The sequence below is a fragment of the Dipodomys spectabilis genome, unplaced genomic scaffold, assembly GCF_019054845.1.
Source record: "Dipodomys spectabilis isolate Male_0828 unplaced genomic scaffold, ASM1905484v1 ptg000517l, whole genome shotgun sequence".
Taxonomy (NCBI): Eukaryota; Metazoa; Chordata; class Mammalia; order Rodentia; family Heteromyidae; genus Dipodomys; species Dipodomys spectabilis.
In genome coordinates, this window is record NW_024871194.1 from 816,180 (window position 1) to 938,243 (window position 122,064).

General features: G+C 53.0%; 2 protein-coding genes across 3 annotated transcripts; one reads left to right on the plus strand and one right to left on the minus strand.

Moving 5' to 3' along the window:
* Positions 1 to 15,701: 15,701 nt before the first annotated feature.
* On the minus strand, positions 15,702 to 19,835 carry Dusp1 (dual specificity phosphatase 1). Its single transcript, XM_042670081.1, has 4 exons — positions 19,410 to 19,835; positions 18,094 to 18,239; positions 17,399 to 17,618; positions 15,702 to 16,791 (listed from the first exon to the last, which is right to left on the minus strand). The coding sequence occupies exons 1-4, from the start codon at positions 19,774 to 19,776 to the stop codon at positions 16,421 to 16,423; spliced, it is 1,104 nt and encodes a 367-aa protein (XP_042526015.1). The 5' UTR covers positions 19,777 to 19,835; the 3' UTR covers positions 15,702 to 16,420.
* A 28,077-nt stretch (positions 19,836 to 47,912) lies between these two features.
* On the plus strand, positions 47,913 to 108,529 carry Ergic1 (endoplasmic reticulum-golgi intermediate compartment 1). Of its 2 annotated transcripts, none has more exons than XM_042670075.1 (10): positions 47,913 to 48,023; positions 69,760 to 69,821; positions 71,807 to 71,879; positions 82,412 to 82,506; positions 85,726 to 85,850; positions 92,335 to 92,439; positions 93,756 to 93,816; positions 96,802 to 96,902; positions 99,020 to 99,142; positions 108,129 to 108,529. In XM_042670075.1, the coding sequence occupies exons 1-10, from the start codon at positions 48,004 to 48,006 to the stop codon at positions 108,234 to 108,236; spliced, it is 873 nt and encodes a 290-aa protein (XP_042526009.1). In that variant the 5' UTR covers positions 47,913 to 48,003; the 3' UTR covers positions 108,237 to 108,529. The 2 variants fall into 2 exon arrangements, with proteins under 2 accessions (XP_042526009.1, XP_042526010.1); XM_042670076.1 differs by lacking the exon at positions 108,129 to 108,529 and adding an exon at positions 99,270 to 99,402 and having other exon boundaries at positions 47,929 to 48,023.
* The last annotated feature ends 13,535 nt before the right edge of the window (positions 108,530 to 122,064 follow it).

Sequence of the window (122,064 nt, forward strand, 5' to 3'; positions counted from 1 at the left end):
CACTCACACACACTCACACTCACACACACTCGCGCACACACACACACACACACACGCACACACGCACACTCACACACAAACACTCACGCACACACTCACACACACTCACACACACGCACACTCACACACGCACACTCACACACTCACACACACACTCACACACACTCACACACTCACACACACTCACACTCACTCACACGCACACACTCACACACACTCACGCACACACTCACACACACGCACGCACACTCACACACTCACTCACACACACTCACACTCTCACACACTCACACACACTCACACACACTCGCACACACTCACACACACGCACACACGCACACTCGCTCACACACACTCACACACTCACGTGCACACACTCACACACTCATACACACACTCACTCACACACACTCACATGCGCACACACACTCGCACACGCACGCACACTCACACACACTCACACACTCACGTGCACGCACGCACACTCATGCACACACTCACACACACTCATGCACACACTCACACTCACGCGCACTCACACACTCACGCACACACTCACACACACGCACACACACTCACACGCGCGCACACACACTCACACCGCGCGCACACACACTCACGCACACACACACTCACACGCGCGGAGAGTTTCCGCGTCCAGGCCGCCACCGCGTCAGCACCGCGCATGGCGCAAGGCCGCGGTCGGCTCGGGTTGCAGAATGGAATTTCTGCGCGGCTCCGCCCCGGGCGCGGGCCTCGGACGTCTCCCATTGGCCAGATCCCCGCCGGGCCCCTGTCCCGATAGGCTGACTTGGGTGCCCATCAGCCTTCGGCCCGCCCCCGCCCCGCCCCCGTGTCCTCACAGCCCAGCCTCTGCCAGCTCGCCGGTGCCCGGCCTGCCACCTGGGGCCCTAGCAACGCCCCTAGCAACGCCCTAGCAACGCCCTAGCAACGCCCTAGCAACGCCCGGCCCGGTGTTGTGCCGTGTTTGCGCGGGGAGCCTGCCCGCTGCCAGCGTTGCCAGGCTCGGGGTGACGAGCCCCAGCTGCGTTTTCGGGTTTCAGCCGCCAGGGTGGTGAAGAACTCACAATTCCCAGCTGTTTGAGGACAGAAATCCTCTCCTCCTTCCCCCCCCTTCTCCTCTTCCCCATCCCCCTCCCCTATCCCTCCCCTCCCCTCCCCTCCCCCTCCCCCTCCCCTCCCCCCCCTCAGCTGGGCTAGGCTGCTCCCCAAATCACCACCTATATACACACATGAACCCCAAAGACACCCGGAGAGCACCTACTATGTGCCAGCCTGCATTCTGAGGAACAAAGAGTTCTTGCTTTGAGAGGAGAAAGAAGAGAAAAGAAATGAAGAGAAAAGAAAAGAAAAGAGAGAGAGGAATAAGGAAGGAAGGAGGGAAGGAAGGAAGGAAGGAAGGAAGGAAGGAAGGGAGGGAGGGAGGGAGGGAGGGAGGGAGGGAGGGGAGGGAGGGAGGAAGGGAAGAAAGAAAAGAGGAGACAGAGAAAGAAAGAAAGAGCAGGAGGAAGAAGGAAGGAAGGAAAGGGAAAGAAAAAAAAGAAAAAGAGGGAAGGAAAGAAGGAAGAAAAGAAAGAAAAAGTTGCTGTCATCCTAGCTATTCAGAGGACTGAGATCTGAGGATCGTGGTTCAAAGCCATCCTGGACAGAAAAGTCTTTGAGAGTCTTACCTCTAATGAACAAGCAAAAAGCTGGAAATCGACATGTGGCTCAAGTGGTAGAGCACCAGCCTTGAGCAAGAAAAAGTAATGGAGGGCTGGGAAGGTGGCTCAGTGGTAGAGCGCTTGCCTTGCATGCTTGAGGCCCTGGGTTCGATTCCTCAGCACCACATAAGCAAAAAGAAAAAAGCCGGAAGTGGCGCTGTGGCTCAAGTGGTAGAGCGCTAGCCTTGAGCTGAAGAGCTGAGGGACAGCGCCCAGGCCCAGAGTTCAGGCCCCACGACCAGACCCCCCCCCCCCAAAAAAAAAAAAAAAGAAAGAAAAGTAATAGAAAATGTGAGGCCCTGTGTTCAAGACACACACACACACACATTGAAGGAGGTATCCACTGTCCTCCTGTGTATGGCCTCCATGTCCATGGGTCCATCTAGCCATAGATGGCTGCAAAGGTGGCTCAGTGGTAGAGCACTTGCCTAGCATGCATGAAGTTCTGGGTTCGATTCCTCAGTACCCCCAGACACAGAAAAAGCCAGAAGTGGCGCTGTGGCTCAAGTGGTAGAGTGCTAGCCTTGAGCAAAAGCAGCTCAGGGACAGTGCTCAGACCCTGAGTTCAAGCCCCAGGACTGGCAAAAAAAAAAAAAAAAAAAAGATACATTTCTTGTTGTTGTTGTTGTGGGTTTGTGGTTGATCATGGATCCTGAGCTCAGAGCCTGGGCTCTGTCTCTGAGCATATCAACTCAAAACTGGCCTACTACCACTTGAACCACAGCGCCACTTCTGGTTTTCCTGGTGGCTCATTGGAGATAAGAGTCTCACGAACTTTCCTGTCTGGTCTGGCTCTGAACATGATCCTCAGATCTCAGCCCCCTGAGTAGCTAGGATGACAGGCGTGAGCCGCCGGCGCCCAGCATACATTAGTATTTTTTAACGATCATATTTGAGAGCCAGGCACTGGTGGCTCACACCTGTCATTCTAGCTATTCAGGAAACCGAGGCCTGAGGATCACAGTTCAAAGCCAGCCCGTGCAGGAAAGTCTGTGAGACTCTGATCTCCAATGAACTACCCAAAAGCCCAAAATGGAGCTGTGGCTCAAGGGGTAGAGCGCCAACCTTGAATTGAAAAAGCTCAGGCATAGTGCCTGAGTTCAAGCCCCAGGGCATGCACGCATGCGCACCCCCCACCCCCCCCCACACACACACACACAGACTAGATGAAGAGTAGACATATGTAGATGCAAGGCAAAAGGTGGCCTTCCGGAGATTTCCAGCTGTGGCCAGCTGCAGACAGGAGCAGGATCGGCCGGGCCCTGCCCGCACCCAGGAGTTCCCAGGGTGACACATTTATCCCTTCCGTGGGAGAGCGACAGCCTGCCACGTGCAAAACTGACCTAGTTCAAGGCCTGGAACTGATCACTTGGCCTTGGCAGGATTCGAACACAAGACTCCAGAAAGGCCGTGTGTACCCGCTACACACACACACACACACACATCGGCATGTGCTGTGTGTTCTAAGCCTCACTTCCAGCCCTGTGTGTTTCCCACACACACATACACACACTCACTGGCCAGCCCACCTGCGCTCTCTGTCTGACTAATACACCCAGTCTGAACCACTCTGTTGCCTCCACCGGGAAGTCTTCCGTGATTGCCAGCGAAGGTGAGTCAAACCTGGCCCCTCCCAGATGGCTGCCTTTGTGTCTCAGTGGCTGATGGCCACAGCAAGATAGAACACTCTCTTTCAGCTCTGAGGCTACTTTATTTATTTTTATTTTTATTTTGGTGCCAGTCCTTCCTAGGACTTGAACTCAGGGCTTGGTGCTATCCCTGAGATTCGTTTTCTTTCCTCCTTTTTTTTTTTTCTTCCTTCTTTCCCTCCTTCCTTCCTTTCTTTATTTCTTCTTTGTTTTTTCTTTCTTTTTTTTTTTGTCGGTCATGGGGCTTGAACTCTGGGCTTGGGCCTCAGCTCTTCAGCTCAAGGTGAGCACTCTACCACTTGAGCCGCAGCGCCACTTCCGGTTTTCTAGTGGTTGATTGGAGATAAGAGTCTCACTGACTTTCCTTGCCCGGGCTGGCTTTGAACCTCGATCCTCAGATCTCAGCCTCCTCAGTAGCTAGGATTACAGGCATGAGCCACCGGCACCTGGCTATCTTTGTTTTTTCTTTTAGCCAGGCCTGGGGCTTGAACTCAGGGCCTGAGCTCTGTCCCTAAGCCTCTCTGTGCTCAAGGCTAGCATTCTACCACTTGAGCCACAGCGCCACTTCTGGCTTTTTCTGTGTATGTGGTACTGAGGAATCGAACCCAGGGCTTCATACATGCTAGGCCAGCGCTCTACCACTGAGCCACCTTCCCAGCCCCAGGTGAGATTCTTTTTCTTAAGGCTAGCACTCTACCACTCGAACCATAGCTGTACTTCAGATTTTTTCTTAATTGGAGATAAGAGTGTCATGGACTTTCCTGCCTGGGCTGGGTTTGAACCACGATCCTCAGATCTCAGCCTCCTAAACAGCTAAAATTACAGCCACCAGAGCTCTTCTCTCTCTCTATCTCTCTCCCTCCCTCCTTCCCTCTCTCCCTCTCTCTCTCCCTCTCTTTTCCTCACTTTCTCTCTCTTGGTTTTTTTTCCTCTCAAGACTGGTGCTCTACCACTCATCCACACCTCCATGTTTGGCTTTTTGGTGGTTAATCACAGATAGGAGAATCTAGACTTTCTCTTTCCCTGGCTGGCTTCGAACCTCCATCCTCAGATGGCATCCTCCTGAGAAGCTAGGATGACAGGCATGAGGCACCTGACACTATCTTAATAAACTGATCACTTAATAAGCAGATGGAAGCTAAGTGCTGGTGGCTCACGCCCTGTCATCCTAGCTGCTCAGGAGGCTGGGAGCTGAGGATCACAGTTTAAAGCCAGCCCGAGGAAGGAAAGGCCGTGAGACTCTTAATCTCCAAATAAGTATCAGAAGCAGGCTGGGAAGGTGGCTCAGTGGTAGAGCGCTTGCCTTGAGCTGAAGAGCTGAGGGACAGCGCCCAGGCCCAGAGTTCAAACCCCAGGACCAGCCCCCCCAAAAAAAGAAAAATGGTGTTGGAAGGGAGGTCCTGGGTGGAAGGGTCCTGGTGAGCCCCCTGGGGTCTGGCCTGAGCCAGATCGGGGGGGGGCATCCGGTCAGCTTGGAGCTGACCCCTCTTCTACCCCCACCCCCCACCCCCAGTCCTCAGCCAGCCAGAGCAGCCCAGCTCCTGGTCATTTAAGGAGCTGGTCAGAGCAAGGCCACTTTACTTGGTGGCAGGCCGTCTGAGCCCCACGTGGCACAAGCCATTCAAGGGGCGTGGAAGCTATTTTTAGTGGCCTAGGCTAACTCCCAAATCCTGCCCGACGCTTTCAGCCCCAAAGATTGCGCCCTGAGGAGACTGGAAAGTTTTCACCTCAAGCATGCGCTCTGTCTTTGGCCTAAGGGGAGATGGGGACAAGTGGCCCAAAGGTTTCTGGGAGAATCCTGCTGCCGATGACGGCAAGCCCTGCTGAGCGCTGCTGGGCCCCGAGACATCACTTTCTCCAACGCCTGCCTGTCAGCCTAGCCACTCAGGAGGCTGAGATCGGAGGATCGCGGTTCAAAGCCAGCCCAGGCAGGAAAGTCCGTGAGACTCTTATCTCCAATGAACCACCAGAAAACCAGAAGTGGAGCTGTGGCTCAAGTTGGTAGAGCACTAGCCTTGAGCAAAAGAGCTCAGGGACAGAGCCCAGGCCCTGAGTTCAAGCCCTAGGATAGGCATCAAAAAAAGAATCAATGTCACTGTGGGACCCTCTGCCCTGTGTCCCTGGGGCTGTTTTAGGTGATTACCTAAACACCCACTTTCCAGAAGCCCTTCAAGGATGCCCACTTTGTTCTTCTGAGTTCTGGGAGCTAAATATGACTAACTACTATTAGTAATAGTATTACTAATAGACATGTGTGCGCCTGTACATATATGGATATATGCACACATACGTTAATGCATACATACATCATATATATATGCATAGTGCATATATGTATATATACATAGATGTATATAGGCACATTGTGTTAACATGTTCATGTATGCTGATATTAGACACATGTGGTATGTGTACATAAATATGTGTTATGTGAGTGTAGTGTTAATATATGTTAATATATATGGGTGTGTATACACATATATACATATACACTATATACTGTATATATGCATATATATACAGTATATATAAAGGATAGAGGGATGTTCTATAAAGGATAGAGGGATAGATAGATGGGGCTGGATGAATAGAGAAAGAAAGCAAGCTAGGAGACATAGATAGGATAGATAGATGCACAGATGAGATAGATAAATGATAGATATAAATGTTAGATAGATACATAGATGCACAAGTAAATAGATAGAAGAGATAAATAAAAGATAGATAGGATAGAGAGACATAGGTAGATAAATGATAAGTAGGTTGGTAGGCAGGCTGGTAGATTGATACACAGATAGATGCCTGGATAGATAGATAGTAGATAGACTCGTAGACAGACAGACAGATAGATAGATAGGTGGGTGGGTGGATAGATAGATGGACAGATGGATGGATGGATGGAAGGATGGATGGATGGGTGGGTGGATGGATAGATGGATGGATGGATGGATGGATGGATGGATGGATGGTGGGTGGTGGATGGGTGGATATATGGATGAATAGATGATGGGTGGATGGATGATAATGGATGGATGGGTGATGAACTGATGAATGGATCGATGGGTAGATGGTTAAACGGGTGGTTAGAGTGGATAGATGGATGGATAGATGGATGGATGGATGGATGGATGGATGGATGGATAGATGGATGGGTGGATGGATGGATGGGTGGGTGGATGGATGGATGGATGGATGGAAAGGATGAATGGATGGGTGGATGGATGGATGGATGTGTGTGTGTGTGCACGTGTCTGTCTGTCTGGTTACTGGGCCTTGAACTCAGGGCTTTGCCCCTTCCCCTTCCCCTCAAGGCTGGCGCTCTACCACTTGAGCCACGGCTTTACTTCTGACGATTCACTAAGAGGCTCAGGGTCCCCCCCACACACCCCTGGGGCTGGCTTCGAACCGCGATCCTCACACCTCAGCCTCCTGCGAGGCCGGCCGGGGTCCTGGGCCGGGCGGCGGGGCGGGGCCCGGGGTGGAAGTCGGGGCTCCGGGCCGGCCCAGGCGGGCGGAGGCCGGAACGAGAGGAATGCGCCGGGCCCGCGGCCCCCGTCAGCCCGGCCGGGCAGGAAGGGCCGGCGGGCGCCAGGCCCGGGGCGCACCTCCTCCGCGGGGCCGGGCCGGGACTGCGCGGCGCCCGCCTTCACCCCCAGCCCCCGCGCGCGCGCGCCCCAGCGGGGCCCGGGGTGGGGAGCGGGGTGGGAGAGGCCCGAAGCCTGGCTGCGCACCCCGGGTCCCAGAGGGGGGCCGCATGGGCAGAAAGCACCCAGGAGGATGAGAGGAGGCTGGAGAGGGTGAGGATCGGGGTTCGAAGCCAAGCCGGGCAGGAAAGTCTGCGGGACTCTTCAAGGAAAGCATCCCAAAGCCAGAGTGGTGCTGTGGTTCAAGGGGTAGAGCACCAGCCGGGAGCAGTAAAGATCAGGGATGGAAGGAAGGAAGGAAGGGAGGGAGGGAGGGAGGAAGGGAGGGAGGGAGGGAGGGAGGGAGGGAGGGAGGGAGGGAGCAGAGAGATGTGAGGGGTAGCTCAAGTGATTGTTCACAGGCCTTGAACAAAAAAGAAATAGGAAGCCCTAGGAGGAGGAGCGGCCTACGCGCATGCCCACCCATGAGCAGAGAGAGGGGGTGGGGGAGGAAGAAGGAGGAGGAGGAGGAAGAAGAATCTAGAACATAAAGGAGACTTGGAGACATTTCAGCCAATGAGCATTAGGAGCTGTTCTGGGACTTAAGACAGAAACACAGTCAAGCCATTGTGAAATAACCAAGAAATTCCAATAGATCCCTGATCTCCTTTGGAATCCTGGCCCCAGATGGGATCTAATAGCTTGGAGACCCTGATATCAAAGAGGGGGAGCTCCAGCCCTCCTGGGAGCCCCCTGGAAGCCAGGAGGGAGCCCCTGATTGTGTCCTGGCTGTTTCTGTCTTAAGGGATTTGTTATTGTTGCTGTGCGGGTCCTGGGGCTTGAACTCAGGGCCTGCGCTCTATCCCTGAGCTTTTCTGTTCAAGGCTAGCGCTCTAGCCCTGGAGCCACAGCTCCACTTCTGGCTTTTGGTGGTTCGTTGGAGATAAAAGTCTCACCGACTATGCTGCCTAGGCTGGCTTCGAACTGAGATCCTCAGACCTCAGCCTCCTGAGTAGCTGGGATGACAGGCCTGAGCCAGGGGTGCCGGGCTAGGCTCCCCTTCTTTACTGCACGTAGCCTTGTAGGATCTGATCTGTCTGCCCAGAACCTGATGGTTAAAATTAGCCGCCCCTGTCAGCGCTACTGTATTCCCGGCTGCCTAGGGAACCGCTGTAAACAAGGTCTTCTTTCTGGCACACAGATTGGACCTAAGCTAGGATGGCTCAGCTTTAGTCCCAGCCCAGAAAAGAACATTCCTGCCTGGCGTGGGCCTGCCAGGCCAGCGTTTGTGCTGGCCCCCAGAAACAATCTCAGGGTTTGGAGATGCATTACCTTGTGCCTAAGAGACTCCTGTTTAGAGAGAGAGACAAACGTCAAGCGTCAGTAGCTCACGCCTGTAATCCCAGCTGCTCAGGAGGCTGAGATCTGAGGATCTCGGTTCAAAGCCACCTGGGCAGGAAAGTCTCTGGGAGACTCATCTCCAATGAACTACCGGAAGAAAGCCGGAAGTGGTGCTGTGGCTCATAGTGGTAGAGCGCTCACCCTGAGCACAAAGAAGCTCAAGACCAGCTTCCAGACCCTGAGTTCAAGCCCCACAACCAACCAAAACGCAAACACAAACAAAAACACACACTGGCACTCTACCGCTTGAGTCATACCTCCACTTCTGGCTTTATTTATTTTGCTGGTTCATTATATCTCCCAGGCTTTTCTCTGCTGAGGTTGGCCTCAAATTGTGATCCTCAGATCTCAGCCTCCTGAGTCACCAGCAGCTGGCCTTCTGTCTTTTAGTGAGCAAGACCACCCAGAGCCATGAGTGCCAGGAAGAGGATCTTCTGGGGACTTCGATGGGAGTCCGGAGCACCCCTGACTGTATTCCCAGACAAAGGTCATTCCCCCAGAGACTCAGCAAGTGCCTTGAGAAGCAGTGTCACCAGCCTGCGCTACCTCCAGGTTTTCCCATGAATCACTGCGGCCTGGGCTTCTTCAGGGAATTTTCACCCCCATCTCCCCCCAGACCCCACTCAGACAACTGAGAGGAAGCACAAGGGGAAGTGGTATGAGGTTGGGGTTCAGAGTAGAAGCCCCTAAGGAACACTTCCCACACGGGCCCCTTTCCAGAACCAGAGCCGCCCCCCCTTGACACCTCCCCCCGATTCTGTTGAGTTCACCACCACCCCCCCCACCCCCCCCCCCCACCCCCCCCCACCCCCCCCCCCCCCCCCCCCCCCCCCCCCCCCCCCCCCGCAAGCCAGTTCCAGTCTTGCATTGCCAGAAACCCGCCTGTCCGCTTCCTGTTCTCAAAATACTTTGGCCAGGCTTGATTCCTTCTGCATAGCCAATGGGAAGAGGGCCAAAGGGAAATGGTCTCATGTGGAAGGGAAAGACACTTGGTTGAACTGAAAACAATTGCTTCCTCCCTAAGCCCAGGCCAAGGACCCACCCAGAGAGGAAGGGAACTGTGCGTAGCCAGAAAGTTCCTACATCCAGCATGGCACGCATGGAGTGTCCTTGCCCGACTCTTACCAAGAATCAAGATAGACAAGGCGCGGATGGGCGCTGCAACACAAGCCTGTCATCCCAGCCACTCGGGAGGCTGAGTTCTGAAGATCGCTGTTGGAAGCCAGCCCAGGCAGGGACAGTCTGTGGGGTTTGAACCCTGGGCCTGGGCGCTGTCCCTCAGCTCTTCAGCTCAAGGCGAGCGCTCCTACCACTTGAGCCACAGCGCCACTTCTGGTTTTCTAGTGGTTCATTGGAGATCAGAGTCTCCAGGACTTTCCTGCCCAGGCTGGCTTTGAACTGCGATCCTCAGGTCTCAGCCTCCTGAGTAGCTAGGATGACAGGCGTGAGCCACCAGCCCCAGCTTTTTTTTTTTTTTTTTTTGCATTTTAAATTATATTTTTTTTATTTAAACAATGTTTTCTTGTACAGGAGGATTACAGTTCCCTACGTCAGGTAATGAGTACATTCCCTTTTGAACAATGTCACCCCCTTCTCCCCTCCCATCTTCCCTCCCACCAAGTTGTCTAGTTCATTTCCAACATAGTGTCTAGCGAGTATCACTGCTGACTTGGCTAACCTTGAACTGATACATAAAAACACGAAAATTATATAGAGAGATACATGTGTTAATGAGCTCTCTTGTGGACTCTTCATGTTTTTCTAGATCATGTAATGGTTAAATCAGATTAAAGAGACAGCGCTCTTTACATTTACTATTTCAACTGAGTGTTTGAACACAAGAGGCCTCATATCCTAGTTCTGCTTGCTTGCTCATTGGTGGTGCCCTACCACTTGAACCACATCTCCAGCCTGGTTTTTGGCTGGTGATTTTGAAGATGGACTCTTCTGCCCCAACTGGCTTCAAATTATGTTCTTCTTACTCTACTGAATAGCTGAGATTACAAGTGTGTGCTACTGGTGTCCAGATTCCTTTGCATTTCTTTAGGGTGAAAACAAATCTTTTTTCTCTTGCCTTTTTTGTTGTTGTTGTTTTTCCTTTTTTTTGGGGGGGGGGGTCGGTTATGGGGCTTGAACTCTGGGTCTGGGCGCTGTCCCTCAGCTCTTCAGCTCAAGGCTAGTGCTCTACCACTTGAGCCACAGCATCATTTCTGGCTTTTTTTGTTTATGAGGTGCTGAGGAATCGAACTCAGGGCCTCATGCATGCGAGGCAAGCGCTCTACCACTGAGCCACCAGCCCCTCCCTGTCTTGCCTTTTTGAAGGGAATGACACATTATGGTCTGTCTGTAGTCATTCATCATATCATAGCAGACCACTGAAAACTCATTTTTGTCAAACTGCCACCTAGACCCCCTCATTGACCAATCTCTCCAAACCCCTTGAGATTTTAGTGTGTGTGTGTGTGTGTGTGTGTGTGTGTGTGTGTATCAATCCTGGGACTCAAAGTCAGGGCCTGGACTTTTTCCTGGGCTTTTTCATTCAAGGATGGCGCTCTACAACTTGAGCCACAGCTCCACTTTCAGCCTTTTGCTATTTCTTGGCACTAAGAGCCTCACAGACCTTCCTGCTTTGAACTGCAATCCTCAGATCTCAGCCTCCTGAGGAGCTAGGATTGTAGGCCCAAAGTGGTAGAATGCTAACCTTGAGCAAAAGAGAACTCAGAGACAGCACCCACGCCCTGAGCTCAAGCCCCACAACCAACAAAATAATAATAATAATAATAGGCTAAGATCTGAGGGTCAGAATTCAAAGCCAGCCCAGGCTGGAAAGTCCATGAGACACATCTCCAAAAAACTACTCAGAAAAAGCCCGAACTGCCACTATGGCTTAAATGGTAGACTGCTAGCCTTGAGAAAAAGAATCTCAATAACAGCACCTAGGCCCTGAGTTCAAGTCCCAGGACTGGCAATAAAAGTGTCCATTTCCTCCCCGTTGTGTTCTTCATCCACTTCAATTGAAGCCTGGGGATTCCAGAATCTTCCTGACCTGGGGAGTGGGGGGGATGGAGAGGCCTGAGCCTTTCTTGGGCAGGAAAGAAGGCCAGATGAAGATCTGAGACTTACAAAGGAGAAGTAAGGGGGGGGGGGGGGGGGGTCAGTGGGGCGGAGCTGCGTGGCCTAGCGCAAGGTCATTGGTCCACACAGCATGCCCAGGGTAGGGAGGGCGGGGAGGAGGCATGATGACATCACAGGATACCTCCCTTCTGCTTCCCTTTCCTGGGACTATGCCAGGCAGGAGGGCAACCATTGTTCAGGGACAGAATGGGACCAGCTGCGTCACTGTACAGCAAGCCTCTCCCGAGCCTGGACTCCAGCCAGGGTGCCTCTCGGAGCTGGGAAGGTGGCTCCGTGGTAGAGCGCTGGCCTAGCATGCATGAAGCCCTGGGTTCGATTCCTCAGCACCACAGACACAGAAAAAAGCCAGAAGTGGCGCTGTGGCTCAAGTGGTAGAGCGCTAGCCTTGGAGCAAAGAAGCTCAGAGACAGCGCCCAGGCTGAGTTCAAGCACCAGGACTGGCACTCAAAGGAAGTCTGACCACTAGCCAAGGGCTGGCACTGTGGCTCACACCTGTAATCCCAGCTACCCAGGGGCTCTGAAGATCACAGTTCCAAGCTGGCTGGGCTGGGAAAGTCCATGGGACTCATCTCCAAGGAAACCACCAGAAAACCAGAAGTGGCGCTGTAGCTCAAAAGGGCTAGAGTGCTTGCCTTGAGCAAAAAGAGCTCAGGGACAATGCCCTGAGTTCAAATCCCACAATCAACCCAAAGAAAAAGCCTGAAATGGAGCTGTGACTCAAGTGGTAGAGCGCCACTTGAACAAAATAGCTAAGCAAAGAGCTCAAGGCCTAGGGTTCGAGACCCAGTAAACACACACACACGCACACACACACACACACACACACACACAGAGAGAGAAAAGGTATTTTTTAGGGGTGCCGCTTACCAGAGCAAACAACTTTCCCAGAGTTCCCCCTGCCGCCCTCCCCTCCCCCCCACACAGGTGGAGAGCTCTCCCAGAATACAACTTGCTGAAGACAACAATCTGGGGTGACCTGAATCCACCCAGACATGAAATATGAGGTACCCAAGCTGAGCCCGGCCAGAGCCTCGCAGGACATTCCTTTTACCAAAAAAAAAAAACCATCACCCAGGTGAGACACTGCCACCCCCCTCCCCCTCCCACCCCCTCCCCTCCCCCTCCCCCTCCCCCCTCCCTGCCCATCTCCCAGACTTGACTTGTCAGCAGCAGGAAGTGACAGGCCAGCTCTCAGGGAACCGCCTCTGCGTTACCAAGGCGACGGGATTTTTTTATATAATCTTAAAGGTGTAGGCAGCCATGACATCACCCTTGGCTGGTTGGCTGGTTTGGGCAGAGTCGTGGGAATGTGGACGCCCTGGCACACACACACACACACACACACACACACACACACACACACACACACACACACACACACACACACACAGCAAAGCAAAGGCAGCTGCGATTTGCAAAAATTTCTTCCCAGGACAGGGCGTTGAAGATGGGAAATTGGAAATATTTGGACAATTATGGTCGCTTTTTCACACACACAAACACACACACACACACACACAAATGGTGGTGAAGTCTAGTGGACTCCAAAGCTCTCCTTCTTACCCAAGTCCTTCCATTTGTCTTTGGGCCTAGTCTACTTGAGGCTTTTTTTGCTGGTTCATTGGAGATCAGAGTCTCATGGACTTTCCTGTCTGGGCTGGCTTCGAACCACGATCCTCAGATCGCAGCGTCCTGAGTAGCTAGGACGACAGGTGTGAGCCACTAGCACCTGGCACAACTATCTTTAATAAGCTTTAGGTTTTGGGGTTTTTTTTTTCCATCATGAAGGACTGGTGTTTGTCCCAAGGTGGTGGTGGGGGGGGGGGAAACAGTTGTCAGGCCCTGAGTTCGAAGCCCCATGAATGACCAAAAAAAGAAAAAGGTTAAACCAAAGGTGACATTCTCCAGATTGAAATTTGAGGGCTCACCTCTGGTTTTGGGGTGAATGGATGAAGCTGGGAGGCCAGAGTGACGGAGCTATTTTCCCCGGGCAGCTTTTCTTAGGCAGCAGTTGTATTTTTCCATTGAGTAGATCACACTGGGGATTTATTGTGGCTCAGTTAAGACCTGCCAAAATGAAAAAACCCAAACACCGAGCGGGGGGGGGGGGGGGGGGGGGGCAAAGCGAACCCCAGCATCTGCCACAGACTCTGCTGGGGATTGATCAAGAGGAAGAGATTTACAATAGTACATTTCTATGGTTTGATTTTTTTCTGTTTTTAAATCCAGGATGATCCTTGCCATTCATTGATTAGAAATGCTGCCAAGAAAATGAACTTGCCAGTCCGGAGGAAACTTAGGTGTTTAAAACACCCACTAAAAAGCAGGGAGCCAGTGGCTCACGCCTGTCATCCCAGCTACTCAGGAGGCTGAGATCTGGGAATCCAGAGGAGCGCAGTTCGAAGCCAGCCTGGGCAGAAAAATCCCCATGAGACTCTTAACTCCAATAAAGCTCTCAAAAACTGCCAGTAGCACTGTGGTTCACGTGGTAGAGCACTAGCCTTGAGCACAAAGAGGCTCAGGGACAGCTCCCAGACTTTCAGTTCAAGCCCCACAACCAAAAGCAATAACAAAACAACAACAACAATCTTTCAAGGACCTACAGAAGCAGGTGGGCAGTAAGAAAGTCAAGGAGCTAGTGGTTCACGCCTGTCATCCTAGCTACTCAGGAGGCTGAGATTTGAGGATCATGGTTGGAGGCCAGGGCAGAAAGAAAAAGTCCATGACATTCTTCATCTCCAATTAACCACAGAAAAACCTGGAAGTATTGCAATGGCTTATAGTGGTAGGGTGCTAGTCGAGCAAAAAGGAGTCCTGGGACAGTACCCAGGTCCAGGGTTCAAGCTCCAGGACTGGCCAAAAAAAAGAGAGAGAGAAAGTCAAGGACAAGATTCTGTGTTCAATCTCTTGAACTTCAAGGTTAGGTGAGGGCCACAGCCCAGGAGAATCCTAAATACATTGAATACCATGTTCCTTTTCCTCTTCTTGCCCAACTTTCTCTAGAAACAAGCCCTGATTGAGCAGCCACCAAAAGGCAAGAACCTGAACACTTTGCTGTGTTTTTGTGGGTTTTGTCAGTTGCGGAGCTTGAACTCAGAGACCAAGGAGCAGACCCTAAGCTTTTTTAACTCAAGATGAGTGCTCTACATTTGAGCCACAGCTCCACTTCCGGTTTTTAGGTGGTTCATGGGAGATGAGAGTCTCCAGGACTTTCTAGCCCCAGGCTGGCTTCAAACTGTGATCCTCAGATCTCAGCCTCCAGAGTAGCTAGGAAGATAGGCATCAGTCACCGGCACACCCAAGAGCTTCATTGGCTTAATTCAACATCATCACTGGATTAAGGGCTGGTAGCCAATTGTATCTTCTCAAGTTTTGCAAGAGAGTAAAAGCTAAGGACATGGCCCTGCGGCAAGTCTGACTTAATTGCCTTTCTTCTATGAAATTACAAAAACGCTGTGGGCACTGGTGGCTCAAACTTGTCCTTCTAGCTACTCCAGAGGCTGAGACCTGAGGATCCCAGTTCAAAGCCAACCTGAACAGCAACTACAAGACTCGTATCTCCTGCTCCTTAACCAGCCAAAAAGGCCAAAGGGGAGATGTGGCTAAAATGATTAAAAGCATCAGCCTTAAGGGAAAAAAACAAGAGAACACAAGTCCACGAGAGTTCAAACCCCAAGACCAATACAAAAAATATTTCTTATATATTGCATATTTAATGCTATGTGATCTATACGATGCATTATATATTAAATATACTATATATTATTGTATGCCTCTGGGCCTCAGCACTGTGTTTTTTGTTGTTTTTGCCAGTCCTGGGGCTTGAACTCAGGGCCTGGGTGCTATCCCTGAGCTTTTTCGCTCAAGGATGATACTCTACCACTTTGAGCCACAGCTCCACTCCTGACTTTTTGCTGGTTAATTGGATTTAAAAGTATCATGGACTTTTCTGCCCAGGGTGCCTTCAAACCCCGATCCTCCCATCTCAGCTTCTTGAGTAGCTGGGATTACAGGCATGAGCTACTAGGCACGGTCATACTTACTTCACCCATTTTGGCCCACAAAGGGTAGAGGTGCAGATCCAACATACATCTGAACCCAAGGTTTCCCAATTTTTCCTTGGCCCAGGACAGATCAGGTGAGATTACCAAAGAAACAAAGCCTTGAGATTTCAATAGAAACGCCATAATTTATTCTGTTGTATAAAAAAAAAGTCATTCTTATTATATACCAAAAAATGTCTTCTCAGAAGAAGAAATATATTATTTCAGGTCATAAATAATCAGCAAACATTCAACTGTTGGCAACTTAAAAGACACACACACACACACTGGTGTTTCCCATCAGTTCTGAAAACCAACCGGCATAGGGTCTATTTACATGACAAGACACTGAACACACACAGAAAACAAAAACAAAAAAATTGAGGTATTTGTTCCAGCTAGGAGTAGACACGGAAATGAGTGAAAGCAGGTCACCTTCACAAAAATAAATAAGATACAGTCTCATACGTGTACGTGGTCAGGAATGATAATACTGGGAGTTATGTCAAGCATGAAGAAATTTCTAGAAGGGGGGGAAAAAAAAACCAACAGGGCCAAGCCAAAAACAAAACAAAAATGAGTTCATACAATCTTTTGTGCCGCATTCTGTCATTGGGGTCTGAGAAACACCCCCCAAGTTATAGATTGGTCCCCAATGTGCTCAGTTTAACCAACTTCTTGTAGCCAAAGCCATCATTCATGACTGCTTATTTGGAACCAAGTGAATGAAATGACAAGACCAGCAGGCCCGGGGACCCCCTTCCAGGGGAGGGGGGGTTATTGCTTCGTTCCTTGCACGGAGCCTAGAGTAAGTTCCGGTACTACAGGTCACCCCTCGTGGCTCTTCAGCAGCTGGGTGAGGTGGTGATAGGGCTCTGCAGGTAGCTCAGAGCACTGTTTGCGGGGTGCACAGGGATGGAGACCGGGAAGTTGAACACGGTGGTGGTGGATGCGCTTCGGTCCAGCACTGCCATGGCGGGACTTCCGGCCTCGGCCGAGCAGTGAGGGGCCAGGACCTGGGACTCGAACTGCAGCAGCTGCCCCATGAAGCTGAAGTTGGGGGAGATGACGCTCCGCCTCTGCTTCACGAACTCAAAGGCCTCGTCCAGCTTCACGCGATTAGTCCTCATGAGGTAAGCAAGGCAGATGGTCGCTGAGCGGGAAATGCCCGCCTGGCAGTGGACGAACACCCTCCCTCCAGCGTTCTTGATGGAGTCTAGAAAACAAGAAGATGCATGGTTAGCCTTCAGTGCTGGGCGCTGGTGATCCTGCCTGTAATCCCAGCCACTCAGGAGGCTGAGATCTGCGTGATCCAGTGGGAAAATCTGTGAGATGCTTCTCTCAGAAAGGTGGAAGAGGGGACTGAGAGCTTGCCTACCATCCATGAAGCCCCGGGTTCGATTCCTCAGTACCACACATACAGAAAAAGCCGGAAGTGGCGCTGTGGCTCAAGTGGTAGAGCGCTAGCCTTGAGCAAAAAGAAGCTTGAGGACAGTGCCCAGGGCCCTGAGTTCAAGCCCAGGACTGGCCAAAAAAGAAAGAAAAAACAAAAAGGGGGGGGGGGATTTAAACCCCAAATTGGTAGTATTGCTTTAACAGATAAACCATGGCTGGACAAGACAATTCATGGGAGCCTCAGTTTGTTCATCTGTAAAGTGGGATGCCAGCAAATCCCTACTTAAAACTATTGCTCGTGGCTAATGCCTAGAGGAAGGCTCAGATGAAGATCACGTGTGTCCTGCCCTGGGGGGAGGCGGGGCTTCCATGGCTGGTTCTCAAGGGGACATAGAGGCAGACAAGTGCCAGGCATGACTTCCAATTACCTATGAAGTTGATCGCCTCATTGAACCAGATGCTGATATCCGCCTTGTGGCTGTCTTCCACGGGAATGCTCTTGTACTGGTAGTGACCCTCAAAATGGTTAGGACAGTTGGCTGAGACGTTGATCAAGGCGGTGATGCCCAGGGCATCCAGCATGTCCTTTCGGGAAGCGTGGTACGCACTTCCCAAATACAGGAAGGGCAGGATCTCCACGGGGCCACCCTGGAATACAGAAAACCAAACGCACACTCAGAGCTTGCTCGAAAGCCAACACCAGGGCCCACACCCACAGAAACTCCCAGGGCTTGGGAAGTGAGTTGCAGGCTGGGGATGAACTTAGAGAGGCAGAGATAGGAGGATCCTGGTTCAAAGCCAGCCCGGAGCAGGAAAGTCTGTGAGACTCTTTAATTTCCCACTAAACCACCAAAGAAAAAGCCACAAGTGGAACTGTGGGCTCATGTGGTTAAGAGTGCGCGGGGAGGGGGTTGGTAACTGAATCCATTGATTTGGGCAGAACCAAGAAGCTCACCTGGGTGAAGGTGGCCGCCTGTCTCCTTTGACCTCTGCCCCTCTGCTACATATAAATAAACCTGCAGTCATTTGCTATATTCTTGCTGGCACAGCTCTTCCCGGCCTGTGCCAGCCCTTCCCTTCACCCCCTCCACTCGCCACCCCTCTGGCTCGGGTCCCCACGAACCTGATCATAGAGCGGGGTGCTGCAGGAGCTGCACCCGGACTGGGTGCTGTCGGGGACGCTGGTGCTCAGGGGAAGGCTGAGCCCCAGGGGGGTCGTCTGTTTGCTGCACAGCTCGGGACAGGAAGTCGAAAACGCCTCATATCCTCCTGGAATACAAAGACGCGCAGAGATGTAGACAGAGATTTTTTTTTCCCCCTTCCAGGAGTACTAAGAGCACCAAGAGACAAGCACCTCACCCTTCCATCGGAGAGACCCAGGCTAAGTCTTTTGTTCTTTAAACCCAACAAAGCCGGGGGGACAAAAAAGTCCCTAAGAGAGAGGAGACAGCCCGAACCCACGCGCGCCCCCCGAGGCGAAGGCGTGGAACCCCCAGATCGTCCTCCCTTCTCCCCCCCAACCCGGTATGGGACGGAGGGGGACCCCGATCTCCCTCTCCACCCGGCCACAGGGACGGAGGGGGACCCCGATCTTCCTCTCCACCCGGACACAGGGACGGAGGGGACCCCGATCTCCCTCTCCACCTGGCTACAAGGACGGAGGGGACCCCGATCTCCCTCTCCACCCGGCCACAGGGACGGAGGGGGACCCCGATCTTCCTCTCCACCCGGCCGCAGGGACGGAGGGGACCCCGATCTCCCTCTCCACCTGGTTACAAGGACGGAGGGGACCCCGATCTCCCTCTCCACCCGGCCACAGGGACGGAGGGGACCCCGATCTCCCTCTCCACCTGGCTACAAGGACGGAGGGGACCCCGATCTCCCTCTCCACCCGGCCGCAGGGACGGAGGGGACCCCGATCTCCCTCTCCACCTGGCTACAAGGACGGAGGGGACCCCGATCTCCCTCTCCACCCGGCTACAGGGACGGAGGGGACCCCGATCTCCCTCTCCACCCGGCCGCAGGGGCGGAGGGGACCCCGATCTTCCTCTCCACCCGGCCGCAGGGACGGAGGGGACCCCGATCTCCCTCTCCACCCGGCCGCAGGGACGGAGGGGACCCCGATCTCCCTCTCCACCCGGCCACGGGGACGGAGGGGACTCCGATCTCCCTCTCCACCCGGCTACAAGGACGGAAGGGACCCCGATCTCCCTCTCCACCCGGCCGCAGGGACGGAGGGGGACCCCGATCTCCCTCTCCACCCGGCCGCGGGGACGGAGGGGACCCCGATCTCCCTCTCCACCCGGCTACAAGGACGGAAGGGACCCCGATCTCCCTCTCCACCCGGCCGCAGGGACGGAGGGGGACCCCGATCTCCCTCTCCACCCGGCCGCGGGGACGGAGGGGACCCCGCTCTTCCTCCCCCGCCCCGGCCCTCACCTTGCAGGACCAGCACCGGGGTCCCGCGCGCCTCGCGGCGCAGCGCGCCGGCCGCCAGGGCCAGGGTGCCGTCGCGCTTGGCGGCGTCCGGGGCGGCGCCGCGCTCGTCCAGCAGCACCACGGCGTGGAAGGCGCCGGCCAGGAGGCGGCCCCGCAGCTCGGCGTTGGGCACGATGTGCTCCAGGCCCATGGCGCCCTTGGCGCGGCGCCGCACGATGGTGCTGAAGCGCACGTTCACCGAGCCCGCGATGTGGCCGGCGTTGAAGGCGAAGAAGGAGCGGCAGTCGAGCAGCAGGCACTGCGCCGCGCGCTCCCGCAGCAGCGCCCGCAGCGCCGCGGCGTCCAGGACGCCCACCTCCAGGACCATGCCGGCGCCGCGCTCCGCCCGCGTCCGTCCGTGCGTCCGAGGGCGATCGTGGGGTCCCCGCGGGTGATGGCCGCCGCCCCGCCGCGCGCCCGCCCGCCCGGATCGCGGCTCGCGCTCGCCGTCCTCCGCAGCGCGCTCGGCCCCCGGGAGCGCCGTTTATACGTTGCCGCCCGGGGGCGGGGCCTGCGCGCGCACGCGCACGCGCCGGGAGCAGGAGGGGGAGGTGGGAGGGGGACGCGGGGGGGGGGGGGGGGGGCTGTGTTTGTTTGAATGGCGGTCACGTGACGGGACGGTGACGTCACCCGCCCTGCCCGGCCTGGCGCCTCCGAAGCCAAAGGCGAAGACGTCATCGGCCTCAGAGCTCCGGGTGCTCGCGCCGAGCTCGGGCCTGCGGTGTCCCGGCCCCTCCTCCCGCCGCTCCCCGCGCTCCCCGCGCTCCCCTCCCCGCGACCGCTCCCCGGGACCGCTCCCCGCGACCCCCGGACCCCTCCCCGCGATCGCTCCCCAGGACCGCTCCCCGCGATCGCTCCCCGGGACCCCTCCCCGGGATCGCTCCCCGCGACCCCCCCGGACCCCTCCCCGCGATCGCTCCCCAGGACCGCTCCCCGCGCCCCCCGGACCCCTCCCCGCGATCGCTCCCCGGGACCGCTCCCCGCGACCGCTCCCCGCGACCGCTCCCCGGGACCGCTCCCCGGGACCCCTCCCCGCGATCGCTCCCCAGGACCCCTCCCCGCGATCGCTCCCCCGGACCCCCCGGACCCCTCCCTGCGATCGCTCCCCGGGACCCCTCCCCGCGCCCCCCGGACCCCTCCCCGCGATCGCTCCCCCGGACCCCTCCCCGGGATCGCTCCCCGCGACCCCCCGGACCCCTCCCCGCGATCGCTCCCCCCGACCCCTCCCCAGGACCCCTCCCCGCGACCCCCCCGGACCCCTCCCTGCGCTCCCCTCCCCGCGATCGCCCCCCGCACTCCTCCCCGCACCCCCCGACCCTTCCCCGGGACCCCTCCCCGCTCCACCCGGACCCCTCCCCGCGTCCCCCTCCCCGCGATCGCTCCCCCGGGCCCCTCCCCGCGCCCCCCGGACCCCTCCTCGGGACCCCTCCCCGCGATCGCTCTCCGGGACCCCTCCCCGCGCCCCCCGGACCCCTCCCCGCGTCCCCCTCCCCCGCGTCCCCCTCCCCGCGATCGCCCCCCGGACCCCTCCCCGCGATCGCCCCCCGGACCCCTCCCCGCGCTCGGGGCGGAGGACGGCGCGGTGCCCAGGCCGAGCGCACCACGATCTGCCCCCACCCACCCCGGGACCCCATCCCGAGCGCCCCCCGCGGCCGAGGCTGGGCGGACCGGGCCCCGCGGCCCTCTGGGCGCTTCTCTCTCCTTTCCTGCAGTCGGGGAAACCGAGGCCCGGGGAGCAGTCGCTCGATCCCGCGGGCGGGTCCAGGAAAAGAATTCCCACCCCAACCCCATCCAGTCCTATCGGGAGGGGAGGGGGCGCAAGATCGGGTGTGGGTTTGGGGGTTCAGCTTCTGGGGGGGGACCGGGCCGCCTGCAAGAGGTTACTTTATTCCACTGAGCAACTTCTATGCCCTTGGGCTGGGGGGGGGCTCCAGCCTCGACGGGGCGGACACCCCATCCCCCCCACCCCCTGCCAGTCCCCGGTCCCCTCTCCCGGGCTTGGAAAGACCCAGGCTGGCACCCCAAGAAGCCCTAGGCGACGACACCCCCTCCTCCCCTCCATGCTAGATACACAAACATAAACATTGCGCCACCCGGGGAGCTGGGGTGCTGTCTCTGGAACATTCTGCGGTTTCTGTTCTGCCCCTGCGCTGGAGGGGGGTGTGGTGGGGGGGGGGATGGGAAGGAGGGCTGTTCACCCTGGGTCTGCACCTCGGGCCACTTCTGCATTTGCATCTCTTAGCCCAAACTTTCCAATGTCAATTCTTCTAGAAGGTCAAGGTACTGAGTGCTTTTGTTTTGGTCTTTTTTTTTTTTTTGGCCAGTCCTGGGGCTTGAACTCAAGGCCTTAGGCGCTGTTCCTGAGCGTCTTTGGCTGAAGGCTTGAGCCACAGCACCACTTCTGGCTTCTTCTGTGTATGTGGTACTGAGGAATCGAACCCAGGGCTTCATGCATGCTCTGCCAGCACTCTACCACTGAGCCACCTTCCCAGCCCCTCTCTTTTCTTTTTTGTTTTTTAAATGCCCCTCCCTAGGTCTTGAACTCGGCCTGGATGCTGCCCCTGAGTTCTTTTGCTCAAAGTTGGCACCCTACCGCTTGAGCCACAGCTCCACTCTTGGCTTTTAGGGTGGTTAAGTGGGAGATCAGAGGCTCACAGACTTTCCTACCCGAGCTGGCTTTGAACCAGGATCCTCAGATCTCAGCCTCCTGAGTAGCTAGGATTACAGGTGTGAGTGTCGGTCCACCCCTCTTCACCTAAGCCTTGTTTTGCTTTTGAGGGAGTTTTCTCTCTTCCTTTGAACCTTGATCTGGACAGACTGCAAAGAAATCCACAGATAGCAGCCACACCCTTCTATGTGTCAAAGAGAGCCAGTGAAAAAGAAATGTTTCATTTGTTTATTTTACTTATTACTGATTCAGCTAAGGACCTTGACATTTTTTTTGCATTGAATCATAGATGTTTGAACTCTGGGCCTGGGCGCTGTCCCTGAGCTCATCAGCTCAAGGCGAGCGCTCTACCACTTGAGCCACAGCACCACTTCTGGTTTTCTGGAGGTTCATTGGAGATCAGAGTATCATGGACTTTCCTGCCCGGGCTGGCTTTGAACTGTGATCCTCAGATCTCAGCCTCCTGAGTAGTTAGGATGACAGGCATGAGGCACAGAGCCCAGTTTTCAGTCCACTCAGATGAATGACTCTCATTTCCCACCAAGTTTGCAGCCCACAGCCCTGGGCCTCCCTGGAGCGGGTTGACCTCTCTGGTAGGTTCCAGGAAAATTCAGAGTTCCTTGGATGTTCCTGTCCTCTCCCACCCCATTTGGCTAGCATTGCTTTGCCTTTCTGAGTTTTACCACTCCCCACCCCTTCCCTCTCTTCTCATCAGACGTACTGTTGCAGGAGAATTTGGTTCCTTCAACTTTCCCTCCCCTGAGTGGATATGGGGAATTTGAAGGTCCCTCAAATCCTGACTTTTCTGCAGGAGCTTGTAGCGCACACGTGTAATCCTAGCTGCTCAGAAGGCTGAGATGTGAGGATCACGGTTTGAAGCCAACCTGGGCGGACAAATGGGAGAGATTCTTTATCTCTAATTAAACCAGCAAAAAGCTGGAAGGGGGGGGGGTGGCTCAAGTGACAGCCTCCAGGCCCTGAGTTCAAACCCCTGGTCATCACCATATTTAAATAAGTAAATATAAAAAGGACACAAGTACCAGGTGTGCAACAGTGACTTCCTGACTTCAATAACTCTGGGATGTGGTTGTCAATTCTGCTTTATAGGCTAGGGAGTAGGCTCAGGGCAGAGACAGGTCTGGGTCATCTAATTGGTAATTATCCAAAACCAGGGTCTGCCTACACATCCTACACAGCCCGGCCTGCTGAGTGTCCATCCACTCTTATTGTTGTTGTTGGTTGTGGGATTTGAACTCGGGGCCTGGGCTCTGTTCCTGAGCTTTTCACTCAAGGCTAGCACTCTACCACTTGAGCCACAGCGCCACTTGTTTCCTGGTGGTTCATTGGAGATAAGAGTCTCACAGACTCTCCTGTCTGGGCTGGCTTTGAACCGTGATCCTCAGATCTCAGCCTCCTGAATAGCTAGGATGACAGGCAGGAGCCACCAGCGCCCACAAAGGGCGGCTTTGCTTTTCCCACCAAGTACACAGTCCTTTGCAAATAATGCTTCATTGTCAGGCCTGGGAAGACCTGCAGAGCTGGCTGGTCTCCTCCAGACTGCTCCTCTGAGAGACACAGAGAGGCTCAGAGACGTTAGGCAACTTGGTCAAAGTCACACTGTGTTCAGAACACCCGAAGTCCAGTCAGCATGAGATGAGCTAGGTTTTGAAATCCTTAATACTGTTTATCTTTGGAGAAAGAGGAATTCCTTTCATTTTCATCCTTATGAGTCTGTAGGGCTTGACGACTTCTTCCTCTCCTCCTCCTCCTCCTCCTCCTCCTCCTCCTCCTCCTCCTCCTCCTCCTCCTCCTCCTCCTCCTCCTCCTCCTCCCCCCCCCTCCCCCTCCTTCTCCTCCTCCTTCTTCTTCTTGCTGGACATGGGGCTTGAACTCAAGGCCTGGGCACTGTCTCTAATTTTTTTCACTCAAAGCTATGGCTCTACCACTTTGTGCCACAGCGCCACTTCCGGTTTTCTGGTGGTTCATTGGAGGTAAGAGTCTCACGGACTTCCCTGCCCAGGGCTGGTTACTAACCATGATCCTCAGATCTCAGCCTCCTGAGTAGCTAGGATGACAGGCGTGAGCCCCCAGCGCCTGACTACGAAATTTAAATATTAGTGTTCTTCAGTGATGTTTTACTGGCACAGGCCACGCTGGCTAATTTGCATTTCACCCTGGGCTATGTAAATGAGATGGGAGGGGATTGGCTGGGGCAGAAACTCCCTGGCTAAGAAAGCTTAAAAGATTTACCCAACCCCTGAGATCACAAAGGGCACTTCAGGGCAGTGCCCAGCCCAGGATCAGTGTTCAGCGAACTTTGCTATTATTATGATACGAATATTTCTACATCTGCTTCCCCTGAGATGCATTTGGAAGCCGTATTTGCTTTCCTGGTGTTATTTATTTCATGGGGTGGCAAGACACTTTTTCCATATTTTAACATTTCTCGCAGTGTGACTCAGAAACAGCAGCGTGTCATAGCTAAATGATGCAGTAATTGATCACAAATTTCTTTTTCCTTCTTCTTCTTTTGTGTGTGTGTGTGTGTGTGCCAATCCTGGGCTTGAACTCAGGGCCTGGGCACCATCCCTGAGCTTCTTTGGCTCAAGGCTAGCACTCTACCACTTGAGCCACAGCACCACTTTTTCTGTGGTACTGAGGAATGGAACCCAGGGCTTCATGCATGCCAGGCAAGCACTCTACCACTGAGCCACCTTCCCAGCCTGCATATTTCCTTCTTAAAGAACAGAGGCCTTAAATCCAGGAGATGAAATCCAAAAAGGACCAGAATAGAAAAGATTCCCAGCTGCTAGCTAACACAGGAGGCTGAAATCTGAGGATCTAGCAGAAAGTCCCTGAGACTCTGATCTCTAATCAAACACCCCAAAGCTGGAAATGGAGCTGTGGTTCAAGTGGTAGAGCACCAGCTTTGGGTGAACAAAGATCAGAGAGGTAGATCACAGGATTGTGAGCTCTAGCCCCGCACTGGCAAAAAAGAAAAGAAAAGATAAGATGGTAAAGTTGGGCACTGGTGGCTCACAACTGTAATTGTAATCCCAGCTACTCAGGAGGCTGAGATCTGAAGATCGTGGTTCAAATCAGTCATCAGCAAATATCTGCAATAAATCACCAAAAAGCTGGAAATGGAACAGTAGCCTTGAATGGAAAAGCTCAGAGACAGCTCCTAAGCCCTGAGTTCAAGCCCCAGGACCCACAAACACACACACACACACACACACACACACACACACACACACACACACACACACACTGCCATGGTCCACCACTCAGCCAACAGATAGCCCCAGCTCAGGCGCTTAGAGGCAGGGTGGAAATTGAGGGGCTGAGAAAAGGGGCTCCCCTCAGCCAGGATGGACTCCTGGAAGAGAGGAGACAGACAGACAGAGAGAACAGAATATTTGAAGGACCACAGGATGATTCTCCACGAGGCTCCATTTGTTCCTAGGGGACTCAGTTTCCCCCTCTGTGAAATGGGTGCGGTTGTAAGAAAGAGCTCAGTGGAAGGATTCGTTTTTCTGGGAAATAATTACCCCCAAAGGATTCACTGTAAGGCCTGAGCAATGATAACTTCTGTCTTCTTCCACCAACACAAAAGCAGGGAAGGGCTCAAAAAAATCACACAGTCCTTCCTTCCTTCCTCCATCCCTCCCTCCCTGCCTCCCTCCCTCCTTCCCTTCCTTTTTCTTTCTTTTTGTTGGTCATGGGGCTTGAACTCAGGACCTAGGCCCTGTCTCTAAGCCTTTTTTTGGCTCAAGGGTTTACGCCCTACCACTTAAGCCACAGCTCCATTCCTGGCTTTCGGATGGTTTATTGGAGATAAGAGTCTCATGGACTTTCTTGCCCTGGCTGACCTCAAACTATGATCCTCAGACTCAGCCTCCCGAGTAGCTAGGATGACAGGCGTGAGCCACTGGTGCCAGGCAGGCCTCTTCTTCAACCAAGGACAGGGCCAGGGTCTGACAGGTAGGTTCACCAAACCTATTCACAATTTTCTTACCCTTCAGAGAACAGTGACAGTATTTTCTGGGCTTTTTTTTTTTTTTTTAAAGCAGAGCATGGGTTGAGATATAATTTCCTTTTCCTAATTAGAGAACAATTAATGTTGGCGGGAGCAAATGAGGTCATACTTTGTCTCTCATGAGCCCTTCCCAAGGGAAAGGAAGAGAGAAATGATTCACTATGCAAAGATTCTAACACTCTGTATCCCAGTGTTGCCTGTGTGGATAAGTTATTGGGGGACGGGGGGGGGGGGGATGCTATTCATTATAATTACCAGGTGGGCACTGGTGGCTGTCACCCTAGCTACTCAGGAGGCTGAGATCTGAGGATCGCGGTTCAAAGCCAGCCCGGGCAGGAAAGTCTGTGAGACTCTTATCTCCAATGAACCACCTGAAGGCCAGAAGTGGAGCTGTGGCTCTAAGAGGTAGAGCACTATACTTAAACAAAAAAGCTTAAGCCGGGCGCTGGTGGCTCACGCCTGTAATCCTAGCTACTCAGGAGGCTGAGATCTGAGGATCGCGGTTCAAAGCCAGCCCGGGCAGGAGAGACCGTGAGACTCCTATCTCCAATAAACCACCAGAAAACCGGAAGTGGCGCTGTAGCTCAAGTGGTAGAGCGCTAGCCTTGAGCTGAAGAGCTGAGGGACAGCGCCCAGGCCCAGAGTTCAAGCCCCACAACTGACAAAAAAAAAAAAAGCATATGTATATAATATATAATACAATATATAATCATATATATGACATCTATAATAATAATAATCTATAATATACAATGATATAAATGCCATACATGATTATATAATTATATATGAATGCAATGTGTCTGTAATATAATTATATATAATATATAACCATCTCTATCATATATAATATAGATGATAGATGTCATGAATATGATCATATATAATTATATATCTATGCCATGTGTATATGTATATCTATGCCATATGTATATGTGTATCACATACATCTATATTACATAAAATATATGTTAGATGTGCTATGTATCATGTATGGTTGTATATAATTATACATGTGATATATATATATATATATAGCAGTGCCTACTGAGCATTCACTGGAAGCCTGGCTCTCTGCCAACCACTCAGTATTTATTTCCTCCTGACATCATTGTACCTGTCCTGTGTTTCAGAGCCCATGACTGGCAACGGGAGAAGAGAGGAGGGAAAGAGGCCGGGAGAAGTTGAGTAACAGCGGTGGAGGCCGGCGGCGGGAGCGTTGTCTATCCGTTTTCTAAGTGCTGTCCTTATCTGCGCAGAACACCCAGCAGGCGTGACACAGGGTGACGTGGTGTGTACAGATGAGCAAAGAACAAAAAAGTAGGGGGGGGAGGAAGCGCACCCCAGAACCAGAGCTTTCGGCCTGGCTCCCCTGACTCACCCCTGCCCCATCTGACAGATGATTCACCCTCTGGCCTCCACCCGTGGAGAGTAAAGTCATACCTGCAGCGCAACGTACATGGCTTTGTTCAGGTAACCAAATGCCAGGCAGGCAGCGGGCCTGGGCGCCCCGCTTCCAGCCAGAGACAGGAAGGACACAGATGCCAGCCCGTGTCCTCAAACTGTGGCTGGCAGCTGACTTTGGTCCTGAAGGATCTTGGTTTGGTTTTGTTGTCAGTCCTGGGGCTTGAACTCAGGGCCTGGGCGCTGTCCCTGAGCCTCTCTGTGCTCAAGGCTAGCGCTCTCCCACTTGAGCCACAGCGCCACTTCTGGCTTTTTCTGTGTATGTGGTACTAAGGAACCGAGCCCAGGGCTTCATGCATGCTAGGCCAGCACTCTACCACTGAGCCACCTTCTGACACCTTGTTTGAGCATGCGAGGGATCCCGAAAGAATGATCACAAAAGATGATCACAGAAAGTTTGTCATCGGGCTACTCAGGAGGCTGAGATCTGAGGATCACAGTTGGGAGCCCGCCATGGGCAGGAAAGTCTGGGAGACTTTTACCTCCAATTAATGACTAATGAATCACCAAACAGCCAGAAGTGGAGCTGTGGATCAAATGGTAGAATGCTAGCCTTGTGCAAAAGAAATTCAGGAAAAGCTCCCAGGCCCTGAGTTCAAGCACCAGGACTGACCATACACAGACAGACAGACAGACACACACACACACACACACACACACATACACACACAGTGATCTAAGAGCAGAGTGCTGGTGACTCACACCTGTGTCACCCTAGCTACTCAGAAGGCTGAGATCTGAGGACTGTGGTTCAAAGCCAGCCAGGGCAGATAATCTATGAGACTTTTATTTCCAATGAACCAGCAAAAAGTTGGAAGTGGAAGCATGACTCAAGTGGTAGAGCCCCCCACCTTGAATGTAAAAGCCAAGCAAGAGCTTGAAGCCCCCGAGTACTGAGCCCAGTATTGGCAGGGGTGGGGGTGGGGGAAGGGACAGGAAATTTGCTAAGAAAGTATGTCTTAAGTGTTGTCCCCACACACACAGAACAAGGTAACTAGCTGACGTGGTAGATAGGCTCAGTAGCTCCATTGTGTAACCATTTGCCAATGTTTATGTACAGCACATTGCACATGCTACTTTCTTTACCAATATTATCTCAGTAAAGCTGAAATATGGAAGTGAGAAAGACATATGCGAAGAGGATATTTTCTCCAACTTTCTGTATACCTAAAATTTTTCATAAGAAAAGGTAAGGTCTAGTCCGGTGCCAGTGGCTCACGCCTGTCATCCTAGCTACTCAGGAGGCTGAGATCTGAGGATCGTGGTTCAAAGCCAGCCTGGGGAGGAAAACGTGTGAGACTCTGATCTCCCATGAACCACCAGAAAACCGGAAGTGGCGCTGTGGCTCCAGTGGTAGAGCACTTGCCTTGAGCTGAAGAGCTGAGGGACAGCGCCCAGGCCCTGAGTTCAAGCCCCACAACCAATAACAACAACAAAAAAGCTCAGGGATAGTGCCCAGGCCCTGAGTTCAAGCCTCAGTACCAAAACACATACACACATACACACGCCCCAATGTCACGTGGCCTTGGTGCTGTGAAGCGGTTGTGGATGCTAATGGTGAGCCAGACCTCCAAATCACTAACTATCTACACTAGGGAAATAGCCATTATTTTTTTAAAATGTTTTATTATAAAAGGAACATACAAGCCGGACGCCAGTGGCTCACGCCTGTCATCCTAGCTACTCAGGAAGCTGAGATCTGAGGATCGAGGTTCAAAGCCAGCCTGGGCAAGAAAGTCCAGGAGACTCATCTCTAATAAACTACCAGAAAGAGGCACTGTGGCTCAAGTGGTAGAGCGCCAGCCTTAGTAGAAAAAGTTAGTGGGACAGTGCCGGGGCTCTGAGTTCAAGCACCAATACCATCACACACACACACACACACACACACACACACACAAATTGTGTGTGTGTGCCAGTCCTAGAACTTGAACTCAGGGCCTGGGCACTGTCCCTGAGCGTTTTTGCTCAAGGCTAGTGCTCTACCACTTGAGCCACAACTTCACTTCTGTTTTTGATTTTGGTTTGGGTGGTTCATTGGAGATAAGAGAGTCTCATAGACTTTCCTGCCTGGGGTGGGCTTTGAACCGCTATCCTCAGCTCTCAGCCTCCTGAGTAGCTGGGATGACAGGTGTGAGCCACAGGCACCCAGCTCCTTTTTCCACTCTTGAGTAAAGAATTGGGACGGCCAGCTTCAGGCCCTGCCTTCAGCCAGGCCAGAATAAGGCCATCGTGAGTGTCACAGGGCCAGCCAGGGCCCATGATCACCCCCATTCACTCACTTCCCCTTTTCTCCAGCCCCCTCCCCCACCCCAGGAGCAGAGAACAGGAAGCTGCCGTTTGCCTGGGCAGGGGACAGACAAAGTGAACACTGGGAGCCCCAAAGAAAGGGCCAGGGTGACTCATCCAGGCAAAGAGGCCAGCTAAGAGTAGAGGCTGCCTTGGGAAGACCTGGGCTTTTGGTTTCTTCAGAGGCCAAAATGAATCATCAGTGTCATTAAGTTACGCCGGCCAGTCCCAAACTTCCCGAGGTACAACAACTTATAGATACATCCAGGGCCATGAGGTGGGTATTAGCAGGCAGGAAGAGGGCAGAGATGCGTCAACTCAGCACTCAAAGGGGGCCAGACAGGGCCTAGGGCTCCTCTCCCATCCAGGTGGAGGTTTGAGCCACTGGGGCAGATCAGATGGGAGACACAGCTTCCATGCGCCCAGAGCAATCGGCCATCAGGACATCGGTGGCTCATAGTTATAATCCTAGCTGCTAAGGAGGCAGAGACTTGAGGATCAAGGTTGGAGGCCAGCTGGAACAGAAAAGAAACTTCTGCAAGGGTCTTATCTTCAATTAACCACCTCCCCAAAAAAAAGCCAGAAGTGGAGCTATAATTCAAATAGCCCTGCTCAGGGCTGGGAAGGTGGCTCAGTGGTAGAGTGCTTGCCTAGCATGCATGAAGCCCTGGGTTCGAGTCCTCAGTACCACAGACACAGAAAAAGCCAGAAGTGGTGCTGTGGCTCAAGTGGTAGAGCGCTCGCCTTGAGCAAAAGATGCTCAGGGACAGTGCCCAGGCCCTGAGTTCAAGCCCCAGGACTGGCAAAAGTTAAAAAAACATAAAATAAAACCATATATCAAATTGCACAAGTGATAAAAGTTTAACGAGGCCTCACAAGGCCTTGAAGTCAAACCCCAGTGCCAGCCCATGCGTGTGCACACACACACACACACACACACACACACGTGGCCTGTGAAGTGGGGGCCGGGGTGCTGTCTCCATTTTATGCATTTATTTTGCTCAAGGCTAGTGCTCTACCACTTGAGCCACACCTCCACTTCTGATGCTTGTTTTTGCTTTGTTTTGTTTGGAGGGGGTAAGTCATGGGAGATCAGAGGCTCACAGACTTTCCTGCCTGGTGTTGGCCTTGAATGGCGATCCTTGGATCTCAGCCTCCTGAGTAGCTAGGAAGACAGGCTTGAGCCACCGGTGCCCAGCTTTCCCCGCCATGGGGCAGCCTGCAGAAAGAACCTGCCTGCTACAAAAAGGCTGCAGAGGCGCCTGCCCCCGGCTCTGGGCCTCAGCCTTCCACAGGCCCAGAAGGACGCTTGGACTTCACAGGCCAACGTGGCCTCCAGCCAGGCTGGGAGGGCCCTGGCCTTGCGCCCCGCCTCCTCCTCACTGGCCCCGCCCCTTCTCCCCACATGAATGATGCCCACTGGTCCTGGCAACTGTCAATCAGAATCTGGCAGGCCTTTCCATTCCCTGAAGCAGGCCTCCCCCCCCAACCCCCCCCCCAACCCCCCTCCCTCTCTCCTTCTTGCCCTCAATCCTGGCTGGTGACTCATATTTCCATTTTCAAGGACACACCAGGCCCTGGATCTTTCCATGACCACCACCAAGGGGCATAAATCATCAGAATTAAGGACACTAAAGTCAGGTCAGATGCAGCTAAGTTCACATCTGTGTTGCTGTTTTGGCTGTGTGACTATTCAAACCATTTGCATGCCCTCTCTGAGCTCCATTTGTGCATGGATGCCATGAGCAATCATCTAGTTTACCCACTAGGGAAAAAAAAAATCCCTTCTCTTTGGTTTGCACCTCTAAAAAAAAAAAATGAAGTTATCTATACTTAAACCTCATAATCCAAGAAAACAAGAGGTGTTCTTTTCTCTTTTTTACTTCTTTGTGCCAGTCCTGGGACTTGAACTCTGGGCCCAGTACTCTTTTTTAGAGTTTTTGTTTTGTTTCGTTGCTCAAGGCTGGCTCTCTACCACCTGAGCCATATCTCCACTTCTGCCGGTCAGGCTGGTTCACCAGGGATAAGAATCTCTTGGATCTGTCAGTTTCCATTGGCTTCCAACCAAGATCCTCAGATCTCAGCCTCCTAAATAGCTAGGATTACAGGCAAGAGCCACACTGCCCAACTTCTTCCTGGGTTTAGGGGCCAAAATTGGCCTTCTTGGCTCAGGATCCAGATCTAGTGTTTGCACATTTCTCCTGGGAGTTTGTTCAGCCAGAACGTTCCAGGTCTATGCCTGCCCTTGTGTTATGCAATGCACATTGGTTAAGATTCTTACACTCGGTTGGGCACTGCAGCTCATGCCTGAAATCCCAGCTCTCTTCAGGAGGCTGAGATAAGAGGAGAGAATTGGAAAGCCAGCCTGGGCTGACAAATAGGAGAGATGCCTTCTCTTCAATTAGTCAGTAGAAAAAGCTGATGATGGGGCTGGGAAGGTGGCTCAGTGGTAGAGCGCTTGCCTTGCATGCCTGAGGCCCTGGGTTCGATTCCCCAGCACCACATAAGCAAAAAGAAAAAAGCCGGAAGTGGCGCTGTGGCTCAAGTGGTAGAGCTCTCGCCTTGAGCTGAAGAGCTGAGGGACAGCGCCCAGACCCAGAGTTCAGGCCCCACAACTGGACCCCCCCCCCAAAAAAAGCTGATGATCGAGCTGTGGCTCAAGTGGTATAGCACCCAGGTCCTGAGTTCAAGCCCCAAGTACTGGCACCAAAAGTAAATAAATAAACAACAACAACAACAATAATGTTATTATTATTGTAATCACCACAAAAGCCTGGCATATTGGCAGGGACCCCCACAAACTCTGACCCCACAGGCCAGGTCAGTACCTTAAGGCTCCTCACTTCCTTTGTGTGACACTGAACAAAAACATTTAACCCCTTCAGGGCTGTATGTTGGAAATAATCATTTATTTCCTGCCGGGCGCCGGTGGGTCTCACCTGTAATCCTAATACTCAGGAGGCTGAGCTCAGAGGATCCAGGTTCAAAGCCAGCCCAGGGAGGAAAGTCCCTGAGACTTTTATGTCTAACTAACTACCAAAAAAGCTGGAAATTCAGCTGTGGTAGAACTTTGGACAAAAAAGCTAAGGTATGAGCCGGGCGCTGGTGGCTCACGCCTGTCATCCTAGCTACTCAGGAGGCTGAGATCTGAGGATCGCAGTTCAAAGCCAGCCCGGGCAGGAAAGACCGTGAGACTCCTATCTCCAATAAAACCACCAGAAAACCGGAAGTGGCGCTGTAGCTCAAGTGGTAGAGCGCTCGCCTTGAGCTGAAGAGCTGAGGGACAGCGCCCAGGCCCAGAGTTCAAGCCCCACGACCGACAAAAAAAAAAAAGAGAAATTCTTCAAGTGGTTGACCATTATGATAGTGATAACATAAATACCAAAAGTACTAGCCAGGCGTTGTGGCTCACATCTGTCATCTTAGGCTGAGATCTGAAATTTGTGGTTTGAAGCTAGCCTGGGCAGAAAAGTCCATAAAACTCTTATCTCCAATGAACCACTCAAGAAACGGAAGTGGTGGTGCTGTGGCTCAAGTGGTTGAGCGCTGGCCTTGAGCACCAAGAGGCTCAGGGACAGTGCCCAGGCCCTGAGTTCAAGCCCCATAACTGACACTTCCTCCAGCCCCCCCCCCCCAAAAAAAAATACTAGATGGTTGGCACAGAAAATAAGGCACAAAGGTAGACCTGAAAAGGGTGAATTCTGGTGCTCATCTTGGGCGGAGAGCTGGAACTCAGGTTTGGATGCTGCTTTTTCTCTCAGAGCTGGTGCTCTACCACTCAAGCCACGCCTCCACGCTGCTGGCTTTTCATTGGTTCATTGGAGATCCGGACTCTCGAAGTCTTTTCCTGCCTGGATGGGCGTTAAACCTGGATTCCACAGATCTCAGCCTCCTGAGTAGCTAGGATGACAGGCAGGAGCCACCGGCTTCAGGTTGCATTTCTATAAAAGGAAATGGCAAAGAGTGAATCAGTCCAAAAGTAGAAGAAGAAGAAGAAAAAAGAAGGAATGATTCAGAAAGGCATTAAAATACAACAAATTAAAAAAAATCTCAACCAAATGACTGAGTTCCTTAAAAATAGGTTGTTATATTGGCAAGGAAGTGAGGAGTGTTAGTCAGGCAAGGGGCCGGACATACTGGAAAAGGACACTTGCTTCAGCATTATTGACATTATTGTGGGTTCCTAGAGCTTTCCTGGGCTGTTGTGCAATGTTGTGGGGTTAAGGTTACCCCAAACCCCAAGGGCCAGGGAGTGAAACAGAAGTATTTAGGACAAGATCACTATTTTAACGAAAGAAAGAGAAAGGAAGAGAGAACGAAAGAAAGAGAGAAAGAAAGAAAAAGAAAGGAAGGAAAAAAGAAGGGAGGGAAGGAGGGAAGGAGGGAAGGAAGGAGAGAAAGAAAGAGAGAGAGAAAAGAAAAATACTCTTTAACAAAGCGGATCAGCCTCAAGGAAAAATGACTGGAGGCTGGCTCAGGATAGCAAACATTTGTCTCAAGAATTCTGACACAGAGCATCTGGGAGGCAGGCAGGGCCTCTGGGCTGGGAACGGAGCTGTTCCCTCTCCCCTGCCACATCCCCCTGAAACTTGATAGATCAAACTCAAATTCTAGCCTGCAATGAGAATGGCCGCTCTTGGCTCAAGTGGCAGAGTGCCAGCCCGGAGGGAAAGAAAAGTGGAGGGACGGCATCTAGGCCTTCAGTTTGAGCTCCAGTGCTGGCACACACACACACACACACACACACACACACACACAATGACAAATGCCACCATTTGTTTGCTGTGTGATATTGGATGAGTCCCTGGCCTCTCTGTGCCTTCATTTGTCATCTGTAATTTAGGGACCTAATACACACTTCATAGGATGTGTGGTGAGGAATGAAAACATACTCTGACATATCAAGGTGTCCACACCAATGTTGGCTCCAGAATGTTCTCTCATTCACTTCCTTCTTCTGCTCCCATCCTTGGCTTGAACCTCCGGGCTTGAACTCAGGGCTTGAGCACTGTCCCTGAGCTCAAGGCTAGCGCTCTACCACTTGATCCAGAGCATCACTTCTGGCTTTTTCTGTGTCTGTGGTACTGAGGAATCGAACCCAGGGCTTCATGCGTGCTAGGCGAGCCCTCTACCACCAAGCCACATTCCCAGTCTTTTTTTTTTCCTGGTTCATTGGAGATGAGAGTCTCAGGGACTTTCCTGACAGTCTCTAATGGCTTCTCACTGAGAATGATCATGCATTCTACAGACAAATCCTTGAATACCACCTGTTTGCTACACTCTCAGGAGATCATTGATTCCTTTGTGTCATTCTACCTGAATACACACACCTGTGACAAGCAGTAATCTATCTTTCTTTCTTTCTTCCTTTCTTCCTTTCTTTTTGATCAGTCATGGGGCTGAACTCAGGGCCTGGGCACTGTCTCTGAGCTCTTCAGCTCAAGGCGAGCGCTCTACCACTTGAGCCACAGCACCACTTCTGGTTTTCTGGTGGTTTATTGGAGATCAGAGTCTCCTGGACTTTTCTGCCCAGGCTGGCTTTAAACTGCGATCCTCAGATCTCAGCCTCCGGAGTAACTAGGATGACAGGCGTGAGCTACCGGTGCCCCAGCACCAGCAGAGATCTTAATAATAAAGACACACGGATGAGGACTGTACAAAAGATGAAGATGAACCCCATGCCCGTAGTTCATGCCTGTAATTCCAGCCACTCAGGAGGCTGAGCGCGGAGAATCACCATTGCAAGTCTGCCCAGGTTGGAAAGTCTGCGAGGCTCTAACCTCCAATCACCTGACCCCCCCACCAAATGAAAAGCCAGAAGTAGAGCACCAGACTTGAGAGAAAAAGCCAAGTGAGATGTGTAAGGCCCTGAGTTCAATTCCCAGTAAACACACACACACACACACACACACACACACACACACACGAAAGTATTTTCGTTTAGCACACAAAATAAGTGCTCAGTTAAAATTATTCGATTTTTTTTTTTTTTTTTTTTTGTGCAGCTACTGGGGGGAACTTGGCCTGGGCGCTGTCCCTGAGCTTCCTTTGCTCAAGGCTAGTACTCTACCACTTGATCCACAGCCCCACTTCTGGCTTTTTCTGTGTCTGTGGTGCTGAGGAATCGAACCCAGGGCTTCATGCATGCTAGGCCAGCACTCTACCACTGAGCCACATTCCCAGCCTTTTTTTTTATCTTCCTGGAAATAAGAGTCTCTGGGAACTTTCCTGACAGGACTGGCCTCCAACTACGATCCTCAGAGCTCAGCCTCCAGATAGCTAGGATTATTGGCTTGTGCCCCTTGGGGCCTGGCCTATTCAAGACCATCTTTATTTAGCACAACCATCTAGGATTTTCCCTCCCCTCCCAGGCTGTGAGGCCAAATTCCTAGATTAAGCTACAGAGGGTCTCCCAAGAAGGAGGGCAGCCTCAAGGTCAGAGGAAGGACAAAAGAGTGAGTGGGTGGAGCTAGTAGCCAGGGCTCACTTCCTCTTTCATAGCTCTTTGTGCTGTTTCCCTGGGGCAGCGCAGTTCTGTTCCCTTCCCACAACAGAACCTTCCAGATCCCACCAGCCAGTTCACCACAGCTCAGCTACCGGGAAAGTGCCGGGGTGCTGAGCTGCCCCTGGGGATTCCGCCCGTCCCGGGAGCGTTTGGAGAAGTAAGAAGTCACCCATCCTAGGCCCCTCCTGAGTGCTCACTGCCTGTCAGGGCTGCGTGGGGCGCAGGCTGGTACAGGAAAGGATTGCAGCATTGAACATGGGACCCAGCAGCTCGGGGGCAGGGTCTGAGGCCCTCTTCCTGGATCTGTGATCAGCACATAGTTAGATCATCAGCTACTTTGTGCCTCAGCCAACGTGAAATGGGTGCGACTTGTGTGTCAGGCACTTTCCAGATAGAGATTTCTGCTTCTGGCCAAGTTCTAGATCAAGAATCAACAACCCACAACCGGCCACACGTCTGATGGGACCCATTTGATGGGTCATACATACACAGTCCGGCTTTAAGAAACCCACTGGTAGACTGGGCACTGTAGTTTACGCCTGTAATCCCAGCCACTTAGAGGCTGAGATCTGAGGATAGGGGTTTAGAGACCAGCAGGGACAGGGAAGTCTAAGAGACTCTTTAATTAACTAGCAAAAAGCCAGAAGTAGAGCACATGCACACACACACACACACACATACACACAAGCTCAGAGACAGAGCCCAAGCTTCCCCCCGCTACCCCACGCCCCAAAAAAAGAACCCATCAGAAGCCTAGTGCTAACGGCTCATGCCTGCAATTGAACTAATCAGGAGGCTGAGAGCTAAAGATAGAGGTTCAAAGCTAGCCCAGGCCAGGAAAGTCTGTTAAGAAGCATCTCCAGTTAACCACCAAAAAGAGCAGAAAGTAGAGCTGTGGTTCAAGCGGTAGAGCGCCAGCCTTGAGCAAAGAAGTTCTGGAACAGCACTCAGGCCCTGAGTTCAAGCCTTAGGATCAGCACACACACACACACACACACACACACACACACAAAAGCCCTGAGTTCAAGCCCCAGGATCAGCACACACACACACACACACAAAAGCCCTGAGTTCAAACCCCAGGATCAGCACACACACACACACACACACACACACACACACACACGCACACAAAAGCCCTGAGTTCAAACCCCAGGATCAGCACACACACACACACACACACACACACACACAAGCCCTGAGTTCAAGTCCCAGGATCAGCACACACACACACACACACACACACACAAGCCCTGAGTTCAAACCCCAGGATCAGCACACACACACACAAGCCCTGAGTTCAAGTCCCAGGATCAGCACACACACACACACACACACACACACACACACACACACACACAAGCCCTGAGTTCAAGTCCCAGGATTAGCACACACACACACACACACACACACACAAGCCCTGAGTTCAAGCCCCAGGATCAACACACACACACACACACATACACACACAAGCCCTGAGTTCAAGCCCCAGGATCAACACACACACACACACACATACACACACAAACCTTGAGTTCAAGTCCCAGGATCACACACACATACACACACACACAAGCCCTGAGTTCAAGCCCCAGGATCACACACACACACACACACACACACACACACACACACACACACACACACAGCACCTATCAGCAGGATCGGACCTGCTTCCCCCTAAGCCCTCAGCTCCCGGCAGTGAGTCAAAGTGAAGCTCAGCTGGTGACACCTCGCCCAGCCCTGGGCCTGCCGTGATGCCCGCTGATGGGTCAGGAAGGAGGGGCTGACATCTTCGGGTAACCATGGGGATGCACCGGGCAGAGCCCGCCAAACCCCATGCCCCCAGCGTTCACTGTCAGGTCCCGCCCACCAGGCAGGACCACGCCCACCGCAACAGGTCACGCCCACCTGAGCCGACCAAACACGCGCTCACTGTCAGGCCCCGCCCACCCGAGCCAGCCAACCGGTCCAAAGCTGGCCAAACCCTTCGGGCCCCGCCCACCACAGCAGACTCCGCCCACCAGGGCCTAACAAAGCCCTCTCCCCATATAAACTACTCAGAAAAAGCCTGAAGTAGAACTATGGCTCAAGTGGTAGAGCACTAGGCTTGAGCACAAAGAACTCAGGGACAGCCCCCAGGCCACAAGTTCAAGCCCCAGGACTGGCCAAAAAACAACAACAAAAAAGAGTTCCTTTGGGGTTGGAATGTGGCTCACTTTGTACAGCACTAGCCAATAAGTGTGGCTGCAGATACCAAGTTTGAGTCCCAGCCATCAGACCTGGAAAAGAAAAAAAGAACAAGTTCTTTGTGGACTGGGAAGGTGGCTCAGTGGTAGAGCGCTTGCCTTGCATGCATGAGGCCCTGGGCTCGATTCCTCAGCACCACATAAGCAAAACGAAAAAAGCCGGAGGTGGCGCTGTGGCTCAAGTGGTAGAGTGCTAGCCTTGAGCTGAAGAGCTGAGGGACAGCGCCCAGGCCCAGAGTTCAGGCCCCATGACCGGACCCAAAAAAAAAAAAAAAGAAAGAAGTTCTTTGTGTATGTTTTAAAATTCTTTTGTGGTGGTCCTGGAACTTGAACATAGGACCTCATATTCTCACTTGGCTTTTTTTCCGCCCAAAGCTGGTACTTTACCACTTGAACCACACCTCCACTTCTATTATTTTTGGCTGGTTAATTAGAGATGACAGGCATGAGCCACTGGCACCTGACTAGGTTAAAGATGAATGGCTATTTAGCAAGCCAATCCTGTCATAGGTTTTAGGGATAAATGGAGATTGGAAAACAGCAGGCAAGCTAGGTGCTGGTGGCTCACAATTGTTATCCTAGCTACTCAGGAGGCAGAGATCTGAGGATCATGGTTTGAAGCCAACCCGGGCAGAAAAGTCCCTCTAAGACTCTTATGTCCAATTAACCAGTCAAAAAACTAGAAGTGGAGCAGTGGCTCAAAGTGGTAGAGCACTAGTCTTGAGCAAAAGAGCTCAGGGACAGTGCCCAGGTCCTGAGTTTAAGCAACATCACACACACACACACACACACACACACACACAGAGCAAAGAATTGAAAGAATCCATTTTGTGCATGAAGAGTGGGTAGATAATAAGTAGGTAGGAAAGTAGAGAAAAGAGAAGAAAGAAAGAAAGAGAACCACCAGACACTAGAAGCTTGTATCACCAGTAATTATTACTCAAGGCTGGCCCTCTACCACTTGAATCACACCTCCACTTCCAACTTTTTGCTGGTTAATTGGAGATAAGAGTTTCAGGGACTTTCCTACCCGGGCTGGCTTCAAACAGTGATCCTCAGATCTCAGCCTCCTGAGTAGCTAGGATGACAGGCACAAACCACCAGGGCCTGGCATATTGGAAATTATGTAACCACTTAATCACAATAAAAAATTTAAAAAACAAACAAGTGAGCTGGGCATTGGTGGCTCACGCCTGTAAACCTAGCTACTCAGGAGGCTGAGATCTGAGGATCTCAATTCAAAGCCTGCCCAGGCAGGAAAGTCTGTGGGAATCTTTTTTTTTTTTTTTTTGTCATGGGGCTTGAACATTGGGCCTGGGTGCTTTCCTTACGCTCTTCAGCTCAAGACAAGCACTCTGCCACTTGAGCCACAGGGCCACTTTTGGTTTTCTAGTGGTTTATTGGAGATCAGAGTCTCGATTTTCTGCCCAGGCTGGCTTTGAACCGTGATCCTCAGGTCTCAGCCTCTTAAGAAGCTAGGATTACAGGAGTGAGCCACCGGCACCCAGTTTGTGGGAATCTTATCTCCAATAAACCACCAGAAAATGGGAAGTGGTGCTGGGGCTCAAAGTGGAAGGGCCTTGATCTGAAGAGCTGAGGGACAGCACCTAGGCCCGGAGTTCAAGTCCCACAACCGACAAAAAAGAAAAAAAGTGAATACATTTTAACTAATACTATTGCAAAGAACGGTTTGTAGGAGTATGTACTTTGCATGTATGCTCAAGGCTGTGTTCCCCAGCCTGAAAAATAATTCTTCTTCTTCTTCTTATTATTATTATTATGTTAACATTATTATTTCTGGTCCTGGGGCTTGAACTCAGGCTGGGGCGCTGTCCCTGAGCCTCTTTGTGCTCAAGGCTAGCTCTCTACCACTTGAGCCACAGTGCCACTTCTAGCTTTTTTGAGTAGTTAATTGGAGATAAGAGTCTCACTGGGACTTTTCTGCCCAGGCTGGTTTTGAACTGTGATCCTAAGATCTCAGCCTCTAGAGTAGCTAGGATTATAGGCGTGAGCCACCAGTGCATGGCTCATCATCATCATCATCATCATCATCATCATCATCATCATCATCATCATCAGTGGTATTTGCCAGTCCTGGGGCTTGAACTCAGGGCCTGGGCACTGTCCCTGAGCTATTTTGCTCCAGGTTAGCACTCTACCACTTGAGCCACAGCACCACTTCTGGCTTTTTCTGCTTATGTGGTGCTGAGGAATCAAACCCAGGGCCTCATGCGTGTGAGGCAAGCGCTCTACCCTGAACCACCTTCCCAGCCCAGTATTGCCATATTTAATTGTCCATCAATGCAAGGATCATTCTGATGGTCCTAAAAGTGGTTTTCATCCTCTAATTCTTTCTGAATTACTCCCCCTTTCCCCCCTGCCCCTCCTGCCCTGCCCCTCCCCGGAGCCTGGTGACCAGAAGTAGAAGGAGTTCAGCCTTAGGAGCGAGCAACAGCCATCCACGCTTTCTCTTACCCCAGGCTACCATTTTAACCTTTACTTTTATTTGTGTGAACTTGAGGCTTGAACTCACTTTGCCTGGACGCTGTTCCTTAGCTTTTTTCACTCAAAGCTGGTGCTCTACAACCTGAGCCACACCTCCACTTCCAGCTTTTGGCTGGTTCATTGGAGAGAAGAGTCTCATAGACGTTCCTACCCAAGCTTGCCTTTGCATTTTTTTTTTTTTTTTTTTTCTCGGTCGTGGGGCTTGAACTCTGGGCCTGGGCATTGTCCCTCAGCTCTTCAGCTCAAGGCGAGCACTCTACCACTTGAGCTACAGCGCCACTTCCCCAAGCTTGCCTTTGAACCTTGATCCTCAGATCACAGCCTCCTGAGTAGCTAGGATGACAGGCGTGAGCCACCAGGGCCTAGCCACATCTCATCTTTTTTTGTTGTTTTTGTTTTTTTGTTAGTCGTGGGGCTTGAACTCTGGGCCTGGGCGCTGTCCCTCAGCTCTTCAGCTCAAGGCAAGAGCTCTACCACTTGAGCCACAGCACCATCTCTGGCTTTCTGAGTAGTTTATTGGAGATGAGAGTCTCACAGACTTTCCTGCCAGGGCTGGCTTTGAACCGTGATCCTCGGATCTCAGCCTCCTGAGTAGCTAGGGGTGACAGGCGTGAGCCACCAGCTCCTGGCTTCACATCTCATTTTTTAATAAAGTCTCCTTTGTAGTGTCATGTGAAGAAATATTAAATTATATAAACAAAGGAGAAATTAGGAGAGCTTTCCCTCAGATTCATTTGGAAAAGAGGGAAATGGCAGGCATTGGGTAAAATCACTGGGCACTGGTGGCTCATTCCTGTCATCCTAGCTACTCAGGAGGCTGAGAGCTGAGGATCACGGTTCAAAGCCAGCCTGGGCAGGAAAAGTCCGTGAGACTCTGATCTCCAACAAACCACCAGAAAACCAGATATGGTGCAGTGGCTCAAGTGGTAGAGTGCTCGCCTTGAGTGGAAAAGCACTGGGACAGCACCCAGGCCCAGAGTTCAAGCCCCACAACTGACCAAAAGAAAGAAAGAAAGAAGCTAGGTTCCGGTGGCTCATGCCTGTCATCCTAGCTCCTCAGGAGGCTGAGATCTGAGGATTACGGTTCAAAGCCAGCCCAGGCAAGGAAAGTCCGTGAGACTCTTACCTCCAATAAACCACCAGAAAACCGGAAGTGGCGCTGTGGCTCAAGAGGTAGAGCCCTTACCTTGAGCTGAAGAGCTGAGGGACAGCGCCTGGGCCCTGAGTTCAAGCCCCAGGACTGGCCCAAAAAAAAAAAAAAAAAAAGTCTCACAAACTTCCCTGCCTGAGTTGGCTTCAAACCTGGATCTACAGATCTCAGCCTCCTAGATAGCTGGAATGACTGTGAGAGCTACTGGTACCCATTGGTGACATTTCTACTTTGTGATCTGATATTTGGGTCTGGAGAGAGAAGGAAAGGAGGAAGAGAGGAAAGGAGAGAGGGAAGAAGTAGAGAATGGAGTGAAGCAGGAAAGAAGAAAGGCAAGAAGGAAGGATGGAAGGAAGGAAAAGAAAAGAGGGAAGGAAAAAAGAAAGAGCACAAGAAAAAGGGAGGGAAAGAAAATGTAGAAGGAAGAATGGATAAGGACAGAAGCATGGGAGGGAGTAAAGAAGGAAGGAAAGAAGAGATTAGAGGGAAGAAGAAAGGAAGGAAGGAAATCAGGAAGAAAGGTAAAAAGGAAGGAAGGAAGGAAAGGAGGGAGAGAGGGAAGGAGGGAGGAAATAAAGAGAGGAAGGGAAGGGAAAGGAAGAGAAGGGAAGAGAAGGGAAGGGTAGGGAAGAGAGAGGAAGAGAAGGGAAGGGAAGGGAGGGGGGAGGAGAGGGATACAGGGGAGATGTTTCCAATTCTCCAGAGCCTTGGAGAGGAAGAGCTTTTATTTCCAGGCAGGCCCAGTGAGTGGCTTCAGAGTCATTCACCCCTTTCCTCTCCAAGAACGACCTTTCCTGTTTCCTTCTCTGGGAGTGAGCTCAGCCTGAGCCCCGATGTAAGCATCTGGGCCCAGCTGGAGGAAGCAGGGCCCAGTCACCAGCCCACAGCCAGACTCACCTGGCCCTGGACGTCAGCATTGCCAACGCACGGTGCCAGCCTGTGTCATGAGACACTGGGGTTGGAAGGCGACAGAAAGACGCCAGAACAGTTCCAGTTCCAGGTAGAAGAACCATGTTGAAATGAGCCAAGTGTGACCAGCGCCAGTGGCTCACGCCTGTCATCCCTGCTACTCAGGAGGCTGAGATCTGAGGATCACGGTTCGAGGCCAGCCCAGGCAGGAAAGTCTGTGAGACTCTTACCTCCCATGAACCACCAGAAAACCGGAAGTGGCGCTTTGGCTCAAGTGGTAGAGCGCTCGCCTTGAGCTGAAGAGCTGAGGGACAGCGCCCAGGCCCAAGGAAGTGAGCCAAAGGTCCTGAGTCTCTGCACACTCCTGCTTGAGAGTGGGGGTGGGGGGAAGGAACCCCATTCCTGAGCGCTGAATGCTGGATTCTAGACTTCTCTTCAGCCTTCCATCAGGGCCTTTAGCAATGGAGTTCGAAGCCAGCCCAGGGAAGGAAAGTCTGGGAGACTCTTCTCTCCAATGAACCAGCAAAAACCAAAAAGCTGGGAGTGGAGATGTGGTTCAAGTGGCGTAGCACCAGCCTTGAAAGAAAAAGTTAAGGGATATCACCCAGATCCTGAGTTCAAGCCCCAGTGTCAGTGTACACACACACACACACACACACACACACACACACACACACAGAGGACACATACGAGTTCTTTTTTTTTTTCTTTGGCCCATCATGGGTCTTGAACTCTGGGCCTGGGCGCTGTCCCTCAGCTCTTCGGCTCAAGGTGAGCGCTCTACCACTTGAGCCACAGCGCCACTTCTGGTTTTCTGGTGGTTCATTGGAGAGAAGAGTCTCCTGGACTTTCCTGCCCAGGCTGGCTTCAAACCGTGATCCTCAGATGTCAGCCTCCTCAGTAGCTAGGATGACAGGTGTGAGACACCGCTGCCCAGTTTCTGATCATCTTAAAGCAAACACCCCAAACTCAGGACAGCTCCCTGTGTCCGTACTGTTCCCCAAATGTGGTAACAATTCTCCAAAACTCCTCCAGGGACAGGGACGGGGTGCATGGTCAACCAGGCCTCACCTGCGGCCTGGTGCTGCTGTAACTCCACAGACTTTTCTCACCCCTGTCCCCCAGTTCCCCCTACTGAACTTGAAGCCAATGTCTGCACCCCTGAAGACATCTTACGTGCTGTCTTCCCATGGCCACCAGGGGAAACATCTCTTTTCTCTGCCCTTCATCATGTCTCTGTATTTGGTACATGGGAGCGAGTGGCTGGACCTAACTTGGGGTTCCTGGACTTTGGGGCCTGGCATCTAAAAGCCTAGTTTCTCAACACTCAGGGCAAGGCCTTAGATCCTTGAAGGTCAGATGCCCTCAGACTGCATTGACGCAGCCTGAAGCCAGATTCCTGGCCTAGTTTCCCAGCCACAGGTAACTGACACCCAGCTTCCCTTTCTTCCTCGCCCCCTGACTAACTCCTAAGTAGTTCTTTAGTCTTAGCTGGGACTCTTCCTCCTCCAGGAAGCCTTCTCTGATTGACTTCCTGTCCCAGACACCTGGAGGCTTAGGCCCCGCCTCTGCCCTGAGCTCCTGGGGATGCCTGTACTTTCCTTCGGGGAACTCATTCTGGCCTCCTCTGAGTAGGAGGTGGAAGGAGGCTGACCACACCCCCCAGGCTCCCTGGAGGGAGGAATCTGACCAATCAGGATTTCCAATTCCCCTCCAGCCATTGCTAAGCCAGGTCCTGGAAGGTGTTCCAAGAACCTGCTGGGCTAGAGGTGTTTGGAAAGAGGCGATGCTTATCTGAGAGTTGCTGGCTGGGAAAACTATGGGCCTCCAGCTACTTCCTGCCAGCGCAGAAATAGCTCCTGGGACGTGTAGCTCCAAGCAAAGATAAGCCTGGGGTTAGGAAGGGGCAGATTTCTCTTGAAGCACCTGCACCCAGCCGTACCTGAAGCCCACGTTTACTCCCTTCCCTTCCCTTCCTTTCCTCCTCCTCTTCCTTCTTCTCCCCTTGCTCTCTTCTTCTATGACCCCTGTGAATTGGACTAAAATATCTCTCACCATTTAGCTGAAAGCATTCAGACCAACTCTTGTCCTTGGCTGGAATTACAGCGTCCCCCCCCCATCCCCCCAGTACCAGAGGGGGAGGGGGTGGCTCACACCTGGCATCCTAGCTACCCCATGAGGCTGAGATCTGAGGTTGGCACAGTTCAAAGCCAGCCCTGGGAGCAATGTCCCTGAGACTCTTGTCTCCAGTGAACCACCAAAAAGGTGGAAGTGGTGCTGTGGTTCAAGTGGTAGAGCGCTACTCTTGAACACAAAAGCTCAGGGGCAGCATACTCAGGCCCTGTGTGCAAGCCCCAGGACCAACACACACACACACACACACACACACACACACACACACACACACACTGCTGGGCTCATCACTGAAAGTTGTTTTAGGCAGAGGAGTGGCTAGTCAGATCGGTTTGCTGTAATGGAAGCTGGTTCATGTTCCATGCATTTGACTAAGTTGGCCATACTCAGGATGAAAAAAAGGTTAAAAACATAGTAATTTTTTCCTGTCTTGGGGTTTGAACTCAGACGCCTGGGTGCTGTCCCTGAGCCTTTTCTGCTCAAGGATAGTGCTCTACCACTTGAACCAGAGCACCACTTCTGGCTTTTTTTTTCTTAACTGGAGATGAGTCTCACGGACTTTCCTGCCCTGCCTGGCCTCAAACCCTGATCCTCAGATCCCAGCCTCCTGAGTAGGTAGAATGAAAGATTGTGAGCCACCAGCATCTGACTCAAATAATTCTTTGAGAAACAATAATCATTTGTGGACTCAAGAGAGGGTTCACAAGGGAAACTTATGTCTTGTGGCAAACAGCCCCAGGACTGGTACAAAAGAAGAAGAAGAAAAGAAAAAAAACATGAGGCCCTGAGTTCAAAGCCCAGTACTGGCACCAAAAATAAGATTTTTCTCCTGTCCTCATCAGCTTCTGGCTGTAGCTGAGTTCCTGAGTGGGAATATGAGAGGTTCAAGAGAACCGGAAGTGGGGCTGGGAAGGTGGCTCAGTGGTAGAGCGCTTGCCTTGCATGCATGAAGCCCTGGGTTCCATTCCTCAGTACCACATACACAGAAAAAGCCGGAAGTGGTGCTGTGGATCAAGTGGTAGAGTGCTAGCCTTGAACAAAAGAAGCTCAGGGACAGCGCCCAGGCCCTGAGTTCAAGCCTGGGGACTGGCAAAAAAAAAAAAAAAAAGGAACCTGAAGAAACTGGTGGGAATTTAGTATGCTCTAGCCCATGTCACTCCAGAACTGTAAGATAAGGTGTCCTTCTGGAACAATCCCAGGGGTACTTCCCTTTATTTCTTCCCTTTATTTATACATGAAGACTTTGCTCTTTTGAATCTGACTCCCACCCTCTGTTTTGTTTTTGTTGTTTTTGTTTTGCTTTAGGCCTGGGCGCTGTCCCTGAGCTTTTGTGGTCAAGGCTAGTGCTCTACCACTTGAGCCACAGTTTCATTTCTGGCTTTTTGGTGGTTCATTGGACATTAAGATTTTTAAGAGTTTTCTTCCCTGGGCTGGCTTGGAACTGCGATCCTTAGATCCCAGTAGGTGGGATTACAGGCGTGCACCACCAGCACCTGCTTCCTAGGTTTTATTTTGCTTTTTTTGTCAGTACTGGGGCTTGACCTCAGGGCCTAGGCACTGTTCCTGAACTTCTTTTGCTCAAGGGTAGCGCTCTACCCCTTGAGCCACAGCACCACTTCCAGCTTTTTCTGTGTATGTGGGCACTGCGGAATCGAACCCAGGGCCTCATGCATGCAAGATAAGCACTCTACCACTGAGCCGCCTTCCCAGCCCTTTTGCTTTGCTTTTGAAGCCCTGAATCACCAAACTTTGAAGAAGGGGCCGAGGGAAGAAGTCGGAGTAAGTTCAGAGAGACTTCAATGGCCTCCCCCACCAACCCAGCCATCAGGGGGAAGCAGCCCTGTATTTCTGGGTTCTTAGGAGCCTCAAAAAGCTGGGACAAGCAGCAGTGCTGGCAGGAGCCAAATCATGGACCCCAGGGGCAGGAGCCGGGGCGCCAGGGGCTCAGGCCTGTCATCCTCGCTCCTCAGGAGGCTGAGGCCTGAGGATCGTGGTTGGAGGCCAGGCAGGGCAGGAAAAGTCCAAGCACCCAGCAAAAAGCGGGGAGAGGGTGGAGCTGCGACTCAGGTGCTGCAGCCCTGAGTCCAAGTCCCAAAGAGGACAGCTGGGTCCCCAGAAGACAAGAGCACACCCAGTTGGAGGTTGCTGTGCGGCGTTCCCCTCCCGCGCTGGGGCTGCCACCCAACAGCTCCCCGGGGAACCAGGCAGCGGCAGGGGCGGGGCCCTAGCGGCGGGAGGGGCGGGGCCCTAGCGGCGAAGGGGGCGGGGCCCAGCGCGGCGGCAGGGGCAGGGCCCAGCGCGGCAGGAGGGGCGGGGCCCAGCGCGGCGAAGGGGGCGGGGCCCAGCGCGGCGGCAGGGGCGGGGCCCTAGCGGCGGGAGGGGCGGGGCCCAGCGCGGCGGGAGGGGCGGGGCCCAGCGCGGCGAAGGGGGCGGGCCCAGCGCGGCGAAGGGGGCGTGTCCAGAGGGCGGGGCGTTGCCGGCGTCCAATGGCTGCGCAGGACGTCACTTTCCGGCGGCGGCGGCGGTGGCTGCGGCGGCGGCGGCGGCGGCGGCGGCGGCCCGAGGCGGCGGCGGCGGCTCCGGGCTGTGACCCACGCGGCGCGCGGCCCGCCCGGCCTGCGGCGCGGTCCCCGGGCGCGGTGGCACCATGCCCTTTGACCTCCGGAGGTGAGTGCGGCGGCGGCGCGCGCGGGACCCCCCCCCCCCGACCTCCCCTCACCTCACGTGCGAGCTGCACCCCGCGACCCCTGCAGCCCGCGGCCTTCCCGCCCTGCCCCGCCCCCGGGGTCCCCCCTTCACCCCCCACCTGCACCCCAGCGCCCCCACCCCCCAACCTGGAGGACTTAACCTCCCTGCAGGGCCCGGGGCACCCCGTCCTTCTTGGCGGACCCCACCCTGGCTGACAGGTGGGCCCCCCCTCCCTGCACCCCCGGGGGGGCCGCAGCAGCAGCTGGAGAGGCTCAGATTTCCAGAGCCTGAGGCTCCCCCGCCCCCCACCAATGCCCTGACCCCCCACCCCCACTTCCCACAGGCCTGTCCCTATGGAGGCCTGTGTCCAGGCCCTGGTCTTGGTGTCTGCGTGTGGGGGGAACCTTGTGGGGAAAGTGGGGACCCCCCCTCTCCCCCAAGCCTTTGGTAGGGTTCACCCCAGGGGGTCCGGCTGGCTGCCCTGCAGGTCTGTCCTTGGCTTTTTGTTTTTATTTTTTTGCAGTCGCCACAATGGTTGGTGTGGGGGGGCGCCTGCCATGTCTTCGTGGTGGGCTTTGGGGCTGGGCCAGGCGTCTGGGAATCCTGCCTGAGAAAAGGGGGTCACCACTAGCTACTGAGGTGTGCTTTGGACCCCAGGCTTCGTAGGAGGAAGAACTGGATTCGAATGCTGCCTCAACTCCCTTCATCAGAGCGGCCTGGTGGCTTCTAGCAGCTAGAGAGGGGCAGACTCTGGAGTTCGGGTTCTCCCTTCCCCCTACTCAGAACCTTCTAGGCCTCTCAGTTTCTGTCCTCTGCAACAAAGAACTAAAAATAAAGGTTTCCCCACCTGTGGGTGCCCGGAGACACCTCTAGTGTCTGCGTGGTCTGCAGCGGGAAATGTAAGATGCGAGTGGGGGAGGGGCTGCCCATATCTCCCAGGTCTGGAAAATGGGGAACCCACTGCTTCAGTGTGGGTGAAGACAGGGCACCCAAAGTCATGGGGTTCAAGCCTGCTGTTACCCCCTCTGCACAGGGGTGCACTGTGGGGTCTGGGCCTAGCAGAGGTTATGGGCCTAGGACCTTTTGACTAAGCTGACGTGGGTTTCTACCCTGACCTGGGCACCAGTGCCATCTGGCAAATGAATGCCAACTTCCTGCTCCTTCTAGGCAGAACTGAGACTGGCATACCGTTCCTGAGACAAATACCTGCAGACTCTGGGCAGTTTGGAATCAAGAATCCCCACCCCCACCAGGCACCAAAGGGAGTCTTAATTTGGGGGGTGCTAGTACTAGAGCTTGGACTCAGGGCTTTATGCTCTTATTTGATTTTGGTTTTTCACTCCAGGCTGGTGCTCTACCATTTGAACCACATCTCCACTTCCTGCTTTTTGGTGGTTCATAGGGAAGGACTCTCATGGACTTTCCTACTCAGGGCTGGCTTTGAACTGTGATCCTCAGATCTCAGCCTCCGGAGTAGCTAGGATGATATGTGCAAGCCTCTAGCACTGGTTAGGTGGCAGCAGCCCTGATAAATGTTTGTGCCAAGAGACTTGTGCCACCATTCAGGGTGCCACAAAGCCTCCTCTTCCTGGGGCTGACATTGATGGTTCCTGCCCCTTCCATGGTCCCCTGTATGCACGCACCAGCCTGGGGCCTGAACTCCGGGCACCGGCCCTGAGGCTTCTTTTGCTCAAGGCTGGCGCTCTACCACTTAAGCCACAGCTCCACTTCTGGGAACATTAAGAGTTTCACAGACTTTCTTGCCCTGGCTGGCTTTGAACTTGGATCCTCAGATCTCAGCCTCTTGAGTAGCTAGGATGATAAGGATGAGCCCTGGGTGCCCTGCTAAGTTCCAGTGTTTTGAGCTCATTGGAGAAGGCCCAGTTTCTTTCTGGTCATTGAATCCATTTGCTCTCCACGTCTTTTGTGTGAGTAGGAGGGTTGGGTAGCGTGGGGTTCAACTTGGAAGTTTTGGGGGCAGTAAGGAAATATCACCATTATTTAGTGCCAGTCCTGGGGTTTGAACTCATGGCCTGTGTGCTGTCTCTGAGATTTTCTCTCAAGGCTAATGCTCTACTACTTGAGCCACAGCTCTACTTTCAACTTTTTTTTTTTTTTTGCTGGTTCATTTGAGATGAGTCTCAAGGACTTTTCTTGCCTGGGCTGGCTTTGAACTGGGCAATCCTCAGATCTCAGCCTCCAGATTAGCTGGGATTTGCAGGTGTGAGCAACCAGTTGTTGGCTGTTGGATATCTAACACACTCTATACTATAATTCATGAATTATGATGTTCCCAGGAGGGAGTGTGAGCTTGCAAGGGTAAGGATTTGTTTCTGATTTATTCAAGGTTGTGTTTCTGGTCCCTCAGAAAGTGCTTGGGCCAAAGTGGCCCCTTGCAAATGTCTTGTGGGTCTGAGGGAGCCAGAGGGACTATGTGATCAGGTCCTCCAGCACTCCCTTTAGTACCGGTGTCATTGTCATCAGCAATTGGTGGAGAATTCTGCATTCTTTTCTTTTTTCCCTGCTGGGATCTAAGCTAGGATCTCAGGCATTCATAGTAAGAATTACCATTGATGGACCCGGCAGGCTCTCTTCTCTCCCTTTGCCCTTGAATTTCCTTCCTCCTTTTTTTCCCCACTTTGTTCATTTGTGCTGGTACTGGGGCTTGAACTTGGGGACTTTGTGCTCTTGCTTTATTTGTTGTTGTTTCTGCTCAAAGCTTGGTGCTGTACCACTTGGTCCACACAGCTCCACTTCCAGCTTTTTGCTAGTTCATTGGAGATAAGTGCCTCGTGGACTTTTTCTGCCCAGGCTGGCTTTAAACTGTGATTCTCTGAGTATCCTGAGTAGCCAAGATTATAGGTGTGCACTACTGAACCTGGCTGAATTTGTCCTTTCTAAGTTGGCTTTTTTATTTTATTTACATACTTTTTTAATTGAAGGTGAAGCCGGAACTGGCTGGGGAGACATCCTGTTTCCTTTCCTCTTGTTCAGTGATTACTGATAGCTGGAAGTTGGCACCTGGTAGAACTGGCCATGTGACCCAGATCCTGGGGGGTGTGGTCCTGAGTTCCGGCTGCCCTGCGGGCCACTGGCACCTGCCATACCCCTCCCCTTGTGGGCAGGGCAAGAGGACAGCCCTGGGGTTGTCTCTGGGTTCCCTGGAGCCCGAGCCCAGCTCACGCCTGTTATCCTAGCTACTCAGGAGGCTGAGATCTGAGGATCAGGGTTCAAAGCCAGCCCAGGGAAGGAAAGTCCAGGAGACTCTTATCTCCAATAAATCACCAGAAAACAGGAAATGGCTTTGTAGCTCAAGTGGTAGAGCGCTCACCTTGAGTGGAAGAGCGCAGGGACAGCGCCCAGGCCCAGAGTTCAAGCCCCATGACCGACCAAAAGAAAAAAAGGAGGTGCAGCAGCGGCCGGCTTCAGCAGCCCCCTCTGCAGTGGAGACCCCAGGACCCGGAAGTGCCCCTCCCCGCAGGGGGCGGGGCTGATCTGGACGGTGGCAAGGTTAGGTGACATGTCCCCCAGGGTAGAGAGGGCAAGGTGGCCATGTTGTGGGGTTCGGTGTGAAAGGAAGATGTGGAGCCCCCTATTAAGAATTTTGGGGGTGCTCACAGCAGAATGGCGGGCACATTGGAGCCCCTCTGTGTTTGGGACCCGGTGTGACAGAGCAGGTGGCTGGCCTGTAACGCGGGCTGCCTTCTAAGTGGTATCTCCCCCTTTCAGAAAGACCCAGATCGCCCCCCATTCTCAGTACCCACCCCCACAAGCTAGCTTTGTTGTCTTCAGCCAGCAGTTGGGTCACAATGCTCCCAGAATCAAGCCTGCGTGGCTTGTGACCCCTCCAACTCCCCCATAGGCCCCACACCAGGCAAGGCTCAGCCAGGACAGGGGACCGTGAGCATGGTCACCCTCAGACTAACCAGTGGGAAGGCCTGCTATTTATTTACGTGTGTGTGTGTGTGTGTGTGTGTGTGTGTGTGTGAGATGGCTATGGGCCTTGAACTCAGGGCCTGGGAGCTTTTTTTGCTTAAGGCTGATCTCTACCACTTGAGCTACAGCTCCACAGCTCTTTGCAGATTAATTAGAGATGAGTCTCCACTAGCTTCGAACTGTAATCCTCAGATCTCAGCCTCCTGGGTAGTTAGGATTGCAGGTGTGAGCCACCAGTCCCTGGCTTTTCTTTTTTTCTTTCTTTTTTTTTTTTGGCTAGTCCCAGGGCTTGAACTTAGGGCCTGGGCATTGTCCTTGAGCCTTTTTTTTTTTTTCTGGTCGGTTGTGGGGTTTGAACCCTGGTCCTGGGTGCTGTCCCTGAGCCCTTCAGCTCAAGGCAAGCGCTCTACCATGTGAGCCACAGCGCCACTTCTGGTTTTCTGGTGGTTTATTGGAGATCAGAGTCTCATAGACTTTCCTGCCTGGGCTGGCTTTGAATCATGATCCTCAGATCATGAGTAGATGGGATTACAAATGTGAGCCACTGGTGCCTGGCTCCCTGAATTTCTTTTGCTCAAGGCTAGCCCTTTACCACTTGAGCCACAGCACCACTTCTAGCTTTTTCTGTGTATGTGCTACTGAGGACTCGAACCCAGAGTTTCAAGCATTCTACCATTAAACCACATTAAAACTAACTTCCTTCCTTCCTTCCTTCCTTCCTTCCTTCCTTCCTTCCTTCCTTCCTTCCTTCCTTCCTTCCTTCCTTCCTTCGCTGAAGATTGTACTCGGGGCCTCACCTCCTAGGCCAATACTCTACCCAGCCCTTAGTATTTTGAGATCGATTCTTACTAAGTCATCCAAGCTAGCCTGGAACTCTCTGTTCTTCTGCTTTCACTTCCCAAGTAGCTGGGCTTACAGGTGTGCACTACCACGCCTGCTGGGGGTCTGCCGTTTCTGTTACTGTCCTTGCTCTTTCTGGGAACTTACCGGCCTTGCAACATCTGTGTTGTGCGCGGGAGTCTGAGCCTGTACTCTGGCAGGCTCCCCATACAAACTTGGGTTCACAAAGCCGGGCTGTGTGTGGCTGGCCTGACCCCCTCTTAATTTATGTTACTCCACCCAACTCTGGCTGTCTTACCCAGCTCCGCCCAGCCGTGCACAGAGGAACCCTAGTGTCTTCTTGGTGGAGCCCAGCTTTTCGCAGATGAGTCTGAGGACTCTGGTGCCGTGGCTCACGGGAGTTTGAGAAACAGCACTGCTAATTGGTCGTTGAAGGAGGTGGTAATTATTTTAATTTTCTGTCGTCAACTGCAACCTGTCGATCTGTGAACCTAATTGCATAGGCTGTGTGTGGGAAAGTGAAGCACCAGAAGAAGCCTCCTGCCCGGCTCTGGGTTTTTGTGTTTAGAAATCTTGGCTCAAGCCAGGTATGGTGGCTCACGCCTGTCATCCCAGCCACTCAAGGGCTGTGATCTGGAGGATTGTGGTTCAAAGCCCGCCCGGACCGGAAAGTCTGTGAGACTCTTCTCTCCAATGACTGAGCAAAAAAGCTGGAAGTGGAGCTGTGTCTCAAAGGGGTAGAGCACCAGTCTTGAGCAGAGAAAACTAAGGGACAGCACCCATGCCCTGAGTTCAAACTCTAGGACTGGCGTGCACGGTGCATACGCACCTACGCATGCGCACGCAAGCACACACACACACACCTTGGCTGGAGAAACTTGGGGTTTCCTGAAGCAGACAAGCATGGGTATGTAGGATGCCCCACGGGCACCCCACCTTCTGAGTGGGCATCATCCGGCCTGTGGATGGGTTCCTCCATCTTAGCTGTGGCAGTGAGCACACATTCTGAGCAGTTCTTCTTGTCTTTGTGTAGACCTAGAAGAGCGGTGCTGGAATGGGTCTTGTGCTCCTGTTTGATGGAGTTTTGAGGGGCTCCATACAGTTTCCCACAATGCCTGCCTCCATCTGCACCCCATAGCAGTGGGCGGGGCTCCCCTACTCCTCTCCCCCCCCCCCACTGACACTTGATCCCTCCCTCCCTCCCTCCCTCCCTCCCCCCTTCCTTCCTTCCTTCCTTCCTTCCTTCTTCCCTCCCTCCCTCCCTCCCTCCCTCCCTTCCTTCCTTCCTTCCTTCCTTCGCTGTGCTAGCAGCTGTGGGGTGCTGTTTCAAGGTGGCTTTGATTTGCATTTCCCTGCTCACTGGTGAGGTACAATCCTTTCATGTACCATCTGCCATCTTGATGTTGTTTAAAGTAAAATGTCTATTCAAGTCTGCCCAGATTTTGCGCTTTCTTGTTCGTGTGCCAATCCTCGGGCTTGAACTTACAGCTTCACTCTCCATTAGCTTTTTCACTCAAAAGACTGGGTACTCTTACCACTTGAGCCCCCAGCTCCACTCCTGGCTTTTTTGGGGGGTGGTTCATTGGAGATAAGAGTCTCACTGTCTTTCCTGTCCAAGCTGGCTGTGAACCACGATCCTCAGAACTCAGCCTCCTGAGTAGCTGGGATGACAGGCGGGAGCCACCAGTTTCCTCAGCAATTTTCGTATGTTGGTTCTCTTTCCTGTAACTTTGGTGGGCTCATTTGTTAGATCCAGTCTGTTTTCTTTTCTTCTTAGTCGTGGGGCTTGAACTCTGGGCCTGGGCTCTGTCCCTTAGCTCTTAGAGCTCTACCAATTGAGTTACAGCGCCACTTCCGGTTTTCTGGTGGGAATCTCACAGACTTTCATGTCCTGGCTGGCTTTGAACCACGATCCTCAGATCTCAGCCTTCTGAGTAGTTTTTTTTTTTTTTCTTCTTTGTTGGTTGTTGGATTTGAACTTGTGGCCTGGCCTGAACAAGTCTTTTGCTAAAGGCTAGCACTCTACCACTTTGAGCCACTTCTAGGTTTTGGGGCCTCATTGGAGATAAGAGTCTCATGGACTAATTGCCTGGGCTGGCCGAATAACACCATAGCACAGGCTGGGTGGTTGTTGTTGTTGTTTGGTTTTTGTTGTTGTTGATGGCACCTTTGGGAGTTCCACATACAGAATCCTGTCATCGGCTAATAGGGGTTTGTTTCTTCCTTTCAGATGTGGATACCTTTCATTTATCTTTTCCTGCCTGATTGCTTGTGCTTGTATTTTTAGTACTCAGTGGGCTGGCCTGAATGAGACAGAGCATGCGTGGCTTTTCGTGGATCTCAGTGGGCAAGCTTGAAGTTTCGCCCCGAGGTTTTATCAGCTGTGAGTTTTTCTTCAGCGACTTACATATTTTGTTGAGGAACTTGCCCTTTACACCTAAACTGTTAAGAAATTTTGTGTGTGTGTGTATATGTTTTAAATCAAGGAGGTGTTGGACTAGTTTTCAAGCCAAGGACAAATCTTGAAGACTCCCCTTCTTTTTCCCCTTTTCCCTTCTTCCCCTTCTCCCTCTCCTTCTTCCTCCCTCCCTCCCTCCCTCCTTCCCTCCCTCCCTCCCTGCCTGCCTACCTGCCTGCCTGCCTTCCTGCCTTCCTTCCTTACATCCTCCCGCCCTTTCTTCTTCTTCTTCTTTTGCCAGTCCTGGGGCTTGAACTCAGGGCCTGGGCTGGGAAGAGGCTCCCACCAGAGCTGGGCGCTGTGGTGCATCCCAGCTACTCAGGAGGCTGAGATCTGGAGAATCGCAGTTCAGAGCCAGCCCAGGCAAGGAAGTCCACGAGACTCATCACCAGTGAACCACGAAAAAGCCTGAAGTGGAGGTGTGGCTCAAGTGGTAGAGCACCCGTTTTGAGCAACGAAGCTCAAGGGACAGCGCCCAGGTCCTGGGTTAAAGCCCCAGGACTGGCATGCCTGCGTGCACACACGCGCATGCGTGTGCACATACACGCACACACATCAGGATTCAAGTCTTTAATTCTGAAGATGGATGCCGCCATTGATGGGTGGCTGTTACAGAATCCGCTAATGGGCCTTGAATCTTGAGAAAGGCCTTCCAAGCTTTGCAGAGTCATAGTTTTGTGTGCAGATGAGGAAAAACGGAGGTAGGGGGAGGTTTGGGTAGTGAGAGGAGGTTTTCAGCAAAGGGCCAAAGACACACACCTGTTCTGAACGTGCGTCTTCATTTGCATCTCATTTGCATGTCCTTTCTGTAGGTGGTGCCTGACTTGTGGATTATTCAGGTCGGCTTTACAATGACGTGAAATGCAGAGGTCCTGCCCTCCATTCCGGGAGCCGCCTGACACAGATGTGGCACCAGACACCAGCTCCGTGTTGGACGGTGTCATTTTGCCAATTAGACTAATTGCCGGGCGAGTGATCAGGGCGGGTGCAGCCGAGCTGTGGTCAGTGGGTTAATTGTAGTCAGGATCGCCCATTGATGAGGAATTTATCAGGTCGTAGCTTCCCTTATGTGTGCAGGGACATCTGTGCGAGGGACTTGGAATCAGGTGCGAGTGACAGACTTGTTTTAGCGCCAGTCCTCAGGCTTGAACTCGGGGCCTGGGCACCTGTCCCTGAGCCTGGTGCTCAGCAAGTTTGAGCCACAACTCTACTTCTGGCTCGTGGCCTCTCCTGGCCCAGCTGGCCTCGAACTGTGCGCCTCGGAGCTCAGCCTCCCGAGGAGCTAGGATTATAGGTGTGAGCACTGGTACCAGGCAGACTTGTGAGCTGAGTCTTCTCTGTCCCTTGTCCCTTGCACAAGATGTGTCCCCAGCTCTGTCCACACTGAAGTCTCTGGGGAGGAAAGAAGCATCAGGGGGTAGGAGCCATGGGGTCGGGGAGGACTCCCTTCCTGCTCTTACCCCCGCTGAAGTGGTGTAGGGTGACTCTCCCCCCCCTGGGTTAGGTGGGCATCAAGGAAAGTTCCGGGCTGATTAGAATCGGTCATCTTGGAGGCCTTAGGGCCCCCTGAGATGAGCCCAGCCAGCTCCTTTGCCTGTGGGGTAGATGATTCTAGAAACTGAAGAGGAAGCCCACAGTGCCCCAGCAAGCAGGTGGCAGGACAGCTCATTTGGATGACCCCAGCTCTGCTGCACTGAGGAACTGGGTGACCCCGATACCGGGTCGTTTGTCAGAGTTGAGTCATGCTAAGTTAACCCAAAGCAGGAGAAGCTGGGGCGCCCGCCTCTGCCCGGCCCGGCCTGGCCACTCCACAGTCACCATCGGGGCGTCCATGTAGAGTTGGGGGGGCCTGCTTAGAAGACTGGGTGGGGCCTGGCGTTGTGGGGGATGCGAACCCAGCGCTTCAGGGCCTGGTGGGTCTGCGTTCCTCTCCAGGCACTGTCCCCTGGTTGCTGTGTGTCCTCGGGCTATTCAAACAACCTTTCTGGACCTGATCTGCAAACAGAGTTGTGTGCACCCCCTCCGTTTCCCTTCTCATCACCCCCTCTTCTCCCCATCGTCAGACCCCGCCCCCAAGCAGGGCTTGCAAACTTGGGGTGATGCAGTCTTTGGGTCCTCCTACTAATAAGGGAAATTGGAATAAATGCCAACACTTTCTCTCCCCCCCACACACACTTCTTTTTGTTTCTTATATTGGTACTGGGGCTTGAACTCAAGGCTTCATGCCCTCACTTGCTTTGTTGTTGTTGTTCAGGGCTGGCACTTGAGCCACAGCTCTACTTCTGGCTTTTTGGTGTTTCGTTGGAGATAAGAGTCTCAAGGGCTTTTGTGCCCTGGCTGGCTTTGAACCACGACCCTTCGATCTCAGCCTCCTGATTCGCTGGGATTACAGGCGTGAGCTACGAGTGCTGGGCTTGCTCAGATAGTTCTGTGTTTGCATCTTGATACTGGCTCCCTGGTGGATTTAAGAGCTTTCTGCCTGAGAGAGGAACTGTCCAGGGAGAGCCTCTGTCTGTCCTAATGCACCTGTGTGTTCCTGTGCGATGCACGTGTGTGTGTTTGTGTGTGTGCAGGCACATGTGCACGCACACCCGTCAGGAGGGATCAGTTAGCCAGGGGAAAGGCAGATTTCCCAACTGCACTTCCAGATGTGAGGCAGAGATCTGATGGTTCCCCATTGCAAGCCCGGTGTCCACTCTTTCGTGGCTTAACCTCCAGCTGGGGACATCTGTGTGAGGAAATGATCAGTTTTCGGGGTCCAGGTGCCAGTGGCTCCCACACACACTCCTAGCAGGAGTGCAGAGATCTGGAGGATCGCAGTCCTAAGCCAGCCCAGGCAGAAAAGCCCACAAACCATAACGAGCGGAAAGCTGGATTGAAGATTGGCTCGAGTGGTGGAGCACCATTTGGGCAAGCCAGCTGAATGAGTGCAAAAGCCCTGTGTTCAAACCCAGATACAGTAGTATTTAAAAAAAAAAGTTGTTTTTCTGAGCAGGATTTCCAGCCGGGCGCCGGTGGCTCACACCTGTCATCCTAGCTACTCAAGAGGCTGAGATCTGAGGATCAAGGGTCGAAGCTTTGTGCAGGACTTAGGACGGGGCCTAAGCTTGCACAGGGGAGGCTGGTGCAAGGAGCTGGCTTCCTGGGGGGGAGGGGGTGCCCGCACAGGCCATCCCCCACTTTGTCCCCTGGTGGGGGTGGGGTGGGGAGGGGAGGCTGTGGGCCGGGCTGAGCGCTAGACTCACACAGGTGGCCTCGAATGTGGCTTCAATGAAGCAGAGGCTTGTTGACAAGCCAGGCTCCATTCTTACAGGTCAGGCAGGGGTCAAGGTCATACGTGCAGAGGTCAGGGTCTGTGTATGGAGTGGGTATGGGCTGGCAGCAGAACAAATGAGATGTGTCAAGCTGGGGGGCGGGGCTTTCGAGGAGCAGGAGGCGGGGCTGGCGTGGGATCAGAAGGGGGAGGGAATGGCGATTCTGGTGGCAGGCTTTGTGCCCAGTGACAAACCGGAAGGTGACAGGGCCTGGGGAATGGATTGGATGTGTTGGGTTGGGCCGATGGGAGACATTAGCAGGCTCTCTCTCTCTCTCTCTCTCTCTCTCTCTCTCTCTCTCTCTCTCTCTCTCTCTCTCTCTCGTGCTGGACTTGAACTCAGGGCCTGGGTGCTGTCCCTGAGCTGCTGCTCTACTACTTTAGTCACAACTCCACTTCAGGCTTTTTTTTTTTTGGTAGTTTAGGGGAGATAATCCTCATGGATTTTCCCGTCTGCACGAGCTTCGAATCACGCTCCTCAGATCGCAGCCTCCTGAGTCGCTAGAATGACAGGCATGAGCCCCTGGTGCCCGGCTAGAATAATTGTTTCTGTTAGGACTCTGTGGGAAAGTCCCAGTAAGGGACATTGTGTGAAAGCCATCTCTCAGTATGGCTGAGATTTGCTGGATTTCATGAAGTGGTAAGAGAAAGGGAGAGGGCACAGCACAGGCAAAGGCCCTGGGGTCAGGCAGAAATGGCTGCAGGGTGGAGCCAGGGCTGAGGGAATGAGAGGTGCAGTAAGGCTGAGACGGAGGATGAGAGCACCAGCCCTGAGCACAAAGGCTCAGAGAGGACCGTTTGGACGCCAAGTTCAAGCCCCAAGGCCAGCACCAAAAAAAGAGAGGAAAGAAAGGAAAGCAAGCGGAGGTGCAGGTGCACGCGGTGTCAGGGAGGGCCGATCAGCCTCTCCGCTGACCTGTCCAGCACTCTGGCGTGGAGGTTAACAGTCTTAGGGTTCACCAGGCACCTGTGTGTCAGGTATTTGGGGCCAAAGTCCTGGCCTGCCTTCACCGCACGTGTCTGCGCCTGTGAAGGGCGGCCAAGTGGAAGGTCTGCAGGTGGAATCGCTCAAGTTTCACCCAGACTCACCCTCCTAGCTTTTCAGGATCGCCTCCTGGGGTTGGGGGGGCTAAGGTAGCCCCCCTAAGTGCTCCCTTTGTGTGAGTGTGAGTGTGTTCCACACCCCTGCCTCCTTCCTCGTCCCTCCTCCCATGTCTGAGGTCAAGGCAGGGCCGCTCCCTGTAAATACCAGTCCACTGACGCCCGCATTTTTCCTCTCTGATTTTCCTGTTTTGCTGGGACACGGCCCTGCCGGCCTGAGGTTGGGCCAACCAGTCATTCATTCATTCATTCATTCATTCAGGACCTCTTCGCCCCTGCACCCCACCCTTGGGAACAGTCCTCTCCCCTCCTGGCCACATTCCAGGGTGGGACTTCTGCCTCTTGTGCTTTCCTGCAGCCTGAGGAAGGAGGGTTACAGGGTTCCCTGGGGGGGGGGGACCCCTCACCCTGAGGGAGAGAAAGAAGGGGGGGTGCAGGGATCCAGCACCTTGGCCGGCTTGGCTCTACCTTCTCTCGCTCCTACTGTGTGCCACAGAACCATTTCAGGCATGTGAACCAGGCAGTGGTCCTACTGTGTGCCAAGCATTGACCCTACTGCGTGCCAGGCACAGTCCTAGGTGCTGATCCTGCTGTGTGCCAGCCACAGCGCCAGGCACTGGTCCTGCTTATGTGCCAGGCATTGACCCTACTGCGTGCCAGGCACAGTCCCGGGCATAGCAGGCACGTGGATGTTGCAGCGTAAGGCTGGAACTAACAGTGCCATCTCCTGCTGGGCAGGGCTAGCAGCTCTCATGGCTCCATGTTGCAGGTGAAGGCAGGGTGGCAGTGCTGGCTGGGGATCACGTTGAAAGCCCCCCTTCTTCAGGGCAGCCTTCACACCTGTGGGAGTTGAGCTTGGGCTGATGCCAGCCCACAAGCTGGGTCTTCGGTAGGCCCCTTGGGCAAGGGTGGCCTGGCTGCGATCGGTGGAGGGCCGGCTCTGGGACTTGGTAAGTTGTCATTTCTCCAGCTCCGGACACCCCAGGCAGCGCGCTGTGATTGGCTGGTGATTGGGCTGTTTTGGCATTCTTCTGGGTTTTTGTTTTGTTTTGTTTTTGTGCCAGGCTTGGGTCTTGAACTCAGGGCCTTAGCTTTTCTGCTCAAGGCTAGCACTCTACCACTTTGAGCCACAGCGCCCCTTCTGGCTTTCTGCTGGTGAATTGGAGATAGAAGAGTCTCACAGACTTTTCTGCCCAGGCTGGCTTTGAACTGTGATTTCCAGATCTCAGCCTCCGGAATCCTAGGATTGCAGGTGTGAGCCACCAGTGCCCAGGCTCTGCTAGGTCTCTGGGCTCTGCCAGAGGGCCCTCAGTTGGAAGTCTTTGTCTTGAATTGTTCTACGCGCTTAACCTTACCTTTGTCCTGTCCCTCTATGTTATACTCCTTTCTGTTTGCTCATTACTTATTTGTGCCATCAACGAGTAGCATGTATGTCGGCACAGACATACAAGGCAGTGGGCTCAGTGCCAGGTCCCCGAGCTGTGGCAGGGGGGAGCTGGGATCTTGCAGGGCTGATGTGATGCTAATCCTGGTATCCGGCTTGGGGGGCTTGGGGGCTTGCAGCGGGGCTCCACTCAGTGGTCCAGCCCAGCAGGACACCAGCGGCTCACGCCTGGCATTCCAGCTGAGATCTGAGGACTGAGGATCATAGCCAGCCCAGGCAGCAAAGTCGAGGAGACTGTTATCTCTGATCAGCAAAAAGCCAGAAGTGGAGCTGTGTGGCCCAAGCGGTAGAGCACCAGCTTTGAGTGGAAACGCGGAGGAACAGTGCCCAGGCTTTGGAGTTCAAGTCCCAGGATTAGCACACACGCATACGAAAAAGAAAAAGAGCGGGTGGGACTTGGAGGCATGGGGGAGAATGGTGATGAATTTGTAAAATGTGGAAACCAAGGCGCTGAGCGGCTTCAGTGACTTCCAGCGGCAGAGCTGGGGTCTAAGTGCTGGCATCCACTGCGCATGCGCGTAACCATGGCGCCGGTGCTTTGGTCGCGCATGCGCATGACGATGGCCACGCTCGACCTCGGCCTTTGTCTCCCACCTGCGCATGCGTGTGTGTAAAGCAGGGACACCCTTGCTCCCGAGACGGCTTTCCTTCTTTTGCGCCTGCGTGTAAGGAGGGCGCCCTGCGCGCGCGAGGCTGTGCTTCCCATTGCGCAGGCGCGTCGGCCCACCACAGGCCAGAAGAAGAAAAGGAGGAAAACACAAAGGATGCAGGGTGCGGCGCTCACGCCTGTAATCCCGGCTACCCAGGAGGCCGAGAGCTGAGGATCGCGGAGGATGAGGTGGAGCTGTGGCTCCGGAAACAACCCAGGGGCCCCCCAGTAGATGAGTGCAGCCAACAAGGTGGCTCCTATCCACATTGTAACTTCACACATCCACTAGGAAGAATAAAATAGTACTGGCAGGGAAATGGATGGACCCAGAACAAGTCATATTAAGTGAGGTAAGCCAAGCTCAGAGAGACAATTGGCGCATGTTTTCCCTGATCTAAAACGCACTGGGACTTGATGAATTACACAGAATTCTAGATAATCACATACAGTGAAATGGAATGACACTCTTAGGGAAAAAAAGGTGCAGTGCCCAAGTGCCTCTTGTGTATTGAAAAGCCAGTCTTAGGGCCTGAACTCTGGGCCTGGGCGCTGTCCCTCAGCTCTTCAGCTCAAGGCTAGTGCTCTACCACTTGAGCCACAGCGCCACTTCTGACTTTTTCTGCTTATGTGGTGCTGAGGAATTGAACCCAGGGGCTCATGCATGTAAGGCAAGCGCTCTACCACTGAGCCACCTTCCCAGCCTTCCATGAGACTTTTTTTTTTTTTTTTGATCGGTCGTGGGGCTTGAACTCTGGACTTGGGTGCTGTCCCTCAGCTCTTCAGCTCAAGGCAAGCACTCTACTTGAGCCACAGCACCACTTCTGGTTTTCTAGTGGTTTATTGGAGATAAAAGTCTCACGGAGTTTCCTGCCCGGGCTGGCTTTGAATCTCGATCCTCAGATCTCAGCCTCCTAAGTAGCTAGGATGACAGGCGTGAGCCACTGGCGCCCAGTCTCCATGAGACTCTTTTTTTTTTTTTTTTTTTTTTTTTTGGGTCCAGTCATGGGGCCTGCACTCTGGGCCTGGGCGCTGTCCCTCAGCTCTTCAGCTCAAGGCTAGTGCTCTACCACTTGAGCCACAGCGCCACTTCCGGCTTTTTTCTTTTTGCTTATGTGGTGCTGAGGAATCGAACCCAGGGCCTCGAGCATGCAAGGCAAGCGCTCTACCACTGAGCCACCTTCCCAGCCCAAACTCAGCTTTTTTTATTCAAGACTAGTGCTCTGCCACTTGAGCCACAGTTCTACTTCTGGCATTTTTGGTGATTCATTAGAGAAAAGAGTCTCATGGACTTTTCCTTCCCAGCTGGCCTCAAACCGTATCTTTGGATCTCCACCTCCTGAGTAAGCTGGGATTACAGGTGTGAGCCACGGCACCCCGCATGACAGGTGATTCTTGTTCCTTGCTGTCTTTGGGTTCTCTGGAAGATGGTGTATGCTTAAGCACCCCAGCGCCTACTGCTCCACCTTGACCGGCAGGTATAGAGCACAAGGCCATACCAGGCTCCCCTATCAGCCTGGTAGCCATGAGTTCTGCCGCGGCCCTTTTTTTCTTCTGGGACTTCACTTTTGTTTTGTTATTTGTTTGTTTTTTGTCAGTCCTGGGTCTTGAACTCTGGGCCTGGGCGCTGTCCCTGAGCTCTTCAGCTCAAGGCTAGCACTCTGTCACTTGAGCCACAGCGCCACTTCCAGTTTTCTGCTAGTATTTAGAGAAAAGAGTCTCACAGACTTTCTTGCCTGGGCTGGCTTTGAATCGCGATCCTCAAATCTCAGCCTCCTGAGTATACTTCTCTGTTTTTGTAGCTCCAGTCTTGACACCAGATCTGCCATCAGCCATCTCTGTCCTTCAACTCTACAGCTTTCCTTTAGAAAAGTAGTCCAGCGTGACTTTCTTGGAAGTCCATCCTCGCACAGTTCTCCAGTGTGTTGCTGTTCTTATTTCTCTGAGAACACAGCTTTGGCATCTTGAGCTGACCCGAGCTGTGTGGCTCAGGAGGGCGGGGCTTGCAAATCACTTCTTCATAAGAAATTTAATTTCCTTGTAACCCTGTGTACACTGTATGAAAGCATAACACAAGGGGCCGGGAAGGTGGCTCAGCGGTAGAGCGCTCGCCTTGCATGCCTGAGGCCCTGGGTTCGATTCCCCAGCACCACAGAAGCAGAAAAGGCCAGAATGGCGCTGTGGCTCAAGTGATAGAGCGCTAGCCTTGAGCTGAAGAACTTGAGGGACAGCGCCCAGGCCCAGAGTTCAGCCCCACAACTGACCACCCCCCCCAAAAAAAAACAAAAACAAACCAAAAAACAAAGCAAAACACAAGCCGAGCATGGCTGTACACATCTGTATTCCCAGCCACTGGAAACTGCAGCAGGTGGGTGGTGAATGCAAGCCTTTTCCCAAGGGCCAATCTTGAACAAATGAAACAGAACAAAGCTCAGAATAGCACAACAGGTCTTCCCTCGAATATAGGCAGAGCAAACCGTGTTTTTTGATTACCTTCTGTTTAAAAATTAAAAAAGAAAATTTGGGCACTGGTGGCTCACGCCTGTCATCCTAGCTATTCAGGAGGCTGAGAGCTGGGGATCGCAGTTTGAAGCCAGCCCAGGTAGAAGAGTCCCTATAAGACTCTTAAACGAACCACTCAAAAACCGGAGGTGGCACTGTGGCTCAAGTGGTAGAGCAATAGCCTTGAACACAAAGAGGCTCAGGGACAGCGCCCAGGGCCTGAGTTCAAGCCTTATGACCAGCCCCCCCCCAAATATATATATATATGTATATATATACATACACACAACACACACACACACACACACACGTACACGCACTAGTGGCAGTCAGCACTAACTCACTGATTTCTCAGCCCACTCATCATCATAACCTTTAGTTGATAACATACTGTTTTGGAGCCGGGTGCTGGTGGCTCACGCCTGTCATCCTAGCTACTCAAGAGGCTGAGATCTGAGGATCACGGTTCAAAGCCAGGCTGGGCAGGAAAGCCCGACTTTGTGTGGCAGGCCATTGAGTCTTGGAGAGAAATATCACACAGCCCAGCTCCTCCACGGAGGGCAGATGGCAAGATTCCAACCTGGGGCTTTCTTTTTTTTGGGGGGGGGGTCCAGTCGTGGGGCCTGAACTCTGGGCCTGGGCGCTGTCCCTCAGCTCTTCAGCTCAAGGCTAGCACTCTACCACTTGAGCCACAGCGCCACTTCTGGCTTTTTTCTTTTTGCTTATGTGGTGCTGAGGAATGGAACCCAGGGCCTCAGGCATGCAAGGCAAGCTCTCTACCACTGAGCCACCTTCCCAGCCCCAACCTGGGGCTTTCTGGGTGGGGGTGGGGGTGGGGCTCAGAATATGGGCTCTTTCTATGTATCTGCCACAGGGTCTTGGTCATGGCTGGTCTCCAAGGCCAGTCTATACATGTGTGAAGGAATCTACTAGCAAGTTGGTGTGAAGAGAAATTCGACCAGTCATGGGACTTGAACTCTGGGCCCGGGCACTGTCCCTGAGCTTCTTTTGCTCAAGGAAGGAATCAAACCCAGGGCTTCATGCCTGCTAGGCCAGCACTCTACCACCGAGCCACCTTCCCAGCCCTCCAGCTCTTTTTGAGTGCTTAATTGGAGAGGAGAGTCTCACAGATCCCCCCCCCCCGGCTCCGGCTGGCTTCGAACTGCAACCCTCAGATCCCAGCCTTCTGTGTAGCTAGGATTACAGGCGTGCGCACCGGTGCCCAGCTTTTAGCCCTTGGTCCTTGAGCCAGTGGGTGGCGTGCGATCTTTCTGTACCCCTGAAATACTGGGTGTGGTGGGCCCCAAAGGAGGAGGGGCCGGGGGGCTTCCTGGGATGAGCTGTGAGCTCATCTTAAATCATTTGTCCTTTTTGTTTGAGAGCAGAACTTGAACTCCGTGCCCGATGCTTTTGCTCGCTGGCTGGCGCTCTCCCACCCGTGCCAGGCCTCCAACCCCACATTTTCTTTCCAAGCATGCTACTAGGTGTCCTTTGACACCTACCTCATCAAGGCAGTGCTGACCTGAGAGATGGGGGGGGGGGGTGAGGGCGGGTCTGCCAGGGGTGGAGGACGGAGGAGGAAGTGACGGTTGCTTTCTTTGGCCTCCACTTCTCGGGACAGCGTGTGCCCAGGCAAGGCCGGACTGGCGCCTGGCCAGGACATTGCCGAATGGAGACTGCATCTGAATGAATGCCTCCTGGAAAAATTTCACTTGGCTCTGGCGGGAACCAAGCGTAGCTGGAGTGTGCGCATGTGCAGCTGTAACGGGAGCGTGGCGCGGCCGGTGGGCACCCCTCTGGCCTGGGGGTGGGGGCCTGTGTGCCCTCTTGTGCCAGGCCCGGGCCCCTCCACGCTTGATACTCCATAATGATGGAAATAATGAGGTGGGGAGGGGATGTCATACAAAGTACAGCATGTGCAAAGGCCCTGGGGTGACATCGAGCTGGGACAGAGGCCTCTGGGTGACAGACAGCGTGAGCAGAGCTGTTGGGTAGGGAGGAGAAGGCAGCCAACCAACCACAGACCTTCTAAGGCCGATCCAGGCTGTTGATAAATTTATCACCTTCTTATTATAGAAAAACTGGCAATACGGAAGTGTACCTAAATGAAAAACCATCACTAAGTCACCTCTGGTCAGGCCAAGAGGACACTGAATCCTTTTCCTATGTCCTTCAGCCAGGAATGGGAAGAGAAGTCTTACTTTCTTTTCTTTTTTCTTTTTTTTTGTGCAGTCCTGGGGCTTGAACTCAGGCCCTGGGTATTGTTTTTTAAGTTTTTTTTTTTTTCCTCTCAAGATTAATGTTCTACCACTTGAGCCACAGCTGCACTTCTAGCTTTTTGCTGGTTAAGTAAAGAGTCTCATGATCTCTCCTGCTTGGGCTGGTTTAGAACCGTAATCCTCAGATCTCAGCCTCCTGAGTAGCTGGGATGACGGGTGTGAGCCACCAGTGCCCAGCTTTCCCTACATAATGAGAAAACAAGAGGTTTAGGCAGCTGGTGACGCTGCGCTAGCATCTGAAAGATGCTGTGTCACCCCAGTGCCTTTGCATATTCTATCACCATACAACTTTTCCATTCTGGTCCCAAAAGAGCTGCCCAGCTCCGGACGTTACATCCGTATCCAGGATAGGAAAACAGAAGGGAGGGCAGAGGTGCTCGTAAGCCGTCTGACTCTTTCATTCTAAAATCAAAAGTTTCCTGTGCCCAGCCAACTTGGGCTTACATACCATTGGTGACAACCATGGCCCGCTCATGTCACACTCCAGGAAGGCTGGGCATGCCCAGGCCCTGAGTTCAAGCCTTACGACTGACACGCACGCAAAAGTAAGACTCCTGGCAGGGCGCTGGTGGCTCCCACCTAGCTACTCAGGAGGCCGAGATCTGAAGATCGTGGTTCAAAGCCAGCCCAGGCAGGGAAGTCCATGAGACTCTTATCTCCAATGAACCACCAGAAAACCGCAAGAGGGGCTGTGTAGCGCTCTAGGCTTGGGGAAAAAAAGCCAAATGTGATGGGCAGGGAAGGTAGCGCAGTGGTAGAGCGCTCGCCTTGCATGCACGAGGCCCTGGGTTCGATTCCTCAGCACCACCTAAACAGAAAAAACTGGAAGTGGCGCTGTGGTTCAAGTGGTAGAGCGTTAGCCTTGAGCTGAAGAGCTGAGGGACAGCGCCCAGGCCCAGAGTTCAAGTCCCATGACAGAGAACAACAACAATAATAATAATAACAGTAAGAGTAAGACACTAGGGGGAACTGACCCCTAGCCCCTCCCCCTCCCCATTTGCTTTAGTTATTTTTCAGGTAGAGTCTCCATTTTTGGACTTGGGGTAGGGGCAGGCTCAGATTGTAATCCTCTCACTCAGTTGAGATGCTAACTCCAGGTGTGCGCCACCCGATCGGAGCTGGTTGCTTAAGATGGGATCTTGGTAACTTTGTCTAGGCTGGCCTCCAAGCATGATCCTCTTGTGTTTCTGAGTAGCTGGGAATAAAGGCATGTGCCCACAGGCCTGTCCCCTTTCTAGCATTTCATGTTCACGGAATTCTATGCCTCAAACTCCTGGGGAGACTTAGTGTCAGGATGGGAGGCTCCGAGGGGGGTTAAATTGTGGGGGTGTCTTTCCCTCCTTCTCTCCTTCCCTCCCTCTCTCCCTCCTTCCTTCCTGCCTTCCTTCCTCTTTCCTGCCTTCTTTTTCTTTCTTTGTCTTTTCCCTCCCTCCCTCCCTTCCATCCCTTGTACTGGGGCCTGAACTCTGGGCCTGGGCGCTGTCCCTCAGCTCTTCAGCTCAAGGCGAGTGCTCTACCACTTGAGCCACAGCACCACTTCCGGTTTTCTGGTGGTTTATTAGAGATAAGAGTCTCATGGACTTTCCTGCCTGGGCTGGATTTGAACTGCGATCCTCAGATCTCAGCCTCCTGAGTAGCTGACAGGTGTGAGCCACCGGTGCCCGGCTAGTTGCAGTTCTTTAACCTCTCTTCCACCCACATGACCCTCTTTGTCCCCAGAGCGTAAATGAGGCAGGTGTATAGAAGTACGTGTGTGTTTAATAAGCTACTAATCTCCCTCCCCTCCTGCAAACACAGGTTCTATTCTAGAGAATGAGGGCTGGGTGCCCGTGGCTCACACCTGTCCTCCCTGCCACTCAGGAGGCTGAGATCTAAAGGATCGTGGTTCAAAGCCAGCCTGGGCAGAAAAGTCTGTGAGATTCTTATCTCCAGTGAGCCACCAAAAAGCCGGAAGTGGAGCTGTGCTTCACGTGGTGGGGAGCCACCAGGCCTTGATATCAACTTCCAGGACTGGGGTGATGGGGGTGAGGGGTGAGGGGGGGATTAAACATCTCATTCAAAGGCCTAGCATGGCTCCAGCACATAGTAGGCCTGCATGCCACGTCCCTTTCCTCTCCCCCATCAACATCACCACAGCGGGGGGGGGGGGGGGGGGGCCCTGGCTAATGTGAGTCAGCCAGGGGACAAGGCTCACTTCCTGATTGGTCCCATGCCTCCCGGCGCCCCAGTTTCTCAATGACATTCACTGCTGACTCACTCGGACTTGTGGTCAGCTCCGAAGCCAGGATCTTTTTGCCGTGCTCCCATAATTCCCCCTAGCCTCCAGCGTGGGTCTGTGGCAGGAGGAGGGGAGTCCTGATTAGTGTACCTCCTGTTCTGGCGACTGTTCCCAAGGACCAAAAAGGAGGGGAGGGGTTGTGTGTGTGCCTAGATCGATTCTATTTTCCCACCTGCAACATAGCCTGGTCCATCAAGGTGGCTAGTCTCTATCTGGTGCCTGAGTGAATTGAACTGGTCTCTGTCTTCCAAGGGATTCCTGCGTGCTTCAGGGCAGCTTCATTTGAAAAGTGAGTGAGTGCTTGGTGCCAGTGCTCATGCCTGTAATCCCAGCTACCCAGGAGGCTAAGATCTGAGGATCACGGTTCCAAGCCAAGCCTGGGCAGGAAAGTCCCTGATCTGACATTCTTATCCCCAATGAACCACCAGAAAAGCAGAAGTAACACAGTGGTTCAAATGGTAGAGCACTGGCCTTGAGCACAAAAGCTCAGAGACAATGCCCTGGCTCCAAAGTTCAAGCCCCACGATCAACCCAAAACCAAAAATGCTAAGTGAGATTCTACCTAGCATCTCCCATTTGTTTGTTTGTTTATTTGTGCTAGTACCAGATTCTAAGCATTTATTCCTTCATTTTATTCATTAATTTTGTGTGTGTGAGTGTGCACGCTCACGCATGTGCCAATCCCGGGGTTTGAACTCAGAACCCGGGCACCGTGCCTAAGCTTTTTCCACTCAAGGCTGGCGCTCTACCACTTGAGCCAGACCTCCACTTCCGGAGATGGGGGGGGGGGGGGCCTTGGAAGGCCAGTGGGCGGAGCCTAGGGGGGAGGGGCGACCTGGGAGAAGAACTTCGCTTCCCTGACCCCCGTAGCCTGCGCTTTGTGCCCACCACACTCATGCTCTCGTCTGTCTACCGCAGGTTTGACATCTACAGGAAGGTGCCCAAAGACCTGACACAGCCAACATACACAGGCGCCATTAGTGAGTAGCGACCCTTTGACACCTCCCCCGCTTCCCTTCCTGCATGTGCCCCTGGGTAGCTGAATTCTGGAAAGAGAGGGAGGGAGGGCATCGTGAACAGTTGCGATTTCCGCATTGAATGCCGATGCTTATTGCACCCCATAAGAAGACATCATGCCTAATAAGCAAGTGCTGGACCACTGAGCCCCAGAGCCAAAATACTTGGGGTGCCAATGTGTGATCACAGTGCCAAGTTCACCCCTGGCCCCGCGTGGTGCGTTCACAGCCAAAGCACAGGGGCACTAAAATTGTCACGCAAGCTGGGTACCGTGTCTCAGCCCTGGAATCCTGGCTACTCAGCAGACTGAGATCGGAGGATGGAGGAAGAGAAAGCCCACAGCCCCAGCTGCCATGGACGGAGGAAATGTTGATCAAGCAGAGCTCTGGGGCCAGGCCAGGTGCTGGCACCAAACCCACTGACCTTCAGCTTTGTGCTTGAGAATGAGGCAGAGCAGGCCTGACCCGCACCCACCATGGCACTGGCTTATGATGCTAAGAAGAACGGAAGGGCAGAGGAAGGTGACCGCAGCTCGCACACCACTTGGGTTGGACCTCCTTCACTCACAGCAATGTGACCTTCAGAACTCTCTCAGCTCTAACCAGTATTCATTCCTGTGGTTCCACGTGTCTGAGAACCTCAGAGCCTTGCCCAAACAAGGACTGAAAACCTTTATATCCAGCCAGGCATGGTGGCTCATGCATGTAATCCCAGCTCCTCAAGGAGGCTGAGCTCCGAGGATTGTAGTTCAAAGCCAGTCTGGGCAGGAAACTCCATGAAGCTTGAACCCAGGGCCTAGCCACTGTCTCTGAGATGTTTGTGCTCAAGGCTAGTGCTCTACCACTTTGAGCCACAATGCCAATTCTGGTTTTCTGGTGTTCATTGGAGATAAGAGTCTCACAGATTTTCCTTCCCAGGCTGATTTCAAACCATGATCCTCAGATCTCAGCCTCTTTGAGTAGCTAGGATGAAAGGCACGATTCCCTGGCACCCAGCTCCATGAGATTCTTAGTCTCCAATGAACCAGCAAAAAGCTGGAAGTGGAGCTGTGGCTCAAGTGGTAGAGCAACTAGTCTTAGAGCAAAAAAATTCAAGGACGGTGCTCAGGTCCTGAGTTTTCAAATCCCAGTGCCTGTACCAAAAAAAAAAAAATACATTAATGTATTAAAAACTAGGGGCTGGGAAGGTGGCTCAGTGGTAGAGCGCTTGCCTTGCATGCATGAGACCCTGGGTTCGATTCCTCAGCACCACATAAGCAGAGAAAAAAAGCCGGAAGTGGCGCTGTGGCTCAAGTGGTAGAGTGCTAGCCTTGAGCTGAAGAGCTGAGGGACAGCGCCCAGGCCGAGTTCAGGCCCACGACTGGACCCCCCCCCCCCAAAAAAAAAATAAAACTAAATATGTATTAACATGTAATATTATATAGTTTGTTATGTAATGTATTGATGTGAAATGCTGTTTATTTGCAAATATTTGCATATGTTAATGAATATATGCATATTTATATGCCCATGGGAAACCCATAAGACTGGCAGTGGCCTTGGGGCAGACTCACACAGGAGACTGTTAACTGGGTTGTTTTTTTTTTTTTTTTTTTGGTACCAGTCCTGGGCCTTGAACTCAGGGCCTGGACACTGTCCCTTAGCTTCTTCACTGAAGGCTGGTGCCCTACCACTTGACCCACCCCCTCCACTTCTAGCTCTTTTTGCTGGTTGATTGGAGATAAAGAGTCTCACTGATTTTCCTGCCTGGGCTGGCTTCAAACCTTGATCCTCAGATTTCAGCCTCCCCAGGAACTAGAATGACAGGTATGAGCCCCCAGCCCCTAGCATGAAGACCTATAGGCAAGTCCCTGCCACTCTGTGTCCTAGGTCCCCCAAGCAGCTTTGTTCTGAAGCGAGGGCGTGGTGGGGGGCACCAGGCCTCACTGATCCCGTGTCTTCCCTTGTAGTTTCCGTCTGCTGCTGCCTCTTCATCCTCTTCCTCTTCCTCTCGGAACTGACGGGATTCATCACGACAGAAGTGTAAGTCATTCTCCTCCCCTTTCCCTAGAGGAAGAATGTGTGTGTGTGTGTGTGTGAATATACATACATATGTATGTATATATTTTAATTATCTTTAAGACTAGGCCTTTGTGTCTCATGCCTGTCATCCTGGTTACTCAGGAGGCTGAGATCAAAGGATCACAGTTAAAAGCCAGCCTGGGCAGGCAATTCCATAAGACTCTTTATCTTCAGTTAACCTCACACACACAAAAAAAGGGAAACAAGAATCTGGAAGTGGTGCTGTGGCTCAAGCAGTAGAGCACCTCAAGCTAAAAAAGCTCAGGGACAGCGCCCAAGTCCTGAATTCAGATCCAGGACTGGCAACACAAAGCAGCACAAAAATCACCTTTAAATAATTATCCAAAGAGGTTTCCAGTCAGCATGTCAGTTTATGACCCCAGTGTGTCCCGATCATGGTCACCCCTGCCATCTTTCTCCCCCCATCTCCCCCAACCCTCCTCATGTCCTCAAGCGACTCATCCATTTCCACTTATGCACATTGCATATTATGACTGAATTTGCCCACCCTTCCTCCCTCCATTCATCTCCCCCATCTCCTTAGCTAACTGTAAGTATATGCATAGGGCCCTGGATATGCGTTCATCTGTGTTTATAATGTAGATCTAACTTCCATCTATGAGAGAAAACGTGCCCTTTTTCTCTCTAAGCCTGACTTAATTCACTTGACATAATTTTTTCCTGGTCCATCCAGTTGAGAGAGGGAGATACAGAGAGAGAGAGAGAGAGAGAGTTGATCCTAGGGCTTGAACTCAGGACCAGGGTGCTGTCCTTGAGCTTTTTTGCTCAAGGCTACTGCTCTATCTTAGCCTTCTGAGTAGCTAGCATAACAGGCATGAACCACCAGTGTCACTAATGAATGAAACAGGTTTTTTCTTGTTTTGTTTTGTTTTGTTTTGTCAGTCATGGGGCTTGAATCTGGGCCTGGGCACTGATCCTGAGCTCTTCAGCTCAAGGTGAGCACTCTACCCACTTGAGCCACAGCACCACTTCTAGCTTTTTCTGATTATATGGTACTGAGGAGTTGGACCCAGGGCTTCATGCATGCTAGGTAAACACTGTACCACTAAGCCACATTCCCAGACCTCTGTGAGACTTTTATCTCCAATTGAATACCATAAGGGTCAGAAGCGGAGCTCAGGCTCAAATGGTAGTAGGCCAAGCCTTGAGTGGAAAAAGCTCAGGAACAATACCCAGGCCATGAATTCAATCCCCAGTACCAACGCGCACACACACACACACACACACACACACACACACACACACACACACTATTAAGCAAAATTGGATGTGGTTTGTCAAAGCAAAAGAAGATGCTTGGGTTCTGTTCTTCGGGGGTAGGGGTGGGGTAGGAGGGTAGATCCGTGGATGGATGGAAACCCCTTGTTCATCTCTGTGTTTGGCCAGTGGACTTTTTCCCCTCTCAATCATCTCTGTGATCTGGAATTGCCAGAGGCTGGGTCAGCGCCTCTGACTGGGTGCCCTCCACAAGCCTCTCTCCCTGTTTCAGGTCCACCAGGGAGGGTGGGAGAGTTCATGTGGGCTTCTGGTTGCTGGCGTTGTTCTTTCTGTAGCTATGTGAGACACGGAATGCCATTGGCATCTGGTCAGCCTGGCTTCCACACTGCCCCTGAGATGTGGGCGAGCAGACCCTGGAGCTTCCTGCCTTTGGCACTGGCTTCAGACTTCAAAGTTGCTTCTTTGCTGTGCATACAATATACAAAGTCCCCTGGGGAGCCAACCACTCCCTCTCCTGTTCAGCACTGAAATTTTCTTTTCACACTCAGGAATTTGTGTGTGTGTGTGTGTGTAGTGTGTGTGTATGTGTGGTGTGTGTGTGTGTGTGCATGCTGGTACTGAGGTTTGAACTCAGCGCCTGGGCACTATCTCTTAACTTTTTTTCTTCAAGGCTGGCATTGTACCACTTGAGCCATGCCTCTACTTCTGGCTTTTTGATGGTTCATTGGAGATCAGAGTCTCTCAGACTTTCCTGTTCAGGCTGGCTGGCCCATAATCTTCAGATCTCAGCCTCCTGAGTAGCTGGGATGACAGGCGTGAGCCACCAGCAGCCATCAGTCTGTTCCCCCGTTGTCCCCATCCCCCCAGGATTTTCAGCCTGGGTTGGGTTGAATCTGTGGATTCTGGAACCTTCCTGCAGAGAGATCTGACTATTAATCATGAGAGTGATAAGTGCTCTGAATACAGAAGCCAAGCATGGGAAGACAGGAGGAGCCAGACAGTAAGGGTGCCTGGTGATATTTTGCAGGAATGACACTGGGTTATTTAGCCCAAAGGTCCTTAACCTAGTGCCTGCTGGGCTTCAGTATTTGTCAGTCTCTGTCTCACACAGTTGTTCATTGCCTATGTTTTTCTCCTATTCAACTTAAAAGCATGCTCTCAGATTGCTCTGTACCTGGAGTGTAATACGTACGTGGTGAATGCTCATTTCCTTGTCCCCTCCCTGGGAGTTAAGAACTGGCTCCCCTGGCCTCCCACTAATAACCCTGAGGGAAGCATTAGTCATCTCAGGTGCTGTGAGGTTGGGTTTTGACGTCAGAGCTTGGGGCTTGAGCAGTTGGGCCCCCACCTTCTGAGTGCCTGCCAGTGCTACGGTGTTATATGCCTGGGCTGGGCCCCTAGGGCAAACCCTGTACTGCGTTTGTTGCTCACTCAGGATGGGGCTGCCTCCTTTCTCCCAGCACAGTGTGTTCCTGACACTCTCCAGCCCAGCTCAGGCTTCCTTTTCCTGGTTCCTGGGACCTCCTGGATGGTTCGATCCCACAGCATCCTGGGATGGTTCGATCCTGCGGCATCCTGGGATGGTTCAATCCCGTGGCATTCTGGGGAGGGGTTCCATCTGGAAGCATATCAGAAGAGGAAGGGGAGGAAGAATGAGGAGGCAGAAAAGCTTAGCACCACAAATTGAACATCTGCTTTTGGTTTGCTAAGCCCTGGACCTCCACCATTCGTCATGGAGGAGAGGCTTGTTGTAGGTCCTGTCCATCTCCTGTCCATCTGCATCTTCATAGATGCAGAGATCCTGCCTCCTCCATCCTTCCCGAGGCCTCCTAACCCTGATCCAGGAATTGCCCATGGGATTTGGCAGGGGCTGACACTGTTTTTCAGTTTGATGGAAGGGGATCATCCCTTGGGGCTTTTAACATTTGTAGATGTTTCTCTGATCCCAGGAAAGCATGCAGGTTTGGGGAAAACCTAAGGTAACCATTCTTTTTTCTGTGGGTGGCCAGCTCTCTCTGGTGGTCTCTGACGTCCAGCCCCCTCGTCCCCCTCCTTGCCCAGAAGAATGTAACCCCAGGAAATGAAGTCACTGCTGCTGGTTGGATCCGAGTGACCACTGCAGCCCGGTTTGTGGTAATCAGTGACATAAGGTGCTTTTTCTGGCCTAGCCCTGTGGAGAAGGGGTGTTTGTTTGGGCAGCTGAGTTTTAGCCTGGGCTTTGGACAGGCTGGTGATTTATCCCAGGACAGCGGCCTCACAGGACATTCAGAAACTCTTGTTTCCAGGGAGGTTCCTCCCCCCCCCCCCTTCTTAGAAAAAGGTAGCCGCAGAATGTTCTAGCCTTGACAGCCCAGGCTCTGACAGCTCTGACTAATTATCAGTCTGATGTGGCATCATAATAAGTTGATGGAGCAGATGAACCCACCAATGATCATTTTCCACACAGTGTTTTTCTTTTAATCATTATTATTTGTGTGTGTGTGTGTGCGCGCGCGCGTGTGTGTGCGAGTGTATGAGTGTGTGTGCACACGCCAATATTGAAGCTTGAACTCAGGTCCTGACCTTTTCTGCTCAAGGCTGGCCCTCTACTACTTGAGCCATACCTCCAACTTTTGCTTTTTTAACTGGAGATAAGGGTCTCATGGATTTTCCTGCCCAGGCTGGGCTTCGAACCATGATCCTGAGATCTGAGGCTCCTGAGGAGCTTGGGTGACAGGCGTGAGCCTCTGGCACTGTGGCTGGTATTTATTTATTTTTTTAAATAAGGGACTGTGTGCTAGATTAACACGCCCTCACTGCATCTCACACAACTGCCACAGAAACCCTTGAGCTTGCTGTGTTACTGTTGGCTCCTGTTTAAAGCGGGGGAAACTGAGGCACCAAGCGGCTAACATTTTATGAGGTTAGCAAGTAGTCCAACTGGCATCAAACTCAGATCTGTCAGATACCAAGCTCAGTTTGGACTCCTGGCTTGTCGCCCTGCCGTCATCTGCCCTTGGCATACTTCGTGTCCCAGATCTGTGGGAATTGGTTAGAAAGATTAACTGGAGGACTTCGGTGCTCCATCTGGGGTTGGATGGCAGGCAGGCCGGGGGATCCCCAGCAGTAAGAGCTTGTTTGTACCATGTCCCCTCCCAGGTCTCCTTAGCAGGACCAGACAGGGGAGACCCAATAGGTTAGCCGAGGGAGGGGCAGGAAGGTCCTCTCCCGGCCAAGCTTACCTATTGTGAACCTTGCTCGTGGTCCAGTGCTGGGGGGGGAGGGGGGGTCGGGGATGGTCATGATGTCCCAGCCCAGAGCATCAAGGATCTTGTGGATGGAGGCATGTCTTGGGCCTGGGCTTTGGTCAGGAGCAGGGTGATGACCAAGGCTGAGGACATGAAAGGGTTTTGGAGCAGAGACAAAGCAGTACTGGGTGTCCATGTGCTCACATACATATGTGTGCGCACATGCATGCGCGCTGGTATTGAGGCTTGAACTCAAGACCTAAGCCCTGTCCCTTACCTTTTCAATCAAGGCTGTCCCTCTGCTGCTTGAGCCACAGCTCCACTTCTGGCTGTCGGAGACAAAAGAGTCTCACAGACTTTCCTGCCCAGGCTGGCATCGAACCGTGATCCTCAGATCTCCCAGCCTCCGGAAGAGCTGGGATGACAGGCCTGAGCCACCGGCGCCCAGCATGGATGCACTTTCCCTGGCTGGGAGATTTAAATTCTAGGTTCCAGATGCCGGCTGGCCGGCCTCCACCCCTTCCCCTCAGTGCTGCCTGGAAGTTTCCATTCAATCAAATGGCTAAGCAAGGAGGTCAGCAACTTTGGGCAGGAATCCGAACTATTCAAGCGCTCTTCTAAAAGCAAATAAAATTGTTTTCCATGGATGTCATCAGCCTCATGCCTTGGCCTAGAATCGCAAGGCCCTGAGCTACATTCCACCTCCGTCCCCCCCACCCCAACCCACCCCTGTTTCCCAGCCCCTCTCTTCCTTTCCCTACAAGGCCAGCTCTCCCGGTCCCCACACATACACAGGGCCCCACGGGCTCCATCTGGCCTCCCCCATTTGGAATGCGTCCCCCCCCCCAGCTTCTCCACCAGCTCACGCCCCCCCCCCCCCCCCGGGATTTCAGACAGAGACCTCCGGTATTCCTGATGGTGACCCATGTCTGCGCATGCACTCTGCGCATGCACTCTGGGTCGAGGTCCTGCTGTGGCCCTTTCTCTCTCCCTCCCCCAGAGGTGGCAGGTGGAGGTCACAGGGAAGTTTGGGGGGTGGGTGGAGAATAGAGTGAGGGGACCCCCTGAGTATCTTTTTGTCGTTGTTGTTGGGCATCGGGCCTGAACTCTGGGCCTGGACGCTGTCCCTCAGCTCTTCAGCTCAAGGCAAGAGCTTTACCACTTGAGCCACAGCGCCACTTCCAGTTTTCTGGTGGTTCATTGGAGATAAGGGTCTCACAGACTTTCCTGCCCAGGCTGGCTTTGAACCACGATCCTCAGATCTCAGCCTCCTGAGTAGCTAGGATGACAGGCGTGAGCCACCAGTGCCCGGCTCCCCCTGAGTATCTTGGTGAATGTGTTTAAGTAGATGTCACAAGCAACAGCCTCAACATCTGTTTTCCAACTCAGGCTGTTTCAACTCAGTCAATAAAGGGGTGTGTGTGTGTGTGTGTGTGTGTGTGTGTGTCCGTCCAGTAGTGGGATTTGAACTTGGGGCCTGGGCTCTGCCCCTTACTGTTTTTTTTTCTGGCTCAAGGCTGGTGCTCTACCATTTGAGCCACAGCTCCACTTCAGACTTTTTGGTGGTTCATTGGAGATAAGAGACTCACAGACTTGCCTGCCTGTGCTGGATTTGAACCCAGATCTTCAGATGTCAGTCTCCTGGTTAGCTAGGATCACAGGCATCAACTACTGGTGCATTCGTACCTTGTTTCCTCTTTGGCTTGCCTTTCCCCTCCCCTCCTCATTTTCTCTTTCCTTTTATAACTCGGACTCTGCAAAGTGCACAGGTCTGAAAGGCTCCAGCCAGTGACCGATCACCTATTTGTACCCATTGAGCCATTACTGGGGACAAAACATATACTATTCTACATTCTCTCGAAGGTTCTGCTCTGTCCCCAGTCCTTCACTCCTCCGCCACCCTGTTGTGACTTTCATTGCTATTAGACTGTTTGGCTCCTTCAGTGCAGAGGAGGAAACTGAGGCTCAGAGAGGCGAAGCCACTCGTCCCAGCCGCCTGCCCACACCCCAGTGGGCTTGCTCATCGGCTGCCCTGGCAAGAGGAGCTGCCAGGTCATGGAGAATTCCAGAACCACAGCAAAGCTACCAAAAAAAAAAAAAAAAGCATTTATTTTCTTTCCAGCGGGGCTGATTTCTGACAACCGAACCGGCCCAGCCCTAGCCAAGAAAGCCAGTTGAGCGTTTTGGCAAGGCCTGCGCCTGGCTGGACTGGCAGAAGGCCCAGCGGGGCTTGGAACATTTGCTTTGGATGTGGAAAGTGCCGAATTGACCTCATCTGGTGATGGAACCTGATTCATCCCGCAGCCCTGGCCCTCCAGGAAGGAGCCCGGAGCAAGCCGCTAGTCCTGGGGTTACATAACCAAACCCCCGCCCAGAGCTGCTGGGCTGGCTTGACCCATTCTGCCATCCAGCCCCCCCCCCCCTTGGCACTGTGGTTCTCCGGGTGACCCCCTCAGCTCCGGGCAGCTGGCCATCTTGTTCTCCTGTGCCCCAGGGTGGGGTGTGAGCTCATCCCAGGCCCCACCTGGGGTTCACCTGGCTGTGCACTGAGGTCACCTGCCAGGCTTGCCAGGGGATGACGTCATCCAATGACGCGCACAGGGCCCCAGCTGCACCAGGTAGGAAAGGTGAGCAGCTGCAGGAAGAGTGTCACTCTCCGGGAAGGGATAGGCCAGCGGTGGCCAGGGCGGGACTCACCCTGTAAGCCCATTACTCATCAGGCCTCCACACAGAAGTCAGGCTGCGGTGAAGGAGGAGGCTTGTACCTGGCCCTCAGCAAGCCATTGTCCTCAGCGTCACCTCTTGTGACCCTTCTCCCTCCTCAGGGCCTCTCTGTTTGCTCTGTTCTGGGGCATGTGAGACTGCTGAGATTGCAGGTATCCCTCCCAGGTACATTCTTGGGGTGCCTGGACATCGCTCAGCCAGGTAAAGTATTCAGAAGCTAAGGAGTCGTAAAGTGTCGTAAAGCAGCAAGTTTACTAAAAGCAGACGTAGGAGTACAAGCCGGGCACCAGTGGCTCACACCTGTCATTCCAGCTACTCAGGAGGCTGAGATCTGAGGATCACGGTTCAAAGCCAGCCCGGGCAGGAAAGTCCATGAGGCTCTTATCTCCAATGAACCAGTAAAAAGCTGGAAGTAGAATTGTGGTTCAAGTGGTAGAGCTAGTCTTGAGTGGAAAAGACCAGGGATGGTGCTCAGGTGCTGAGTTCAAGCCCTAGAACCAACACACACACACACACACACACACACACACACACACACACACACACACACACACACACACACACACACACACACACACACACACACACACACACACACACACACACACACACACACACACACACACACACACACACACACACACACACACACACACACACACACACACACAGCAGTCCTGAGTGGAGATTTGATAATGCTCAGCCATTCCCTACTATGTGATCTTAAGAATAAAAGTACTCTCAGCTGGGAATGTGGAGTGCTTGCCTAGAAGTCATGAAGCCCTAGGTTTGATTCCTCAGTACCACACACAGAGAAAAAGTTGGAAGTCATTATTTACCATAGCTAAGATATGGAACCAACCCAGATGCCCCTCAGTAGATGAATGGATCAAGAAAATGTGGTATGCATACACAATGGAATTCTATGCCTCCATCAGAAAGAATGACATTGTTCCATTTGTTAGGAAATGGAAAGACTTGGAAAAAATTATATGAAGTGAAGTAAGCCAAGCCCAAAGAAACATAGGTCCCATGGTTTCCCTTACTTGGAATAACTAGTATATGTCTGAGACAAGCAGAAAAGGTCAGATGTTAGGTGAAATGAACCTCAAGATAAGTATTCAAATGTTTTTGCTTTAAATGCAATTGTTTCTAACATACTTGTAAGATGATTTCTTTGTTGCTTTGTATGTCCGTCCCCCATGGTATAACCCCTGCTTTCACTGTATTTGATGTTGGTATAATTTGTGGAGGGGAAGGGAAAAAACAAATCGTTTAAATAGGGATACAGGTGGACCCATTGCAACAGTGAGATGTAAAAGACATTAAATCGAAAAATGAACTTTACAACTTTGGGCGGGGGGCGGGGGAATGGGAAGGGGAAGGGGAAACAAAGGAGGAGTCAACAACAACAATGCTTGATAAGAAATGTACTCATTGGACTGGGAAGGTGGCTCAGTGGTAGAGCACTTGCCTTGCATGCATGAGGCCCTGGGTTCGAGTCCTCAGCACCACATAAGCAAAAAGAAAAAAGCCAGAAGTGGCGCTGTGGCTCAAGTGGTAGAGCACTAGCCTTGAGCTGAAGAGCTGAGGGACAGCGCCCAGGCCCAGAGTTCAGGCCCCACGACCGGACCAAAAAAAAGAAATGTACTCATTATCTTGTCCATGTAATTGTAACCCCTCTGTATGGTATTTTCACAATAAAAGAAAAAAGAAAAAAATAGGAAGACATTATAAGATAGAAAAAAATAGCGCACAAAAAATTTAGCAAAAGGAAAAAGAAAAAGCTGGAAGTGGCGCTGTGGCTCAAGTGGTAGAGTGCTAGCCTTGAGCAAAAGAAGCTCAGGGACAGTGCGTAGGCCCTGAGTTCAAGCCCCAGGACTGGCAAAAAAATTTTTTGAAAAAAGATATTTTCTCTAAACATAGATCCACTGGTTTGTTTGTTGAACTCAGAGCCTGGGCTCTGTCTCTGAGCTGTTTTTGCTCCAGGCTAGCGTTCTACCACTTTAAGCCACAGTGCCACTTGCAGCTTGTTGGTGATTTATTGAAGAGAATTCCTCCATCAGGAAGGCGGGAGGTCAGAGAGGGAAAGCGTTAGGCAAGTATAAGATCATTTTTTGTGTGGGTGGTGATCCTGAGACTCGAACTTAGGGCCTTGCACCATTCCTTGACTTTTTGCTCAAAGGTTGATGCTCTACCTCTTGAACCACAGCCCTGTGAGACTCCTTGGATGGTCTGATTCCCTATCTCTGCCTATGTTTCCCCCCCCCCCCCCCGCCCCTTTATGTGTGTGAATTGAGAGCTATAGGAAGGCTGCGTATTGGTCACTTTGCTCTTCAGATCTGACACAGCATTGGCCGATCATAGTAGAGAGTCCTTGCCTCCAAAGCAATTTCTGTCATCTGAGGATTAGAACAAACCCCACATTAATAGCTTGGTGATTCAGGCTAGAGATGTACTAAACACTTCAGATCCTTCCTGGTGCTTGCTTTTTCTTGTTTCACGCCAGTCCTGGAGTTTGAACTCAGGGCCTGGGTGCTGTCCCTGAGCTCTTTTTGCTCAAGGCTAGCGCCCTACCAACTTGAGCCACAGCGCCACTTCCAGCTTTTTCTGTGTATGTGCATGACTTCCAGCTTTTTGGTGGTTCGCTGGAGATAAGAGTCTCAGGGACTTTCCTGCCTGGGCTGGCTTTGAACAGTGATCCTCAGATCTCAGACTCCTGAGTAGCTAGATGACAGGCAGGAGCCACCAGGGCCTGGTTCAAACTCATTTTGGTTGTTTTACGCCAGTAACATTGTGCTCACTTGCTACAGCAGCTCCCAGATGCTGATACAGTCATCTGGTAGTGTTGCCAACCAGAAGCTACGCTAGGTCTTTGACTTCCTGCCTTTTCAGATGGGTGGAGACATGGAAAGAGAGGGATGTGTGCATGTGGTGCTAGGCCCTGAGCCCTAGTGGTATTGTCATTTCCCCCCCTCTTCCTCTGAAGGGTTGGGAGCTATCCCTGAATTACTGGTGCCTGGCTCCATTTCTTATTTTAATATTCAACACGCCCCCCTCTCCATTAGTAATGAGTAAGGTATTTCTCCTCCCCATCCATGCAGAGAAAGTGACCCTAGAGCGTATCAGATCCAGGATTTGAACTTGAATCAGTCTGACCTCAGAAGAGATACTTTCCCCTATCTGCTCCTCTCAGGATCGGCTGAGATCCGGGCCTCTCAGGGGCCCGTGCTGGGGGGGGGGGGTCTGGTGTCCCCAAGATCGGTGCCTCTATCTTCATAAAGGCTTCTGTCTGTCCCCCAGGGTGAACGAGCTGTATGTTGATGACCCAGATAAGAACAGCGGAGGGAAAATTGATGTCAGCCTGAACATCAGTTTACCCAATTTGCACTGCGAATGTGAGTATCACAAACAGCAAGACGCCATGCCTCCCGTGGCAGATCCTCGAGTAGGAAAGCAGCAAGCGATCCAGGATGAGCTATGCGGATAACGCCAGCTGCAAACAGTGCTTACCCCATGATGCCCCCTTTTTGCATGCTTGTCTGCTCACTTTCCATGTTTGTTTTTTCATTCCAAGACTGAGACTCGAACTCAGTACCTGCTGCTTTCACTCATTGGCTAGTGCTCTACCAACTGAGTCACACTTCCAACCCCTGCCGCCCCCCCCTCCCCCGGTCCTGGGGCTTGAACTCTGGGCCTCGGCACTGTCCCTGAGCTCTTCAGCTCAAGGCTAATGTTCTACCACTTGAGCCACAGCGCCACTTCCAGCTTTTTCTGTGTATGTGGTACTGAGGAATCGAACCCAGGGTTTCATGCATGCTAGGCAAGCACTCTTACCACTCACCTACCTTCCCAGTCCTGTTTTTTGTATTTTGTGGTGTGTGTGTGTGTGTGTGTGTGTATGTGTGTGTGTGTTTTAATGCTAGTACTGGGGCTTGAACTGTTTCAATCAAGGCTGGTACTCTACCACTTACGCTATACCTCCACTTCGGGCTTTTTCGTGGTTCAGTGGAGGTAAGAGTATCCCAGACTTCCCTGCCTGGGTAGACTCTAAACCTGCCATCCTCAGATCTCACCCTCCAGCTGGGATTCTAGGCATGAGCCACCTGGCCTGGGCAAAATGAAAATGAGGCCTTGGCGGCCTCAGTTTCCCCATCTGCACAATGGGCTTAGTGGGATCTGGCAGCAGTGATTTCCAGGAGAGTCTGATGCGATGATCTCCAGGCTTGCTGGTGAATGAGCTGGCCTTCTCTGGAAGGGAAGGGGCTGGTGCTGCCCCCCCCCTCTGCCCCTCCCAGCCCATACCTCTCTTTCCTGTGAAAAAGGCCAGGGCAGGAGAAGAACATTGGGTCAGCCTCCAGCCATGCCGGCCCATTGTTACTGCTTTGGGTGAGCATGACATCACAGCTTTGCATCTACAGCAGGATTCAAGCCAGAGATGTCGAAATCATGTCAGGTTTATTTAGTTTGAATATTTTTGAGGTTTTTTTTTTTTTTTCCCCTCCGTTTTGGAAAAAAAAAAAAATTTCTCTGGCCGCTTCTCCTGCAGGAATTGGCTGTGGCTGTGGCGTAGGGAAAGTCTTAGTCACACCCGACAGACACCCGGGAGTGGGGAAGGGCGGAAATGGTACCACGCTGCATGCTGGCTCCAGGCAGTGACCCACGGTGAACTGCAGTCCCTCAGGACAGCCACCTGCCCATCCATCCTAGAGCCCAGCATCATGGGGCCGCCTCCTCCCCCTCCTCCCCTGCCCCCTTCCCCTCCTCCCCTCCCTTTCTTCCTCCCCCTCCTCTTCCTTCTCCCTCCTCCCTCCTCCTTCCTCCCCTCAGGGCCTTGTGTTCCTTTCTTGCTTGGCTTTTGTCACTCAAGGCTGGCACTCTACCACTTGAGCCACAGCTCCACTTTCTGAGGTTTTCTTTTGGTGGTTCATTGAAGATCTTCACAGACCTTCCTGTCTGGGCTGGCTTTGAACCAGGATCCTTAGATCTCAGCCTTCTGAGCAGCTGGTGTTACAGGCGTGAGCCACAGAGCCCGGCTGGAGGCCCCTTGTATTCTTGGGAGGCATACAGACCCTGGGAGCGGCGTCTGCAGCATCTGGATAGCCCGTGCTCTTCTCCACGGGCTGGGCCCCAATGCCTTGTATGGCAGGCTCTCTTTCCAGTGATTTCCAGCTGTTTGCACTCTGCGTCACACCCTCCTTTCGGCCGCTCCTGCCAGGGAATTCTGTGCAAGTTTCTGTAGTTTACAGGATCTGAGATCTTGCCCTGCCTGCCTCTTGGGCCATCTCAGGCCCTGCAGCAGGACCGACCTGCCCATTTTACACTGCCCTGACAGATGCCCAGAGAGTCAGGACCAGGACCCAAGGCTACCTGATCCCATGTGGTATGCAGAGGGGAACCTAGAGAACGCACCGAGGTCCCCGGAGGAGGCAGCCAGTGGCCGGTCTCTTCAGGGTGTGTCTCCCTGGCCTTGGGAGAAAGAGGCTTTGGGGAAGGGAAGGTGTGTGAATGGAAGTGGTGAACGAATGAATGATGAATGAATGAATGCTGAAGCCGTCTCCCCCCACACACTCCCCCAGCTTGAGAGTTCAAGATTCACTGTTTATTCTTTTTACTTACTGTTCATCAATCTCTGTTCTAAACATTTTCTAGATCTCTTCACTACTACATCCATACTCTCTTTCATCTCATCCATACTTTTTTTCATTTTTATTTTCTTATTTTTGGCCAGTTCTGGGACTTGAACTCCAAGCCTGGGTGTTGTCCCTTAGCTTTTTTGCTCAAAGCTGGTCTTCTGCCACTTGAACCACAGCTCCATTTGTGGGTTTTTGGGTTCTGTCTGCTGTGGGGCTTGAACTCGGGGCTGGGCTCCGTCCCTGAGCTCTTTTTGCTCAGAGCTAGCGCTCTACCACTTTGAGCCACAGCGCCACTTCCAGTTTCCTGGTGGTTAATTGGAGATCAGAGTCTCAGAGATTTTTCTGCCTGGGCTGCCTTTGAACCTCGATTCTCAGATCTCAGCCTCCTGATTAGCTAGGATTATAGGCGTGAGCTACTAGTGGGCCTGGCTGGGGCTTTGTATTTATTTTTGTTGGTTGTGGGGCTTGAACTCAGGGCCTCTGATGCTGTCTCTGAGCTTTTTTTGGCTCAAGGCTAGCGCTCTACCACATTAGCCACAGCACTATTTCCAGTTTTTGGCAGTTCATTGGAGATAAGAGCCTCATGGATTTTCCTGCCCAGGCTGGCTTCGAACCACGATCCTCAGCCTCCTGAGTGGCTCGGATGACAAGCAGCCAGCTGGCATGTTGCATTTTGATCGTTCCCATTTCACAGAGAGATATACTGAGGTGGGGGGTGTTAAGAAGTCCTTTCAGCTGGTTAACTGCAGATCGGGACTCAGATACCCGAGGACCCCCCAGTTCCTGGAACCTCTGCTTTCTCTGTCCGGCCATGGGCAGGGCTTTCCTGGTGAATGGGGATATTTGTGTGTGTGTGTGTGGGGGGGGGTGTTTGGCTCTCTTCTGCTGGTTGACTTCCTTCCCATCCTATGCTGGTGGGTGTGGGCGTGGCATCTTGGCACGCCAGGGCCGGGCCTCATACCGCTCCGTTGGCGTCCACAGTGGTCGGGTTGGACATCCAGGATGAGATGGGCCGGCACGAGGTGGGCCACATCGACAACTCCATGAAGATCCCGCTGAACAACGGGGCGGGCTGCCGCTTCGAGGGCCAGTTCAGCATCAACAAGGTATGGTGACCCGCCCCCTCCTGCCTTTCCTCCCGCCCGCCCATCCCCAGGCGATGGACCTGTGCCCTTGACCCCTGACTCCCACCCTGGCGGCCAGCAGGGGGCAGAGTCCAGCCCTGGCTCTTCCCCTGAGACTCTCAGATGCAGCTCCAGCTTCTGGGGGTGTCACAGTGCACCGGGGCTGATCTTCGCCCCATGTTGAGGGGGAGACTGGGTGCTACGCTCCTCTCTTGCTGGCCCAGGAATGTGTCCCAAGTCACTTGAGCCAAGGCTTCCCTTCTTTGATGTGGAGTGGGGATTCAGTGAGCTACTACACACTCATTCATTCATTCATTCACTCATCTGAGATTCCCACATTCAGAGGGGTGCTAGTCACAGGGTGGTCAGCAGATGGTACAGCTTTGTATTTTCTTTTCTTTTCTTTTTTTTTTTTTTTTTTTGGTCGGCCGTGGGGCTTGAACTCTGGGCCTGGGCGCTGTCCCTCAGCTCTTCAGCTCAAAGCAAGTGCTCTACCACTTGAGCCACAGCGCCACTTCCGGTTTTCTGGTGGTTTATTGGAGATAGGAGTCTCACGATCTCTCCTGCCCGGGCTGGCTTTGAACCTCGATCCTCAGATCTCAGCCTCCTGAGTAGCTAGGATGACAGGCGTGAGCCACCAGCGCCCGGCAGCTTTGTATTTTCATTCATTCATTCACTCATTCCTTTTTGTGTCGCTCCTGAGGCTTGAACTCAAGACCTCACACTCCTCCCTGAGCTTTCTCGATCAAAGCTAGCGCTCTACCACTTGAGCCACACCTCCACTTCCACCTTCTCTGCTGGCTCATTGGAGAGAATGAGTCTCACGGAGATTTCTACCCTGGCTGGCTTTGAACCAGGATCCTCAGACCTCAGCCTCCTGAGTTGCTTTGGAGGACAGGCGTGCGCCACTGGCACCCACCCGCAGAGCTCTGTTTATGGATGGTGGCAGTGTGCATGCTGAGGGCATTTCAGAGGGGTGAGTTGGGGGGGCAAAGCAGGGGAGGTATGAGGAGGGGGGACATCAGCTCCAAAGGACCCCATCTGTTATTGGCTGATTTTCCCGCCAGGGGTGGGCATGAATGGCCAGGGCACTGAGCATTCTGCTCAGCTCTGGACACATGAAGCTTCCCACTGGAAGCTGGGGCCCAAAGAGGTTAAGTACCTCCCCCAAGGTCACACAGCCCTGACATCCTGTGTCTCCACTTCCTAGTCCCAGGATCACTGGTCATTCATGGCTCCTCCCCTCCTTCCCCCAGCCCTTGACACGTGAGCAGAAATAACCAATCCCCTGGCCAAGTCTACCTTAGAGACAGGTGGTGCATGGGCACGTACAGTCTAAACACATCTGACCTAAAGCTAAACCATCACAAGTCCCACTTGGAGCCGGTGGCGTTTGCCTATAAGCCCAGCTGTGCAAGAGGGGCTGGGAAGGTGGCTCAGTGGTAGAGTGCTTGCCTGGCATGCATGAGGCCCTGGGTTCGATTCCTCAACACCACATAAGCAAAAATGAAAAAAGCCAGAAGTGACGCTGTGGCTCAAGTGGTAGAGGGCTAGCCTTGAGCTGAAGAGCTGAGGGACAGCGCCCAGGCCCAGAGTTCAATCCCATGACCGGACCCAAATAAATAACCAGCAAAAGGCTAGAAGTGGAGTTGTGGCTCAACTGGTAGAGCGCCAGCCTCGAGTGAAAAGGCTACAGGACAGCACCCAGGCCCTGAGTTCAAGCCCCAGGGTTGGAATAGAAAAGAAAGGGAGGAAGGAAGGAAAGAAAGGCAGAGAAGGGAAAGGAAAAGAAAGGCATTCTGGGTAGCTGGTGGGGACTGGAGTGATGGCAGACAGTGGGCCGAGTGGTTGGACGGGGAGGGAGCGTCAGCAGGGCTTGCCCATGAGTTGGATGTGGCGGATGAACACAGGCGTTAACTGGAGGAAGCCATTTTTGCAGTGACATCCGGGTGTCTTCACGTTGTGGCTGTGATGACTCGGGAAGGCAGAGGTTGTGGGGAAGGAGGTGGCAGCCATCAGATGATTGTCCTGGGGTTCATTTAGGGTTCTCATCAGTGGTGTGTCCGGGAGATGTTCCAGTGGAGGCGATTTTGTGGAGCTGCGGGCGTCCATGTGGGAGCCAGTGGAGGAGCGCTGAGGGCAGGAGACATGGGGAGGAGGGCTCAGGCCCCCACTTCGGCCCCCACTTCCGGCCTCCTGAGCCCTAGTAGAACAAGCCCCCCAGAGTTTCTGATCCCACTGGAGAAGCAGCGGTGTTCAGCGAGCTGACAGAGGCTGGGAGCTTCATCGCAGTCCTGGGGTCCCCCGCCACCCCCAAACAGCGTGAGGCTGATTGACAGACACCCCCTGAACTACTTCAGGGATCCGGGAACTTGGACAAGGGGCAAGAATTATGTCTGTCTGTCTGTCTGTCTTTTTCTTTCTTTCTTTCTTTCTCTCTCTCTCTCTCTCCTTTTCTTTTCTTTCTAAGCTCAAAGTCCACTTTGCATTTCCTTCGGCTGTAGACATTGAGCAGGAATAGTGTAAGCCAAGGTTTTTTTCCATCAGGAGAAATTGCTGAATTTATATATTATTCAAAAGGTTGCAAAACACTTGCAAAGACATTGTATGCTCATCCTTCCTTTGTAAGCAAGTTATTTCACCTCCCCTAGGTTTTATTATTTGATGCATTGCTAGAGAATCATGTTCAGGGGTGTGTGGGTGTGGGTGGGTGGGTGGGTGGGTGGGTGGGTGGCCTGGGGCTTGGACTCAGGGCCTGGGCACTGTCCCTAACCTTTTTTGCTCAAGGCTAATGTGAGTCACTCTACTTCCAGCTTTTTGGTGGTTCATTGGAGATTAGAGTCTCACAGACTTTCCTGCTTGGGCTGGCTTTGAACAATGATCGTCAGAACTCAGCCTCCTGAGTAGCTAAGATTACAGGCAGGAGCCACAGGTGCTCAACCCTGCATCTGATTCTCTCTTTTTTTTTTTCTTTTTCTGTGCTGGGGCTTGAACTCGGGTCTGTGTGGTGTCTCTGAGCTTTTGTGCTCAAGGCTAGTGCTCTACCACTTGAGCCACAACTCCCCTTCTGGCTTTTTTGATGATCTATCCCTTCGAGCCACAACACCATTTCTGGCTCTTTGGTGGCTCATTGGAGATGAGTCTCACAAGACTTTCCAGCCTGGGCTGGCTTTGAACTGTGATTCTCAATCTCAGCCTCCTGAGTAGCAGTGCAGCAGAGTGGCAGAGGTGGCATCTACTTCTTTTTGGTTTTTTGCCAGTCCTGGGGCTTGAACTCAGGGCCTGGGCACTGTCCCTGAGCTTCTTTCACTCAAGGCTAGCACTCTACCACTTGAGCCACAGCACCACTTCCGGCCTTCTCTGTGTATGCGGTACTGAGGAATCGAACCCAGGGCCTCACGCATGCAAGGCAAGCACTCTACCACTGAGCCACCTTCCCAGCCGTGCATCTACTTCTTTTAAACATGGTTTTCAAGTGCCATTGAACCAGTGTGGCTCCAGCCACCCTCTGTCCGCACCCACTCTCCCTCCTTTGGGGGTGAAGGGGAGCCGTGCTGGGTAAGGACTCCAGTCACGATGGCTGCTGGCAGCCGGGATGGCCATCACCCCGATCAGCCCACAGCCACACGTGCGTTCTCGCCTCCGGCTGTATCCAGCGGGGAGGAGACCTCACCCTCCGGGGATGGGGTGCGGGGGGGCTGACCCCAGCAGTGTGTTTCTTAAATCCATCAGAGGCACTGACGTAGAGGCCTACGTCACAGGCTCTAAAAGCATCGTCCTTTTTTTTTTCCTTTCTTCTGCACACAGTATGTGCCGACATGACTCAGCCACCTGCAAGGACTCTTCTAGCCCAGGGAACGAGGGAGGGAGGGAGGCAGGCAGCCAGCCAGCCAGCATGCAGATAACTGAGTCCTGGCCCCGGGGGCGGGGCTTGGGGGCAGGTGCTCAAGACAGAGCTTGCTCTTCCTTCACTTTTTTTTTCTTTGTCAGTCCTGGGGCTTGAACTCTGGGCCTGGGCGCTGTCCCTCAGCTCTTCAGCTCAAGGCGAGCACTCTACCCCTTGAGCCACAGCGCCACTTCCAGTTTTCTGGTGGTTTATTGGAGATAAGAGTCTCACGGACTTTCCTGCCTAGGCTGGCTTTGAACCTGCATCCTCAGATCTCAGCCTCCTGAGTAGCTAGAATGACAGGTGTGAGCCACCAGCACCTGGCTTCATTCACTTTTATCGTGGATGGAAGCAGGGGGCCGGGGTCCCCAACCCAAGTCCCACCCATGCCTGATCACTGCATAGGAAAATTCTGGCAAGATAAGGACCACATGGATGGCCTTGGGGTTTTTGTTGTTGTTTGGTTTTGTTTGTTTTGTTCAGGTGCTGGGGGGTTGAACTACTTTTGCTGAAGACTAGTGCTCTACCACTTTTTCAGTGATTGTTGGTAAGAGTCTCACGCAGACATTTCTTGCCCAGCCTGGCTTCGAACCTACCTTGATCCTTAGGTCTCAGCGGCCTCCAGAGTAGCTAGCATGAGCTACAAGTATAAACTCTTATGAATAGTTCTTTTTTTTTTTTTCTTTTTTCTTTTTGCCAGTCCTGGGGCCTGAACTCAGAGCCTGGACACTGTCCCTGAGCTTCTTTTGCTCAAAGCTAGCACTCTACCACTTGAGCCATAGCGCCACTTCCGGCTTTTTCTGTGTGTGTGGTGCTGAGGAATCGAACCAGGAGTCTCATGCGTACAAGGCAAGCACTCTACCACTGAGCCACCTTCCCAGCCATGTAGTTAGTTCTGAAGACATGCTGTTCCTTCTTCCTCAGGTACCTTTCCCGGCCTTCCTAGTGCAGATCCCAGACTAGTGCAGATCCCCCGGTCTCTCAGTCCTCAGTCTGTGTCACACATAGGGTCCTTACCCAGGGCGGGGCTCATGTCTGTGTTCTTTCTCTAAGCCTGGCACCATGTCTGGTACTAAGGGCTAAAAGATGACACGTCTTGCTCCTTCCTCCATTAACGGGGCACCTGCTATGACTCGGGGTGGCTAGAGAACGTATCAGGACACAGCAGACAGAACCCACCGGCCTGCAGCTTCCTTTCTAGCAGCAGGAAGCAGAAGAAACTCATGAGCGGAAATGGGTGGGCCGTGCCCAGCAGCTGGCGGGTTGGGGGGATGACAGCCAATCGCTTTTTCTGTTGTTGCTTGGTATTAGACAGGTGTTGAGGGAAGGGCTCTGGGAGGACAGGCAAACGCAGCTGTAAGGGGGAAGGCCGGAAAGCCGGGGGGGGGGGGGGGATTCAGAAGGACGGGACAGGCACTGAGGGCCCACTGAGGCAGGCCTCTTGTTCTGCAGGGGGCATGTTGCGCCAGCTCTGGCTGGGAGGGTGTGAACGCAGGTGACAGTGGGAGGGCGGGGCCAGTGGCTTCATTTTCTCCCTTGCTGTAATGAAATCCTCGAGGCGGGACACCCCAGGAAGAAATGAGGCTTCCTTAGCTCAGGTGGCATCGCGTGGCTGGAAGTCCTCCTAACACAACGACCACGGGAATCCCTCCCGAGGGCAGCTTGCGGGAGTGGGGGCCCCCTCCGGGGAGGCCCCAGCCCAGCGTGGGAACTGGGGGGGGGGGCAGACGCTAATCCACACGGGGGTCCAGGCCTTGGGGGGGTCGGCGCTGAGCTGCAGCCAGGCTGGGGATGGGGGTGAAACCATGGCTGCTGCCCTGGGCTGGGACAGGAAAAGGTGAGTTAGGGGTTCACACTGGGGCCCCTGAGATCCTGCACCCCAGGATGGGGATGGAAGGGGGGGAGGTGCCTGTGCTACCCATGGGGCTTCTGGGATGGAGGGGGGGAGGGGGGGAGGACAAAGGAAGGAGGAAGAGGGCGGGGGAGAGGGGGAGGAGAAGAAAAGGAGGGGGGGAAGGAAAGGAGGAGGGACACGGGGAGGGGGAGGAGGGAGAGGGTCTTCCGCTGACACGCCTGCCCCTGGCATGCTCCTCCCCACTCCCATGGCTGGTGATGAGCTCCTCTGCCTCTCCCCGTCCTCCCCCCCCTCCCCCGCTTCCCCGTCCTCCCCCCCTTCCCTCCCCCACGGGGGAGAGGGGTGATGTATGATCTGAGCTGAGCCCCTTGGGTCCTACCTCGTGCCACTGGCCCTGGTGGGTTCTTCACCCTGTGCCCTCGCGCTGGCTTGGCCCAGCCCCCCATGGCTGTGGTGAGGTACCCCCCCCCCCCCCACTCTGTAACTGAGAACCCCCCCACAGACGGCATTTCCTCCGTGTCATCCAGCTGGAGCTGCCACCAGCCAGGGTCCCAGCCCATCTCTCTCTCTCTCTCTCTCTCTCTCTCTCTCTCTCTCTCTCTCTCTCTCTCTCTCTCTCTCTCTCTCTCTCTCTCTCTCTCTGACCCTGGTGTCTGCTGCGTGCCTGGATCACGCAGTACCTGCAGTCCATCCCCTTCCTGACAACACCCACCTTCCTTTCCCAGGTCCCTGGCAACTTCCACGTGTCCACACACAGCGCCACCGCCCAGCCGCAGAACCCAGACATGACCCACGCCATCCACAAGCTCTCCTTTGGGGACACGCTGCAGGTGAGTGGTGGGCCTGGGGAGGGCCGCCCGGCGGAGGCTCTGCTTCATCACCTGAATCCATCTTGGGGGCCAGGTGTATATGGCTCCAGAGCCATCCCTCTCCTTTCCACGGCTCCTCCGTGGCTCTGAGCGCCTGCCAGAGTCTAGGTAGTTGTTAATATATAGAAGGTTATGTAGCTCACAGTGCGCCACTTCTGGCTTTTTTGCTGGTTGATTGGAGATAAGTCTCACGAACTTTCCCTTCCAGGCTGGCTTTGAACCACAATCCTCAGATCTCAGCCTCCTGAGTAGCTAGGATGACAGGCGTGAGCCCCCAGCACCCAGCCCTTGGGCCCGTTTTACAGGAAAGGCTCAGGGAGGCAGCAGACTTGTCCAGTATCCAGCCGCTGGCCATCCTGAAAACCCTGAGCCCCGCGCAGCCCGCTGAAAGACCCAAGTGGAGACGGGATGGGAACCCCAGAGCTGGGGACCCCATTCCTCTATGCACTGCACAAAGCAGCTGTGAAGACTCCTTGGGTTGGAGGCCAGGAGATTGAATCCCAAGCAGCCTCCTAAGGGAATTTTGTGTGACAAACCAGGTGATGCCGAGAGCCGTGGCTCACACCTGTAATCCCGGCTACTCAGGAGGCAGAGACTGCAGTTCAAAGGCAGCTTGGGCAGGAAAGCCCATGAGACTCTACCTCCGGTGAACCACCAGACAACCGGAAGTGGAGCAGTAGCTCAAGCAGTAGAGTATTAGCCTGGAGTGAAAAGGCTCAGGGACAGCACCCAAGGCCCTGAGTTCAAACCCCAGGACTGGCACCAAAAAATAAAGGGGGTGTCCAAGGATGTGCCGTGAGCTGCATTAAATGAGGTGGCACAAAGCCAGCAGACTAGGTCCTGCCCGCTACCTGCCTCACCGGCTCTGGATCTGCACATTTTTTTCCCTCTTTATTTATTTTGCTGTTGGTGGTGGGGCTTGAACTCGGGGCCTGGGCACTGTCTCTGAGCTTTTTCACTCAAGGCCAGTGCTCTACCATTTTGAGCCACAGCGCTTCTGGTTTTCTGGTGGCTCATGGGAGATTAGAGTCTCACTGAGCTGGCTTTGAACCGCGATCCTCAGATCTCAGCCTCCTGAGTAGCTAGGGTGACAGGCGTGAGCCCCAGGCTCTCCGCTTTCTGTGCAGCTTTTCTATGAGCTAAACCCCTCTGGACCCCTGTGTCACCCTTGAGGAAGGGATCCCCAGGGTGGGGAGCACCTGGCCAGCCCCCCACAGCAGGGCTGGCCTGGAGGTACCACACACCCCCATCCCCTCCCTCACCGTTCCTCTCTGCAGGTGCAGAATGTCCACGGTGCGTTCAATGCTCTTGGGGGCGCAGACAGACTCAGCTCTAACCGTAAGTACCCCAGCTCCAAGCGGCGTTTTCCCCCTGGAGTCTGCCCAGAGGAGGCACAGGGGGAGGGGAGGAGAATGTACTTAATCCCTGCCATATGGGAGGAAGAAAGTGGTCTGGGCAATATATCAGAGCTTCATAGAAGGCAGCTACTTGGGCTGGGAAGGTGGCTCAGTGGTAGAGTGCTGGTCTAGCATGCATGAAGCCCTGGGTTCGATTCCTCAGAACCACAGACAGAAAAAAGCCAGAAGTGGTGCTGTGGCTCAAGTGGTAGAGCACTCGCCTTGAGCTGAAAAGTTCAGGGACAGCGCCCAGGCCCAGAGTTCAATTCCCAGGACCGACCAAAAAAAAAGTAAAAGGCAGCCTCTGTGTGTGTGTGTTGTGTGTTGTGTGTGTGTGTGTGTGGTGTGTGCGTGCGCACGTGCATGCACTCATGCACTTGTGCCAGTCCTGGGGCTTGAACTCAGGTTCTGGGCACTGTCCCTGAGCTCTGTGCTCGAGGCTAGCACTCAACCAATGGAATCCCACTTCTGGCTTTCTGGGGGTGATTCATTGGAGATAAGAGTCTCACACACTCTTCTGTCTGGGCTGGCTTCCAATTGTGATCCTCAGATCTCAGCCTCCTGCGTAGCTAGGATGACAGGCGTGAGCCTCCGGTACCCGGCCTGTACAGATTCTAACAATCATAGTCTAGAAGTGTGATTTTGGTAAGACATTCATTCTTTCATTATGTCAAGGGGAGTCTTTGGACTCCTGATTTAAAATAAGGGTGCTGCCCCACCCGGACCCCTGAGCGAGAGACCCTTGAGGAATGAGGCCTGGGGTCTATGTTTTAGGTCTATGGTATTGAACAAGGTGTGTTGAAGTCTTCCCCAGGCTTTTAGCCCTGAGGCTCCAGGTTTTTCCCAGATTTATCCAACCGGATTCTAGAAATATTTTTCCCCTCCAGAGGAGACTCAGCAAGAGCCACAAAGAGGTAGGAAGGGATTGGGCTAGAGTCTGGAATGTTCTCTGCCCCCACCCCTCTGACAGATGAGTGTTTGAGGAAAGAGCAGATTCAAGGAGAGCAGGATTTAAACCCGCAGGCCGGCATTTCCCTGTTGCTTTCGCTCTGTGGGTTCCCTGGAAGATTCTAGAAAGGCATGGTAGAAGGTTCCTCCGCGCTTCTCAGCATCCCCCAAGGCCCACGGGAGAGTTCGGGCTTTTTCCCCACTGGGATCCGGCAGCGCTGGGCCGATCTTCGGTCAATCAGCCTGGTGTTCAGTTCCCGTTACTTCACACTTATCAGAGGCTGATTCATGGATTCCTGGCCCATTCATGGCTTTGTCCAGTCATTGTTCCATGCGTCCATTCATTCAAGAAGCATTTGCGACTGTCCACGCCGTACCAGGCCCCGTGCAGGGCTTTGTGGACAGGGTGGTGAGTAAGGCCCAGTTCCTGCGTCCCCCCCCCCCCCCCCATTCATTCTGGAAGGGAGATGAGCTGCTCCAGGATGGAGGGGGAGTGTGGGTCACTCTGCCAAAGGGGAAAGCAATGGATCACAGATCTCCGCAGTTCTTCCCACCGATGGATGAGCTCCTCTTTAACACTGAAAGCCTCAGGGCGCCTGGAGCTCACACCCATTATCCTAGCTATACTGGAGGCTTGGGGCATGAGAATTGAGGTTCAAAGCCAGCCTAGGGGAGGAAAGTCTGTGAGACTATCTCCAATGAACCAGAAAAAAACATTCCCCCTCCCCCCCCCCCCCCCCCCCCCCCGAAATTGGAAGTGTGGCTCAAGTGGTACAAAGCTAGCTTTGAATAAAAAAACTAAGGGAGAAGGTGAGGCCTTGAGTTCAAGCCCCATACAATAGAACTGACAGCCAGTTTGTCTTAAAAGTAATGGCTACTTTCTGGGCACTGGTGGCTCACACCTGCCATCCTAGTTACTCAGGAGACGGAGATCTCAGGGTAGGAAAGTCTCTTGAGACCCTTTTATCTTCACTCAACATGGAAAAGAAGCCAGAAGTGGTGCTGTGGCTCAAGTGGTTGAGTGCTAACCTTGAGCAAAAGAAGCTCAGGGGTTGGGCTGGGAATGTGGCCTAGTGGTAGAGTGCTTTCCTTGCATGCGTGAAGCCCTGGGTTCAATTCCTCAGTACCACATACACAGGAAAAAGCCAGAAGTAGCCCTGTGGCTCAAGGGGTAGAGTGCTAGCCTTGAGCAAAAGCAGCTCAGGGACAGTGCCCAGGCCCTGAGTTCAAATCCCAGGACTGGTGCACACAGACACAGATACAGACACACACACACACACATATACACACACAAAAAAAACTAATGCTACTCAATCCTCAGAATGAAAGGGGATCTTTCTCAAATGCCTTTCTTGCCAGAAGTTGAGGCTCAGCTTTTCCTAGGAGATCTTTCATAATTCCACCTATCCACACATACTAGCAATGCCTTTCTCCTACCCTTTTTCAGTAGCTTAGGTTGTCTGGTTTTTTGTTGGTGGTGGTGGTGGTTGGTGGGGTTTGAATTCAGAGCATGAGCGCTGGGCCTCTTTGTGCTCAAGGCTAGTGCTCTACCACTTGAGCCACAGCTCCACTTCTGATTTTGGAGTGGTTCATTGGCATTAACAGTCTCACAGGGACTTTTCTGCCCAGGCTGGCTTTGAACCATGAGCCTCAGATCTCAGTCTCCTGAGTAACTAGGATGACAGGCGTGAGCCACTGGCGCCTGGCTGTGGTTTTTTATTTTTTATTTTTTGCCTTTTTCTTTTCGTTTTCTTTTTCTCCCCTCACACTCACGGTTTTGCCTTGGTGATAGACATTTGGGTTATTTCCAGAGTTGTAATAATTCTGTACATGCGGGAGGAAATTCTCGGTCACTGGCGGGGAGAAGTTGAAGATGGATCATCTTTGCTGGTGAAAATGGGAGCAGGCGCCCCCATGCCATGCCTGTGGGCGGGGCCAGGCCCATCTTCTCCCGCCTCTTCCTGTGCCCTTTCCACAGCTCTGGCCTCCCACGACTACATCTTGAAGATCGTGCCCACGGTGTATGAAGACAAGAGTGGCAAGCAGCGGTACTCCTACCAGTATACGGTGGCCAACAAGGTGGGTGCGCCAGGCCTGGGCTGTGCAGCTGCGCCCCCTGCTGGCAGAGGACGAGAGGACAAGAGCAGTTTCTGTCCGGCCTTGACAAAATGAAGTATCTGATCCTTGCTGTTTAGGATAGCAACAGAATCCAGGGGAGAAAAATCTAACCAGGAGTTGAGGGTGTGAGCTGTGTAAGCAAAAGCAGCCAAGAGCCAGAAGCCATGCATTTGAGAAAGATCCCATTTCATTCTGAGGATAGTTTGAGTAGCATTAGTGTGTGTGTGTGTGTATGTGTGTGTGTGTGTGTGTGTGTGTGTATGTGTGTGTGCGCGTGTGCCAGTCCTGGGGTTTGAACTCAGGGCCTGGGCATTGTCCCTGAGCCTTTTTTGCTCAAGGCTAGCACTCTACCCCTTGAGCCACAAAACCACTAATGGCCTTTTCTGTGTATGTGGTACTGAGGAATCGAACCCAGGGCTTCATGCATGCTTGGCAAGCACTCTACCACTAAGCCACATTCCCAGCCCAACCCCTGAGCTTCTTTTGCTCAAGGTTAGCACTCTACCACTAAATTACTCAGGTGGCTGAGATCTGAGAATTGAAGTTCAAATCCAGTCAGAGCAGGAAAGTCTGTGAGACTCATGTCCACCAAGAAGCAGGAAGTAGAGCTGTGGCTCAACTGGCAGAGCACCAATCTTGAGCAAAAAAAAAAGCCCAGGGAGAGTGCGAGGTTCTGAGTTCAAGGCCCAATGGCTCACGCCTGTCATCCTAGCTACACAGGAGGCTGAGATCTGAGAATGAGAGTTGAGAGCCAGCCCAGACAGAAAAGTCCATGAGATTCTTATCTCCAGTGAATCATCAGAAAACCAGGAGTGGTGCTGTGGCTCAAAGTGGTAGGATGCCAGCCTTGAGCACAAAGAGGCTCAGGGACACTGCCCGGGTTCAGAGGTCAAGCCCTGCAAACAACATCAGCAGTAAAAGAAAAAAAAAAAAAAAAAGAGCTACTACTGGCACAAAATAACTGAATAAATGAATGAGCAAATAAATAAGATGGCTGTCCAATGAGACGATGCTTTAAAAAAATGCTGAGCCCAGAAAGGAAGATAGAGTGACACTTAATATTACTGCTATTAATTCATGCTTTCTTTGTCCATAGTCACCCTACCCTCCGCTCTCCTAGAGAAAGCTAAGCTGAGCATTCTTCCCCCAAGGCCCTAGAGAGCCGGGGCAGGCCCCCGTCTGCCCTGTAAGCAAAAAGCAGCGATCAGATCTCAGCATTGTCCCTGAGAGCAACCTGAGCTGGCCCAGGCCCAGCCCTTGGGGCTGGGGTACCCCAGTGTGGGTCTCCCCTTATTGGAGAAAAGGGACAGTAGACTAGAGGGAGCTCCCAGAAGTTCTCAGACTGGACAGGGGCTACTGGTCATCATTTCTGACCCGTGAGGACAGAGACTAACGCATGGACACACTCTTCAGCCCCTCTACTCATTCCCACGTGGCTTTTGTGCTTATCCTGGCATGCACGCATGCGCGAGTGCAGGCACACAAGCACATACGTAGCCAGCACTCATACGCATGTGCAGCTACAAAGCACGCACGCATGCGCACATGCTGCGCGCAGGGCGCCACACAAACACGCATGCGCACACCGCCGCACGGGCAGGGCTCTTGGCGTATCCGTCCTGTGAAGCTCAGAATGTCCCTTCCGCATTGGCCATTCACGGCCCCGGTCTGCACCCCGGGTCCCTCTGTCAAAATGCACCCTGTCGCAGCGTTAGGGACAGTGATATGCTTGCCTTTTCTGGGGAAGCCATCACCCCCAGAAAGCCAGACCCAGGAGGCGCTGACAGAATGGCCATTGTGCAGCCCACGAGTTATGGGGGGGGGGGGGTACCTCTACTATCAGATGCAGCCTGAGATTCTGACACTGCTTCCGGGTCACGGGGTCAACTTGTCCATAGCAGAGTGGGTCCAAGATGTCCCCAGTGTGTTACCCAAAGAGCTGCTGGTGGCAGAATCCGAAGGGGGTGGGGTGAGGGAGAAGGTCCCCTCCTCCCTGGGCCGCCTGGGCCCCCCCTACTTTCCAGAAGGCCTGGGCCCCGGTTTCTGGCTCTCATGTCCCCTCCTTTCCTCTGTTCCAGGAGTATGTCGCCTATAGCCACACTGGGCGCATCATCCCGGCGATCTGGTTCCGCTACGACCTCAGCCCCATCACGGTCAAGTACACGGAGCGAAGACAGCCCGTGTACAGGTTCATCACCACGGTCAGTGCCCGGGGCCCGCCTGGCCTTGTTAACCCCCAGCCTGCGCCGCCGGGCCCCTGGGATGCTGGGAAATAGGACAAGAAAGACATCAGTGTCCAGGGTGTTTCTCCCGCATCTTATTTTCCAGGTTGGGGCAGTGCCACTAAGTGCATTCATCTCCTGAAGCACACCTTGGCTTTCTCCAGTTACTTTATTACGTGTGTGTGTGTCCAGTATTTGGGGCTTAAACTCCGGATCTGTCACTCTCACTTGGCTTTTTCGTTCAAGGCTGGCGCTCTACCACTTGAGCCACAGCGCCACTTCCGGCTTTTTTCTTTTTGCTTATGTGGTGCTGAGGAATCGAACCCAGGGCCTCAGGCATGCAAGGCAAGCGCTCTACCACTGAGCCACCTTCCCAGCCCCCCACCCAGTAGCTTTAAAAAATATATGGAAATTACTCTTAGCAAGATATATTCTTTTCTGTGTTTCTTTGGCAGTAAACATTTGTCATATTTTTTTTTTTTTCTGTCTTTCTCTATCTGTGACTGCTGTGTATACCTTGTCTGGTTTTCTCTGGGGCAGCTTTGAGAACCTGTCAGTTTTCTTTTTTTTCTTTTACTTTTTTGTTGATCCTGAGGCTTGAACTCTGGGCCTGGGCACTGTCCCTGAGCTCATCAGCTCAAGGCGAGCGCTCTACTACTTGAACCACAGCACCACTTCTGGTTTTCTGGTGGTTCATTGGACATAAGAGTCTCTCAGACTTCCTATTTGGGCTGGCTTTGAAGTGCGATCCTCAGATCTCTACCTCCTGAGTAGCTAGGATTACAGGTGTGAGCCACCAGCGCCTGGCTTGGATTCATACTGTTGGTTGTTGTTGGTGGTGGTGGTCTTGGGGCTTGAACTTGGGGCCTGGGCGCTGTCCCTGAGCTCTTTTTGCTCAAGGTTAGCACTCTATTACATGGAGCCACAGCACCAGTTCTGGCTTTCTTTGTGGTTCATTGGAGATAAGAGTCTCACAGACTCTCCTGCCCAGGCTGGCTTTGAACCTCCATCCTTAGGTCTCAGCCTCCTGAGTAGCTAGGATTACACGTGTGTGAGCCACCAGTGCTCAGCTCCCACGCCATTTTTCTGATTTGGAAAGTGGAGGCCTAGGGCATATATCCCAATGGAGCCAGACCACCAAGACAAAGAACGTGAGAGAAAGGGATTCATTAAGAGAAAAATCAAGTTGGGGGTGATACCTCATTCCTAGAATCCTAACTACTTAGACTAGGAGTTATTCCACAGACCCCTAAAGCCAAGGGTTTATGAGCAAATGATTTTCCCCAAGATCCCCCAGGCCAGCCCATCCCAGGGGTTTCTGGGAGCTGATTCCCTGTCATTCTCTTTATGTGGCTTAGCTACAAATAGCTGCCCCAGTGCTTCCGGCCGGGCAGGTGCGGCCTGAGCCATCTTGGGGACAGAATCTTCCTGGCCCGGGCCTCCCCGTGGGGTGAGGGTCCCTCCCTCTCCCACGTCCTGTCCCGTTGGCCCCCGTGTGGAACGCATCTTCAGCCCCAGAGCGTTGGGGTTCACTTGGCAGATGGTGGAGGAATGAAGCCACGTCACGTACCCAACGGTTGATGCTCTGTAGAAATTCCCATTCTAGAAACTTCCATGGGCCAAACCCTGTACTTGGGCAAGATTCGAAAAAGGAGCACCAAAGGACTGCCATGCTCTATAGTAGGGGTGGGGGGGGTCCAAAAAAAGCCCCCCCCACCTAAGTCCTTGTCTGGGAAGCTCCCCCAAAAGAAGGTGGTGAGGCCAGAGAAGGGGGGGGGTCCCAGACCCACTGAAAGGGACGGGGATGTCCACGTGGAGGTCCTCCAGCCTCCTTCCGTAGAGGCTGGCCTCCCTAACCAGCCAAGGTCAGCCATTGACCTTGGAGGAGCTGGAGATTTCCCCAAAGCCACCCGGGAGGACCCCCTCTCCCACCCAGGGACCAAACACCCCATGACTCCTTTAGCTCCCCCCCCCCTTTTTTTTTTTTTTTTTTTTTGTTTTTTTGGTCCCCAAACCAGTCCCACCATCTCCACCCCATCCAACGTGCGCCCACCGCGGCTCAAGAAACCTTCCATCATTATGGGCTAGATTTCCTGAACCACCGCCCCGCCCCTTTGTTGCTATGGCAATGGGAGGAGGGGGAGAGGGGGGGGTGCAGAGACAGCCGGCTGCCCCGACAGATGGCCTCATTGTGAAGTTACAAAGCCCCTTGTCACACAAGGACAGCAGATGTAGAGATGACACTGGCACCAAGACACGCGCGTGTGTGCGTGCGTGCGTGCGTGTGTGCGTGTGTGGGGGGGGGCAGGGCACAGAGGGAGAGCGGGGCTGGGCCTTGACCACAGGAACCTGCAGCTGGCCCCCCCCCCCACTTTTCTCTTTTTATAAAGTCAACACTTGCGTGCAGAGCTCTGAGTGGGGGGTCCTCCACAAATAGCCTTTGGGGGGGTGGGGGCTGCGGATGGAAGAGAGGGCTTAAGCCGGGTGTGGTCATGTGGCACCCGAGCGGCTGGGAATGCGCTGTGGGTGGGCTGGGGACAAACCTGTCAGGTGTGGGCTCCGCACAGAGTACGTCCTAAGTATGGGGGACCTCACCAGGGCACCCCTCCTGAAGGATTCCGGGGTGTGCAGCCTGAGCAAATGCCTCCCCCCCCCACACCCAAAACCCGCAAGCAGCGTAACGGTCCCCTCTGCGTACCCAGCATGCCTTGCCCCTGTGCAGACTTTATACTTTACGCTCCGCCAGGAAATTGCTCCTCCAAAGAAATCGGGAGATTATAAGTGACAACAGGCAAGTGCCAGCCGCTCTTGCTCTCTCTCTCACACACACACGCACACACACACGCACACACGCACACATTTGTCCCCAGCCACTTGATCGCAACTCCTGTTTTGAGATCTCCCTCAAGTGGGTGGTGGTGACAGATGGCCGGCTTCACACGTGTGTCGTCTTTCTCGGCTTGCGTGATGGGTTTTATTCTGGGGGAAGTCGCCAGGTGCCAAAATTGGGGTGGGCCGGCTGTGGCAATTGCTGCCCACCAAAAGTACAGCATATCAAGTGATAGGATTCTCCCATTGAAAGCGGCCCAGAAGCTAGTGGGTGTTTTTGTTGCTGGTGTTTTCCTGCCAGTACTAGGGCTCGAACTCAGGACCTGGGTACCATCCCTGAGCGTTTCCATTCAACACTAGCACTTGACCACTTGAACCACAGCTCCACGTCTGGCTTTTTGCTGGTTCATTGGACATAAAAGTCTCATGGACTCTCCTGCCTGGGTTGGCTTTGAACTGTGATCCTCAGATCTCAGCCTCCTGAGTAGCTAGGGTTACAGGCATATGCCCATGAGACTTTTTTTTTTACTGGTCCTGGGGCTTGAACTCAGGGCCTGCACACTGTCCATGAGCCTCTTTGTGCTCAAGGCTAGCACTTTCTACCACAGCACCACTTCCTGTTATCTGGTGGTTCATTGGAGATAAGAGTTTCACAGACTTTCCTGCTATAGCTGACTTTAACCACGATCCTCAAATCTCAGCCTCCTGGGTAGCTGCACCGGTTCTTCCTTGATAAACTCTGAGGAGGAGATCCCTTGTTTCAGGAGCTAGCATGCCATGTTCACCTCTGCTCACAGAAGTGAGGAAGCGGATATTGTAACTGGCAGGGCTCCTCACACAAGGAGAGGCAGGAAGGGGAGGGTTCAGGCTGTGATGGAAGGGGCAGAGGCTGAATTGCAAGAGCAGACCCGCCACTGACTCTCAGGCCTGGGTTTGAAGACCCCTGTATCCTTAGTAGCCATGTTACCTTGGACAAGCCAATTCCTCCCTCAGTCTGGCTCCTGATCACAAGGATTGAATGAAAACACGGAGGAAAATGCCATCCCAAATCTGCACATAATAGATGCTCAATAAAGCTGGAGCTCTCCAAGGAGCAGAGAGGGGTGGCCACTGAAGACATCGTGGCTCATGCCTGTGATCCCAGCTACTCAGGAGGCTGAGATCTGAGGATTGTGCTTCAAAGCCAGCCTTGGCAGGGGAAAACACATACACACAACTGCGAATCAGCAAAAAGCTGGAAGCAGAGCTGTGGTTCAAGTGGTAGACCACCAGCCTGGAGCAAAAGGAAACTGGGGGACAGCACCCAGGCCCGAGTTCAAGCCCTAGGAGCCTCACAACACACACACACACACACACACACACACACACACACACACACGGCTAGTGATAGAGATGATGGATATACTAGGTGGAGATCAGCACCCCATCCCTCTCCTGCCCCCCCCCCAGCTCTCTCTGGGGGCCCCATCTTCGGCCTCCCTCCCACCCCTGCCTCTCTTTCTTTGGGGTGTTCTCATTCATGGCTCCAGCCTGTCTGCCTCCGCCGGTGTCTGATGAGACTGACTTCATTATTTATTTCTCTGACTCTGCCTTTTCCACAAACCCCGAACGCCACTCTGCAGTTCCTGGTACTCAGGGTCCCTCCGGCCGGCTGGGCTGCCAGTCCCGCGGCCCTCCCCCACCCTGTGTTGTAGAAGGGGGGGGGGAAACTGAGGCTCAGAGGCAGCCAAGGGTCATGGAGTATTCAGCTTGGAGGCCACTCTGCCCTGCCCATCATGGTGTTTCTGATCCTTCTTTTTCTCATGTGTGTGTCGGTCCTGGGGCTTGAACTCAGGACCTAGGCACCGATTCCTTCGCCTTTTCACACAAGGCAGGTCCTTAGCCATTGAGCCACAGCTCCACTTTTGACTTTTTGCTGGTTCATTGGAGCTTAGAGTCTCACAGACTTTCCTGCCTGGCCTGGGCTTTTGACCCTTGATCCTCAAGATTTAGCCTTCTAAACAGCTGGGATTACAGGCGTGAGCACTGGTGCCCGGCCTTGCCTGGTGCTTGATGCACAGAATGAGGATGTCTGGGAAGATTCTTGGGCTGGTGGAAAACACTAGAAACTAGGTCTCTATCTAGTGTGTTCCCCCAAACACCTCTTTCTCTGTTCTAACAACTTCGAGGGCCATAGTTAAAGCCTAATAATTCAGGCTGGGGTTGTAGCTGAGAAATAAAGTACTTGCCTGATAAACCCAAGACTTCCCAGCATGGCAGAAAACAAACCACCAACTCCCCAAAACCCTGCAGCCGGGCACTGGGACTCAACACCTTTGTCATCCTAGCTACTCAGGAGGCTGAGATCTGAAGATGGAGGTTCAAAGCCAGCCCGGGCAAGAAAGCTCATGAGACTCTTATCTCCAATAAACCACCGAAACAAAAAGCCAGAAGTGGAGCTGTGGTTCCACTGGTAGCACAACTCATCTCAAGCAAAGAAAGTTCAGGGACAGCACCCAGGCCCCGAGTTCAAGCCCCAGGACTCGTGCCAAGACAAAAGAAAAACACTAGCTGATCTTCTGTGAAGTGCTGTGGAAGGAAGTGACTGGATCATTCTGGAAGGAACCTAATTGATGAGTCTGGGATGAATGCAAATTAAATGTGCTCCTCTCCAGACGGGCTGGAGCCTGCGGATGGAGCTGTGCTGCTCTTCACCCTGACGCTGTGGCTGCTGGCCGGGGTTGTAGGCCCTGCCTGGGGTCTCTTCCTGCCTCAGTGCTCCGCTTTTTCTCATCCCCTAACAAAAAGCTCCCCCGCCCCACCCCCACCCTAGCTTGACCAGAGGACAGGCCTTGTCCCTGAGGGGTGGGGAATAAACCTTACAGTATTTTATTTGTCGGTCGTGGGGCTTGAACTCTGGGCCTGGGCGCTGTCCCTCAGCTCTTCAGCTCAAGGCGAGCGCTCTACCACTTGAGCCACAGCCCCACTTCCGGTTTGCTGATGGTTCGTTGGAGGTAAGAGTGTCACAGGGACTTTCCTGCCCTGGCTGGCTTTGCATGGTGATCCTCAGATCTCAGCCTCCTGAGTAGCTAGGATGACAGGTGTGAGCCACTGGTGCCTGGCTCCATGATACTTTTTAATCTCTCAAGCAAGCAAAAAGCCAGGATGGGAGGCGTGGTTCAAGTGGTAGAGCACCAGCCTTAAGTGAAAAAGCGAAGGGAGAGCATGAGGCCCCAAGTTCAAGCTCCCCCCTCCATACGTACAAATAAGGAAACTGAGGCACATGGATGAGAGGGCTGTAAGCCAATCTCTGAAAGACTGCAAAGCCACCGTGTCGTAGCACCTCCTGGGCGCTTAGGAAAAACAGGATGTGGGGGCTGGGAATGTGGCTTAGTGGTAGAGTGCTTGCCTAGCATGCATGAAGCCCTGGGTTCGATTCCTCAGTACCACAGACACAGAAAAAGCTGGAAATGGAGCTCTGGCTCAAGTGGTAGAATGCTAGCCTTGAGCCAAAGAAGCTCAGGGACAGCGCCCAGGCCCTGAGTTCAAGCCCCAGAACTGGCACAGAAAAGAAAAGAAAAACAAGATGTGTGTGGTTTGGAACTCTGCAGTTCCACCCATCAATGGGGTCTTAGAATAAATATCCCCAGAATAAGGAAATGGTACTATCAGGAAACCTGGGAGCAGAGATGTCTTTGGATGGGGTTTGCTAGGATTGGAGTTTGCCAGGATTTACCCCCTATACACACATTTCCATACACAATCCACCCGAAGCCAGTCCCTTCAACAGACTCCCACCTGTAATCCCAGCTACTCAACAGCCTGAGATTGGAAAGTCATGGTCCAGAGTCAGCCTAGGTAGGAAAGTCCATGAGACCCTTATCTCCATTTAACCAGCAGAAAGCGGGGAGTATAGGTATGGTTCAAGTGGTAAAGCACCAACCTTGACCTAAGAGGGACAGTATCCAGGCCCTGAGTTCCAGCCCCAGGACTGGCAAAAATAACAGATTCAGGAGCTCACCACAAAGGGTCTGCTTAACCTTACAGCTAATTGTAACTCCTCTCTGTGATTAGGCCCGTTCCCGGGGCCTCAGTTTCCCCACAGGATGGGTTTTCTTGTATACCTCCATACTGAAGCTCTTCCCTCCACCCCCGGGTCAGCTCTATGAAAAGACATTTTCCTCCTGGGTGCCAGGTGTTCCTGAGTTACAACCACGTGTTGCACGCTTTGTGGAGATGAATACAGATGCGTGTGTGGCTATTTTTATTATTTTTTTGCTTTGCTGCCCTTCAGTCACATTTTCCTCTCCTCTGATCTAAGCCCTAAAAGCATTTTGTGGTATAAAAATCGCCCATCATCTGATCCATGTCTCCCGAAATAAACCCGCCCCCCCTCACCTTTCTTTGCAGAGTACGCCTGAGTCATGTCCCCTCCTCCAGCCCCCCCCCCCCAAGTCTCTCCACTCCCCCCCGGGGTGGGGGTGAGAAAGTGCACCAACCTCTTGGGTTTGTTATTACTGGAATGCCAGCTGCTCTACTTAGGAGCCATGGACACAGACGGGCTCTGTCCCGGCCTGGGCCTTCCCCGCCTCCGCCTGAGCTCATCGCATGAAAATATCCGGGCTAAATGCCAGCTCGCCTGCCCTGCCCTGCCCTGCCCTCTTGTCTCTGCCATGTCTCCTGGCACCCAGGAGCGATCTGGGAAGGCCCCAACACCTTTCCCACCCTTCCGGTGGTGGCATGTCTGTCGCTGTCCCCCTCTGCGTCTCAAGACTTTCCTGAGTTCAAATCCCAGCTCTGTTCCTTACTTCATGGCTTTGGGAAGTGTTTCCCTACCCGTAAAATGGAGCTAATAGCCCCCTTCCTGCAGAATCAGGGAATCAAAGGATATTGGGGGTAATTTATTCCACTGAGGATCATTATTAGGTTTTAGGTTTTTGTCTGTCATGGGGGCTTGAACTCAGGGCCTAGGTGCTGTCCCTGAAGTCCCTCAAGACTAGCACTGTGCCACTTAGAGCCACAGCTCCACTTCCAGTTTTCTGGTGGTTGATTGGAGATAAGTCTCATGAACTTTTCCTGCCCAGGCTGGATTCGAACCCAGATCCTCAGCTCTCAGCCCCGAGTAGCTAGGATGACAGGCGTGAGCCACCAGGGCCCGGCTCGTACGTACTTCATTAGTAGTAGGTTCATCAACAAGAGCTGGTGTGTGTGTGTGTGTGTGTCAGGCAGTGTCAGTCCTGGGGCTTGAACTCAGGGCCTGAGCGCTCTCCTTTAGCTTTCCACTCAAGCCTGGTGCGCTTCCACTTGCGCCACGCCTCCACTTCCGATTTTCTGGTGGTTCCTTGGAGATCAGAGTCTCAGACTTTCCTGCCCAGGTTGGCTTGAACTCTGATCCTCAGAGCTCAGCCTCCTGCGTGGCTAGGCTGACGGGCGTCCAGTTGACAAGTGGCTTTGAGTCCTAGAACACTGGGTACCCTGTTGGTGACCAGGGGGCATGCGCAGTGGGTACGATGTGGATTAGCGTGTCCACGGGGCATGCGCAGTGGGTATGATGGGGTTAGCGTGTCCACGGGGCATGCGCGGTGGGTATGATGGGGATTAGCGTGTCCACGCGGGCATGCGCGGTGGGTATGATGGGGCCCGGGGTGTCCACGGAGCATGCGCGGTGGGTATGATGGGGGTTAGCGTGTCCACGCAGGCATGCGCGGTGGGTATGATGGGGGTTAGCGTGTCCACCGGGGCATGCGCGGTGGGTATGATGGAGTTAGCGTGTCCACGCGGGCATGCGCGGTGGGTATGATGGGGTTAGCGTGTCCACCGGGGCATGCGCGGTGGGTATGATGGGGTTAGCGTGTCCACGCGGGCATGCGCGGTGGGTATGATGGGGTTAGCGTGTCCACGCGGGCATGCGCGGTGGGTATGATGGGGTTAGCGTGTCCACGCAGGCATGCGCACTGGGTATGATGGGGGTTAGCGTGTCCACGCGGGCATGCGCGGTGGGTATGATGGGGTTAGCGTGTCCACGGGGCATGCGCGGTGGGTATGATGGGGCCCGGGGTGTCCACGCGGGCATGCGCAGTGGGTATGACGGGTGAAGCTGCAGCCGGGTGCCTGCCCCAGCCGTGACCTTTGCCCCTGCCCTCCCCGCCCCCCGTAGATCTGCGCCATCATCGGGGGCACCTTCACCGTGGCCGGCATTCTGGACTCGTGCATCTTCACAGCCTCGGAGGCCTGGAAGAAGATCCAGCTGGGCAAAATGCATTGACCTGCCCCCCGCCTCTGCTGACAGCGGCCTCGATCACCTGCCCGGAGCCCCGGGGCGCCCTTTCCCCTGGGGCACCCCCGTGCCAGGGGCGGGCCCGGCCGCGCTCCCGCAGCCCCCCATGTCGGGACCCAGCGATCGCGCCCCGGGGACCCGCGGCCCGAGGCTCCCCAGCCCCCCCATGTCGGGACCCAGCGATCGCGCCCCGGGGACCCGCGGCCCGAGACACCCCAGCCCAGCCCCCCATGTCGGGACCCAGCGATCGCGCCCTGGGGACCCGAGGCTCCCCAGCCCCCCCCCCCCCCCCCCCCCCCCCCGGGCATCTCCTGTTAATCTTCCTAACGCCAGTGCTGGGGCTTGAACTCGGAGCCCGGGCGCTGTGCCGCCGGGGCCACACCTCCACGCCCGGGGGTTCTGCTGGTTCCTTGGAGATAAAAGGAGGCTCACGGCCTGACCTTCCCAGCCTGGCCTCCGACCCCGGGCCTCTCCGCCCTCAGCCTCCCTCCTCCGGACCCCCACCAACGTGCCTCGGCCTCTGTGCATTTCCTGGGGGAGAAGCTGCTCCGGCTAACCAGGACGCCCCCCGCCCCCCCTCCCCTGCTCCCCCCGGCCCCCTCCCCCCGCCCCCCGCCCCGCCCCCCTCCTCCTGCAGGGCGCGCAGCTGGCTGTGGCATCTCCGTCCCGGGGTTCCCCCCAGGCCCAGCCCCTCGGGGGCGGCCGCAGCGCCCCCCCCCCCCCCCCCCGCGTGCTCCCCATCTGACCCCCGCTCTCCTGTGTCCCCCACACCCCTCCTTTTCCTGCCAGTCCTGGGGCTCGAACCCAGCGCCCGGCGCTGGCCCTGAGCCTCTTGGGCCTGAGCCACAGCCCCCTCCCGGCGGTTCCTTGGCGATCAGGGTCTCGCAGACTTCTCCCGCCCAGGCTGGCTTTGAACCGCGATCCTCACGGCGCAGCCTCCCGAGTCGCTGGGACTCAGGCGCCCGACTTCCTCCCTGTTTTATTCTGTCTGTTGTCCGGGAAGGGAAAGCCAGTGGCCCAGGCGTGAGCTCCATCCCGGGGGTCTTAACCGCGCTCTCCACCCCGCCGATCTCTACTATGGTGATTATTTCCTTCTTCTGCTTATATCAAGGTGTTTTGCATACTTTTGTAACGAAGGGGAGCTCATCTACAGCCTGCGCTCGAGGCTTCTGCCATCCGTCACTTTGGGCTCCGAAGGGCTTTGCGTTTTGCATAGGAGTTCCTTGACGTGGGTCACTAGTGGCCGGGTGAGGCCGGGGGCGGGCAGGGGCGGGCCGGGGGCGGGCAGCGTGGGCCCCCCCACTTGAGTTGACATCCATGTGAATGCATTACAATAAAATTCATTTTTTTAACCCGAGGACACAGGAGTAATTGTCCATCTTCTATGGACCTGTTGCTAATATTAAGGGAAAAAAAAAAATACATGTTTTAGATCTTTCCCCACTTGTTGAATTCAAATCGATTATTAAAAAGGCTGATTTTCAGAAGCAATACTGTTGTGAGTCTTGTCTGCTTTGATTGGGGCTTGGGTGTCTGAGACTCAATTGAGTGAGAGTAGGATTTGTTTTATTGTTTTGCCCGTTGTGGGGCTTGAACTCAGGGCCTGGGCACTGACTGACCCTGAGCTCTGTGCTCAAGGCGAGCGCTCTACCACTTGAGCCACAGTGCCACTTCTGGTTTTTTGAATATTTAAGTGGAGATAATTGTCTTACAGGGACTTTTCTGCCACAGCTGGCTTCAAACTGTGATCCTTAGATCTCAGCCTCCTGAGTAGCTAGGATCACAGGTGTGAGCCACCGGCGCCTGGCTGAGAATACAATTTAAATCCAGAGGTCCTTGTTGGAAGTGTGGAAAGATTAACTAGAAACAGAATTGTGAAGAAGTCAGGTGCTGGCGGCTCACGCCTGTCATCCTAGCTACTCAGGAGGCTGAGATCTGAGGATGACAGTTCAAAGCCAGCCCGGACAAAAAAAAAGTTCTCCACAGTCTTATCTCCAATCAATGTCACAGAAAAAGTCAAGTGGAGTTGTGGCTCAAGTGGTAGAGCACTAGCCTTGATGAATAAAAGCAACTTGGAGACAGTGCCCAGGCCCTGACTGAGTTCAGGCTCCAGGACTGGCTACAAAGGAAGAAAAAAAAAATATGAAAGAAAGAAAAAAAAGAAAAGGGAAGAAAGAAGGAAGGAAGGAGACTCTTAGCTGTCAAAAAGCCAGAAGCAGTGTGGTCACCCAAGTGGAAAAGTACCTTTTTTTCTTTTTGGCCAGCTGTGGGGCTTGAACTCAGGGCGCTGTCCCTCAGCTCTTCAGCTCAAGGCGAGCGCTCTACCACTTGAGCCACAACACCGCTTCTGCTCTTCTGGTGGTTTATTGGAGGTAAGAGTTTCACCGACAGGCTGGGAAGGTGGCTCAGTGGTAGAGTGCTTCGCCTTGCATGCCTGAGGCCCTGGGTTCGATTCCTCAGCACCACATAAGCAAAAAGAAAAAAGCTGGAAGTGGCGCTGTGGCTCAAGTGGTAGAGCGCTAGCCTTGAGCTGAAGAGCTGAGGGACAGCGCCCAGGCCCAGAGTTCAGACCCCACGACCAGATCCCCCCCCCCCCCCAAAAAAAAAAAAGAGTTTCACTGACTTTCCTGCCCAGGCTGGCTTTGAACCGTGATCCTCAGATCTCAGCCTCCTGAGTAGCTAGAAGGGACAGGCGTGAGCCACCAGCACCTAGCTGGAGAGCACCATCTTGAGAAGCTCAGGGACAGCATTCAGGCCCTGAGTTCAAGTCCTAGGACCAGAGAGAGGGAGGGAGGGAGAAAAGAAACTGGTTCTTGATCACTAGATTATGTTGGAGTTCTATTTAGATTTTATTCTAGAAGCCCTACAGTCACCAAGAGTCTCCCATTGTCCAGGGCTGAAGGCGTGTGGCTCAGAGCTAGAACCTCTACTTCTCGTACCACACAAAAGCTGCCTCTTAAATTCCCAGAGGTATCAGCTTTGGTAGCAGATACTGTCATCCATCCAGGAATGCAAGAGGCGACAAATGTCGAGCGGATATTCACAAAAGATCCTTTCCCTGCGAGCAGCTGCCTCCTGCCACTTCGGTAGTGATGAGATCATTTAATTCAGTATATCAAATTCTCTGCATGCCAGGGACATCTCTCTCTCCCTCCCTCCCTCCCTTCATTCCATCCATCTCTCCTTCCTTCTTCCATTTCTTCTTTCTTTTCTTTCTCCGTTGCCTATAATTGAGGCTTAAACTCAGGCCGATCTCACTGGTTTTTTTGTTTTTTTTTTTAATTTTTTGGTTTGGGATCTTTTTTAAAATTTCCTTATTGAGATTAATTATTATATAAACGTCACAATATTGTGGGATAGTGATATTTAGCTAAAGTCACAAACACATTTTCACCTTCATAAGGCAAAGTGTCATTATCATGGTCTATAAAGTTTGTGAATTCTACGAGCTTTGACAATGCAATGATTTCTTCCACATCAGGAGATTATTACATTTCTTTCCTTTTGCTTAGTGTCAGCTGCTCCCTCTTTACCTCCCATTCCCTCCCTCCCATCGCTACCCATGAGTTGTTAAGTTCGTTTTCACCGATGTCCAGTGCAGCTGATCCCCAGTGCAGCTGATCCCCAGTGCAGCTGATCCCCAGTGCAGCTGATCCCCAGTGCAGCTGATCTCCTCTGTTGATGTTTTCCCTCTTTTTCCCTCTGATTCTGTGCCCTCCTCGCATGTATATTCCATATGTAGGGTCAAGAATATAGAGTCATCTAAAAACTACATGGCAAATTAAGAAGAGGGTCTTTGTTTCTTGAGGCCTATTTACCTTGTCATATCTCATTGGGTTTTGAATTTAACATCTGTATATCAGGGAGACCATGTGCCGTTTGTGTCTCTCATCTTGGCTTATTTCTCGCAACATGATTTGTTCTAGCTCCATTCATTTCCCTACGAATGCCATTCTTTTGTCCTTTCTAATGGCTGCGTAATATTCCATTGTATATAGGTACCACAATTTATGGATCCATTCATCTGTAGGGGGACATCAGGGTTGTTGTTTTTTTCTTTTTTTGGTTGGTTGTGGGGCTTGAACTCTGGGCCTGGGCGCTGTCCCTCAGCTCTTCAACTCAAGGCGAGCGCTCTACCACTTGAGCCACAGTGACACTTCAGCCTCTGAGTAAGTAGGATTACAAATGTGAGCTAACTGGCTCACAGCCTTGTTTTTCTTACAGAAAGATGTTACTGAGCTGCTTTTGCTCAAAGCTAGTGCACTACCACTTGAGCCACAGTACCACTGCTGGCTTTTTCTGTTTAATGTGGTGCTGAGGAATCAAACCCAGGGCTTCATGCATGCAAGGCAAGCACTCTACCACTGCGCCACCTTCCAGCCACATTCCTTAAGAGGAAGAAACAGACTTAAGAACTTTCCTGGTCACACAGATAATGGGGGGTAAATAATTACAACCCTTGTCTACTTGACTTAAGGTTATCACACCTGTGCTAAAAAGGAAAAACCCTGTGTGTGTGTGTTTATCAGAGCATTTGAGGCTTTCTTTTTTCCTCTAAAACAAATTTATAACCAGGCATTTGTCCCTCACGCCTATAATCCTAGCTACTCAGGCAGAGATCTGAGGATCAGGGTTCAAAGCCAACCTAGGTAGGCAACCTGTTAAGACTCTTGATGAACCACCAAAAATCAGGAAGTGGAGATGTGTATCAAATGGTAGAGAGCCAGCCTTGAACAAAAAAGCTAAGCAAGGACATGGGTCCCTGAGTTCAAGCCCCAGTACCAGCACTGGCACACACACACATCCATACATGCATAATTGAGTGAATGAATGAATGAGCAATCCTGTGAGGAGCTGTGCGCGTGCGCAGGTGAGTAGGTGAAGAGCCCCGAAGTTAATGGATGTATTCACCAGAGGTAAGCGTCCCTGTTAACTATTGCTTCAACAGCTCTGCCTCAGTTTACCTACTTGCCCCATGGCTGGAGATAACAGGCGCGCTAGAGATAACGAACCAGGCCCTAAAGAGGGCTGGAGGCCCATTTCCTCCCCTCTCCTCCCTCGCCCGCCCCACGGTACCCACGGAGGGGGCCCTGCCCCGTGGTGGGCTTCTCTTCTGCAGCCTTTTCCCGCCCTGGGCGCGCGCACGGTGTCGTAAGTGCGACCTGCCACCAGGTGGCGCTGGCGCCTGCAGCAATTTTCCCGGGAGCGGGGAGGGGAGCTGTGGCGCTGGGGGCTGGACCCTGGAGGGGCGTGGCCGGGGAGCCGGGTGGGCGGGGCCAAGGAGCCTTCGGGCGGGGCCGGGGAGCCGGGTGGGCGTGGCCGGGGAGCCGGGTGGACGTGGCCGGGGAGTCGGGTGGGCGTGGCCGGGGAGCCGGGTGGACGTGGGGGGGAGTCTGGTGGGCGGGGGCCGGGGAGCCGGGTGGGCGGGGCCAAGGAGCCTGTGGGCGGGGCAGAGGAGCCGGGTGGACGTGGGGGGGGAGTCGGGTGGGCGGGGCAGAGGAGCCGGGTGGACGTGGGGGGGGGAGTCGGGTGGGCGGGGCAGAGGAGCCGGGTGGACGTGTGGGGGGGAGTCTGGTGGGCGGGGCCGGGGAGCCAGTGGGCGGGGCCGGGGAGCCGGATGGGGGGGCCGAGGAGCCGGGTGGACGTGGGGGGGAGTCTGGTGGGCGGGGCCGGGGAGCCAGCGGGCGGGCGGGGCAGAGGAGCCGGGTGGGCGTAGTCGAGAAGCCGGGTGGGCGGGGCCGGGGAGCCGGATGGGGGGCCGGGGAGCGGGGTGGGCGTGGTCGAGGAGTCTGGTGGGCGGGGCCGGTGGGCGGGGCTGGCAGGTAGCTAGCCTGACAGGTGGGAGCCACCAGCACCTGATGTGTATACATATATATGGTTACGTGCAAATAGGATGCCATTTTCTTTTCGGGCTTGAGCGTCTATGGATTTTGACATGCGGGGAACGGGCTCTGGGATCAGTTCCCCCCGGAAACCCAACCTCTACCTCTTTTGTGAAGGACTAACAGCAAAGCAAAGCTTGGGCTAGGTGAGGGACTATTGCCACAGCGCTTATTAAAAGGGCATCAGGCGGGGAGGCTGAGATCTGAGGATCGAGGTTCAAAGCCAGCCCAGGCAGACAAGTCCACGAGACTCTGATCTCCAATGAACCACCAGAAAACCGGGAGTGGCGCTGTGCTCCAGGGCTAGAGCGCTCGGCTTGAGCAGAATAGCTGAGGGACGGCGCCCAGGCCCCGAGTTCAAGACCCAGGACCAACAAAATGAAAGGAAAGGAAGGAAGAAGAGGGAGGGAGAAAAAAGAGCCCTGCGTGGCGGGTGGGGTGGGTCGATGAGGTTGAGGCAGGGCCTTTGCACGCTGGAGGCTTTGGGTTACGTCCCCAGCGCCCCCAGATCAGCAGGCGTCGGTTTGCAGGCTTTGCTCAAGCAGATCTTCAGTCCCCGGATCCCAGCTCCTGGGGTGGCGAGCACGGCCCCTCCGCCTTGGAGGAATGGGCGCTGCGATCCCACCGCAGGCCGCCGGGGGCGCCATTCCGCTTCCCTCCCTCAGGCACGGGGCGCTAGCATCTTTCTGCGCATGCGCTGCGGGGAACCGGGTTTTTCTGGTTCTGCGCATGCGCCGCCTCAGCTCTGCGGAGCAGGTGGACGGCGTTTGATGGCTTCCCGGGGTTCTGAAGACCCGCTCCCCGCCTCCTCCGTCCCTTAAGATCCTCCTCCGTGGAGACTGCGCTGCGTGACCCCCGGCCTTGCGTTCCCGGGCATCCCAGGGGCTGCCTGTCCCCCCAGGCCTGTGGTCAGGCGTGGGGCCTTGTGACCCCCAAATCCCTCTGCCTGGTCCGTCCACGCGCCTCCACCAGGACCACAGGGTCAGAGGTGTGCGTGCAAGCGATCGGGGCCAGGGGTGTGTGTGCAAGCGACCGGGACCAGGTGTGTGTGCAAAAGACTGAAGCCAGGTGTGTGTGCAAGCAATCGGGGCCAGGGGTGTGTGTGCAAAAGACTGAAGCCAGGTGTGTGTGTGCAAGCAATCGGGGCCAGGGGTGTGTGTGCAAAAGACTGAAGCCAGGTGTGTGTGTGCAAGCAATCGGGGCCAGGGGTGTGTGTGCAAAAGACCGAGGCCAGGTGTGCGTGTGCAAGCGATCGGGGCCATGGGTGTGTGCAAAAGACCGAGGCCAGGTGTATGCGTGCAAGCGATTGGGACCAGGGGTGTGTGTGCAAAAGACAGGCCAGGTGTGTGCGTGCAAGCGATCGGGGCCAGGGGTGTGTGTGCAAAAGACCGAGGCCAGGTGTGCGTGTGCAAGTGATCAGGGCCATGGGTGTGTGCAAAAGACCGAGGCCAGGTGTGCGTGTACAAGTGATCAGGGCCATGGGTGTGTGCAAAAGACCGAGGCCAGGTGTGCGTGTGCAAGTGACCAGGACCAGGGGTGTGTTTGCAAAAGACAGGCCAGGTGTGTGCGTGCAAGCGACCAGGACCAGGTGTGTGTGCAAAAGACTGAAGCCAGGTGTGTGTGTGCAAGCGATCGGGGCCATGGGTGTGTGTGCAAAAGACCGAGCGAGGCCAGGTGTGCGTGTGCAAGCGATCGGGGCCATGGGTGTGCGTGTGTACAGTCGAGCCAGGGGTATGTGTGCAATCGAGCCAGGGGTGTGCATGCAAACAAGCAAGGCAGGTGTGCGCGTGCAAACGACCAGGGCCAGGGGTGTGCGTGCAAAGGTCCTAGGGCTGACTTCGGCCCTGGAGGAGGCAGAGGCTTTCCTGCCATCAGGGCCCACCCAGTCCGCGGTACTGATGGCAGTGTACACCAGGGGTGGGACCCAAAGCTGCTAGAAAGTGTCCAGAACATTCGGTTGATAATAATAGCAAAATCATGCCACTATTCATAATAAAATAATAGGCCACTCAAGCAAAATTCACTTCTCGGTTTAGTCCCTCGGCTTTTCGGTTGCCAGGTGTCCCATGGGATGACTCTGAACCACACTTTGCAGGGGCAGATGAGTCTCTGTGCACACGCACACGTGCACTTGTGACCGCATGCGCATGCGCACCCGTCCCGTTGAACTCAGGGCCTGGGCGCTATCCCTGAGCTTCTTTTGCTCAAGGCTAGCTCTTCTATCACTTGAGCCTCAGCACTACTTCCAGGTTTTTCTGTGTGTGGGGTACTGAGGAATCAGCCACATTGCCAGCCCTATATTTTTATTCTTGAGACTAGTTCTGTGATGACTGTCCTAACTCAAGTAGTTTTCAATTGATAGGTTTTTTTAAATTTCTTTGCTTATCTATATTTATTTAATTTTGGTCAGTCATGGGGCTTGAACTCAGGGCCTGGGCGCTGTCCCTCAGCTCTTCAGCTCAAGGCTAGCACTCTACCACTTGAGCCACAGCACCACTTCTGGTTTTCTAGTGGTTAATTGGAGATCACAGTCTCATAGAGTTTCCTGTCTGGGCTGGCTTTGAGCCATGATCCTCATATCTCAGCCTTCTGTGTAGCTAGGATTACAGGTGTGAGCCACCAGTGCCCAGTTTTTACTTATTTATTTAGTTCCAGTCCTGGGGCTTGAACTCACGACCTGGCGTTGTCCCTGAGCTTTTGTGTCCTAGGTTAATGCTCTACTACTTGAGTCACAGTTCCACGCCCAGCTATTTTGGAAATTTACTTGCCATTAAGAGTCTCTAGACTTTCCTGCCCAGGCTGGCTTTAAACCATGATCCTCAGATCTCAGCCTCCTGAGTAGCTAGGATGACTGGCATCTGGCATGGTTTTTTTTTTTTTTGGGGGGGGGGGTCCGGTTGTGGGGTCTGAACTCTGGGCCTGGGCGCTGTCCCTCAGCTCTTCAGCTCAAGGTAGGTGCTCTACCACTTGAGCCACAGCGCCACTTCCAGTTTTCTGAGTGGTTTATTGGAGATCAGAGTCTCACAGACTTTTCCTGCCCGGGCTGGCTTTGAACTGTGATCCTCAGAACTCAGTCTCCTGAGTAGCTAGGATGACAGGTGGGAGCCACTGGTACCCAGCATCTTTTTATTATTTTCATTTTTTGTGCCAGTCCTAGGGCTTGAACTTAGGACCTGGGCACTGTCACTTTGCTTTTTTTTTTTTCTTCAGGGCTGGTGCTCTATCACCTGAGCCACAGTTCTACTTCTGGCTTTTTGGTGTTTAATTGGAAATAAGAGTCTCATGGACTTTCATGCCCAGATAAACTTTCATGCCAGGTTGGATTCGAACTGTGATCCTCAGATCTCAGCCTCCTGAGTAGCCAGATAATGTTTTTTCTCCTTCCTGACTTTCAGATCTTCAAGTGCAGATGACTAGGTTTTACTTAGTTATGATCTCTATATTACGCTTTCTCTCTCCAGTCTGGCTTTGAACTGTGATCCTCAGATCTCAGTCTCCTGAGTAGCTAGGATGACAGGCGTGAGCTGCCAGTGTCCGGCACAACTGATGAGTGGTAAGAGTTGTAATCCCCAACACCCTCGCTTCCCGTGGGCATCCGATTCACACCAAACTCCTCTAATTCTGAGCTAAGGGAATAACAACAGCACAGGAGTAATTCGAGTCTGGTCAGTTTACAGCTGTGTGACTTTGTCCCAAATACTCAACCTCTCTGGATCTCACTTGTATCATTTATAGAGTTAAAACTAGCCCCAGAGTCATCATTAGAAAGGAGAAATGCACCAGCACCTGCTTGGAGTGTTCCTGACTCCCCAAGAGTCCTGAGCTCTCTGCTATTTAGAACCTGAACACTTCAAGCAACTTGGCTGGCAAACACACACAGGACTGAGCTGACCAAGGGCCATGAGCTGGCCTGACCAGCCTTCCTTTACAATGTGTGATTCGTGATTTTGGCGGATTGACCGACAGAGGGCGCTGCTGCTCAATTCTAGTTCTCAGATATCAGAGGGATTAAGGACTTTTTCTCTCATCCCATACAGGATGGAAGGAAAGACTTAGAACTGAGCTAAAGAACTCATCGCTACCCTCTCTGACACCCATTTCTTTTTTCTTTTGGTGCCAGTCCTGGGGCTTGAACTCAGGTCCCGGGCACTGGCCCTCTACCACTTGAGCCACAGCACCGCTTCTGGCTTTTTCTGTGTATGTGGTACTGAGGAATTGAACCCAGGGCTCCATGCATGCTAGACAAGCGCTCTACCACTGAGGACCTTCCCAGCCTTTTTTTTTTTTTTTTTTTCAAATCTAGAACTCTACCACTTGAGTTACAGATCCATTACTTGCTTTATGGTAGTTACCTCGAGAGAAGAGTTTCATGGACTTTTCCTGCCCAGGCTGGCCTTGAACCGCGATCCTCACATCTCAGCCTCTGAGTAGCTAGCATGACAAACAGCCACTAGCACCCATGCCCAATACCAATCTGCCCAGCAGATGAAGCAAAGATTAGATAGTTGGCATGCACAGATCAATGTCAGATCAAATGCTTGCACTTCATCAAGAGAAATGGAAAATAAATCACAGTAGCAAAAGGCAGAAGCAATTCTGATGTCTGTGAGTGGATGAGTTGATTAGAATATAGTCTATATACGATGGAATAGTATTTAGCTTTCAAAAAAGGAAGACAAATGTGGTAGAGCAGCATGCCTATCTCAGATTTTCAGATTTTTATTTTTTTTTTTTGGTCGGTCGTGGGACTTGAACTCTGGGCCTAGGCGCTGTCCCTCAGCTCTTCAGCTCATGGAGAGCGCTCTACCACTTGAGCCACAGCGCCACTTCCAGCTTTCTGGTGCTTTATTGAAGAGTCTCACGGACTTTCCTGTCTGGGCTGGCTTTGAACCCCAGTCCTCAGATCTCAGCCTTCTTTGTAGCTAGGATTTACAGGTGTGAGACACCAGGGCCCAGCTATCAGATTTTTTTTTTTTTTTTTTTTGGTATGTATGAGGGGTGAGGGAAGTACTGGAGTTTGAACTCAGGACCTGAGCGCTTAACTTTAATTTAGTTTTTTTTTTTTCCTCAAGGGTGGTGTTCTACCCCTTGAGCCACAGCTCCACTTCTGGTGTTTGCTGCTTAACTGGACAGAAGATTCTCTTGAGCTTTCCTTCCTCAGACTGGCTTTGAACTACGATTCTCAGATCGGAGCCTCCTGAGTAGCTAGGATGACAGGCGTGAGCCATTCATGGTCAGTGTGTAATCTCAGAATGTGGGAAGTGAAGGTAGAAGATGGAAGTCAACCGCAGTTCCAAGTAGCACACCGTACCACGAAAATCCTTGGCAAGCATTAGAAACTCTATATTTATCTTCTCTGTCCAAGTCAGTCCAAGAGCTTCTGGAAAGCAACTGGAGTGGAACTGTCATGCCGGATTATTCCTTGGGCCTTCAGCCTTGCGGTGCATGGCCTGTTCACAGCTCCATCTCTTCCTCCCCAGATGCCCCCTTCCCCAGATAAACTTCCATATTGAAGGCAGGGTCCCCGTGGCTCACGCCTGTCATCCTAGTTACTCAGGAAGCTGAGATCTTAGGATCGTAGTTCAAAGCCAGCCCAGGCAGGAAAGTCCATGAGACTCTTATCTCCAATGAACTGCCAGAAAACTGGAAGTGGCGCCGTGGCTCAAGTGGTAGAGTGCTCGCCTTGAGCTGAAGAACTCAGGGGCAGCGCCCAGGCCCAGAGTTCAAGCCCCATGACTAACAACAACAACAAAAAACACAGGAAAACAACTTCCATATTGCAGAAGCTGGTGCTGTGCCAACGAGATACAAGGTAGTAAGATGGTGAAGACATCTTGCCTTGAGAATCAGTATCATACACCAGGTTCCTGGAGTGTGAGGCTCAGCTCATCCTAGCTGAGATCTGAAGATCACAGTTCAAAGACAGCCCGGGCAGGAAAGGTCATGAGACTCTTTATTGCCAATGAACCAGCAAAAAAGCAGTAAGTGGATCTGGAGTGGTACAGCACCCAAACTGAGTAGAAAAAGCTAAGGAGATAGCCCCCAGGCTCTGTGTTCAAGACCCAGTACCCCCCAATCCCCACCCTCCCCCCAAAAGTGGCCCTGTGGCTCAAGTGGTAGAGTGCTTGCCTTGAGCTGAAGAGCCGAGGGACAACGTTCAGGCTCAGAGTTCAAGCCCAGGACCAACAAAAGAAAGAAGAAAGAAAGACTCCACATAGAACTCCTCTATGACCCAGCAATCCCACTTTTGGGCATTTACCCAAATGTTCACAAACAAGACCACACTAAAGCTACCAGCACAACTATGTTTATTGCAGCATTATTTACCATAGCTAAGATATGGAACCAACCCAGATGCCCCTCAGTAGATGAATGGATCAAGAAAATGTGGTATATATACACAATGGAATTCTATGCCTCCATCAGAAAGAATGACATTGCCCCATTTGTTAGGAAATGGAAAGATTTGGAAAAAATTATATTAAGTGAAGTAAGCCAGGCCCAAAGAAACTTAGGTCCCATGGTTTCCCTTATTTGCAATAACTAGCATGTCTGAGACAAGCAGAAACAGTCAGATAATTGATGTTAGGGAAATGAACACTAAGATATGTATTCAAATGTTTTTTTCTTTCATGTGATTGTTTCTAACACATTTATAAGATGATTTCTTTGTTGCTTTGTATGTACCTCCCCCATGGTATAACCGCTGCTTTCACTATATTTGATGTTGGTATAATTTGTGGAGGGGAAGGGAAAAAACAAATGGTTTAACTAGGGATACAGGTGGATCCATTGCAACAATGAGATATACAAGTCGTTATGTGGAAAAACGGACTTTACAACTTTGGTGTGTGTGGGGGAGGATTGGATGGGGGAGGCTGGGAAGGGATGGGAAGGGGAAAGAAAGGAGGAGGCTACAATGCTTGATAAGAAATGTACTCTTTATCTTGCCCATGTAATTGTAACCCCTCTGGACAGTATTTTCACAATAAAAAAAGAAATAAAATTAAAAGAAAGAAAGAAGGAAGGAAGGAAAGTTCTGGGGCAAGGAATGTGGCTCAGTGGTAGAGTGCTTGCCTAGCATGCATGAGCCCTGGGTTCAATTCCTCAGTACCACACACTCAGAAAAAAGTCAGAAGTGGTGCTGTGGCTCAAGTGGTAGAGTGCTAGCCTTGAGCAAAAGAAGCTCAGGGACAGTGCCTAGGCCCTGAGTTCAAGCTCCAGGACAGGCCAAGAAAAAGAAAAGAAATTTTCTCTTATGCAGAAGCTAGGTCTCAAATACATGGGGACATGATAAATCATTCAAAACTCCAGGCATGCAGACACAGGGAAACCAAAAGAAGATACTTTTTTTCCTTTTTCTTTTTTGTTGGTCATGGGGCTTGAACTCTGGGCCTGGGCGCTGTCCCTGAGCTCTTCAGCTCAAGGCTAGCTCTCTACTACTTGAGCCACAGCTCCACTTCTGGTTTTCTGGTGGTTCATTGGAGATAAGAGTCTCAAGGACTCTCCTGCCTGGGCTGGCTTTGAATCATGATCCTCAGATCTCAGCCTCCTGAGTAGTTGGGATGACAGGCGTTGAGCCAGCGGCGCCTGGCAGAGGAGGGTATAGTTAGGAACACAAAGGCACAAAGCCTATGTGCCTCTGATCATATAAAAATAATAGTGATCAAAATGAACTCCAAGAAATGGAAACAAGAGGTTTATGTTTTTCTTTGTTGCTGATTTTGTTTTCTTCCTGCCTTGTTTATCTGTCTTTGGGAGGGTAAGGGGGGGGGGGAGGCAGAGACAGGGAGGTACAAAGGGTGAACACAGGCGGCTGTGGTCCTCACTGGATATAATGTCGAAAATGAACTTTACAACTTATCAGTGGGACAGCGGGGGGACTGGGAGAGAGCAAGGGAAGGGGTGACATTGTCCCCCCCAAAAAACAGAAA

Bases quoted from the DNA above. Each gene is read 5' to 3' on its own strand.
- Ergic1 (XM_042670075.1), top strand. From the start codon at position 48,004: ATGCCCTTTGACCTCCGGAG. The intron at 69,822-71,806 runs GTGAGTAGCGAC...CTTCCCTTGTAG, and splicing joins AACATACACAGGCGCCATTA to TTTCCGTCTGCTGCTGCCTC. The intron at 82,507-85,725 runs GTGAGTATCACA...TGGCGTCCACAG, and splicing joins ACCCAATTTGCACTGCGAAT to TGGTCGGGTTGGACATCCAG.
- Dusp1 (XM_042670081.1), bottom strand. From the start codon at position 19,776: ATGGTCCTGGAGGTGGGCGTCCTGGACGCCGCGGCGCTGCGGGCGCTG. The intron at 17,619-18,093 runs GTTCGTGGGGAC...TCTGTATTCCAG, and splicing joins GCACCCCGCTCTATGATCAG to GGTGGCCCCGTGGAGATCCT. The intron at 16,792-17,398 runs GTAATTGGAAGT...CTTGTTTTCTAG, and splicing joins TGAGGCGATCAACTTCATAG to ACTCCATCAAGAACGCTGGA.